The sequence below is a fragment of the Brienomyrus brachyistius genome, chromosome 2 (assembly GCF_023856365.1).
Source record: "Brienomyrus brachyistius isolate T26 chromosome 2, BBRACH_0.4, whole genome shotgun sequence".
Classification (NCBI taxonomy): domain Eukaryota; kingdom Metazoa; phylum Chordata; class Actinopteri; order Osteoglossiformes; family Mormyridae; genus Brienomyrus; species Brienomyrus brachyistius.
Window position 1 is genome coordinate 2747795 of NC_064534.1, and position 123408 is coordinate 2871202.

General features: G+C 49.9%; 1 protein-coding gene across 2 annotated transcripts; it reads left to right on the forward strand.

Moving 5' to 3' along the window:
- The first annotated feature begins 20139 nt into the window (after window positions 1-20139).
- LOC125714473 (LIM/homeobox protein LMX-1.2) lies at window positions 20140-78705 on the forward strand. 2 transcript variants are annotated; one of them, XM_048985137.1, is made up of 9 exons: window positions 20140-20404; window positions 20649-20774; window positions 21618-21804; window positions 70099-70331; window positions 72252-72427; window positions 73264-73341; window positions 73597-73663; window positions 76162-76323; window positions 77588-78705. In XM_048985137.1, exons 2-9 carry the CDS (start codon window positions 20705-20707, stop codon window positions 77743-77745), a joined length of 1131 nt encoding a protein of 376 aa, XP_048841094.1. In that variant the 5' UTR covers window positions 20140-20404; window positions 20649-20704; the 3' UTR covers window positions 77746-78705. The 2 variants fall into 2 exon arrangements, with proteins under 2 accessions (XP_048841094.1, XP_048841085.1); XM_048985128.1 differs by having other exon boundaries at window positions 20292-20774.
- Window positions 78706-123408: the final 44703 nt, after the last annotated feature.

A 123408-nucleotide genomic window follows, 5' to 3' on the forward strand; every position in this document is an offset into this window, starting at 1 on the left:
CGGGCGTACCTTTTCTAGACCGGACGGCACGTGCATGTGGGGGTGGGACTGTGTGAATGCGCGTAAATGACTATGCCTGCTGCATAATGCTGATTACGAATCCAGCCTCTCAAAGGCTTCTGGTTTAAGGTTCCTCTGCCACCAGGGGCTGACTCGCCGTGAGCGCGTGCAGTGCCGCCTACGGCCTCTGCGTTGGGGGATGACATCACACATCTAAATCTTTTCCATGTGACACATTCATCAATGTGGACGGTGATGGCGGAGGCGAGGGGGGGCGGCCCATATTTATGAGGTGCTTTGGGGTATTGGATTAAGCCTGGCTTTGCTTGGGGATCCTTCTGACAGGCCTGTTTCCTTAAAATCTGGGGAGGAGCGTGAGCAGGATGGAGCGTTGTGGGGGGGGGGAGTCGAGAACTGATCTGGGGGTGGGGGGCATGTCAGCTATGGAGCGGGTGGGCAGCAGACTCCCAACCGCCTCATCTGCTTTCAATGTGGCCTGGAATGGGGGGGGGGGGGCAAATCAGCAATCCCCACAGCTAACTGTCTGCGAGCATGTTCCCTCTCACAGGACCCAGAGCCCTGTTCTCTTCTCGCAGGGGCTGGTATGTGGGGGGCAGGGGGGTCTCAGCCCCCCACACCCCCACTGCAGGCTACAGAGTCTATGGCATAAGCACATCCCCAACCGCAGTGAGTCATTCATCAAAGGCCGATGTCACTCTTCCAGCTCTCTATGGCTGTGTTGTGTCTTGTAGGTATTCTGTGCTGTGAGGCCATCTTGCCATCTTCAAAGGCATCCACACGAAGCGATGGCTCTAAGGAGCTGGTAGCTCGCCTCAGCTCCCTGTGCACTGTCCCTCCCTGGGCTCTGAACTGCGACAGCTTCGGCCAGTGCCTTATTTGGCATGGATCTCAGGACCATGGCAAGATAGTCATCTCAGTGGTTAGATCTTACTTCTCTGTCTCTAAGGCAAGTTAACCCCCACTGCACTTTTGATGGCATCCCACTAATGGCCATTATCCTTCACGCGCACATGTGTGGCCTCTTCTACTACCCCCTACCTCCCCCCACCCGTTTAACAAACTTGATTTTTAGGACTTTTAGGAGTTTCGGGTTGTGGGGGGATATTAAGACCATCTTGGCCTGGTTTGGCAAATTGCATGCCAAGGCCTCTGGGAGAGCTCGTCCCGCCTGTGATTTCCCCGGCAGGTCCTCCTTCCCGTCGGAATTCCTCAGCCATGTGAGTCTCATTATGGTAATTGAGCAGCAATGGAGCTGAGCGCTAGGTGATCCCCGCTCTGCTGCTTAGGAGCAGGCGGGAATGCGGGGAGGGCTCTCTGGTTGGCAAGGGGGCTCCTAGATGGACATTAATTAACTTCTTTCCAGTGAGATCAAAGTGCACACAGACCCTGCCTAATTAGCCTCCACCCCTTCCCCAGATCTCAACAATGTTTTTACTCTGACGATGGGCAACTCTTTGGCAGAGTGGGTAGGCTGAATGATGTGCATATTGAGTTAGCATCCAGGGACTGGGTCATGACAGAGACTTGATGAGGACCTCATTGTTAAACCTGCTTCTCAGTGAGTCGTGGATTGGGGACATAGCAGAAGGACTTGGAAAGTAGGCCATTCCGGGATCACACCCCTCTGCTCCGTCTGTGTTTTGTCAGGAACGTCGCGAGTGAGGATTTCTTTCAAGTGAGATGTACTTCACAGTTTATGTAGCTGAGGAAGATGGAGATGATGGACAGAAATACTCTGGCTCTGACTTGTCCCACCCCAGAAGCTTCTTTTGAAACAAAGAAGCTTGAGTGACGCATTTCCAAAGGTGGAAAATCGGCATGCAGCAGAGGTCACTACAGATTATGATGTTAGTCAGAAAAGGGTTACCATCCAGGCATCCCCAGCACAACCAGAAAGACCAGCATGGGGTGCTGGAGGGACAGCATCGGAGCAGTTAATGTCAGCTGGAGGACAGTAGGCCATCTCTGCTGTTAGCCGCGCTCCCCTCTGAGGTGCCACAGGAAGGACCTTCACACAAGCTGGTGCAGTGACCCCATGTGCCCTCTGAGGTGCCACAGGAAGGACCCTCACACAAACAGGTGCAGTGACCCCACGTGCCCTCTGAGGTGCCACAGGAAGGACCTTCACACAAGCAGGTGCAGTGACCCCATGTGCCCTCTGAGGTGCCACAGGAAGGACCCTCACACAAGCAGGTGCAGTGACCCCATGTGCCCTCTGAGGTGCCACAGGAAGGACCCTCACACAAACAGGTGCAGTGACCCCATGTGCCCTCTGAGGTGCCACAGGAAGGACCCTCACACATGCAGGTGCAGTGACCCCATGTGCCCTCTGAGGTGCCACAGGAAGGACCCTCACACAAGCAGGTGCAGTGACCCCACGTGCCCTCTGAGGGGCCACAGGAAGGACCCTCACACAAACAGGTGCAGTGACCCCACGTGCCCTCTAAGGTGCCACAGGAAGGACCCTCACACAAGCAGGTGCAGTGACCCCATGTGCCCTCTGAGGTGCCACAGGAAGGACCCTCACACAAACAGGTGCAGTGACCCCACGTGCCCTCTAAGGTGCCACAGGAAGGACCCTCACACAAGCAGGTGCAGTGACCCCACGTGCCCTCTGAGGGGCCACAGGAAGGACCCTCACACAAGCAGGTGCAGTGACCCCATGTGCCCTCTGAGGTGCCACAGGAAGGACCTTCAGCACAAGCAGGTGCAGTGACCCCACGTGCCCTCTGAGGTGCCACAGGAAGGACCCTCACACAAACAGGTGCAGTGACCCCACGTGCCCTCTAAGGTGCCACAGGAAGGACCCTCACACAAGCAGGTGCAGTGACCCCATGTGCCCTCTGAGGTGCCACAGGAAGGACAATCACACAAGCAGGTGCAGTGACCCCACGTGCCCTCTGAGGGGCCACAGGAAGGACCTTCACACAAACAGATGCAGTGACCCCACGTGCCCTCTGAGGTGCCACAGGAAGGACCCTCACACAAGCAGGTGCAGTGACCCCATGTGCCCTCTGAGGTGCCACAGGAAGGACCCTCACACAAACAGGTGCAGTGACCCCATGTGCCCTCTGAGGTGCCGCCTACATTTGCAAGACATTTACAACCTCCAGTCCCACCAGCTGCAGCCAATAAAGAACCATGGAGCCACTGGGGGGGGGGGCAAGACCCCACAGATGGGGGTCCGAGGGGAAGACAGTGACAAGTGCTGGAGGGATCTTGGGTAAACAGATTCTCTAAGAGTCTGAGCACTGAGCCCCACTATCACTCAAGAGCTGCTTGTTTGTTCTTGTGTTTGTCTTTTTCATGTTTCATTGTAAAGTAACTTTTAAAGATGCTTCATCCTGGCTGTGGTAGAAAGGCGGCCATGGCAGTTACTCCGTGCCATTAAAGCTGTAGTGTCTGGCTTCATCCCCTGGTTTTCAGTTTCCCATGTTTGGCTTTTTTTAGGGAAGCAGGCTGCGGTCACCACAGAAACTGTTAAAAGGGCGTTTCCCGCTTACCATGTGCTGGGATGTGGACATCTTTTGGCCGGTGATTTCCCATGTCAGCCATGTCTGGAGCTGTGGTCTCCACTCTGAAGCTGTTGTCTTGATGGTATCATTTCAGTTAATTCGCTTTTCCCATGATGGAGGGAAGAGGAGAATCATTAATTCCCTCGTTAGTCTCAATGGACAGTAGGTGTCTTTATGACGAGGGCCCCGGATCCGAATCTGGCATTTTATGACGAGGGCCCCGGATCCGAATCTGGCATTTTATGACGAGGGCCCCGGATCCGGATCTGGCATTTTATGACGAGGGCCCCGGATCCGAATCTGACATTTTATGACGAGGGCCCCGGATCTGGATCTGGCATTTTATGATGAGGGCCCCGGATCCGGATCTGACATTTCATGACGAGGGTCCCGGATCCGGATCTGACATTTCATGACGAGGGTCCCGGATCCGGATCTGGCATTTTATGACGAGGGCCCCGGTTCCGAATCTGACATTTTATGACGAGGGCCCCGGATCCGGATCTGGCATTTTATGACGAGGGCACCGGATCCGAATCTGGCATTTTATGACGAGGGCACCGGATCCGAATCTGGCATTTTATGACGAGGGCCCGGATCCGAATCTGGCATTTTATGACGAGGGCACCGGATCCGAATCTGGCATTTTATGACGAGGGCCCGGATCCGAATCTGGCATTTTATGATGAGGGCCCGGATCCGAATCTGGCATTTTATGACGAGGGCCCCGGATCCGAATCTGGCATTTTATGACGAGGGCCCCGGATCCGAATCTGGCATTTTATGACGAGGGCCCCAGATCCGGTTCTGGCATTTTATGACGAGGGCCTCGGATCCTAATCTGGCATTTTATGACGAGGGCCCCGGGTCCGGATCTGGCATTTTATGACGAGGGCCCCAGATCCGGATCTGGCATATTTACGGCGAGGGCCTCGGATCCGAATCTGACATTTTATGACAAGGCCCCGGATCCGAATCTGACATTTTATGACAAGGCCCCGGATCCGGATCTGGCATTTTATGACGAGGGCCCCGGATCCGAATCTGGCATTTTATGACGAGGGCCCCGGGTCCGAATCTGGCATATTTACGGCGAGGGCCTCGGATCCGGATCAGGAATGTTTCTTAAGAAGGCCCCAGATCCAGATCAGGCAGGTCTGGTGCCCCAGGTTGCAATCCTCTGCTTCTGGGGGATCCTAGTAAATCTTTATCTGAATCAGATGCATGCTCCCCCCCCCCCCACCCCCAAGTCCGATAACACGCATCTTCTAGTTCATAAGGTAGCTTCTCCGCTGCTTAAAAAGAGGCAGTGAAGGACTAAGGTTGGGTTTAAGCGGCACTGGCAGGTTCCAGCTGTATAAATCACAGCAGGGAAGTGGCCAAAGGACGCAGACGCCGACTTCCAGGCAAGGACTTTTCAGAGTCATAAATCCAAGGCAGCAGAAGTCTATTCATGTGTGACTGATTAAGTCACTCCCCTGATGGACATCAACAAGGGCTTTGCTAATGAACCTCTAAGTACAGGCAGCTATGTTTACGGCAGGGGTCATGACACGGTGTATGGTACCTACATCCACTGGCAATTCAGCCAGAGGCGGGGCCATGGGACACCCAGTCTCCATGGTGACCACATCGTTAGTCACAGGGATGCCCGGAGGAGACTTGGAGTCGGTAACTCAGCCTGTACCGTCTGAGCTTTGTGTTTTATGGTGGAGTTTTAATGGAAAAGGTTTAGGACCGTAGTTAGGACTCTCCGAATCGCACTCTTCATCAAATATGGCCGCCGAGGTTGAATTTCAGTCCACTAAAACTGTCTACCATTGTAAACTGGATCTTTTCCGTGCATCATCAAGCTGTTTGAAGAACTTGAAGAATTTCGAGTAAAACCCAGATCCCTAAAATACAAAGTCTGGTTTTGTGTTTCTGTTACATTAATGAGGGTTTGAATCACCCTTTTGTGTTTGTTTGATCGTCTAGTTCAATAAAACAACCATTGCATACTTTGGACATTGCATTATTTGTTAGTTTCACTAAACTTTTATCAGGGTGTACAGGTTTTATATATATTTAACCAGTTATGTCTCTGATTGTGTCCCGGACTGTTTACTTGGATTCTGTTTTTATGAGTCGTTGGGCTGTCAGGGCTGCAGATGTTATTCTACAGTGAGATTTCCCAGAATGCACCATCTCAGGGCTCAGATGGATCACTACCCAGAAGGAAGGTCGTCGGATTTAACATGGCAGTATAACGAAAAATGTGGGAGCCGGTGAAGCTTTGCTCCCGCAGCCACAGAACCGCCAGTCCCTTCAGCCTTAGTAACTCGCCTTGCCCTGAATTTTTTCCTCGCCTGTCTGTTGTTTTTCTCATGTTTATTACATCTCAGAGAGACCATGGTGAGAGGGGGTCCGTTTTGGGGGCTCTTGTCGGGTTGTTAGTGACCTTCTGAGCTCTTGCATAAAGGAGTGTTGTGTGGCTCCGCGAGATGCAATTGTACGTCACTTTGGGGAAAGTGTCTGCAAAAATGAAGAAGTACATAATGGCTGGAGGTTAAAAGGGGCTGATCTCATGAAGGAGACTGAAACAGGCTCTGCATAATGTTCAGGACAGCTTGGAGGTGCCAGCCTTTGACAGGCAGTATGTTGTCTTCATTCCCAGATACACCCAGCTGAGGAACATCTGGATTCTCCCAGAACGTGGCCTTACAGTTGTAAACACACAGAACCCCTTATCCATCCATCCATCCATCTTCTCTAACCACGCAAGAGATCCGGAGCCTATCCTGGAGACTACGCCAGCCAGGATGGAACGCCAACCCATCAAAGGGCACACTCACACACCATTCACATACACACACTCATACACCCACACACCATACACACTAACACACCATTCACATACACACACTCACACACCCACACACCATACACACTAACACACCATTCACAGACACACACATACACACACCTTTCACACCTGACCAACCACCCCCCTCAAGCATCATGGGGGTGTGTCTCAAACCCCTGGCCGGCACCCCCCCCCCCCCCCACCAGTCATTTTAAGAATGGATGCACAAAGTCAGCTTTAAGGTCTCCTAACTTCTGCAACAGAAAGAAAAAACCCAAGCAGAACTCTTCCTTGAGGTGAAAATGCACGTCTGACAAATTGTGTGTTTTCAGCTGTAACATGTAAGCTGACCTGTTAATTTAACAGGGCCTGTGAAGAAAGGAAACCTCTGAAATATCCAGCAAGGAGAAGGAAATGGGAGAGAACGAGAACCAAACTCCGCCCAGGGGACCATGTGCAAAGTCATACGCATGTGTTCCTTTAAAGTGCTCTACATTATCTACAGCCGGTATCGACATACACTACAGATTGGGCAGAATGATTAGTATCTGGAGTTAAAACCCCCATTAAATTGCTTTGTAGAAGATGGTAGTAATGATATAAAAGATGTGAGAAAACAGGAATAAAAGATCAAGATAGTTTGTGTTTATATTATATCTCTTGAAAGTTACATTTACTCAGAGTCCAAGAGTTTGCCAGGAGTTTTACATTCCTTAACTGGAAAGTCGTCTTTTCCATTTCACTGTCCTCCCATCCCAGTCCTCCCAGCTGACCCTAAAACAGGGCAGTTATACTAACCAGCACCAGCTGGGCTGCTCTGGCCTCTTTACCAGCAGGATCAAATGCAATAGAAACAGCCTCAGCTTCGGCAGACTCTGCCCCCGGTCCCAGTGTCTCCCTGCCGCATATGTGTCACAATGAAATAGCCAGCAAAAACAATTCTGATGAGAATAAAGTCCAGTAAACAAATGTGAAGGTGAAGAAGTGCGACAGGAACAGTCACAAAGGTCTCCTTGGAATACAAAGGACCACAAGAAAACATGAGATCAAGCACAAATGACCAGACTGAACCTGGCTTATTCCTGGCATATTATGAGAAGACTGGTGTATTCAAGAAGGTCTTAGTCACTGGAAAAATACCCTGCGGAAAAGTTGAAGTTAAAAGAAGAAGAGAATGAGCAGCATCAAGTGGAGAGACACAGTCCTCATAAGCATGCAATAAGACCTGGACAGAAGGTCCTGACATTATGGCCTGCAGTCTAAGTCACCTCGACAGCACCTTGTAATAATAATAAATTATTTTATTATACATCATGTTCCTGTATAGTGTTTTCAGTAAAATGTGAAGTTGGACGCCCCCTGGTCTCGCCCCATTGGTCTTGCCCCATTGGTCTCGCCCCCTTGGTCTCGCCCCATTGGTGCACACATCCCCCACTGGCATAGCTGTAACTGGCTCTCAGCCCTCTGTGGTTTATTTCAGCCGCCGCCTGATGTAACGGCACGGGCCGCCATTCAGGAAGCCGCTCCGAAATCTTCCAACCACAGACTGCAGTCCGTGTCATTTTAAAAGCACACAGTGGATTTATGTGGCTCACGTGAGAAACAACAGCTCGTGCCAGTTCTGCGTGGCACTTATCCTAAAATCACACCGCGCCCCCCCACCCCACACTGGGCTCCTTTCCATTCCGGCTTGGCGTGGCAAGCATAACCCATTCTGGACGCAAATCAGATGAATAAGACAAGCGGCTGATGAAAGCGTCGTAAACTGCGGCTGAACCGAGGACCTTTGGTGAAGTGGCTGAGACCGGTTCTCTGGGGATAGATTTTACGCAGGATTATGACCCTTTATTGGGATTCTATGAGCTGCTAACCTTCCTGTTATATATATGTTTATGAGACTGGGAGAATAAACAGGCTGTTAGCTACCACAGAATTAGCCATAAGCTAAGCGCCAACCACCCCTCTCCCTGGCATGACCCAAAACGCTCATGTGATGATCGGTTCTCCGTGGATGTCATCCAGGTGTAGCTTGAAATTCAACCCTCCTACCCCCCCCCCCCCCCCCCCGCCATTGGGAGATCTGCCAAAATTGGCAAGTGGCGTCTTGTCTGACAGAAGAGCCGAGCCTGAGCGGTGCGTGAGAGCTTATCCCGGCTCGCTTTCCTGTGAAGGAGGCTTCGCCCCCATCAGGGAGGATGACGAGGCGGCGGAGAGGAGACTGAGGCCTGTCACAGCCCGCCGCCGTTTTAGCTGCTCTTTGTCTTCGCTTGGTTGGGAGGCGATCTCTTAACGGACCTCTGCTCTCAAACCTCCTGCTGAATCAGGCCCATGCTGATGTTCTACGGGACCTGAACCAAACCGGCGCCATGGCGCAGTTCCCGACCCGGCAAGATCACAATAGCTGGCAGTGCCTTTGGGCAGAGACGGCCCGGGCCCAGCCTGTGATCTCCGACGCCCCTGTTGCCCTCGCCCAGCTCCCTCCACACACCTGGTGTTTTATCTCCGCGTTCTGCTTTCTTTCACTTTTATTCTCTGTGCCGGTGTGCGAACGTGTTTTTCCTTTTGCTTTTTACCGTCCTCGGCTGGCTCAGTGGGAGTGCTGCCTGTGTGCTTTGGTTTGCAGTCCTGGTGTTTCTCTAGTCAAAGGTCAATATTGTTTAATGGTCTTACATGCCATTCGAAGTCCTCTGAATTATTATTTCATGATTTACTGTTATTATAACATGTAAATTAAATTGTCGCTTTTGTATTCCTGTTACTTTCATGTTGGGTATATTGATAGCATAATTGGGTGCCAAAAAGCTGCAAGTTTAGAGACTATTATCTGATGTACATTTAAGGTATGTACTGAACTGCGACCCGTAACATGGTCCCGCTCTCAGTTGCCTGTTTCTGTGTCCGTGACACCATGTTTTTACATCTACCTACGGACATTTTCGTTGTATTTTGCATTTTTGTACGGTAGAGGGCGCCATTGTAATTGAAAAAACGAACATGTATTTGTGGGCATGTGGTAATATCAATGCAGGTCCTAGGGCACCTAGGATTTTGTGATGATGGTGATGGACAAATCCTACCTCATCACTGCCCACTGTTTCACCATAAACGCTTCTCTCAATCCTTATTAACCATTGTTTCATAGATGTCTGTCGCAGCACAAGTCTGCCTAGAGGGCCTCACCTTTTTTAAAATCAAGTCCAGAAAGTAATTTTCTTATCTTGCCTAAAAACACCAAGTTCATCATTTTGGCAGTTATGGGGTTTTTTTTTTACACCAGACACTGTAAAAGCTGAGCTTTGCCATAGTGACAGAAACCAAAGTCCGGCTGTGCGACGCATCCCAAGCAGCACAGCTAATGAGCTGCAATGCAGAGGGTCTGACTCTAAGTATCATGCTCAAAGTGAAGCATCAGGATAATATACCCTGTTGGTCGAACAGAAATCTTTGATTTGTTGCAGTGTGTTTATTACAGAATCCAGACTGAAATCGCAACGTGAAGATCAAGCAAAATGCTTCCCTGACAAATTTAAAGACTTGGATCCCACACCATGTTCCCTTTGCCTTGACATCTCTGCTTTTACTCAGAGCACTGCTTTAAGTGGAACGATGAACCGTACCTGATCCGATTTCTGTTGAACACGACGTCGTTTCTGTGGATCACCCCCGTGACAAAGAGAGATGCTCAGCTTCTAAGCTGCAGACACAAATGAATCCTTTAAAGCAGCATGGCAGCGGCTATATGGGAACTGCGAGGACTTTGGCCGCAGGACTCGCCTCCCAGGATGCCGCTGACGCTGCCTGGGACACCCCCTGCTTAAGTGGGCTGCTCGGCTGATTTCCTCAGTGTGATGTGTCAGTGCTCCAGGCCTGGTTCTGTGTACACCTTCCGGAAGGCTGAGAGAGCGAGCATGCAAAGGTGACCCCAAGTTGTTGGAGACCGAATCCTCCCGAGTAACTGTGTTTCCAGGTCACCCTCGGGCTTCAGCCTTGGGATTATGGTCTGCTAAGGAATTGTGCTAAAATCTAGAGGTGTGCCATTTTACGTCTACAAGACGATTTCGATTTGCATCACATGTTTGATGCATTTGCATTTACACTTTTATCCAAAACGACGTACAACTGATGCAAACCGCACATTACAAACATACGGCCGTCAACGATACGACTATATATGCAGTAAGTGCAGCTTGGCTGAGCTTCCAGTGAGTGACCAAGTAACAGAGTAAGCAGTATTGGGGCAGGAGCTACAGAACAGCGTGTAGATATGGCAGCTTTGTGCATAAAACGCAGGGCTGGGCTCCTGTGTTTGTGGGCTTTGGGAGACTGTCTGCACCATGTGGCACAAGCCGGAGGTCAGGAGAGCGCTAATGAAAACATCAAAGGAGATTTAAATGTCAAATAACCAGTTACCGCTGCTTACTGTGCATCTGTGATACAAGCTGTGATTAAAAATGCGCCTGTATTTCAAAAAGCAGGTTAAGCCTCAACATAAAGCCCCCGTGAGGGTGGGAGGATCGTTTTAGCTTCATATTTATTTTTATGCATTTATCTTTTGCCTTGGAGAGCCGTCAAATTTGCACTCCTCAGACAAACGTAATCCGCCATGTTTTCTGAAGCCGATTCTGTCTTTAAATCACTGAAAAGTAGATTTCTGTTTCCATATTCAATAATTAATGTCAAATTCATATGTATTTTAAAAAAATAAATATCGCAATCGAATTAATAGGGGCTTGCTACCAATGACCATTAGCACTTTAACTACGACGATAATTATAATTGTGTTAGATATGTTTGAAGTATCCGCCTCGTGCCCATAGCTTCCGGGATAGGCTCCGGACTCCGCGCGACCCTGAAGGATGGATGGAGCGATTTGAAAATGGATGGATGGATGTTTGAAGTATATTAAGGTTGATGTACATCAATTTTTAATGTTTAACAATTTCTCTTCCCCACATTTATGAGTCTCTGAAATATCTTGCGGTTACGTGTGTACCACATTATTTTCTATTCCACAAAATTCAACTTCTGAACTGCGATGTTATACATTTCCCATAGCTGTTTATGCTGCCCCACATAACCAAAATCATACTAGTTTATTTTGCCCATTATACAGCTGCAATCAAAGAGAGATGTTTTAAAAGAAAAGTGACAATTATCTACTGGATATACATGTTAACATTGTGCTTCTTCTTAAGTAATTAATTGTTCGGTCATATTTTAAGTATTAACTGACTTCTTGTGTTTCCGTAGTTTTCACACTCTTAGCATATTTATGTTAAATTGGTACTTTTTCATTATTTTTTAGTTTTGCCTTTAAACGAAAAGCCCATAAAAGTACTCCATTGAACATTATCCGTTTACAATTTATGAAATGTAAGTCCCATAAAGACCACGAACACAAACTTTTTCATTCCGTTCCCATTCCAAACACAATTAAGTCACAGAGGGGTTCTTTTTTCTTTCTCAACATGGTAAACAAAATGACACTTGAAATGTTGCATTCTTCCATAATGAATAACAATTTTTATACAATGATATGGCGCATGCTGTGTGTGGTAACATCTTTAACTGCAATCCATTTTGAAATATTAATCTGTATCGTTACAGCTGCACCTGCGCTATGTATATGAATTTAAGTGAACTCAGTTTTAATTCTACTTCCTTAAATTCAAAATGAAAATGCAATTCTGCGTCCTGTATTCAATCGGGATTCAAATTCAGTTCAAATTCATGAATTGAATTAGAATGTCAAGGACATTGGCAATTCGGTTCTGAATTGTGCTCGACATGCACTCAAAATGTTAAAGCTACGAAAAGCCATGTTCTATAACCTACATAACCTACATTATAATTTGATATCGCAACAGTGACCTATTATTATTATGTTGCCATAAAAGGAGTGTAAGCAGTGAGGAACCGACGTCTATGTCTTTATGAGAGAATAGCAGGCAAAACTTCAAATATAGAACGACTTAGAAAGTAAGGAGTGGGTCGTATCACTCGTTAATTTATGAACTTGCATACGAACTACTTCAGTGACGAATTCGTCTAAACCGTATAGGTTAGGGGCCATACTTTTAGTGTACGCACAGAGGGGGAGGGGGGGAATTTGACCGAATTTTACGTACGTGTGCGTATGCTGGGGGGGTGGGGGAGTGAATCATCTTGAGAAATTTAAAAATTAAGTGTTTCGTTCACGATACCTGACCTGCTGGATTGCATTCCATACGTGCATATAACTACCCAGCGTATGTGTGCGTACAGGCGGGGGGGGGGGGTCCAAAAAAATCTGTAAAATGTGCGTACGTATACTAAAAGTATGGCCCCTTAGGCGCATGTCGTATATGAGTTGGCTATTATGGCGGATCTGCCGACTTGAGGGCGGATCCGCCGCTGATTCTATACTGCTAAGTCTTTATAACCGCATGATACGTCTGTGAGAAATTTGGTGATTATTGATCACTGTTTTGATACATTAAACCACATTAAGCTTTTTCACGTTAAGCGTTTTAGAATGTCCCATCGTTCGGGTTGGCAAAAAATTACTTGTTGAATTTTTTGTAAATTTTTTAAAACATTTCAAAAAAACCTCTGATGTTAAAAAAATTAAATAATATTCCGCTGAATTCAAGGACGGTCTTTTACTTTAATTTACTTTAAATTTAATTTTTATATATATACTTTAATCTACAGTAACGTGCTGTACATAACACATACAGCAATGAACTGTCAAAAATACAGTAAATTAGTGCAAAAACAGTATGAAAATCTATAGTAACATACTGTACACAACAAATACAGCAATGAACTGTTGAGAATACAGTAATTTTACTGTGAAAACAACAAAAATCAGGTGCAGTGAAGGGTTTCGCGAAACCTTATCCACTCGTAACCGACAACGTATTCAGCATTACGCGCGTTTCGGGAAACGCACCTCCGATCGATAGCTTGCCTGACTGCATTGCTATCGTAAGTAGCCTAGTATATCAGTCAATTACGTTTTTATCGCAGGCCTATATAATTATTTAATATATGATTTTTTAAGTCTAGAAACTTACACTAGTGTGTTATTTTTCAGTGATTGATGAGATTAAGGTTCCCTGTAGGCTTATGTTCTGCCATTCACTGTTTACGTTTCCTTTGGAATGATTCAGCGATATAAGTAGCATAACTCGGGATCGCAGATTAAACTCGGCCGGCGCTGTACTTTTGCGTGTTTGCTTTGCATTTTTGCTGTAACTGTCTGCAGAGATGGAAAGCAACCAAAGATTTCCAGTGTCATCTAATCAATATGCCTATTATGAACCGTATTAAGTACCCGTCAGTGCGACCCAGTCACGGCCTTTTTATACTGAGACGCTGGTCTCTGGGTTATGCAGGTTAGCTGGGATTTAAATTAAAACTGGTCAACTTTTATAGATTTACTATTGCAAATAAGTATATAATATTCGCTGGTGTCCTATATGCATTCCGTTCTTCGTGGTTGAAATAATTTAGAGTATTTTTTAATAGCAATAATAGCAATTGTGTTAATTTTAAAATGTGCGTGCTTTCCAATATATAGGTCTACTTCATGCTTTCCTAAATTCTCGTTTTAGTTTTTATATCTTTTCAAATTACAAATGACGAAACAAAACGTCAGAAAACGTAATTGTTTTCATAAAGGATGGAAAAGTAAATAAGTAGTCTGTTAAGATGTCCGCGTTTAAACTTTTTTTTTTATTTATTAAATTCTTCACGTTTTACCGATTGTTCCAATGATTAGGGAATATTTTCCCTATTTTATTTTATTATATTTTCAAAGCGTTTGACTTCTGAATGTGTTCTGCTTATCTACGGCTTTATACTGCATTTGGATAAAGCATGGAAAGTTTGGGCAATTAATAATAATGCTTTTAATTAAGTTACATTGCCTGTTGAACAATGCTACTTTTATTCCCACTTGCATTTTCATTTTACATTTCACATAGCCATGTCCAGCAGACTCTTTTGTACAAGGCGACGTACAAGTGTGGTAAACAGCACATCACAAATATACGGCTGTCAAGGAGTCGATTAAATGTAACTGCAGGAGCTACACAACATCTACAAAATAAAGCAAGAAGCTGATAGACTATATTCATGGACCAGACGTGCAACGTAAGAACATTCGGGGAATTTCATAAAGTATCGGGTCTTTCTGGCCAATCTGAGTATGAGGAAATGAACAATTTATTTGTTGAAGTAGCTTTCCCGCAACTAACATTTAACACATTTTATTTTTCGGGAGGCTGGTGTGGAGAGTAAAATAATGACTCGAATCGTGCAATTATACAGTTATCCACAATAGGGAGCATTTTTGCATCTCCCATTAATTATGCATTTAAATAGGCGAATTACCTATAAAGGTGTACATTTTATTGCTTTGGTTATAGTTTTCATTACAGAATCAGGCAAGACAGAACCAGGTAAGCAACTAATCAAACAAATATGCCGATATATACACGACGAAGTCGACATAATCTTTTTCGTCATAATGAGTTGTCGTTTGTATTTCCTTTGGAGAGTTGGTAACAGTTTAAAAGAACAGCCATAACGACAGAGCGCTCTGCGTGCCGCCATTCTAATTACATGTGATACGTACCAAAATGCAAGTATCCTTCACTCTGAATGGTATATGGTAGCGGCCTCAGCTGCACGCCACATAATCAGAAGCCTCCCCCCCGCCTAGGATCACCTTCTCGAGCGAACTGCGCATGTCACGGTGACCTTGCATTCCTCTGCGAGGCCGCACGTGCCGCACACCTGCTGCTCGGAGTCGCGACTCCTCGTCCAGCGTCCGGCGCGGCGCTTACGACCCGGTCATGGTAACATTTCCCAGCCAATAAGCACGTTATCTGCGGGTGCTGTGCGTTTCCCTTTTGCCGTCCCGTATGGGGCATGTCTAATTTATGACCTTAGGTTTTAAAGTGTGTCTTCCTATTTACATTTAGTGTGTTTCTATCATATATCCGAGATATTTAGCTTGGTGCAGCTTATTATCAGTATCAGCTGTGGGAACTGACTTTTGAGATTTTGCTTCAATATTCTATATGCATTTAATCACCGCACTGTGCCTTTGGTTCTTATATTTTAATGAAACACTTCTAAAGTCCCAGTTTATAATTTATACAAAGGGCATAGCCACGCTCCTTCCACTCAGTCTCAGGAAATCAAATTCGATTGTTGTAGGCTCATAAAGATACAACTATTTGGCGTTGTTAGTCTTACGTCGTTTAAAAGCATGTAAGACGTTTTTTTTCTTCATTTTTTACACGTAAACGACGTGGCAAGTATGTACGCTTAGCGATGCTTGAATTCCAATGAAAGACAGAACGTATGAACGATGACCGCTAATGTCTCCAGGTCGTAGCGGGTTTTTCTCAGTTCTTCATTCTCTTCGGATTACTTTAACTCGCTGTCGGGAAGAAACCCGCACCTTGTTATAACAGTAATTAGCAAGAAAACGTAAAGCTTGCATAATATATTCATATGGGCTTGTTGTGATTTCTTTGTTTATGTAGGCCTACAAAAAAGAATATGTATACCATATTTAAAGGACAGTACAAAAAGAGATGCACCATTTTGCAATGCTACCAGATCTGTCATTTTGACTTCAGTGCTCTTTACCCTGCGCCAGGATATTGTGTTGTAGCCTAGGGTTCCGTTATAGCAGCGTCCTGTCCGCTTATGCTACAATTAAGTATTCCGGCACCAGGGGGCGTTATGCTCAAACCGAGGAGCCAATGTGCGGGCAGGACTGTGGTACCGTGTCTCTGCCGGATGCGCTACAAAGGAAGGCGGCCAGGCTCATGCGTACGGAGACGAGGTAACATGAAGCTGCCGCTCTCTCCCTCACTGTGTTTTGTTATGATAGTAATCATAGCTGTATTTTACCTCAACAAACATTCCGCCTGTTTAAATGTTTTTATCGTTCACCTATCAATGTAAGTAATAGCCTGTCTTTCGTTTCAGTCCAGAATTCCAGGACGAACACCATGAACATTTTACCGCCTGTTATCTTCACATTGCTTCTTGTAAAACATTTAGCCTTTGTTTGAACTATTTCATTCAAATTCAAATCTTAATATATTGAAGATAAATCTCATGTTTTGTATACTCATTTTTACATACACCGCAACGCAAATGTATTTCAACAAAGCTTCGTTTGAAAAATTAATATGAATTTATGGACACTGTTTGATGTTGGTCAATAGCAAATGCTACTAGAAACAGTTTTACATGTTTTAGTGTCCGGTGAAGCATATAATCAGTTTATTATATCGGATATTTAAATGGACACCGTTTTGTTCTTAAGAAATTGTTGTTATTACTTATTCATGGTCGTATTTTTTTTTAAATGCCATATAAATTATGACGAGTTTAATAAATAATTGTGATGATTTGGTTAAAAGAACTTTGACATTCAAATGAAATTGGAGTAAGCATAAATCAAGTCCATATCGGGAAAACATACCATCGTGTACTCTTTCTGGAAAGCATACAAGCAGTCAAACATTTGTATTCCAATTTCCACATTTATTACCTGCGTATGATACGGATTAGCTGCAAGTACATTTGTCAACTATTCGAAATTAATAAAAAAAAATTGTAATGCGCTTCTGAAATATTTCAGTCATTGTATCTGGGTTGAAGGTGCGAAAACAAATCTTTGTATGATTGAAAAGCCACAAAGATGTCGCTGCTAAAATTTAAGTAGCCCTAAAAAATATAAAGTATCCGAATGTATTTTTAAAAAACTTGGACAGTTTATTAAAAGATTTGTGTGGTGGCTTCTAGTTGCAGTTGACAGGTTGAGAGTTGTTTTGTGTCGGATAGATTTTGCTTCGTTGACATTTCATCCACTGCATTTAGGTGGGACGGACAAATAATAGCCGCTCCGAGTAATTAATTCCCGTTTTCTCTATTATATTCCGTTCAGCACAGAAATCGGACAGACTCCGACCAACGGGTCTCAAAAAGCGGCTGAAATAAGACCGAAAACGAAGTGTTCTAAAAAATCGAACTTCGAATTTCGGTATTGAAATGCGCCACGATTTACTATGCATGGGAAGCAATCACCTGGGATAAATGGAATTGCTTAAAGAGCGGGTTTTTTAAAAATATTTTTTAAATATGAAGAAGATGAGGCATTAAACATATTTTTGGAGGACGTGTCAGGATGTTTATAGAGTTTAATCGCTGCAACTACGCGGAAGCTTTGTGCTATGTACCTGACGTGTAAAAAAGGGCACCTCTTACCTTGGAAAAAATGGTGTGTGTGTGTATGTATGTATATATATATATATTATTGCAGTCATGCCACATGCACGCAGATTATATTTTAAGAACCATGACAATTTCAATTTCAAGATGGACAATTTACGTACCCAGACACACAAAAAATATGTTATCTTAACCTGTATGTAAATATACAGCAAATACCGATTTTAAACTCAAAGCATTTGTTAATTATTTCAGTGACGGGTTTGTTTCTTTTTACATCAAGGTCTGAGTACATTTGGCCGAAGGTCCCGATCTTCTCACCAACAGCTGCGGACATATGCAATTAATAAGCATTCAACAGATGAAAGAGACGCAAGACGGGACTAATTCATTACGCCGAGTCCGTCCCAGGCTGATAGCCTTTCAAGCTCCGATTCACAGTTGCTACAGCAAAACTCTTAAAATGCATCTTCTGTGGATTTTTGCGCAGGATGCTGCGTGTGTAAATATACAGGAAATATAGTTTAAAATTATCTATTTATAATCTCAATCGCGCCGCTTTAAGCGATGGAAAATCGTTTTCGTTAAATGCTTTTATACCATTTTTACCACTGACAGGCGTTAAATGTATATATAACGGTAACTTCGGTTGTAAATACCGCACACGATTCGAAAGTAGCGCATATAACTAAATAACAGGTCAGATGCTTTTCTACTAAGTGCGCTTAATCGAACGCTGTAAATGAACATTACAGGCTGAAAGCTGCTAGTCTGCAAGACTCAATGCAAATTTCGAAAAACGAAAAGGTTACGTCTCATAAAAACTATACACACACGCGCGCGGCAAGCTACGCATAAAAAAAGGATTTTGAAATGTGACCCCCCCCCTCCTGTGTCTTTTTTTAATTAAAATAAGGAAATATAAAATGATCAAATAAGAAGACAACCATTCAGACAGGATTAAAATTACTATGGATGTCTATCTCTGAAATGAATTTGCTGAAAGTTATGGGTAAAAGGAAAATTATGAATTTCGGATAACTTTTTATAAGCGGATAGGCCCTATATAGTATCCGCGATTAGAGAAGAAGAGAAAAGGGATGTTGAGCGTGATAAATCATCTCATTTTCTGCTCAATAGTATCACACGGTTTATCGATGGATTTATTAGGGAAGAGCAGATAGCATTGTGCGGCGCCCGAGGCTACTACAGCGGCCGGGCGTCCCCTGTTCCTGCGCTCTTTTAACGGCTACTTCGGGGGCTGCGCTCTGCTTGTGGTTATCGCCCCCCATCGCCAGGTGCACCGGCAGAGGCGGGGGTGGGGTGAGGCTGGGGGGGTCAGTAGGTTCAAGCTTTTGTAATGGACACAATGCCACATTGCAATGAACCGTCGGAAAGCACGGCCGAATACCTGATTTCAAAGCCTGAAACACAGAAAGAATAAAACGCCTAAGTTATTGTAGAGGAGGTGTCACGGACATTGTATGTTTTTAATTGTAACTAATAAGCCGTACGTGCCTTCCATTTATTGCAGTTCTTCGGGCAATTGCAGTTATTAAGTAAACCACAAAACGTGATTCAGCTACAACAATTAATCAAATAACAGTATATATTACTCTTATAAATATGACAAATTGTAAATCGTCGTTATAGTTAATTACTTTTTTATTACACCTGCATATGTATATAGACATAATATGTACGCAAAGGCTCTCAGACTGACTGTCGCTTTCAACGATGACAACCAAAAATGCCTATGATGATTTAGTTAAAAATAGGTTGTTTTTTGTTTTCTTTTGAGTGGCAGAAAGAATATATTTTTTTAAAAAGATTAACCTAAGATTTTCACAATGACATTTTTAAAGAAAGTTATGTAGGCTGAGCTGCCGAAGTAAGATGTCGCTTTTGTCCTAAATTAGTTTATTCACATTATAATTTAACCAAAACGTAATACATTAAATACGCTGTTGTCAAAAAGCTTACATCTGAATATTTCTGAGACACCTTAAAAAACACAAAATCTCCCGCCTGGCTTAACTTCCATTTATCGCGCAACAAAAATCTTAGTCGAAGCTGAAGTAGGACTGTCACATATCCTCCTGTATGGCTCACTACCATACATCCCCTCCCGTGTTTTCAAATTGCTTACAGAAAACGATTTTGACGTTAACAGATTCATCTGTTGTGAACCTGAAATATTCCATAGGTCAAATTTTCTTACAATTCCAAAAAGTATTTCTGAAAGTTCGCATATTTTTAAAGTCATGCTGACAAATGTTTTGTTATAAGAAACAACAACAACAACAACAACAATAATAATAATAATAATAATAATAATAATAATAATAATAATAATAATAATAATAATAATAATGTGAAGGTAGAGCCCGGACCAGCTGACTGTTTTGGAGGCGGAACAGCGTCTTCTAATCTGCAGTGCGCACGGACGCTGAGCACCAATCGCCTCCGAATATCAGTAAATAGTGAAAAATGTGACGCGGTCGGAGAAGGGGAGGGGTGTATCTCTGCACCTCAATCTCGGTTTGGGATTTTTCAAGACGTGGGACTGTTCATGGCACAGTAACTTCAGAGTTCGCCTTGGAGCATCTGCACTTTCTACCCCTGGATTTTACCGCTCTGTCTGATTGCTTAAAGAAAACTTTTTCGCGAAGATATCTCGCGGGAGTCATTCTCCGATTGCGTCCGACGCGGCGAGGCACGCAGATTATTTGGTTTCGACGAAAAGGGCGCGTTGCAGGCAATCGAAGCAAACAAACAGGTGACAGATAATTTCGAGTTAAATCCATTCTAATGCTGTGACACGGTGTGGCTGTTTAATATTTGGTTTTGGGAAAAGTAACACGGCGCTTGTGTTGCGTGGTACTGTTAATAGAACAGTTTGGGACGAGTTTTGCAGAAGATCACTTCTGCGCAGTTAGAGTAGATTGGGGTGTTTGTAGCAGTTGGGGAATTTGAAAGGAAGGGACGTTAGTGACAGAACATTGTTATGGATATTGCAACAGGTCCAGAATCACTGGAAAGGTGCTTTACGGCAAGAAATCAGTCCGATTATACAAAGATGTTGGACGGTATTAAAATAGAAGATCATCCTTTGCGGTCCGGACCGGCTACATTGGGAGTTATGCTCGGTAAGTCCTTCTCTCATTCATCGTGACACTTACACCTTATAAGAGAGCAAATAAGTTAAATGCCATGATATGAAGTTAAGCTAAAGCTTTTCACGTATGCGGCTTAATATGTCGTGAAAATATCACGGTAATCCTTTGAATAGAATTGTGCTTTTGTGACACATTCTCTTCATACAGAGCTGCTTCCTCCTATTTGCAAATTTGGCTTAATGTAGTTTCATCACCTAAAATTGCATTTGAAAATGATTCCGTGGCCTATTTTGATTTTTAAATGTGTTTCCAGTACATCAGGTATTTTGATTTACATGCCAAGGTTCACTTGAAAATGGGTTTTTATTGTTATATTTTTTAAAAAAATCATTAGATTATGAATATATGGAACACTTATTTTAACTGTCAGGAGAACAATTCTTTTATAAACCAGTGTACGATAGGAAGCATACGAGCGCACATATCCTATACTATTTTACATTTTAGTCTTTTCGAAATAAACGCCTCATGTTTAGCTCAACATGGATGCTCGTATGTATTTTCTGCGCACATTTACCTTCACCGGGAGCTGTTAATTTCCACAGATGCTAATCACTTGAATAAACAGGTTGTGCTCCGTATGAAACAGACTATGCTCAATCTCTTCTCATGTAAACGAAAAAAATACCCTTCTTTTGTCCTGAATACACGTAGCTGTGAGTTTTAAATAAAAAATAGCCGTGCCATACAATTATGTCACGTCATAAAGCACAAGTGGAAATTATTTTTTTGAAGCAATTTCTGTACAGTTTTCCTTTCAAGCTGTTGCGTGTCTGTTGATGTACAATTGTAACTCTGTTTTGCATTGGGTAGGGACGGAGTGCCAGCACCAGGCGGTGTGCGAAGGGTGCCAGCGGCCGATATCTGATCGCTTTCTGATGCGAGTGAACGAGTCTTCGTGGCACGAGGAGTGTCTGCAGTGCGCAGTGTGCCGCCAGCCGCTGACCACTAGCTGCTACCTGCGCGAGCGCAAACTCTACTGCAAACACGACTACCAGCAGTAAGCACGCGGCTAAACGCCGTTAATGTTTCGTCTTACATTGTATCACTGTAGCCATTTCTAGTGTGTATTGGTTTTTTCCTGGATAAAGACTAGCATATATAAGCTTAAAAATAGAATTATAGTTGTATCATTGTACATCGCCATTCTTGATTTGGGTTATATATAAAATTATATGGAAGTCGCATTCCAAATTTTAAGCAACTCATACAATAACACATATATTCTTACATGATGTTCCCTGTAAGTGACACTTCTCGCAGTTTCAAAATTGTGTTAGAATTTACAATACACAACAGTACACGACAGTTGAACAGCGTATATCTCCTGTATATATATATATATATATATATATATATATATATATATATATATATATATATATATATATATTATATATATATATATAAACGTTCTATTAAAATTTCAGTACTAGCGCGTTGTTATTAAGAGCAGGATATGTCGGTGCTGGTGATTTGTTGAACCAAAGCGTAGGCCTTTCCGCGGTGTTCTGGGCCTTGGTAAGACACTGCATGCTCTTGCAATTTCCACCAAATGAGACCAAACTATTTTAATGCGACGTTCAAAAATATCACACCCCGTAATTCTGTTTTCCAAACTTCCAAACTTTCCAAACTTGTTTCCCTTTTATATGGTTTGCAATGTTTTAATGCTCTGTAACAGTGGGATTTAATACCACGTCGGGATGAGTTCCAACTTTCTGTCCCATCGTATTCAATTCGCTTAAATTTGATATTTATCAATTATGTTAAACGATACATCATGTTGCGTTAATTACAGAACATTACCAGTAGATGCCCCTTAACACTTTCCTAAAATGGCTTCTTAAATGACTATTTCTGCATTGTCTTCCAAGGCAGCATGACATTATCTTCTAGGTTTATTCGTTTCTGTTGGTAGTGCGTGGCTTTAGTTAAGACTTTGAATCAACTATTTGCTCACCTGTCGTGAGCACAGAAGGTATCTGTCACTGCATGGAGCACTCTGTCGTTTAACACCAATGCGGATCGTGCTTTACGGCGCCTCTTCCACTGTGTTGCTGATAAACACATATTTCTCAAAATATTTTATATGCCATATAATCGTCCTCCGTGTTAATTTTAATGCAAAATAAAAATAAATCTACATAGATGTATATATTAAACGTTTTTATTATAAAACCTATTTCATTGTCTAGGTCTGCCTGACGTATTAAATAGCCTATAGTTTGCAGTGTTTGTGCATTTGTTTATTTTCTTTATTAAATTTATTGTTCTTTATTTGCTTCGTGATTTATTAATGGCGATAATATATGGATTACAGTAGGCCTGAGAAGCGGCACGGAGCTTTTCCGTTTGTAAGGAAACACGTGTAAATACGGGAATACAGCCTGAGGTAAAGCGTGTTATCTACGGTTGTAAATCATATGTAGTTTGCGGTATTTTTGACTTGTTCGAATTTAATTATATGTTCCTTTCATGGTTGCCAGACCCGATGCCTTCAGTAATACTTTGCTTTATGTAGTCATAGAATAAATTGTTTTTTTAAGGTTCACGGAGGTATTCCTAAGAAATCACCTTATAGAATGAAGATTTCTTTTTATATTTTATAGCACGTTGGCTTATTATTATTATTATTATTATTATTATTATTATTAGTAGTAGTAGTAGTAGTAGTAGTAATATTATGGTGAATTACTTTAGCAGTCTTAGTTAATTTTTTTTTGCCAGTCTTTTATATTCTGCTTCATTTCGATAATTCGTTATATATATATATGTATATGTATATGTGTGTGTGTGTGTGTGTGTGTGTGTGTGTGTGTGTGTGTGTGTGTGTTTATAAAATCGCCGTGGTTATAGTAATATTTTGTTGTTTTGCATTGGAGGAGAAAGTGTAGATTTTAACGGCACATGTATTAAAATGGATTTTATGATTTACGATGATTTTGCATTTTATAATTTACTAATTTGTTTCTTGTACATGAGTACATTTACTTCTTATCAACAGTAGTGATTTTAAACATTTACTCTTACTGGTATCAGTACCAATATCAATAACAACATTCAACGGTGTTATTTTTTTCTGCTATTAATTTTGTTTTATGTCTAATTTCATAGAAAGTTGAGATGGTTTTTGGGTTGTAATTAGCACTCTAGTTTAATCACATAATGGTCGTGGCACTGTTTAACATGAATTCATAAGACGGACAATCGTACTGTGACGTAGTGATGTGAAGCGCAGACAGAGAGCATCCGCGGCATTTGGGCGGGCAGCAGCGTCTGCGCGGCAGCGCGTGGACTCGGGGAACCGCACGGGGCGTCGTCCGGCGATGTGACGTCACGGCGCCAGTGACCCGGGCGGCTGCAGCCCAGCGCGGTGCGTGGCGTCGCCGGGACTGTTATAGTTTCCAGAAAAAAGCTGTTACTGTACATTGATTAGACAAGACAAACCACCTCGCCAGCTGAGAGCCGCGTAAAATCAACAAGTACAACGGGATAAGAAATACGAGTGAGCGCCGGTAATAAGAGCAGTAAATGCAGCGGCGTTGGCCGGACGGATGCGGCTCGGCGTGCCTTTGTGGGCCCCGCGCTTTTCTGCTTGCTGTCCTTCACCGCGCGGTTGCGCTTCATGCTTGTCATTACATTATTAAGGGCCTTTTGTGTCGGCGGCTTAAACATCGCGGGTCATTACGGCTCACTGCTAGACCCCCTGGCAACAAACAAAGCGCGACATCTATCGCTCGGCGTCGCCCTCCCTGGCCGCCTTTTCAGCCGCCTTCCCCGACAAGACCGTGAGCAGTTAGCGGCGACAATGCGCGTTTCATAGCCGCGGCCCCCGAATGCCATCGCCCAGGCGACGCGGACACGAGGCCGGCGGAGCATTTCGGGGGGGGGGTCCTCCTTTTCTCCAGCCTCTTTAATGCCCCCCTGTATTCCTGCATAGGCTGGGTTTGATCATGCTGTGTGCGTGAGCGGCTGATGTTACACAGCAAAATGGGAACATTAGGCCTAGATAAAGGCGCCTAATACCAGTCGGCGAAGCCGCTTTAAAGAAAAACCCAGTTTGCTAATCGCTTCATGAAGTAAAAAGTGTATTCGAGAAACACCGGATTTTATCTCTCTGCCCCCTTGATGTTACCTTTGCTAAGAATACAGACAATGTGTTTGTAAACACAGATTTATGAACAATAAAAAAAAATCAGTGGAGTTCACAAAAAAATCTTTTTATTCAGTATCAAACTAAAATAACTGATTTTGTGTATGTGGCTCTCTATACAATCATGAAGTTATTCCTCTTGCCCAATTCATATACAGTCTTAAACAAACAGGACACACGGACGGATAGCTCTAATATAGGGTTTTCGTCTAGTCTTCGCTACCTTAGTTAAAGCAGTGAAACGCTCTATTCCACAGTAAGAAGCGGTGGCGCGCGCCTTTCTCGCCACTTCTCTGTGTGCGCGGGGACGTGCGGCGGGAGCGCGCGCCGGGATCAAGCCGAGTCGGACTCTGATCACACGCATCCTCGCCTCACTTCGTTTCGCTGCTTGGGTCGAGCTGCTTCCGTTTCGCCTTTTTAAAGACACCCGGAAAAACTTCTTGGCACTGGCCGTGAAGTCTGAAACGGACGGCGGCATTAGTTTGTTTTATTTGAAGACAGTAGTGTAATTCACACCTTTCTGACTTTTATGACGTTCATTTAGGACGCATTAGTAGCCCACAAAAGCAATGCCGACGAAGAAGGAGATTCTTGGCTCTTGGAGGCTGTACCTAATTATAGTGCAAAAAAACAAGGCAGACGTGCCCTGTAATTATCGGCATCATAAATCACCGGATTGACACACGTCTCGTTTCGCACCCTTTCTACCTTCCGCAGCGCCGCGCTTTATTTATTATTTTAGTTTTATTTTTTTTGGCCGGGTTGTTTTATTTAAAACGCCATTGCCTCATTGCTTACTAAAACATGACGTAAACGGCATGTTTGACAAACCCGTGTTATTAATTAAAAATATACCTCGGATTCCAGTTATTATGATTTAATTTAGCGGCTACCCGTTCACAGATGCGTCTCCAAATAGTTTTGTTCTTGTCACATAAGGTCCCTTCAGTCATTGCAGGCTCCTTTTTTACACTGAAACTGTATGAAATTTAAGAAATACTTCGCTGTGTTATTATTACTATTCCTGTGAGTGGTACTTTGGATCGGTGCGGCTCTTTATCTCCATAACCTTAGACACTTGTCCATGGCCGGTCTCCTGGGTGAGAGGGCACGTGTGATCATCCACATGTAATGTCGTGCACTGAGCTCCACTTTAGGTACCAGAATCTGGAAAAACTGAATCTCCGTGCCTGCGCCTCTTTCCACGCTCTGTGGCGGATTCTGTTACTCTGGAGCTGCTGAGTGGGACAGTGCAGGTTCTGGCTGGTCGGCCTACTGACCGAACGCCGCTTTAATTAAAAATAAAACAATTCTTATGATATTATTAGCCTGTGAATTTGGATGCAGTTGTGAGCACATGGCATGATGTGACCAGCTTCTTTCTAAACTGGCATGGTCCACAGAGGAGTTTGTAGGTTTTATAGTGTTAGAAATAGTTTCTGATTAAATATCCCCCTTTAATGAATATTATTATTATTTATCAATATTAAAATGTTTTTACTTTGAAGACTTTCTTTTTTACTAATGCGACCTGGCCAAAATATTCAGTGATCTTTCTGGAAGTTTCTGTGGTGGGTGGAAGAACGCGGACAGAGTGGGGGAGTTCAGACTCAGCCCTGGGGAGGGAGAGCGTGCATCCCCCAAAAACTCCCCCACGCCCACCTCATTCTGCGTTTAGATCGGCGCGGCTCAGTTTACAGGAAACACGGAGGAGCGTTTGTCAAAGCCGACTGGGGTGAGCGTGTGTATCCCGCTCGCCTTCGTCCTGGCTACGTTTGAGAATGCGGCAGCCGTATTAGGAATGGCGACAATGGCAATGGGGGGAGGTGTGATACCTGGGAAAATCCTAAACTTGCACTAATTTTCTCGTACTCTTGACTGTGTGGTGTCTCCCAGCAGTGCTGATGGCTCTCTTTTTTGGGCCATTAGCTCCTCCCCCCCCCCCCCCCCCCCCCCCAGTGATATGTTGTTTTTTAATTATCTGTGCTCAGGATCCTGGCTGTATTAATGCTGACATTGCTGGCTGTGCGTGAGTGTGTGTGTCTGGGGGGAGCGGCATCAGCTCAGGGGTGTCTTCCTGGCCTGGGATTCGTTCTGCATGACCGTGATTTGGTGTGTGTGGGGGGGGGGGGGGTAGCTCTGCATGGTCAGTGCTTTGTCATGTGGCCCTAATCCTCCCTCTGCTAAGATGGGGGGAGGGGAGTGGACCCCTTTAGTTTCTTTCATCCTGGCTGGCATCCTGGAAGCCCCCCCACCCCCCCCCCCCCCATTTACCTTTACAATGACCACTGCAAACCCCCTCCATCGGCGTACCCAAACCAAGGTTTAAACATTGTCAAGGCAGCCGATTTTAAACCACCAGTGGCCGCATTTGTCAGCGACTGTTGTGAGATGTTTTCTTTTTTAATGTAAAGGATGAAAAAGAGCAGAAGAGAAACAGCAGGTGGCGAAGCAGTTAAAGCTATGGGTGCGTCGCCAGGCCTTCCCAGCTTCCTGTCCTTGGAGGCTTCGGCTGTTGGACCCTTACACAGACATTTTGAATTCCTTCAGTAAATATCCAAACCTGTAAAAAGTGGCATTAAACTCACCGTTTGTGTGGCAGCAAAATGTCACGTTTCGCTCCAGCTCGTGCTGCACCCGCGATTAGGCATGATAAACCTTAGGAGGCGGCCAGGAATGAGGGAGCGTGGAGATCGCTGTGGCGACCGGTACCGTGTTACCATGTGACTTCAGCAGGTCTGGGCCAGGGCCGGCTCCTGTGCGAGGAAGTATTGGGTTCTGCATCAACATGGGTTTCCCCGTCCCTGCTGGCCTGGTATGATGCAATCGTTCTGCATCTCAGGTGACACCCTGTCCACACAGCATCGCCCTGTGTCTTTAGTAACACGAGATTTCAGATGTTTCTTTTCTCTCTCGTTTTTATGGCTTGTTTGTGTGCCGAGCTTTTTTTTTTTTTTGTCCCTAGAAAATTGATACTTTGTTCTGCTTTGCTTGCCGGCAATGTTAATGGCCAATGGAGTTGTGGGAATTTGGCTCTTTGGTTTTTAATAATCCCGGTTCTGCAGCAGAGGTTATGCTGTTGTTGCTGTGTTCCGCTTTCACACGTCTGCTGAAGGCCACTGGGAATAATAAATGATTAGCTATGCATATGGCTCATATCGTAAAGTTAGCTTTGTTGGGCTGACTCGCTCGTTGCTGCACTTGATGTTTTGGTTAAATATCTAAAGAAAATTAGCATTTTATTTTAACTCTCCGGCATACCTAAGGGAATGGTAATTATTAATAAAAGTTGCTGTGCATGTGTATACATGTGCGTAGTCTACTGTAAAATGATATGTGTAATAAATTTGTTCTGCTGGAATTTGTCTGTTGATTCAGGGATAGATGTGTTGCTCTCGGTTGAAGTTTGATTTGGCAAGTATCTGCATTATTACCGGATGCAGTCAGGTTGGAGCTTAAAATGTATCCGCTTTGGAAATGCATACTGCCAGGCATTTTCACACTTTTTTTGTGGATTTCAGGGCTGGTTTCCAGATATGTTTTTCTATTTTTTTTGGAGGTACCTGCATCTCAGTCCCTCCACTAAGGGCTCTTCCCTTCCCCTTCCATAGCCGCCCACGGATCGGCCTTCACTGGAGGGAGATGATTCCAGCAGTCAATGGCGGTGCTGGCTTCCCGGGGGATCGGTTTAGCTGTCCCGGTTACTCACCCCCTGATCTGCTGATGGTCAAGCTGCCAGACCGGCAGGGACCGGGGGGGGGTAGCCATAGTCGCTAACCATCTAACTGTTATGGTACAAGGGCCCACTGCTGGGCTTCCCTGCCACCCGTCTTGTCCACCGCAAGGTGGCATGAGGGTTTGCCGAGGCCCGGACACGGGCCTGGGAGGCAGCGGCTCGTGAGCAAAGCTAACTGGGCGCTCAGCGAGCAATGGGCATGTCGTCAAATCAAGAGCCCACAACGGCTGAATCCGCTGTCTCCCGAAATGCCAAGTACCGTCGTGAGAGTATCCTTCAATTAAAACAGGAAAGACAACTGAATATAAAGAATCCCCAGCATAATTGTTGACGGTTATGTCACCTGAGGTTGAGGGATGAGGTTGGCGATTTTCATGTGGACGTCAGGTGGACCCAGGAGTCAGGTGGCATCAGAACTTGCCCCATTTATCATTTGTGGTGGGCTGTCACATGACTGGGAATCTGCTTCCAGTGTGTCTGAGGGGGATGTTTGTATGGAGTTGGGGGGTTGGATTTGTCCAGGTGACCACTCTTTAGACATCTTGGGGCATCTTTAAACCATCATCAAAGCCACCCTGGACTCCACACCTCCACATCTGCAACTTCTGACACCATCCATCCACTTTCTCCGACCTCAGCCCCCCCCCCCCCCCATCTAGAGGTCGGTGACACCAGGGTGGCTCCTGGCCCAGCCTCAGTGACCCTGTTCCCACACACTGGGTCACGAAAACACGGGCTCACTGGCATGTTCGGACCGATCCGTACCCCTTAGGGAGCATGTCACGCCCGCAGCCGTAGAGCGTGTCCTGAATGAGGGTCACGTCTGCCCCTCTCCTGCCCAGCGCTGGGGCGCTGACGGGCACCCCCACTCCCTTTAGTCCCGCGGCTTCTTGCCTCCCCTCCCCGCTTTATCCTGTAATGGGATTAGGCCACAAACGGCCGCATTTCCGCATGGGACGGGCGACAGAGGGCTGTCCTTCAGTCACGGGCGGCGACGCTAAGCTCTCCGCCCCTTTATCCTGGGGGGGGCTGGCGGAAGCGACAGGCCCTAATCCCCTCACTCATGTCAAGAGTAAAAAAGGAAGAATACTGTGCAATTGGATGGAGCTCTATAATACCCCTGTAATTCTCCCCCCCCCCCCCCGCCCATAACACCCCCACCCCCCACGTCCCTCTTCACAGTCAAGTGAGCATGAGGTTGATCTTATGAGCGCCCCTCTTTCACTCAACCGTACTAACAGTCAGGGCAGGCCGGCACGGGGGGGCGTGGGGGTGGGCGTGGCCGGGGACCAGCCCGCTCTGTGCCCCATTGGCCAGGCTACTTTCCGTCTCATGGTCAGTGAACCAATTAGTGCTGTCCTGATACTGAAATGATTCCATGCGATACCTTCCATGCGATATTTCTATACCGATACTGAAACAATACCACAGCAAAGAAACTAACAAATGAAGGTCATGGTGCCACAGCTTATCCACTATTGTCCCCTATACTTCTTCTTATTTCTTTTGCAGTTCTTTACATTTGCAAGATACCACTTCATAACCAGCAACACGCCTCCTTGGCAGAAGTCTGTACTCTACTGCCCTTAATATTGCTTCTCAAAATGGTAAAATATTTGCTTGTCACAAAATAAATCCCTCTCGTTTGGCTTGTATGTGAGGACAAGGCTGCTGCTCTTTAAAGTCTTTGAATAAGTTGAGATGTCGCTTGGATATTTTGTCAAGTTCAGTGTGTTGGCTCCCTTGGTCTGCTCTAAAACAGCTTTTACACACAAGCTTTGCGGTGTCTGTGGGCTAGACTGTCTACCACGTAAGCGAAATAATGCACCCATAGTTTGCTCCGCGCATACGCTTTGTCGACAGGCTGGACAGCTGGTAGCTCTCCAGTAATGGTGCGGCAGTGTTACCATTAGTGCTCGCTAGCTGACTACGTGATGAGCTGTTAGGTGTGGATTTTTATCAAACATGAGTAGTTAGGGTATAATGTTGAGAGACAAATGTTATTTTTCTCACTTGACTTATTATGGTATTTAGCTTACTCCTTTGCACTATTTAGCCGAAATAATTTTTGACATATCGGAGCAGAAGTGTTTCACATCTGTTTATGCAAACAGGAAGTGCCAGGGAACAAATCAGAATGATTTTTTTAGGTGAACTCAATCAAACTAACTGTTTCCCAAAAAATGGACCAAAGAATAACATGGTTGGCGGGGAGAGGAAACGAAAGCAGAGTACTGCTGACACAATGTAACACAGGGAATACTCAAGTACCGATACTAATAAAATGGAAAATGTATCGCGGTACATCTGTAGTATCAATATACTGATACTGCAACAATAGAACCTTGCTTTTTCCATGGTTTGGAAAGGCAGCTTGGAAGCCATGACAGAAAAGTTTGGAAGATCTTGTCCTCCGCTTAAACAGTCAGCTGGTGTTTACTTTGCCTCTTCGTCGGCTTTGCTCGCCTGCCGGGATTGAGCTTCAGGGGCTGTTTCCCCCGCGGGTTCGGGCTCCTGCTAAATACCTCCAAGTGAAGAGGAGCTGCCTGGGACAGAAAGGAGCTGTTGCTGAAGCCAGCCCGCCCCGCCACGACTCCCCGGAGGTGAGCAGAAGAACGGGGGGTGACGGCGGAGCCCATGGAAACGCGGAAAGCGAGAGATGGCAGGTCCAGGACCGCGGGGCACCAGGGCCGAGAGGGGGGGGTATCGTTGGCCCTGGAGGATTTAACTTGGAGGGAAAAAATCCCGTAGCACCGCCTGCCACCCACAGCTTGCATGTGGTCCCCTGCTGCCTGAATTCCTTTATGTTCCTGAGCCTGCCCCCCCTCGCCCCCCCCTGGGTAATCTGTTACCTCTGAAAGTGCCCTGGGGGGCTTCATTTACTCATCTGACTGTTTGGAAGTCCACAGATCAGGTGCCCTGAAACAAATCTCATTACCCTGATCGTGGTCCTCAGAGACCCTGACCCCCCCTCAGTCAGAGCTAATGTGAAGCTGGCAGGTGGGCTTGGTGGGGGGGGGGGGGGAGGCTGAGCTTTCCTCAGTGCTAAACAGGCAATGTGACACTCGTGTCCACATGAGGTGCATGTAGACCAGCCCCAGATTATTAAGCAGTTGAACTGGATCGAGATACAGGAGCCTTAATGGGGAGAGTGGAGCGGTGCTCATGTGGTGAGATGCGTCCGGTGAGGCTCCACCCCAGGCTGACTTGGGTGGATATATGGACTATTTCTTGTCTACCTTTAGACACTCATTCCTAGCTTTGCTGCTCCACGGTTCCTATATGATTGTACACTTGTGGCTTCCTGTCCAAGCACTAGAGTTGCCATTCTTTCTTGTCTTAGCGGTATAGCGGTCTGCGGTTGTCCTGCCTCGTCTTCTTGCATCTTTGTCTGTTGGCATTGCCATCCATTTCCTATTCAGGGTCGCTGGGGTCCAGAGCCGATCCCGGAAGATACGTATGCCAGGCAGGGAATACCTCAGGATGGGGGAGCCAACCCATGGCAGGAGTCACTCACACACCAGTCACTCACACACGCCCACCTACGGGCAGTTTGGTAATTCCAATTAACCTCAGCATGTTTTTGGACTGCGGGGGATACCTGTAGGAAACCCCACGACGACTCGGAGGACATGCAAACTCCACACAGATGGGGTCAGGGCAGCCGTAGCAATTACGATTAAGCGATGATGTCAGCGATCTGCCCAGGAGAGCCTGGTTTTCTTGTTGTGGGGGGGCACCCACTGAGTCCTCTCTTCTTAGCTGTTTTATTTTGGAGGATGGGGTCAGCCTGCCTTGCCAAAGCATCCATAAGTCATCCAGAACTGGGATGGCGAGGGGGTGTCTACAGAGCACTGGCCCCTTTTCTTTGTTAAAGATGAAACGTGGTGTCATGGTCTCCGTGAAAAGTTAGCTGGAGCCAGTGGGTAAACCTCATATGGGCACTTCGGCCATCAGCCTCTCGGAGGAAGGGGGCTCTTGCAACATGTAGACCAGTGAAGGCACCAAAACCTGCCCTGGGGGGGGGGGGCAGACACTTTGCAGTTCAGGCTCCTCCTTGCTCACCTGGTCCTCCTCCACCCCTCTGGCCTTTTCTCCGTGAAGTAAAGCGAACTCAGCATCCTGTACCTAAAAGTCAGCGAAGCGGAGAGCCACGCCCACTCAGTGCTTCCCACTCAGCTGTGGGGCGTCCGGAGAGGAGGGTCCCCTGGTCAGCAGGTGGGTACGCCCCGCCCCGCACCGCCCCGCCCCGCCTGCATCCTGGCTGAGAGAAGGACACGCCCTTTTAGCTTCCCGTCAGCCTTGTGGCTGTAGCTGTGATGGTGTCGTTTCTGGTACATGCTGCACGCTGCGATGGTGGAGATGAGTGCTATATCCTAACTGTCAACACGGGGGAGGCAAAGGTGGGGCTGGGGGTTTGGGCCAGGGGCCCCATGTCCAGAGTGTCGCCTCCCCCTGGCTGCCTGACCCGGCCCATATCTGTCAGCCCCTCGCCTCCAGCACAGGACTAGGGCACCGTAAGCAGGGGGGCGGGCCAGTCCCCTGGAGAGGGCAGCATTTGGAAACAAAACGCCACCGCAGAATAGGTGCATTCATTAGTGGGGGGGGGGGGGGAAGCTGTAAGTGCCTCTGTGTTGTGTTTGCAAATGGGGCGAGGAGGCTTAACAGACGGGTTCCTGTTTCTCTCACTTTCTTTCCCTCCTGCTATCTGCTCCTCTTTTCCCCAAGCGAATCCCCCCCCCCCCCCCCCGTTTGCACGCTCACACCTCGACTTTGACCTCCTCTACACGTTTGTCTCAGTGACGTGAGGCATGAAGGGAAGCTGGCACAGCATCCTCCCCCAGGGAGGATACCCTTTCAGCCACAGGGGGAGGGGGTGTCGAGCTCTGAGATGCCGAGCCGCGGCACGTGGGCGGCTGTGCGGCGCAGCATGTTTCCCACACAGGGCAGATCGGGTAGCTCCAAGGGTCACTCACACGTGTGCCCCCCCCCCCATACATCTGCACCCCACATGGTCTTACACTTGTGGTCAGATTGATTGGCCGAAATTCTTGCAGAGACAGAGCATTTAGCCTGTATGGCAGAGAGAGAACAGGAGAAGGAGGGGCGACAGGAGAGAGGGAACAGGAAAAGGAGGGGCGACAGGAGAGAGGGAACAGGAGAAGGAGGGGCGACAGGAGAGAGGGAACAGGAGAAGGAGGGGCGACAGGAGAGAAGGGACAGGAGAAGGAGGGACGACAGGAGAGAGGGAACAGGAGAAGGAGGGGCGACAGGAGAGAAGGGACAGGAGAAGGAGGGGCGACAGGAGAGAGGGAACAGGAGAAGGAGGGGCGACAGGAGAGAGGGAACAGGAGAAGGAGGGGCGACAGGAGAGAGGGAACAGGAGAAGGAGGGGCGACAGGAGAGAAGGGACAGGAGAAGGAGGGGCGACAGGAGAGAAGGGACAGGAGAAGGAGGGACGACAGGAGAGAGGGAACAGGAGAAGGAGGGGCGACAGGAGAGAAGGGACAGGAGAAGGAGGGACGACAGGAGAGAGGGAACAGGAGAAGGAGGGGCGACAGGAGAGAAGGGACAGGAGAAGGAGGGGCGACAGGAGAGAGGGAACAGGAGAAGGAGGGGCGACAGGAGAGAAGGGACAGGAGAAGGAGGGGCGACAGGAGAGAGGGAACAGGAGAAGGAGGGGCGACAGGAGAGAAGGGACAGGAGAAGGAGGGGCGACAGGAGAGAAGGGACAGGAGAAGGAGGGACGACAGGAGAGAGGGAACAGGAGAAGGAGGGACGACAGGAGAGAAGGGACAGGAGAAGGAGGGGCGACAGGAGAGAGGGAACAGGAGAAGGAGGGGCGACAGGAGAGAGGGAACAGGAGAAGGAGGGGCGACAGGAGAGAGGGGACCTGAGAAGGAGGGGCGACAGGAGAGAGGGAACAGGAGAAGGAGGGGCGACAGGAGAGAGGGAACAGGAGAAGGAGGGGTGACAGGAGAGAGGGGACCGGAGAAGGAGGGGCGACAGGAGAGAGGGGACCGGAGAAGGAGGGGCGACAGGAGAGAGGGAACAGGAGGAGGGGTGACAGGAGAGAGGGAACAGGAGAAGGAGGGGCGACAGGAGAGAGGGAACAGGAGAAGGAGGGGCGACAGGAGAGAGGGAACAGGAGAAGGAGGGGTGACAGGAGAGAGGGAACAGGAGAAGGAGGGGTGACAGGAGAGAGGGAACAGGAGAAGGAGGGGCGACAGGAGAGAAGGGACAGGAGAAGGAGGGACGACAGGAGAGAGGGAACAGGAGAAGGAGGGGCGACAGGAGAGAAGGGACAGGAGAAGGAGGGGCGACAGGAGAGAGGGAACAGGAGAAGGAGGGGCGACAGGAGAGAAGGGACAGGAGAAGGAGGGACGACAGGAGAGAGGGAACAGGAGAAGGAGGGGCGACAGGAGAGAAGGGACAGGAGAAGGAGGGGCGACAGGAGAGAGGGAACAGGAGAAGGAGGGGCGACAGGAGAGAAGGGACAGGAGAAGGAGGGGCGACAGGAGAGAAGGGACAGGAGAAGGAGGGACGACAGGAGAGAGGGAACAGGAGAAGGAGGGGCGACAGGAGAGAAGGGACAGGAGAAGGAGGGACGACAGGAGAGAGGGAACAGGAGAAGGAGGGGCGACAGGAGAGAAGGGACAGGAGAAGGAGGGGCGACAGGAGAGAGGGAACAGGAGAAGGAGGGGCGACAGGAGAGAAGGGACAGGAGAAGGAGGGGCGACAGGAGAGAGGGAACAGGAGAAGGAGGGGCGACAGGAGAGAAGGGACAGGAGAAGGAGGGGCGACAGGAGAGAAGGGACAGGAGAAGGAGGGACGACAGGAGAGAGGGAACAGGAGAAGGAGGGACGACAGGAGAGAAGGGACAGGAGAAGGAGGGGCGACAGGAGAGAGGGAACAGGAGAAGGAGGGGCGACAGGAGAGAGGGAACAGGAGAAGGAGGGGCGACAGGAGAGAGGGGACCTGAGAAGGAGGGGCGACAGGAGAGAGGGAACAGGAGAAGGAGGGGCGACAGGAGAGAGGGAACAGGAGAAGGAGGGGTGACAGGAGAGAGGGGACCGGAGAAGGAGGGGCGACAGGAGAGAGGGGACCGGAGAAGGAGGGGCGACAGGAGAGAGGGAACAGGAGGAGGGGTGACAGGAGAGAGGGAACAGGAGAAGGAGGGGCGACAGGAGAGAGGGAACAGGAGAAGGAGGGGCGACAGGAGAGAGGGAACAGGAGAAGGAGGGGTGACAGGAGAGAGGGAACAGGAGAAGGAGGGGCGACAGGAGAGAGGGAACAGGAGAAGGAGGGGTGACAGGAGAGAGGGAACAGGAGAAGGAGGGGCGACAGGAGAGAGGGAACAGGAGAAGGAGGGGTGACAGGAGAGAGGGAACAGGAGAAGGAGGGACGACAGGAGAGAGGGGACAGGAGAAGGAGGGGCGACAGAAGAGAGGGGACCAGAGAAGGAGGGGTGACAGGAGAGAGGGAACAGGAGAAGGAGGGGCGACAGGAGAGAGGGGACCGGAGAAGGAGGGGCGACAGGAGAGAGGGGACCGGAGAAGGAGGGGCGACAGGAGAGAGGGGACAGGAGAAGGAGGGGCGACAGGAGAGAGGGGACAAGAGAAGGAGGGGCGACAGGAGAGAGGGAACAGGAGAAGGAGGGGCGACAGGAGAGAAGGGACAGGAGAAGGAGGGGCGACAGGAGAGAGGGAACAGGAGAAGGAGGGGCGACAGGAGAGAGGGAACAGGAGAAGGAGGGGCGACAGGAGAGAGGGGACCTGAGAAGGAGGGGCGACAGGAGAGAGGGAACAGGAGAAGGAGGGGCGACAGGAGAGAGGGAACAGGAGAAGGAGGGGTGACAGGAGAGAGGGGACCGGAGAAGGAGGGGCGACAGGAGAGAGGGGACCGGAGAAGGAGGGGCGACAGGAGAGAGGGAACAGGAGGAGGGGTGACAGGAGAGAGGGAACAGGAGAAGGAGGGGCGACAGGAGAGAGGGAACAGGAGAAGGAGGGGCGACAGGAGAGAGGGAACAGGAGAAGGAGGGGTGACAGGAGAGAGGGAACAGGAGAAGGAGGGGTGACAGGAGAGAGGGAACAGGAGAAGGAGGGGCGACAGGAGAGAAGGGACAGGAGAAGGAGGGACGACAGGAGAGAGGGAACAGGAGAAGGAGGGGCGACAGGAGAGAAGGGACAGGAGAAGGAGGGGCGACAGGAGAGAGGGAACAGGAGAAGGAGGGGCGACAGGAGAGAAGGGACAGGAGAAGGAGGGACGACAGGAGAGAGGGAACAGGAGAAGGAGGGGCGACAGGAGAGAAGGGACAGGAGAAGGAGGGGCGACAGGAGAGAGGGAACAGGAGAAGGAGGGGCGACAGGAGAGAAGGGACAGGAGAAGGAGGGGCGACAGGAGAGAAGGGACAGGAGAAGGAGGGACGACAGGAGAGAGGGAACAGGAGAAGGAGGGGCGACAGGAGAGAAGGGACAGGAGAAGGAGGGACGACAGGAGAGAGGGAACAGGAGAAGGAGGGGCGACAGGAGAGAAGGGACAGGAGAAGGAGGGGCGACAGGAGAGAGGGAACAGGAGAAGGAGGGGCGACAGGAGAGAAGGGACAGGAGAAGGAGGGGCGACAGGAGAGAGGGAACAGGAGAAGGAGGGGCGACAGGAGAGAAGGGACAGGAGAAGGAGGGGCGACAGGAGAGAAGGGACAGGAGAAGGAGGGACGACAGGAGAGAGGGAACAGGAGAAGGAGGGACGACAGGAGAGAAGGGACAGGAGAAGGAGGGGCGACAGGAGAGAGGGAACAGGAGAAGGAGGGGCGACAGGAGAGAGGGAACAGGAGAAGGAGGGGCGACAGGAGAGAGGGGACCTGAGAAGGAGGGGCGACAGGAGAGAGGGAACAGGAGAAGGAGGGGCGACAGGAGAGAGGGAACAGGAGAAGGAGGGGTGACAGGAGAGAGGGGACCGGAGAAGGAGGGGCGACAGGAGAGAGGGGACCGGAGAAGGAGGGGCGACAGGAGAGAGGGAACAGGAGGAGGGGTGACAGGAGAGAGGGAACAGGAGAAGGAGGGGCGACAGGAGAGAGGGAACAGGAGAAGGAGGGGCGACAGGAGAGAGGGAACAGGAGAAGGAGGGGTGACAGGAGAGAGGGAACAGGAGAAGGAGGGGCGACAGGAGAGAGGGAACAGGAGAAGGAGGGGTGACAGGAGAGAGGGAACAGGAGAAGGAGGGGCGACAGGAGAGAGGGAACAGGAGAAGGAGGGGTGACAGGAGAGAGGGAACAGGAGAAGGAGGGACGACAGGAGAGAGGGGACAGGAGAAGGAGGGGCGACAGAAGAGAGGGGACCAGAGAAGGAGGGGTGACAGGAGAGAGGGAACAGGAGAAGGAGGGGCGACAGGAGAGAGGGGACCGGAGAAGGAGGGGCGACAGGAGAGAGGGGACCGGAGAAGGAGGGGCGACAGGAGAGAGGGGACAGGAGAAGGAGGGGCGACAGGAGAGAGGGGACAAGAGAAGGAGGGGCGACAGAAGAGAGGGAACAGGAGAAGGAGGGGCGACAGGAGTCCCCCAGAGTCAGGCCTGTGAGATGCCGCTGCAGCCCCACTCTCTGTCATGTGTTTCTGTTTTCCTGCTGGGGGGGGCATCTCTAGACAACTGCTGTTTATTATTTTATTGTGAGCTCCATGTTTGCCTCGGCCTTTAGCAGAGAGAGAGGGCCCACGCGGCACCCCCCACCCTGTCTTGTGGCGGACTGCTCCTCCAGTCCCCCGTCTTCTCCATGCACCATGCCATGAGGCTCCCTCCGCCATGCCACCGCCTGGGCCTTGTGCTCTTGTTTTGCAAAAATCGCCGTGTTTTTTGCTCATCTGGGAACTATTTCGGTGTTTTATAGCTGCAGTAAACTGTGGTTTCAGATAATAAAAAGAACTGTAATGCAAGAAACAATATCAGTTATGAGATGATATTCTGTGGCAATTAAAGAGGGAAAACAAATGCAATAATAATCTTAAATGTAAACTATCGTCGGTGCATAGTGCAGACAAAGGAAAAATCGCTCTCTCTGTATTTAAAATACATCATAACGTAACAGGGTTTCTGTCCCAAGGTTCCCAGCCCAGGACTTCTTAGCGGTGTCCTAAGTTGCTGAAAGTTAATTGTTCCAAGTCCATTCGTAATGTCGCATTGCGTAGTCTGGGCCAGCTTTGTTGGGAAGGGCGCTATATTAAAATGAGGAGTGTCGGGGGTGTTTTAAAAGTAGTGATTCATATTCACGTGGTGGTGGGGGGGAGGGCTGGCTAGGTCCATTCCCATGATGCTCTGGGGCCTGTTTAAGTAAGAGCCTTTCTCCTGTAAATGTACCCGCCAAGATCTGCCTTCATTATGAACCGGGCCTCCAGGGGGTGTTGCAAGAAGATGGGCCATCACCTCCCCTGGGACATGGATGTCATTGGGAGTCAGTCAGTGACGACATGAGCCCATCCACACTTTCGCAAGCGCTTTCTTACATGTAAAGGAGTCCTGTCAGACTCCTGCGTGCACCCGGCCAGCTTCTGAAGCAGGTGGTAACCGGGGCAACGCGCTTTGGTGATGGAGGACAACACTGGATGACACTAAATGTAAATGTCCAACCCCAGCTGACTCCTGCGCCCCTGTCTCTCTGAAGGCTGCCAGGATTTTGGCTGTATGAACTTCCCAGGTAGCATGAAGCGGAAGGCAGAAGCTGTGTAAGTCTTGAAGAAGCGTTTTCAGAACAAACCAACAGCACCACCACCCTCCTCCTCCCCCCAAAAAAAAAAAAAACTGCAGACTCTTGGCAGGCCCGGTTTACGGCAGCTGCGACTTTGGAAAACCACTTAGAAATATTTTAAAAGGCAATGTGAAAATTTCAACCCCTCCAGCAGACGATGCGTGATGGACAAAGTCCAGCGTGAAGGGCTGGGTGGGTGGGGAGGGGGTTATGGCTGGATTTTCTGAGCCTGCCAGGATGCGGGGGAGTGGGGGTGGTGACACGTTGTATTAAAAATAGATTTACATCCCACGGTTTTAGTATCCTTCTGATCATCCGTTTTACAGGTACCGCGAGGAAGTTATTAAGTGGGAAGTGCCTTTATGTATGTAGTACTGCTGGGGCTCTCCCATGTTTAGCTGCTTGGCTGGACGCCATCGAACCGCCCCGCTGCTTTTGCTCGCATGCACACGCTGTTTCTCCCGGGTCATTTGCGCTTAAGACTCTCCCCCGGGTTGTCTGCTACCCAAGCGCGCCGTCTGGGCTGTTACTGCTGTGATCTCTATTGAAGCACGAAACGGGGCCCTGCATGGTGTTCAGATGTCCCTTGCAGGCCGGCCCGCCCTGCTCCACTCTGTCCCGCTCACTGCCTACCCCTGCGCCCTCGTGTGCCCGTAGCGTTTAATGGATCCTTGGCAGGCATCAGTGGAAACTCTTACTGTGCAGGCATCGATCGCCTCTTCTCTGGTTGGCTTCCCTTTTATTTGTACAATTATTGTCCCCGGGCGTTTGATACGGAGGCAGGAACACATGGCTTTACAAAAAAAAAACACACATAAAAAACAAGAAAGAGAAGCACAAATAAAGAGGAAGACACATTGTCTGGTAATTATTAAGGCCAATGAAGCTGTAAATACTGTGAAGCTGAACATTTGTGTGGAGTAAGGTATGCTGCGTGGAGCCACCTCCCGGGGGATAGCGCCTTTTATCCAAAGCCAGGCTGCCTGGCAGCCTCGTTCTGAAGCAGGTCGCCGAGGAATCGCACGTAGTGCCGAGTACCTCCACCTGGCACTCCACCGATCCGCGCACACATGAGGGGAGCTGATTGGCAGGCCAGCTGCAGGCACTTCTGTTCCCGGGCTTACCGAAGACAGCGATTTTAAGCGGTTTGGTGTGAGAACATCAGTTGTCCGTCATCGCATCCTTGTGTGCGATCCAGAAGCTTAAGGGTAATTACCGTGCGCAGATTTGACAGCCGGTGCAGTAAGCATCCTGCAGTAGCAAGGCTGCCTGTTATGGGAGCAGGCGAGTGAACCAGAGGCCCAACTAGACTCACTAATCTCTGTGTCAACAAACAAAATCAAATGTAATCTTTTCGACGATGGCGAACACCCGGCGCAAACGTGCCAAACTACCAGCTTGCTTAGGGTTTCCACTCGTCCCTTATCAAACAGGATGCAGCAGTTCATTTTCCAATGCAGGACAATCCTTTGTTATAAGGGACGGATAGCAACCCTAGGCTCACTGTACTGAACCCAGAAAGGGCACCACCTCCAGTGATCTGGCTCGAGAGACACCCAAGTAGTCTCCCACTCACCAGCATGACACGGTGAGCCAACCCTGCCAGCAAGACCATAGCGTGGTTTTCGGGGGTGACGCTTGTTAGGGTTTAGCGTGGTTTTCGGGGGTGACGCTTGTTAGGATATACCGCAGTTTTCAGGGTAGCACTTGATAGCATTTAGCATGTATTGGGGGGTGATGCTTCATAACATTTAACATGTTTTTCTTGGTCAAATTTAGAGTGGTTTTGGGGGTAATGCTTGGTAGTACTTAGCGAGGTTTCCCGGGTAATGCTTGTTAGTACTTAACGAGGTTTCCCGGGTAATGCTTGGTAGTACTTAACGAGGTTTCCCGGGTAATGCTTGGTAGTACTTAACGAGGTTTCCTGGGTAATGCTTGGTAGTACTTAACGAGGTTTCCCGGGTAATGCTTGGTAGTACTTAACGAGGTTTCCCGGGTAATGCTTGGTAGTACTTAATGAGGTTTCCCAGGTAATGCTTGGTAGTACTTAACGAGGTTTCCTGGGTAATGCTTGGTAGTACTTAACGAGGTTTCCCGGGTAATGCTTGGCAGCATTTAGCACAGTATTGGAGGAAGTGGTTGGTAGCATTTAGCGCAGTTTGGGGGGAAGGCGGATGGTAGCGTTTAGTGTGGTTTTGCAGGAAATGGTTGGTAGCCTTTAACGTGGTTTTGTCTTGTTTTTCTGGCCTATGCAACCTGACCCTTTTCTGCTGTCAAAGTCACCTGATGGAGCCGCTCAGCAGGGTCACCTGAGATGTCCCATGAACCCGGCTCAGCAACTGTTTGAAACCCAACACGGGAGCGTGAGATAGATCTGTGCAGGTGGACCATGGTGGGGGCACCATGGTACAAGCTTCACAGGCTCATATCATTAACCTCATTGCGTCGGCACAATGTGGCCGGGCATTGTGGGTAATTTCCCACCGAATAAGGTAGCATCTTGGAAAGATGGCCAGTTGTTCATTTGTTTATAAGACTGAGATCAATGAAACTTTTAGGGGCCAATGAGAGAGCAGGTGCCTTTATCTCAGGCATTCAGGAAACATTTCCCACCAATCTAAGTGACGTGATCAAAAATAAGGGGGTGTTTTGGTTTGTCCTTGCCAACTGGAAGCGGGGCACCAGCTCTGATCTCTTCGCCGGCTTCCGGCCAGACGCCGGACGGCAGTGCTCTGTGGCTCTAAAACTGTCCCTGGCAGGCAGAACTTTATGTGTAAGATCCATAAGGCCATGCAGATCAAAGGCCGACCGAAGGTACAATAATCGGCGGGCAGGGGGGTTAGTTGCCAGGGGTTATCATATAACCGTGCCGTTTACGGCATGGCCCACAGCAGGGAGCCGCATCGTGCCGGAGAGGCTGCCGAGTAAAACGTTTTTATTACTATAAGCGAATGAGACAGAAAATCAGAAACAGGCCTTTAACTGAAGAACAACAGCCATAAAAAGGGGGAAAAACACACTTGTCTTTTCCCCGCTCTTTTCGTCTTCCTTTTATTGGGCTGTAATGTTTTCTTTTCTCTGTCCAGGCCTGAGGGCAGCCACCGACCGGCCAGTCCTGCCCCATGGCTTTTTCCCAGTTTCCCTGCGAGCGTGGCCTCTGGCCCACAAGCCGGGGCTGTTTGTCTCACTGGGGGAGACCGCGGTTGTCTTCTTTTTGCCCAGCTGACACTCTGCCCTGCATTCTGCCTCCCAGCAACCGGCTCCAACCTAGTATTTTCTGCGGGAAAACCACTGAGGCTGTAATCCTGCCTCCATGAGAGGGTTTAGTGGACTAATCAGACGATAGATGGTAAACAAAAACAACAATATCAGAGTAATTGTACCATGTGCTTGATTTATTAGGAAATAAGCCTGTATTGGAAGGAGGAATTCAGGGGCCTTTGTTTCCAGACAGTTTTTAATTTCACACTGGGAGGACACTGGTTTGTGTGGTGAGGCCTGACTTCGCTGTGTTTTTGAGCTGCACGTAAATGTACCCGGATCGCCCTGGAGGGACTCTGTCTTCTGCTGGGAATGGTGTGGAGCTGTGAACAGGAGTCCAGCAGGGGGAGGGGGAGGCAGACCCAACCAAGCAGAGACTGACGAGAGCTCAGAACGAGTCTAGGAGAGGAGCAGCCCCCAGTCTGCTGTGTGCAGGACAGTGTCACGGAGGGAGTGTCTGACACGTCGGGTTTTCCGGTTTTCCAGTTTTCCGTGACGAGAGCTGTGTGGTCCGTGTCCTGCACTGTTAGCTGCGCTTCTGCTTTACCGCAGTTCCAGATCAAAGCCTTCATCTGTTTCTGCCATCCTGACCCGCATGACAAACATAATGCAAGAGATGTGGAAAACAAAACAAGAAAAGGATAATTAGGGGAGACTCACCACTCCCCGGTGATTCGCTGGCTTGCTGGATGTGTCGTTTGGGGGTTGGCTGCACAAGTCGCTCTCTCTTGGTTATCCACGGCCTGATGTCAGACTATCCTTTCTGTCAGTGCGGTGACCAGGCAGGGCAGGGCAGCAGGAAGGGAACCCAGCGAGGGAACCCAGCGAGGGAACCCAGCGGATCCCAACAAGTTAGGGCAGAACCCAAGCGAGGCCTCGGAGGGATGCGGCGCCCGGGCAGGCATGATGCGTGTGACACTCTGTTCCCCGCTCCTTCACTCTGGGAGCGCAGAAAGCGTTGGCGTCCCTTTGATGGTGCTGGTCGAACCTGCTCCCGTTCGGCACTTAGAGCTCTATCCCGGCACACCCTGTCGCATCTCTTGGCAACAAAATCAGGCACATTTTTGAATTAATAGGGCCTCTAATGTCGAAATGAGGAAAGGGGCTTCGCTCTTCATCTGTCGTCGCTGTGCTCCTCTGATTAAGCTTCGTATTGATGCTTGTTCTTCCACTCACATCTGTGCCAGGTTAGCAGGTATTGATGTGTGTTATTTTTGTCTGAAATCCGTTTAGTTTCAAAGCAGCATTTCCAGTGACTCACACAGGCTCTGTAGGACAGGCGATGATGCTGCCATTTCTGTCTGCAGTGCATTAAGCTTTCAGTGGCCGCAATGGCCGACAGACTCCTGACTGTCTATGATTTGCTGCTCTCCAATTTGACCAGATGGTGTGAAATCTCAGCATGGGACCCCCCCCTCCCCCCCCTCCCCACACACACAAAATCACCTGGGTTACGTTTGTCCTATCTGATTGTCAGGCTCTTGGGGGGGGGCGGCTGTGATTGCCAGGCTGGTTTGGCAGTTTTTTTTTTTTCATCCTGTCGGGGGACCCTCTCGGGGGGGTGCTCGGCAGCCCCTGACTCAGAACCCTTTGGGTTTGTGCACACAGGGCTCTGCTTCTGAGCCTCACATTATTAGTTCTGCACTTAGGAACATGTGCCCCCCACCTTCGAGAAATGTGCGTGGGGGGGTGGGTGTGTAACGGTAATTAATCCATTGATATTCCTCGCACAATAAGGCTGTCGTCGCTCATTTGCATGAAGTTGCTCATACCTCTGCAGCAGATGAGAGCGACTGGGCCCCCCCAGCACATGCATTATTTATGGGAGGTAACCCCCCCACACACAAACACACACACACACACACACGCCCACATCAGATTGTCACCCGGATCTGGTCTGGACCGTTTGAAGCAGGCCTGCCTTGCCGCTTGGCACAGCATGGTGGACCCACCAGGGGCCACGTTTCTGTGTGGCCGTCCCTGTGTGGCCGGACGCTCTCTTTTCCCATAATGCCTTGCTGCTGTAGGTTTCATGCCATGGTGTGTAGCTCTCGTGTTTCCTGAGAGGCTTTTTCTGTCTTTTCTGCCCAGTCAGACATGGCATGTTTTGGCGGGAGACGAGGGGCTCACTCTCTTCCTGCCTCCTTTCTGACTCTGTCCTTTCACTTGATTTTCTTTAATTCTTTAATATTAGGGGGGGTGGTTATTGGGGGCCTGGGGTCAGTCTGCTGTCAGTCCTCCCCTTCCTCCGCTCTCCAAACACGCCCCCCCCCCCCTCCCCATTTTCATCTCACTTCCTACCCGAATACCTAAGCCCTTTGGGGCAAACGTACCACTTATTGCATTTGGGGTCACCGGGGAATAAACAGCGTGAAAAGAGGTGTCCTGCGGGGGGCAGGCGGGTGGGGTGGGCTCCTGCTGGGGGCATGCAGGGGGGTCTTGGGGGATTGGCAGAGCAGGCCAGCTTATTAATCAGATTTCAGCTGCTGAATATTTAATGCCGCCTATGGTGTTTATTTAGTTACCCTGTCGATCGCGCCCCCCGCATTGCTCACCGGCCATCTTTAGTAACTTGTCTCCCGTGAGGCCGGGTGCTAAACGCAATTATAGATCGCCCCCCCCCCTTTGCCGCATGTTGATATTTTTACTGATCTAATTTGCAATCTGGTAGCTTATTATGTGGCATTTTAGTGGCACTCAAGAGGCACCGGAAATCTAATTTGCCCTCATAATTCTTCATAACGTCATTAATGCCGTTAGCGTATTGGCAGCGGCCGTGAATAAGGTGGGGATGTCCCTTTATGAAGGCGCGCGGCGGGTTATTCCCGGACACCCCCGGAGGAAGGACGAGGGACCGGAATAAAAAGTGCACGATGGCTCAAGTCACGTAAGATGCTGGGGGTCCCGGGTGGCTCTCAAAAGAAATATGTGAAGTCCAGCGTATGGGGGAGTCAGACTGAATAGCTGCCGCAATCAGGCTTTGCTGGGGAGGCGTTTCCGGAGAATTGGCTGGTCGGCTGGTTCCCGGAGACAGACACATCGACGTCAGTCACCCCTGTGTTTTCACAGACGTGCTCTTCATAGGAGACTTCTGCTAATTTCACTTCAGACGACGTTTTCGTTAGCTCAAGAAAACGTCCATGCAGACTGGAAATGCCCATGGGGGAGGATGAAGGGCCCCACACCAGGTCCCTGCTCCCAGTAGGGGGCCCCCCAGCCGCCTGTTACACCATGATGGATGAGTGTTATCTGTGTGGCTCCTAGCTAAAGAACCTGTCAAGCGCTTAAGTGGATGGTGGCAATTAGTGGCAGATTGGTGCTGGGACCGGCGTCTCAATGGGCAGGGTGGCGCCCCCTGCGGGTGGATCCGCATACTGGGCCGTTGTCTGAGGCCTCGAGCCCTTTAATCACATCCTTCGTTCTGAAGCAAGGTGGCAGATCTGGTAGGTCAGTAGCAGGAGGAAAAAAAACAAGCATTGGAAACGTTTCACGGTTAAGCGGGCGGCAGAGCGACACCTCAGCTGGCGTATTGGTGCAGACTGGCTGCTGTCGCATCATCCAGGTGGGGGCTACACAGTGGTGGTGGCTGGTGTGCCCCCCCATTGCTTCTGTAAAGGGCCTTTCATGATGTGAAAAGTGCTATATAAATGTAACATTCATTCCTTCATTTACTCGGCTTACCTGTTTATCTCATAATGACTTTTTTAGGGCCAGTCTTCTAGCCCTTAACCACTGTGCCCCCTACTGGTGTGGAAGCATTATTTTTAATAACAAGGAGAGCCAGCAGTAGTCATGTGTCCATGGTTGACAGAGGCATAGATTCGTCCATGATTTCAAAGTGAACTTGCCACAGATCAGAGGCAGGGTGGGCGTGGGGGGGGGGGGGTGGAGCATCCCTTTGATCTAATCAGACATCCAGAACAAGCTTGGGGTGTCGTCTGTATAAAATAAGAACCCCCCCCCACACACACACACAGTCCTTCTCTCTCCACACTGCCTCACACAGATCAACTCACTTTAATTATTTTTTCTTCTGTTCGAGCTGTGAGCCTTGGCGACGACAGTCAGCACCCGTGTCCATGCCGTTCGGGGCCGTTTCACCAGGACAAGCAGCTCGTCAGCAGCCAGCAGGAAAGAACCTGCACGTTGGATTCATTTGCAGTAATCGGCCCAATTGCTACTGGTTAGCAACGGGCGGCCCGTGTAATTATTCCTGTAATGGTGTTTGGACATTTCTGAATATCGATGAGGTGTCGTCTCTAATTGAGCGTGAACATTACATGAGCCACATCTTTAGCTGGCTGCAGTTTGGGGGTGTTGGGGGGGGGTGTTGTTTTGGGGACATTTCTCTCCCAGTCCAACCAGAGCAACAAGCCCCCAAGCTGTCCATCCAGGCAGGTACCTAAAATATGACGGGGGGGGGTCAGTACTTTAGTACTTTTCTGTGTTGCGGAGCTGCCTTCGGAAGGTTTCGGTGTTATCTGAGTTCGGAGCAGAGGGTTTATCTCGGGAACGCCGCTTGTGCCTGTGATGGTTTACGATTCTCTGGCGCACCCCCGACAGACTAATGAGGGGTGCCGATCACAGTGGCCTCCGGGCCTCACAATCACAGCTATCCCACTTCCCCAGGCGGAGGCGGCCCCGTGTGGCCGTGCTCACAGCAAATCCACACCAGATGTGGGGCCCCACTCCATCGTGTCCTGGGCCGCCGCCAGAGCCTCACAACAAGGCCTTTCTGCCCGCCTCGGATTCATCCTCGGAGGCGTGGTGCTCAGAACATGGCGGGAGAGAGGGAAGGCGGAGAGAAAGACGAGGGCCACAGGCCTGAGAAATCAGGAAAAAGCCGCACCGCTGTGGAGTATCGCTTGCGCTGCCACCTCACTGTGTGCAAACCTCGCCACACACACATCATCTCCCCGCCTGCGTGCACTCATGTGCGACGTCCCGCCAAGCGGAACGAGGAACGCCGGAACGCCGGTCAGAGTCAGCGCAGCCTCAGCGGTCCTCGTATGGATATTTACAGCCACCGCCAGGGGCGGCATGCTGTTACCCCGGTCCAGGAATTCGCGTGGAGGATGGAGAGGTGGGGCTGGTGGGCTAAGCCCTCCCCCATTCCTTTTTATGACTTTGCTCACCAGGCCCACAGACCCTGCAGGCAGAATAATACGAAAGAGATCCGAAAGACGTCGCTTTTCCCAGAATTCTGTATACCATTCTGAGCTTCTGATTTAATGGAAGCATATGCATTCATTCACACATATTTTATACATACATACTTATAAAATACCTATAAAAGGAACAAGATGCATGGATGAATACATCTCACCTCAGATACAAATCTGATTATGTGACAAATAAAACTATAAAAATGCTCATTCGAGTTACAAAACACAGCTGTTAATGGAGATATAATGTTAAAGTACACATGCAAGCTAAAAATAAGGGAAATAGTGAAAAGTCCGACTTTCGGTGCTCTGCCTGGCAGGCTTGACAGGCGCGAGAGGCGTATGAGGATGGGTGGCAGCGGTATGTCAGGCCTTAGCGTTGGTGAGGCGTGCGGTCAGCCGGGGAATCGGGGAGTCATCACCCACTCATTTGTGGAGGGGGCTGTTTGCAGAAGCCAGTCTGCCATCAAAAGCCCTTGAGCGCTTGATGGACTCGTGGACAGGTGGGGGCAAAGGGGGGCTCCGGAATGATGGCAGGGGCTGGCGGGCAGCCCGCCGGGCAGGGAGGGATATTGATTCATTTAACAAATTAGCCGCAATAGCGGCAGGTGGGGATGCCCCCCCCCCCATCTCCCCGTCACATAGCTGCCCCCCGCGGCCTGATTTCTTCATTTGCCCCCACGATGGCGGCCCCTAGCACTCAGGGGAAATAAGCACGCTGGTGCCCTCGCACGCGACGCACCTCAAATTAACTCCCCAGAAGGCGACTTCATAATTATCCAACCCCCAGGGCCCGTCGCCGCCACCCCCCCCCCCCCCCCCCCAGCCTTGCGAGTGGCATTTGTAGAGATCTCCAGGGAATTGCACTTGTCCCACTCCTGCCCCGCGGCCACCGTGCGGGTGGGGAGGGGGGCTTGCCTTGATCCTTGCCTACCCTGGATATCTCTCTAGCTGTCCGTCAGCGTGCCCGTCGCGTTATTGCTTGTAAACCGCGGATTTAGCGCATCTGTGGTGTCACGGAGAATGATGGCCCTCGCTGGGACGCACCGCTCGCTGATGCCGCCATTAAAGCCGCTGGTGCAGGTGCGGAGTCTCGCCAGAGCACCCGTTCAGACTCAGGGCTCTCCGAGGGGGGCTCCCACAACCCCCCAGGCCCCCTTTGGTTTTTGTGGTTTAAGTAGAAATGAACTTTCTGGCAAATTTTTGCTACAAAACACAAACACCTCTTAAGGGATAGACTAAATGCGAATGTGCCTGAACCGGTGATCTTTAACTATCAGCCAAAGCTCCAATCACAGAAGGATCCAATTTTCCAGAGAGTTCTATGATTAATGCAGTGAAAAAACTCCCCGTTGATAAGTATTTCAGCCAGTCGGACTGTCATCTTCGGCATCCTTTTCAGCTTAACAGTGAGCGTGGAGTTGCAGGGTCGTGCCCTTTATATGCTCAGGCCTCGCGTCTGCGAGGTTAACAGCTGTATGCTGGACTTTAACTATTTCTGTTTAAATCATTTTAATAGAATTATTATTTGTAACTTTAGAGTTTCGCAATAACTTTTGTTAGTTTGTTGAAAATGATGATATTAAAATATTTTTTTGTCTTTCCATTTTTACATTTTAGTCATTTAACTCACTTTTTTAATGTTATAATGCAAACAGTGTCAATGAATGAATATATATACGAACAAACTTACAGCTCTAACTTTACAACATAGGAAATCAACAAACGGGCTTTATTAATCACATTAACAAATAAATTATGTTCTTTTTTTTTTGTACCGACGCTTATCTGCTCAGGCGACCTGAATCTAATAACAGCTAGAAGAAGCAATGACATCTCATTAAAGCAGATGTGGGTAGAAGCCTGTGATGGTTGACACATGTTTTCCTCCTGAAGCTTTTGATGGTTGATACGTCTTCCTTGTGTAGCTTTCAGTGTTTGTCGCCTGTTTTCCTTGTGAAGCTTGCAGTGGTTGTCGCCTGTTTTCCTTGTGAAGCTTGCAGTGGTTGTCGCCTGTTTTCCTTGTGAAGCTTGCAGTGGTTGTCGCCTGTTTTCCTTGTGAAGCTTGCAGTGGTTGTCGCCTGTTTTCCTTGTGAAGCTTGCAGTGGTTGTCGCCTGTTTTCCTTGTGAAGCTTGCAGTGGTTGACGCCTGTTTTCCTTGTGAAGCTTGCAGTGGTTGTCGCCTGTTTTCCTTGTGAAGCTTGCAGTGGTTGTCGCCTGTTTTCCTTGTGAAGCTTGCAGTGGTTGTCGCCTGTTTTCCTTGTGAAGCTTGCAGTGGTTGTCGCCTGTTTTCCTTGTGAAGCTTGCAGTGGTTGTCGCCTGTTTTCCTTGTGAAGCTTGCAGTGGTTGACGCCTGTTTTCCTCATGAAGCTTTCGATAGTTGACATACGTTTTCCTTGTGAAGCTTGTGATGCTTGACGCATGTTTCCTCATGAACCTTGTGACGGTTGACATATTTTTTACTTGTGAAGCTTTCGATGGTTGATATGTTTTCGTCATGAAGTTTGTGATGGCTGATGTGTGTTTTCCATGCCGACATAAGCTCCACCCTGAGCTAAAAGCTTGTAGCTAAAGTTTGGTTGGAAATCGGGTGCAGGGCATACGATAGGAAATTGGCCATGGGACATAAGATAGGATTGACTGTGGGGCATTTGGTACGAAATCGTCCGTGAGGCATTTTGTAGGTAATCGGCTGCGGGGCATTTGGTAGGAAATTGGCCGTGGGGCATTTGGTAGGTAATCGGCCGTGGGGCATTTGGTAGGTAATCGGCCGTGGAGCATAAGATAAGAAATTGGTTGTGGGGCATTTGGTAGGAAATCGTCTGGGAGGCATTTGGTAGGTAGTTGGCCGCGGGGCATTTGGTAGGAAATCGGTCATGGGGTATTTGGTAGGTAATCGGCCGTGGGGCATTTGGTAGGTAATCGGCCGTGGAGCATAAGATAAGAAATCGTCCGTGAGGCATTTGGTAGGTAATTGGCCGCAGGGCATTTGGTAGGAAATCGGCCATGGGGTATTTGGCAGGTAATCGGCCGTTTAGCATAAGATAACAAATCGTCCGTGAGGCATTTGGTAGGAAATCGTCCGTGAGGCATTTGGTAGGTAATCGTCCGTGAGGCATTTGGTAGGTAATCGGCCGTGAGGCATTTGGTAGGTAATCGGCCGTGGGGCATAAGATAAGAAATTGGTTGTGGGGCATTTGGTAGGTAATCGGCTGCGGGGCATTTGGTAGGAAATCTGCCATGGGGCATAAGATAAGAAATTGGTTGTGGGGCATTTGGTAGGAAATCGTCCGTGAGGCATTTGGTAGATAATCGGCCGTGGAGCATAAGATAGGAAATTGGTTGTGGGGCATTTGGTAGGTAATCGTCCGTGGGGCATTTGGTAGGTAATCGGCCGCGGGGCATTTGGTAGGAAATCGTCCGTAGGGCATTTCGTAGGATAACCGGCCACAGGGCATTTGTTAGGAAATCGGCCGCGGGGGCATTTGGTAGGAAATCGGCCACGGGGCATTTGGTAGGAAATCGGCCACGGGGCATTTGGTAAGTAATCGGCTGTGGGGCATTTGGTAAGTAATCGGCCGCGGGGCATTTGGTAAGTAATTGGCTGTGGGGCATTTGGTAAGTAATTGGCTGTGGGGCATTTGGTAGATAATCGGCCGTGGGGCATTTGGTAGATAATCGGCCGTGGAGCATAAGATAGGAAATTGGTTGTGGGGCATTTGGTAGGTAATCGTCCGTGGGGCATTTGGTAGGTAATCGGCCGCGGGGCATTTGGTAGGAAATCGTCCGTAGGGCATTTCGTAGGATAACCGGCCACAGGGCATTTGTTAGGAAATCGGCCGCGGGGCATTTGGTAGGAAATCGGCCACGGGGCATTTGGTAGGAAATCGGCAGCGGGGCATTTGGTAAGTAATCGGCTGTGGGGCATTTGGTAAGTAATCGGCCGCGGGGCATTTGGTAAGTAATCGGCCGCGGGGCATTTGGTAGATAATCGGCCGTGGGGCATTTGGTAGATAATCGGCCGTGGAGCATAAGATAGGAAATTGGTTGTGGGGCATTTGGTAGGTAATCGTCCGTGGGGCATTTGGTAGGTAATCGGCCGCGGGGCATTTGGTAGGAAATCGTCCGTAGGGCATTTCGTAGGATAACCGGCCACAGGGCATTTGTTAGGAAATCGGCCGCGGGGCATTTGGTAGGAAATCGGCCACGGGGCATTTGGTAGGAAATCGGCCACGGGGCATTTGGTAGGAAATCGGCCGCGGGGCATTTGGTAAGTAATCGGCTGTGGGGCATTTGGTAGGAAATCGTCTGCAGGGCATTTTGTAGGAAACTGTCCGCGGGGCAATACGATAGAAAATTGGCTGCGGGGCATAAGATAGGAAATTGCCCGCGGGACATTTGGTAGGAAATCGGCAACGGGGCATACGATAGGTAATGGGTTGTGGGGCATTTGGTAGGTAATCGGCCGTGACGCATATGATAGCAAATTGGCCATTGGACGTTTGGTAGGAAATTGAATGCGGGCCATACGATAGGAAACGGGGCATGCTTGGTAGGAAACTGGCCGCTGGACATTTAGTAGGAAATCAGCTGCAGGGCGTTTGATGTGAAATCTGCTGTGGCATGTTTGCTGTGTTGGTGAGCCTTTGTTATGTGATCAGGAAGTCCTCCGACCAAAGTATCTTGGGTGTTCTGCCTCCTTTGGTCTCCCTGCCCCCCTCCTAACGCAACTCCGTTGGCGAGGGAAGTGCTGGCTTTGCTGTGCCGTCTTAAACTGTTATGAACGGGCGTGTTTATGGCCTACGGAGGGTTAATTACAAAGCAGGAGGCTCCCTTCGGGCGTAATTAGGGGGCTGGATAAGGAGATAAAACACAGAGGCAGGTAGCCTAATGACACGTCGGCAATTTAGATAACGACCGTGGGGGAGATGAACTGGAGTATGTGTTACTGGTAATTGGCTCTGTGGAGCAGTTGCCCCTCTGAAGTGCAGAGGGGCCGTCCAGTGCTCGCAGCTAACGTGGGCGGGGGAGGGGGGGAGGCGGACTCTAGTTGATGGCACCTCCCCAGGACCGCCCCAAACGGGCACTTCAGAGAGCACTTAGTTGTGATTGGCATCAGCGGGGCATGACTAAATAATGGAGGGGGGAGCTCCTGAAAATGGCATGAACCTGTCGTTTGTTGTTCAGTGCCTCCCTCACCCATGAATGACAGACTGAAGGGGAAATGAAAACAGGAGAGAGACGGACAATGCAAAGTGTCTTGAGATGCTCTATGACGCATGATGGGGCCAGGAGCGCCGGGAGGGGTGGCTCAAGCCGTGAACCACTGCTGACTGAGCCTGGGGGGGTGTCTGTGTGTCTGTGCCCTGTTTCGGGACAGATGATCAGGTCAGGGAGCCGATTACGGTCAGACCCCAGCCCCCCTGTTTCCTTCCCTCTCTTGATGAAACACGACTCTCTGCCCTGCCACTAAATACCACCAGCTCACACTCTACTGTACAGTCACAATTCAAATATACGTGTGCGAGAACTCGCCCTCAAGCATGCACACACTGCCACTCACACATACTCACACACAAATGCACACAGGCACACACAGACGCGCACAAACTCACAAACAGACGCACACAGATTCACACACAAATACTTTGAAATTCCCTCCACCGAAAGCCACAAAGTAAAACGGAATCCCTGGTCCCAGCATGGCTTGGTGCCAGCGCCGAGGACAGGTCGTACGGACAGGAAGAGGCTGGCCCTTCCTTCCAGGCAGGGACCCTTTATCTGTGCGTCGACAAAATAAGGATTGAGTAACGAGCGTCATCTGGAAAATCACTGTGGCGGCCTGCAAGCATCTCAGAGCAGCCTGCCCATGCGCAGCGGCCGTGTGACTCATGTGCTTCCAATATGACACGGAAAAATCACTCGAAAGATGGAGAAGTGGAATCCACTCCGAGTGGATGCCGGGACTCTGGCTGACATGCCAGTCTCTCCGAGCGACTCGGCCCTGTGTGGGGAAAATCTGCATGTTTCTGCAGCAAAATTAGCTGCAATTCTAATTTTTAATGTGCAGACGTATGTATGTGTATGCAATGCACTTGAGGTCAGATTTCTTAATCTCTTAATTAGATGAGGGAGCGGCTAATTAAATCTAAATTGTTATCCACAGCTACAGAAATCAAGAGGCACTTTCGCAAACGAGGTTAGGCCCCAGCTCATCCATCATGGCCTAACTAAACAAATTTCAGGCTGCCTTTTGCATGTGCCATTATTACCTTGTCATAACCGCTTAGCCCTGAAAGCCGCAGCGACCGCGCTGGTGGAGGCACTTCTTATCGCATTACTTTTGGCTTGCGCGTCAGCCTCCTTCCGCCCGAGACGGAGTGTGCAGTGGGTAATCGCATTAGCGGCGGAGAGCGTCGACCGGGCCTGATAATTCCCCATAATTAAGACAAACTGTAGAACCCTCTGCGCGGTAAAGAGGGCGGCGTGCGAGTGGGGGGTGCCGGCAGTGACGTGCAGGGCTCTTCAGGAGCAGGCGTCGCTCCCATTAGTGCATATTTTGGATGCTTGACTCACTCGGAGTTTATTTGTTTTCCTGTTATTCTCGAGAAAATGCTGGTGGATAAGCCGGCAGGATGAACCGCTCGGAGCGAGATGTCCTCTATCGCCCTTATGTTCTTGCCTATGTTGCCTATGTGAGGCACAGTGCAAGCATCTTTCCACAAAGAGAAAAGAGGCATGCTGGGGGGGCAGGGGCAGGGGGCCTCGATTTCCATACCATGGAAAATCAGTGGCGTTAGCTTTGTCAGCAGCGTTAACAATGTTAGCGGCCTTAGCAACGTTAGCGTTGTTAGCAGCATTAGCGACGTTAGCGGCCTTAGCGACCTTAGTGGTGTTGATGGCATTACTGATGTTAGCGGCATTAGCGACGTTAGTGACCATAGCGACTTTAGCATTGTTAGCAGCATTAGCGGCCATAGCGACTTTAGCATTGTTAGCAGCATTAGCGGACATAGCGACTTTAGCATTGTTAGCAGCATTAGCGGCCATAGCGACTTTAGCAGCATTAGCGGCCATAGCGACTTTAGTGGCACAGCCACCCTATTTTGCCATTTCCCAGATCTGTGGTCTGCGTGCTGCTGACAGGGACCACGGTGATGGGTGGTGGCTTCTCAGAGTCCCGCCTCGAGCTGTTTTGATTCTCCAGTTGATGGCTGCAGCACATGCAGCCTGTCCCCTCAAGCTTTGTGGAAAATCATGAAGAAGAGCAAACATGGGCCCAGGGGAGCGAGCGGGGAGCAGGGGTGATTTGTAAGGGGCATATATTACATTGTGGGGCCGGGGGGGGCGGCGGGGGCCGGGGGCGGCGTGTGTGAGTGATGGGACTAGGAAGGGATCATCACTCAGTGTTTACTCACTGTGAATGAGCTGAAATAATGGGCTTTTTCAGGGCAGACAATGGCCTGGATCGGCAGGCCAGGCGGTGGCGAGCCTGGTGGGGAAGGCCAGGGGGCGAGCGGGTGGCCCAAGAGGGGGGGCTATTATGTACTGAGTGACACCAGTTTGGAGGCAGTTTGGGCACCTGGGAGTGCCCTGGGGGGCTCGGGGCCACGCCAACCCCCGAGTGCCCCTAGTTACGCTCCCTGCTGGTGGCGTATACGGGACAGTGCCCCCCCCCCAATGTTTCTGTGGCTCTTCATCACCCAAGCTGAAACCACTGGCAGATGAATAAATGTGTATGTCTGTGTGTCTGTGCCTGTGTGTGTGTGTGTGTGTGTGTCTGTGCCTGTGTGTGTGCCTGTGTGTGTGTGTGCCTGTGTGTGTGTGTGTGTGTGTGTGTGTGTGTGCCTATGTGTGTGTGTGTGTGTGTCTGTGCCTGTGTGTGTGTGTGTGTGTGTGTGTGTGTGTGTGTGCCTGTGTGTGTGTGTGCCTGTGTGTGTGTGTGTGTGTCTGTGCCTATGTGTGTGAGAATTCCAGCCTGGCTTTTCCCTTCTTCTCACTGGTGAAGTGCTTCTTCCTTTGAGGACCCATCTCAGCCTGCTTACCACATCTTTCAATCCTTACCCTCCAGGAGACGACTGGAGGCAGTCAGAGCCAAGACCCCCAGACATGCCTAGAGCTTCTTCCCTCAGGCTCTCTCTCATTAACCACACCGGTCTCTGAGTGGACGTTCAATTAGCCATCAGCTGAAGTGAACCAATGAACCACTGATGAGCTTTATCTACACAGTTACATTCTGCACTCTTGCACGTTATGTATACATACCGCAAACTCTATATATATATATATATATATTGCACTCCTGCATATATAGTTAATTTGGCTGCTACTTAACAATTGTGTTATGCAAGAGCCCTTTAAATTGTTAGATATGGTTCACATTCATATAGTTTATATTTATACTTAAATTATTACTATGTACACACTGATATATATATATATATATATACATACATAATTATATATTTAATTACATCATTATCATCATTACTGCTATAATTATAATTAATTATCTTGTGTTTTACTTTTCTGTACATGCCATTGCTAAACTTTAAATGTTCCTTGTATCGTCCTTTTTTGTAATGTCTTGTAAAAGCACCATCAAGGCGAATTCCTTGTATGGAAACATAATTTGCTAATGAAAAGGATTCGGATTTTGATTCTTTCTTTATGGGTCTTCAGTCCTGCTTCCAGGAGTCTGATACTCACTGTCCCAGCACTGCACCTCACACCTGCACTTAATGTTTCCCATCGCATTTGAAGGTCATTTGATGTCATCCTACGATTCATGAGAAACTGTCAGATAAGTTAACGGTCATCTCTGCCATTAGAAAGTCGTTTCTGCCCTTTAGCTGACTGGTTCCTGGTCGCTCCCAGTGTCTCCTACTTCACCTTGCTCCTGTTTATTGCTGTCTTAGAAACTTTGAGCCTGGAAGCAGCCTGCTGCTCGGCGTGACCTTCTGCCAGCAGAGCCAGGATTAAAGCAGGATTTACAAATGCCGATTTTTAAAAAATATAGAGTGGTCTCTTCATTTTTCCCAGAGCTGTATATCTGCATACTCTACTGAACTGGCCATTTGTCAGGGCATAAAGCAGGTTTGCACACTATATAAACAGCTGCTTATGGGGAGTGCTGGGTAAGGGGGTGTGATGGTGAGTGAGGCTGACAGGGACAGATGGGTGCTGGGGGGGGGCGTGTAAGAGGCAGGCGCGTGCTCACGTCCTTCTGCGGAAAATGGGCTGATGCTGGGGGTGTGGGGAGCAGGGTCACCCCAGGACCTCTGTATCACCATCAGCGGCCCCTGCAGGCATGAGCCAGCGGCCCCTGCGCCCGTGAGCCTTTCTGAGATGCGGGGGTGCATACGCAATGTCTAACAGAGGCTATTCCAGCGCCATGTCCATGTGGAAATGCCTTAAACTGTAAATAGCGGCATTAGCTGGATAGCTAAGCTGGCTACCAGTGACCAGTGTGTACGCCCTTTATTTGGTCTTGTGAGTCTGCAGCCTCTTTCACTTAAAGACGTCTGCATAGCTGTCCTTGGATCTATTTATAATGATGTACAGATTGATTTACCACCCTGTGTTGCTACGGTTTTCCAAAAAACTCCTTGGAGCTCAAGGGTCCTCAGCCTTTTGCTGTTGTCACTGTCACCGGCGCCTTGAGTAGCATTTGGCTACTTCTGCTGAGCTCTCTGCTTCTCCTGAGAACATTCTGGTCGGCTTTCTCCTTAAAGGCTCGGTCGTTCTCCACTGCGGCACCTGCCAGTGTGCCGCGGGACGTGGGCGTCCGCTGTGATTTAGGCTCCCCAAACGGGCTCGTCGCCGCCTCCGTGCCTTGGAGCCTCGGGAGGGCGAGACCAGCCTGGTCTAGCTTTGGCTGGAAGGCTGCCCCCTGTGGGTGGGGTTAGGGTGGAGGATTCCTCGGAACCTGTTCCTCTCCGACTGCCGTGACTCGCTCATGTGGGGGTGGGGGGGGGGGGGGTACAGGGACATCAAACGGCTCCACTGCCAGATTTCTTGGGGCGAAATACATACTTGAACACTTGGAAGACGTGAAAAGAATAGCCGCATGGTAACATAAGATGGGAAGGGAACGAAAATTCCCCAACGCGATGAACGCGATAAAAACATCTCCCCTTCGCTGATACATAATACATGTGTTGGCAGGTCTTTCAGACAATTCCTTTATTGTTCCACGTCTCTGTTGTTCACTGTGCGTTCGTTCACTTTATGGTTTGGTGTCTAGACGTTACAGGCTGTTTGTGTCGCCGCCCTACCTCCGGGACTCCACGTGTACTTCTGCCCTGGGTCCTTGTGCGCATCCCACCGCCTCTTTTTTTCCTTCGGCTGTCACCATGGAGACGGCCCACGCCACGGCCAGGCTTGTAGGCCAGCTCGGAGCAGACGTGGCCGTGCTGTGTGCCGCCCCGCTGCCCACATGCCAGGGCCCCGCTGTCTCTCACCTGTGGACAGGAGGGCAGGACCACCCTGGCCGCTGTCACTGATCAACAGGAAGATGCCGATGGTCTGCTTCCTCCCATCTGGATGCCTTTGTGTTTTTTATTGCAACTTGATGTGGAACTCTAAACAATCCTAGATCGAATCTGCACCAGTTAAAAATGTTTATTTTTCCTCCTTCTACCTGGATAAACGCCGTACCACGGTTCTGCCCGGTGACCCTTCGCCATCGTGTTTGTTTTCTCAGTTCCCCAGGAAACACTGCACTTATTAAGTTTATTTGCATGAGGTCAATTGGATGGCAAGTGGCTGCTTTGTTTTATTTAGCGACTGCATTAGAAGTTGGACGGGATTCAAAGCAGCTCTTTAGACAGGCATTGCAGCATCTTAAACAAACAGGGAACAGCGTCGCCAATATGCACGTCAATGTCACCGACATAAAAGCATCATGTTGTAACATTACAGTATCATAATGGTCGTAAAAGTGTCACAGGCAGACATGAAAGGATCATGAAGACATTCATACATTATCTGCTTTGTATGTGTCTCTGTGTGTGTTTATCTGTCTGGCTGCCTGTCTGTGTGTGTCCACAGTCTCATCCGGCCCGACGACAGATCATTGTGCTGCAGTTGTACCTTGCAGCCCTTATTATAGTGGGAGGGGAGGGAGGCGAATTGGACCAGATTGGATCACGGCTTCGCAACACAGCTTTTTCCAGGCAGAATATTCTGGTTGGTTTGAGAGAGATGGGTCAGTGTGTGTGTTTGGTGTGTGTGTCTGTCTGTATGTTTACCGTGCTGGCAGCCCCCGATGGAAGCACCCTGTCAGCACTACAAAGGAAACGAGATAAGCCAGCGCAATAAAGCTTAGTTATCGTGCCGCTAACGTTTTTATTAGCTTCAGCCAGCCACGCCTCGCGTTTAAGGCCCATCCAGATGAGATGGGCCAGTTATTCACTGTGGAGGGGGTGGCAGGCCATTAGTGATGGATCGGGGTGTCCCCCCCCTCAGATTCCTATACTGTCCCCTCTCTTGCAGGGCTGGAGGGCCTGTGCAGTCGGCGTGGCAACGGCCACACTTTCCTCTCTGTGCTTCACGTTGAAAAGGCTTGTTTGCCTGGCGAGTGTCGCCCTGTACCACAGAGGCAAAGGACACCCGCCAGTCCGAGCTCCCCTGATGTTGCCGACTGGAACTCACTCCAGCATGTTTTGCTGATCTCAGGCCCTGCCGTTCGACGGCAGAAGCCAGCAAAAAGGGCCTTCTCGCTTTTACTTCTGCATTGCTTCTGCCCTCACGATGACAGTGACATTTATCATGCTGGAAAGTTTATTGTAAAAAAAAAAAAAACTGCGTCTTTAGCCTGCTTTTCCTAATTTATGGCAGGAAGGTTGTTTCCTACTTCTCCCGGCCGCTGGCCCTTTTTTCGGTGGATCGCTCGCTTTTCCGCTGTCATCTTTCCCGATGAGTAAATCTAAACTGTGACATACGCCCACCCACATCACATGACCACCGCGCACGCTCATTGTTCACGCTGGCTCTGAGAATCCTCGGGGGCGGTTAGCATCAGCTGGCCTGAGTGCCAAGCCCCCCACACCACCATCAGACGGCAATGTCTGAATGTCGTGCCGGGAGGGGGCCGGTGCCCAGCAGGCCGTTCATCTCAGCCAGCTTTAATATCGCACTGGATACAGCTATCACCCAGCTGTATTTTTTATAAACTTTATTATTTATTTCCCGTTTTTCATTAATGAGATGGTTCCGGTCCTCCGGCTGCATGGAGCCAGCGACTGGTTCCGGCCTTAGCGTGGCTGGGGGTGTCCATTAAACAGGAATTTCCACAATTATGACAGCGCCCCCCCAGTGGGGCAGGCTGGGAAATGTATGCTACAGACAGGTACCACCATCACCTGTGAAGTTTTTGATATTTTATATATGTTCTGGATTATTGAACTGTAGTGACTTTGTATTCTTCCACTAAATAATCACAGAAATATAATTGCCTTGATTTAGGAAGGTCTTGGTTCATATTAGGGTTAGGGGAATTCCTTACTGGATCACACCGACTGTACTATAATGATGATGAGATGATGAGAATCCTTTATTGCTGTTGCAATACACCATGTCACTAGTCATAAGTACCAGCGAAAAAACTGGCCATCAACCCGACCACACATATACACAAACATCACAGTAGAGGGAGACAGGTCAGGAAGACAGGGGCAAACAGAGAGAAGAAAAGAAACAGAATAACATGAGGAGAGAGGCGGAGAATAAAAAAACAGCCCCCAGACTGTACTCCAGTGGGGAGGACATTGTAGGAACCGATACTATTCCATATGGCCAGCTTGCTACATCATGACGTTTTACAATCTTTTTTGCATTTGAACAGGATATAAAATTTGTTTACTTTTTCAGCAAGTTAGCTAACTCAGGATCCATTCAGTTTTTAGTTAAGGTCTCGTTACTAAATCGAGATCTGCTGAGACAGATAATTGACAATGAAGTGAGATATACAGACGGCATTGACATGTTACATAGACTCAAACTACTTTGTTTCACATCAGTCTTTTTTTATCGTTGTACTGTTTTCCAACAGGGCAGGCGTCGTGTGATAGACATTATAATAAAGTGTTAAGACGCGCACTTGTACCTGGTGGTTCGATGGAAGCTCAGCCTAGCTGCACTAATACCTAGTCGACACATCAACAGCACCTATGTTTGTAATGCGCTGTTTGCCTTATTTGCACAGCACTTTAATAGCATCTGCTGAATAAAAGTAAATGTAGATGTACTGTGATTCTGAAACGCTTATTATGGATACAATTGCAACCGGTTGCGATAAAGTATCACCATATCACCCACAACTACTTCACCATACTTCACTATGTTTCACCGTACTTCACCATACTTCACTATGTTTCACCATACTTCACCATTCTTCACCATACTTCACCATACTTCACCATGCTTCACCATACTTCACCATACTTAACTATGTTTCACCGTACTTCACCATACTTCACCATACTTCACCATACTTCACTATGTTTCACCGTACTTCATCATACTTCATCATACATCATCATACTTCACTATGCTGAAGAGGTTCTGTGGGAGTCAGCTTGAGCTTTGCTTCCTGGGGACCACCTACCTGAGTCCCCGGATCGACACTCTGACCGGCTGCAGGGCCACGAGTGCGTAGAGTGATTGGGGGGTGATGGATTTACTGGCTGGGGATCCCCTCTCAACTGAAATGATGTCAGATGAAGATAATAGGATCGGATTAGCCGGCTAATCTCCATCTCGAATCAAGCAGAGCTCAGGAGGAGCGCGTATGCAAAGGGAGGGCCAGCCACTCACGGTTAAGAGGTTTACTGGGGAGGGGGGGCAAGCAGACAAGTGGGGAACCATCCCACTGACGCCCACTGCCTCGTCAGACATTCGCTTCGGTCCTGGGTTCAGACGGAATCTTTGCTGAGTAAACATTGCCGCCCTCCCCGTCCTGCCACCCTCGCAATAATCCCAGGGATCACTCGCACTAATTAAAACCCAGACAAATACTTCTCTTCACACCAGAATCCTTAAGGCCCGAGGCACAAGGCTGACTAGAGTGGGGGGGGGGGTATTTTTTTTCTTTTTTTTCAGATCCCACTTCTACTGCCCCCCCTTAGTCCAGTGTCCTCTCAGCGTTAGTAAACTACTTGGGCTTGGGGCATGGGGTGGGGGGGGGTGGCGCTCTCTTGACCTTTGTATGGGGCAACGGAATTTTTCATTAGGGACTGGGCATGTGGGGGGGCCCAAATCCACCTCCATATTGTGCTCGGTGACCAGATTAGCAGTAGAGAAATCACGCTGCTTCTCCACGGTCTTCACAGACCCCCTTTACATATTTACAGACCCCCGCACCTCATATTACTGTTTGTTTTGTTCCTTAGTGTCTCGCCCTGCAGGGTCAAGCGTAATTACAGAACCGGGCGCTTCGAGGCTCCCAAGTCAGTCAGAAGGGGGCCTGTTGTGAAAATGCTCACAGGTGTTTGGAGGCTTTAAAGGTCCTTGAGAAGCTGCCCCCCCTCACTTATTAATATTTATTCTCCTGCCCCCCCCCCCATCCAAATAGCCAGCCTTCTGTTTTCAGCATTTCGGCTCCCATGCCGGAGAGCTGGTTCTGGATTCCTGCCGTGAGAGATCTGCTGAGAGTGTCCATGGAAAATGGCACACAGTGCCCCCCAACACCCCCAAAGGGTTTCGCGTCTGCTGATCAGGGGGTGCATCTTCGTTTTTGAGGGGTGGCCATGTCACATCTGATGGCTGGTATGGGCCATCTGTAGAGGGAGAGGGGGGGTCTGCACTTACAGCCATCAGGGGAGTGGGGAGGTCTGCACTTTCATCCATAAGGGGAGTGGGGAGGTCTGTATTTTCAGCCATAATGGGAGTGGGGAGGTCTGCACTTCCAGCCATAAGGGGAGTGGGGAGGTCTGCACTTCCAGTCATAAGGGGAGTGGGGAGGTCTGCACTTCCAGCCATAAGGGTAGTGGGGATGTCTGCACTTACAGCCATCAGGGGAGTGGGGAGGTCTGCACTTCCAGTCATAAGGGGAGTGGGGAGGTCTGCACTTCCAGCCATAAGGGTAGTGGGGATGTCTGCACTTACAGCCATCAGGGGAGTGGGGAGGTCTGTATTTTCAGCCATAATGGGAGTGGGGAGGTCTGCACTTCCAGTCATAAGGGGAGTGGGGAGGTCTGCACTTCCAGCCATAAGGGGAGTGGGGAGGTCTGCACTTCCAGTCATAAGGGGAGTGGGGAGGTCTGCACTTCCAGCCATAAGGGTAGTGGGGATGTCTGCACTTACAGCCATCAGGGGAGTGGGGAGGTCTGCACTTCCAGTCATAAGGGGAGTGGGGAGGTCTGCACTTCCAGCCATAAGGGGAGTGGGGAGGTCTGTATTTTCAGCCATAATGGGAGTGGGGAGGTCTGCACTTCCAGCCATAAGGGGAGTGGGGATGTCTGCACTTTCAGCCGTAAGGGTAGTGGGGATGTCTGCACTTACAGCCATCAGGGGAGTGGGGAGGTCTGTACTTTCAGCCATAAGGGGAGTGGGGAGGTCTGCACTTTCATCCATAAGGGGAGTGGGGAGGTCTGTACTTTCAGCCATAAGGGGAGTGGGGAGGTCTGCACTTACAGCCATAAGGGGAGTGGGGAGGTCTGCACTTACAGCCATAAGGGGAGTGGGGAGGTCTGCACTTACAGCCATAAGGGGAGTGGGGGGGGGTTACTTCCAGCTGTGGGGGAGTGGGGGGGTATGCACTGCTTCAGTCAGATTAGCCTGGGGGAGGTTCCCACCGGCGCCTGGCGATGGGGTTGTTGTGGGTATGAAATGGGCCTTCAGGAATTTGCATCCAGGGCAAAATGGGGTGGGGGGGCCGCACTGTGATGTCAGGGTCTTGATGCTGTAAAGATGTCACACCCCCTGCTGGGTAGCTGCGGAGGCATGGCGTTTTACAGTCACTCCAACCCCGTGATGAAAAGCAGAGGTGTTTTTTTTTAATTATTTTTAATGTCCCCCGTTTATGTACTGCAGGACACATGCGGCCGGGGGGGTGAGCTGGCGGTCAGCACTCAGTTCTGCCACGAGCCCCACAGGAAGCGGGTCTCCAATGAGCCACACAACCGCTCTCAGGCTCGCAATGCAGGGGGACGTCCGGGACGTGTGGGCCGGGGAATCCACCGAATGTCACCGTATACTGAAATGGTCTGGTGACAGCTGTAGCGGGGTAGGATGCCATCTCCACCTGTGCCGCCCCCGTGAAAGGCACCCACACCCTGACTTCCTGCTTGGCCAGTAGAATGCCATACTGGGAGGTCTGATGTCACCCATTTTTGGTCAGAAATCTGAGTGATTCTGTGGCGGGGGGAGGGGGGTCCATGAGGGTGCCTATTCTTTTATGTGACTTTAACAAGGATAACTTTTCACACTATGGTCTGAGGCATGGCGCCCTCTACAGTCGGGAGGGTGAGTTGCACCTTACGACCCTATGATAAGATTGCCACGGGTAGTGTGTTCTGAGGGGGGGCTTCACGGCAGACCTCTAGCCAGGTGTGCAGGCATGCGGTCTGGCTTGGAGTGACACGGCAGGGTGCTACTCATACTGGTCAGACAGGTTGGATCATCTCTGTCTTGCATGAATCTGACGGGATGAAGCTGAGAGTAGGAATACCATACAGTCAGCCCAGAGTCCAAGACACTGCCTGGGGGGGGGGCGCGTTAAATGGAGGGGGGGGGAGACAAGGAGTCTGCATCCAGTATAACCCCCACGACTGGAGAAGCTGTTGGCATTTGTTTGTGTGTTGGGGGTGGGGGGGGGGCTTCAGTGACCTGTTTCTCCATCTTGTGATGAATTCATCACATCTGCAGAAGTAAGATGAGAAGTTGGGGTTAAGGGCCTTGTGAGTGGGCCTTGTGAGTGGGCCTTGTGAGTGGGCCTTGTGAGTGGGCCTTGTGAGTGGGCCTTGTGAGTGGGCCTTGTGAGTGCGCCTTGTGAGTGGGCCTTGTGAGTGGGCCTTGTGAGTGGGCCTTGTGAGTGGGCCTTGTGAGTGCGCCTTGTGAGTGGGCCTTGTGAGTGGGCCTTGTGAGTGGGCCTTGTGAGTGGGCCTTGTGAGTGGGCCTTGTGAGTGCGCCTTGTGAGTGGGCCTTGTGAGTGGGCCTTGTGAGTGGGCCTTGTGAGTGCGCCTTGTGAGTGGGCCTTGTGAGTGGGCCTTGTGAGTGGGCCTTGTGAGTGGGCCTTGTGAGTGGGCCTTGTGAGTGGGCGGAGCTGCGATGGAGCCAAGTGAACCGCATCTGAGAGTTGAGGATGATTGTGTGTAACTTAAAGAACAAGAGGAAAATTTGCTATGCAGGGAAAACAACAATTAAGTCCTCCCCCCTCGAGGTTTTCACCATCCCCATCTCTGAGAGAACCCACAGCCCCTGTGAAGGGCATCAGGACAAATAAATGCAGGGAAAAAATCACCAACGGGGGGGGGGGGGGGGGGGGGCAAAGTCTCAGTGATGGCTGATGCGTGAGTGAAAAGAGCAGGAAGTGTAAGATTGCTGCGTCGTAGATCGTTCCTGGGGGCTATTAGCCTCGCACACATTCCCTGCTAATGTGCTTTACTTTTACCTGCTGGGAGCTTAATTAAAAAACAAAGGGCCCCAATTTAAAGGCCATTACTATGCTAATGTGCTAAAAAGCGGGTAGTGATTAAGCAGCTTTAAAAGGGTGGCTTGAGCTGGCCCCCGGGACCGCAGGCACTGTTTATGTGGGCTCATTCTATCCCACCGCTACCCGCATCGCGTACGGAAACGCGCTCATAAGCACACAGTTATTGGGTCATTTTTTACGCGGTTATTACGTTAATATTGCTGCCGTGGGGTGTAACTTCGCTCCCGCTGAGGTTTGCCTTTTCTCCTGCCTCGTCATGGTCCTCAGGGCTGCAGGAAAAGTTTCTGAAGATATGCAAATCATTTCATCAGGGTGACGGTAAAAGTGGGGGACTCTGTCTGTCTGTCACACATCTTTTCGTTCTTCATTCCTTGCTATCAACATTCTAATTTCATTTTGCTCACCTGACCGGAAATGTTGGAAAATCCCGTAGATTGGCCGGCAGTGACATGATACGTGCCGGAAACTCGTAAGGATGATTTCCCGGGAAGCCGCTGGTACTGTACCTGGCACACAGGTTCCTGGGCGGCCTGTTGGGTGCCCATGCCCTCGCTTTCGGGTACGAGGGGTGTATGGTGTTGCAATCAAACAGCTAAAAATGCCAAATGTCTTCTTTTTCGTTTGGTTACTTAAGCTTAGGGATGGGTTAGGGTCATGCCATAGAAATGAGTGAGCGGTTCACACAATGATAAGGGTATATGAGCTGTGTGAGTGTGTCTGTGTGAGTGTGTGTGTGTGTGTCTGTGTGAGTGTGAGTGTGTGTGTCTGTGCATCGCCCCCCAGTGCTTTTTCCCTCCCACACACTGAAACATTAACGCTCAACATTATTTATTTTGTCTGCATCCGTCGATCCCCCCCCCCCCCCCCCCCAGCTTTTGGCCAGTTTCATTATGAAGGACTTACCTCTTTTAAGCAGCTCTGGAAGCGTGTAAGCCTTCAGGGGGGTGAGGGGTAGGGATGAGGTGTGCAAACAAACGATGGATGGAGGGTGAGAGACAGAGTGCGTAAGGATGAGTGAGAGCTGGTAATTATGTCAGAGGGATCCCTCACCGCTATCCGAAGAGATTACCCCCCCCCCCCCCAAACAGGGTTACGTGTGGGAAAAGGCTAAATCAATATTGAACTTACACCAGCCCAAGCTCTCTGGTGGGTCCTGAAAGGGGGGGGGGGCCTTATCAGCAAATCTGCGTGTACAGGTGCTGGGGGGGGGGGTGGCAGCAAAAATCTGCAGCACAAACTCGCTGGGTATGAGGGAAGTCCAAGACCTCGAAAGGAACCCTGTCATAAGGTCCTGGCCCCCGCCCAAGCAGACTAACCCCTCTTTCGTAACGTGGGCCCCCCCGCCCCAGAAATGCTTCTACCAGGTAGAACGCTCCAACTGCAGCGAATGATCCTTCCATGCGTCCCTTAGACCCCCCCTCGCAGCTTCAGTAGCCTGGCGGGGACAGTGCAGTAAGGAGCCTAGTAGCGGGAGCCCAAGCCGGATTGGCCGGTGCAGTAAGGAGCGTCGTAGCGGGAGTCTGAGCCTGATTGGCCGGTGCAGTTAGGAGCGTCGTAGCGGGAGTCTGAGCCTGATTGACCGGTACAGTAAGGAACGTCGTAGCGGAAGCCCCAGCCTGATTGGCCAGTTGCGGGAGCTATAGAGGGGCAGTGGGTAGACAGACTCTCTCCCGCTGTTCTTCCCAAACGGTGAGGGTGTCTTTCCAGGTTAAAACCCGCCGAGCTGGCTCTCATTCTCCCCAACATGAAATATGGGCTTCACAGTATGGTGTGGCCCCCTCAGCACTGTGTGGAGTTGGGATGGGGATGAGGCTGTGCTTTTGGCCCGTCCCCCAGCCCTGAGGCCCAGTCATCACCAGGTTGTCTTAAAGAGCATTCTTGGAGGACAGACCTCCTGGGGATTTAGACTGCTCCACCGTCCGGGTCCTGTGTCATTCAGAGGCTGGGTTTACTCTCCCCCCCACCCCCCGTTTGATTGTGCCCAGACCAGCAGGAGGCCGAGTCACTGTGTCTTTCAAAGGGGAGGGGGCAGCTTAAATCCCTGGTCCAGCGCTCCCCTGCAAACTCCCCTTGTTCCCCTGAGAAGGATTTACCTCCGCTGGCCGCTTGTGAAAGGCTTTCCCTGCCAGAGCATGCGGGGGCCGGTGCTCTCCTGGGGAGGCGTGGTTGCCATGGTGAAGGCGTCACGCATGGACATTCCATCTGAACCCTGCTGGGACGGGCCAGAGGCGGCCCACAACCAGGGGAAAAGTCGGGATTAAACTCTAGGACAAAGCCAGTCAGGAAGATTCCAGAAGGAACAAATCGGAATTACAGGGGAAAAAGTAATGCAAAGTGACAGAGAGTGGAAATAGAAAAATAACGGCTTATGAGATTAAAGTGGAGAATGGTATTTCAGAAAGGAAGGGAAAAGTGTTTTCGTCTGGGTGAGATGGTTTAAAGTGGAGGGGTTTTGTAGGTGAATGCAGACCCCCGAATGTGAGGCCATCGCGATGAGCGATTTTCTTCCTTCATTCCCCTCCAGCCAGGAAAGTCCAGCGTGAGGTGCCCGTCATTAAAGAAACATTTTATTTCGACCCGTGGCGCGAACATGACATATTTATCAAAGGGTTTACCCCACTCCCATTGTTCCCAGTCTGAGGGTGGCCCAGTCCTGCACACTCAGCCAGCTATTGAAGAAAATGCTGGTAAATCGAGACCTGGTGATGCCGTTTTTCTGAATAAGCAGTTTTATTTACTGTTATTATTTCCATAAAATTTTACTCATCTGACAGGAACTGTTGTAAAATCCCATCAATCAGCTAATGTCGGTAAGTAAGGTTTCCCAGGAAGCCGCTGGCACGTGAGACGCGGGTTCCCGGCTGGCTCGCTGGGTGTCTGTGCCCTTGGGTACTGTGAACGTGTGGTGTTAATCACCCCCCTATCTGCTCTGGTCCTTCTTCCTGATGGACCCACGCCGGTGATTCTAACGCAGTTTTTCGCCCTCCACCGGCCTGGCAGGTCACTATGACTTCGGGTAGAGTGGCGGGTTTGCTTTGTCCGGCAAGCGGGTCTCCGGCTGCCAGCCTGCGGCCTTGGCTGTTTCCATAGTAAAGCAGTAATCCCCTTAAACTATTAAAATAAGTCAGAGATTACCTGCTTTCATAAAACCCAAGTTTGCCAATATGTACAATCCCTTTGTCGTTCGCCTAGAGGAACATTTTTTGTGCCCTAAAAGCTGGAACGTTCTGTGACTGCGGACATGCCGGCTTCTTAAGAACATCTCACATGGCCGTGACTGGAATGCAAGCACCTTTAAATGAGGCTGCTTTACGGGAGGGGGGGGTGTTGGCTGTAGCTGCTAAGGTCGAAGGGTTCGAAGCCCTCATCTGCGTGTGTGTAGCCGAGCCTTCCAAGTTCCTTATGTGTTGTGCAGATTTCCCGGGTCCTACAGCCTTACGGCCTGTTAAGCCTGAGACGGGCTCCTTGGCTTCCCAGACCAGGATAAGCAGTTTGAAGACGAATAATCCCATAGTGTCAAATTACTGTGTTTTCATATTTAGAATTAAGTCACCTGAAGGTGTCCCTCACAAGCTTAAAAGTGTTAATCATAAATAACCGACCCAAGTCTAGGTCTCAGCCAGCGTGTCAGTCTTCAACTCCTTCTGCTGGGAGACATGCTCCGTCTTGCTCTGAGAAATTCCCAGTGGTCCTTGCAGTACTTGCCTGGATGCAGGCCGAACGCTGGTGGCAGGCAAGATCGATCTTTGGGTTCAGCCTCCTGTACTCGTGGGTGGAACATTAGCTGTGCGCCGATCGCACATAGTTGTACTGAAACGTACTATTACACAAGGATAGATGTATCAGGTGTGGGTCATTATAGAAGTAACAATACGTACGGATATCCTGTTTCAGTCATGAATGTGTCCATTGTGCTATTAGCATGACAGCTCTTACCGCCCAGTTCCCGCCTTCTTTTTTTACATAGTTGCACGTGTTTGTCAGATTTTGAAGTTAGCATCAGTCAGGAATTTACATCAGCACTGGAAGAATATTAGAATACAAATAGATATGGAAATGGATGTCAAACGCTTGCATTGGTAGTTATGGATTTTAGCATTTGTAGCAGCAAGGTTAGCATTGGCTAATACGTGTTAGCATCAATAGGGACGAATGTTAACATTGATAGTCATGGATTTTAGCATCAGTTGGAGTAGGAGTAGCATTGGCAGCTATATGTATTAGCATCTACTGGAACAAATGTTTGCATTGGCAGTTATGGAGTTTGTCATTGGTAGAAACACGGTTAGCATTAGCCAATATGTGTTAACACCAATAGGAACGAATTATGACATTGATGGTTATGGATTGTAGCATCTGTAGGAATGGGTGCTAACAGTGCGGAGGAGATGTTACCATCAATCGGAAAAAAATGTTAGCATTTGGTCGGGAGTTTCAGTTTGTTTCCAGTTTAAAGAAATATTTTAAAATGACAGTAGGGGAAAATGGTGCATTTGTGGCCTGAAGCACATTTGCTTCATTTATTTTATTTGGAAGATACTTTTGTCCAAAATGATAAATCCTCACATTCTTCTGCCCCGTCAGGTTATTCGCTACGAAGTGCAGCGGCTGCCTGGAGAAGATCGCGCCCACCGAGTTTGTGATGCGCGCCCTGGAGTGCGTCTACCACCTGGGCTGCTTCTGTTGCTGCGTCTGCGAGCGGCAGCTGCGCAAGGGCGACGAGTTTGTGCTGAAGGACGGCCAGCTGCTGTGCAAGAGCGACTACGAGAAGGAGAAGGAGCTGCTCAGCTCCGTCAGCCCCGACGACTCCGACTCCGGTGAGGAGGGGGTGGAGCCGGGGGGAGGGTCGGCATTCCTGAAAGTTTCACATGGTAGAAGGGGGGGGGGCTGTACTAAACGATGACACAGGCTGGGATCAGACCCCCGAAGAAGAGGCCTGACATGGTATGGCCTCGCTGTGTTAGCGCTGCGTCCCCGAGCTCCGGAGGAAGCTGGAATCTCCTCCACCGACGGCGGTGTTTCGGCTCGAGCTGCAGCGAGGGCGCGCGCCTTATCTGCTCCTCCCTGTCATTCATTCCTTCACCACTAGGCCTCCTGCCAGGCCTTCATGTTCAGCTCCATCTGGTTCTCATTTAGCTTGAGACCAAGGTCAGGAGATTTGTCGGGCCCATCCGGGCGAGTCCTTGCCCCCCAGCCCTGGGACGCGCGTCCCCCCCAGCCGCGCCCAAACCACAGTGGGCCGCTTCCCCTTTCTCTCTTCACCCTGACGTGCGGAGCGGGAGTCGTTAACACGGAGCCAAGCTGACCTCCAGGCGTCAGCGTCCCGTTCGCCTCCCTGTCAGTCAGCTGCGGAGCGAGCCGGGGGCAGCGGTATTAAAAGCAGATGACAGCGGATGAAAACATTTTTACAACCCCCCCGCTCACATCTGCCGATATTTGCAGATCCCCGAAATGATTTGCCAGTTTAATCACCAAATGCGGTGGTCCTCGGCAACCAGACGATGCGATGGCTCTCGGCGGCAGGACGATGCAGCTGCCCTCGGCAACAAGGCGATGTGGCAGGGCGGTGTGATGGCCCATGAAAACAGGTCAATGCGGTGGCCCTTGGTAACATGGCGATACGATAGCCCTTGGCACGAGGGCAATGCGACGGCTGTCAGTGGCAGGGCGATGTGACAGGCCTTTGCAGCAGGGTTATGCAGCTGCCCTGAGTATCAGGGCAATTCAGCTGCCATCGGTGGCAGAAAGATGGGGTGGCCCTCAGCGGCAGGGGGATGTGACACTGCGGCACTGCTGGAACCCCAACTCCAGGGGGCGCATTTTCAGCACGGGAACTCTGCAGTCCTGCGCCTTTATTTTGTGCTTTTTTTTTTCTTTTTTTATTGCGATCGTTATTTCATTATGCATAATGGTTATCATTTAGTAAGAGATGAAACTTTGATCCACTGAACAATAAACAGAGTGCCCCCCCCCGGGCTCATAATAATTATGAAAGCAGCAGAGCGATTTAGCCTGAGTGGCTGGAGACTTCAGCTCGGGGGGGTGTGGGGGTGCTTTCGTCAGGAAGTTAAATGAGATTGCTGACGGAAAGCGGCGATGTTCCCTGTGCTGAGGGATTGTTAATGTTGGGGGGATTATATCTCCCTTCAGTCCCCTGCTCGGGAAGCAATCTTAAAGCCCCAGGACAGCAGCCTGTACCGAGGCCTCGTGTCTCACCAGCGCCAAGGTGGGGGACGGGTCTCCCTGCTCTTTTTACTGTCGTTCTTTTTGTTTTTTAATTTTTATGTTGCCTCACAAGCCATGTTTCGTACATTTTTTCCAGTCCTTCCAGCTCACATCCTGCATGAAGGTGGACCCACAAATGTGCACGATTCTTATCAAAGATTTATTTTGTGCAAAACAGCTGAAATACCGCGCGGTGAATTATTAACCGCGCAGCCTGGTGACAAATGGATGTGTTTGCCTCATGGCTGTGTGCTTTTCTGGGCGCCTGATAATGTATGTGGCCCGATCTCTCAGTACCAGATTGATAACAGAGTATTAAAACCACATGTTTCGACTCTTCTTGTTACGCTGCACTTGTGCAGAGTCTAATTCCCGGTGAACATAAAAGCAAAAAAAAAAATTCATCATTTGTCGAAGAATTGTGATTTTAAAAACATGTCCGTTCCCGTCCCAGTGAGATGGCTATAATTTTTTAAATCGCACATGTTTTTTTTTTTTTTTCTTCTCCACAGACAAGAGCGACGATGAGGATTTGGACATCAAGCTGGAGAAGGGGTCAGGGGTACAGGGCAAGGGGGATGACGCGAAGGATCCGAGGCGGCCCAAGCGACCACGCACCATCCTGACCACGCAGCAGCGGCGCGCCTTCAAGGCCTCCTTCGAGGTCTCCTCCAAGCCCTGCCGCAAGGTGAGGCTGGGGTGCGTGGGCATAGTGCCTCCCTGCTGGTGTAATTTGGTACAGCAGTGCTAAAGAAAAGGCAACCACTAAGGGAGGCTGTCTGGAACCATCAAGGTGTTGGAAAACGTGTGCGATGTAGGGAGTCTGATCCATGTGCCATGGGTACCGGAGCAGTGTTCCGATTGCCCTTCCGTTTCCATTTACCGAGGTGGGCCGTCCCGGTCTGTGCTGCCACCCACTTCTACATGCCTGAATTGGCCTCGTGGGGTTTCCTCCAGGTTCTCTGGTTTCCCCCCACAGTCCAAAAATAGCCTGAGGCTAATTGGAGTTACCAAATTGCACATAGGTGTGCATGTGTGAGTGTGCCCTGCGATGGGTTGGCACCCCATTCTGGGCTGTTCCCTGCCTTGTGCCCGTAGCTTTCAGGATAGGCTCCGGACCCCTGGTGACCCTGAATAGGACAAGCAGTTTGAGAAAATGTATGTATGAATGGATAGTGTGCTATATTCTGCAACCTTCTCGGGCACCTCAGTGTGTGTCACATGACATTTGTGGAGCGGGTGAGGTGGGGGGGGGCGGTTGAAGCCTCCAGTTGATTCCTTGTAAATTTGACCCATTCAAAACATTTCAGCTGCTTCAAAGGGCATCTTTGAAGTGGCTTTCCGATCCGCTGGGCTGCGGATCCCAGTGCTGCTATGACCCCCGCTCCCTTTCCCCACCACATCCCTGAAGATTCAAGACCAAAACCCACGTGGCTTTTTCACATAGAACCCAAAGAACTGCTGGGGGGGGGCATGCTGGGTGTGTTGACTCCCAGGAGGTTCAGACGCTCTGTGTGCCCCTAGGTACGGGAGACGCTGGCTGCGGAAACCGGCCTCAGCGTGCGAGTCGTGCAAGTGTGGTTTCAGAACCAGAGGGCCAAGGTAAGAACACGTCCACCTCAGCTGACACTCATGCCGCTCACTAAATCCTGGAAAGGCACCCCCACCACGCACATAGACCCTGACCATGACCGTGCATGGTCTACCTCCGACTGTCCACCACATCTTCATGTGGGTTGCTGCACACGCCTCTGGTTCACTACAGGGTGAACCTCTGGGTAGCGGCCATCCATTCTCACGTCACGCTGGGGGCACTCTGGGTTCGGGGCTGTTTTCTCATTCCCCCTCCTCCCCTAGATGAAGAAGCTGGCCAGGAGACAGCAGCAGCAGCAGGAGCAGCAGAACTCACAGAGGCTTGGACAAGGTGAGGAGAGGCCACTGAGTGGGTGGGTGCCTGGAGGGAGATGGCTTAGTGTGTGGAGGATGAGGGGCGGGGCTTAGTGCCTGGAGGGAGATGGCTTAGTGTGTGGAGGATGAGGGGCAGGGCTTAGTGCCTGGAGGGAGATGGCTTAGTGTGTGGAGGATGAGGGGCGGGGCTTAGTGCCTGGAGGGAGAGGGCTTAGTGTGTGGAGGATGGGGGGCGGGGCTTAGTGCCTGGAGGGAGATGGCTTAGTGTGTGGAGGATGGGGGGCGGGGCTTAGTGCCTGGAGGGAGAGGGCTTAGTGTGTGGAGGATGGGGGGCGGGGCTTAGTGCCTGGAGGGAGAAGGCTTAGTGTGTGGAGGATGAGGGGCGGGGCTGAGTGCCTGGAGGGAGAGGGCTTAGTGTGAAGGATGAGGGGCGGGGCTTAGTGCACAGAGGGAGAGGGCTTAGTGTGTGGAGGATGAGGGGTGGGGCTTAGTGCGCAGAGGGAGAGGGCTTAGTGTGTGGAGGATGAGGGGTGGGGCTTAGTGCCTACAGGGAGAGGGCTTAGTGTGTGGAGGATGAGGAGCGCGGCTTAGTGCCTGGAGGGGCGGGGCTTAGTGTGTCTTAGTGTGGCAGACTGGGGCTTAGTGTCTTGGGGTGGGGCTTAGTGCCTGATGGGGAGGGCTTAGTGTGTGAAGGACGAGGAATGGGGCTTAGTGCCTGGGAGTGGGGATGGGCGGGGCTTAGTGTCTGAAGGGGGAGGCTTAGTGTGTGGAGAATGAGGGGCGGGGCTTAGTGCCAGGGTGGAGGGGTGGGGCTTGGAGCCTAAATGCAGGGAGCAATGCTTAGAGCCTGGGTCCCTGACCACCACGCCTGCCATAGAGCAGGTCTCCCCCACCATCCACCAATGATGGACAATCACAGACTATCTGTAAAGAAAAAGTCTACATCAACCCACTGAAGAAAACCTGGAAACAGCGTATCATCGTGGTTTAAGCTGCTTAGGCGATACCTCTATAATGGATTATTTATTTATTGCAACAGCCCAGGTTTAGTAACTAGCTGAGGGGTGTGAGGTCAGATGACAGCTTTGGATGGGAGCCGGGCAGCTTGATGTCAGCCGCCATGGTTCTGGCTGCCCAAAGAAATCCAAAAAGGAGAAAGATAATTAATGAAACCCAGAGCCCTGCCTGGCTAGTCAGACAGAAAGAGAGATAAACGTGGAACAGTGCAAGCTGTAAAACTGTATAATTTGTCATATAATTTGTAGAGATTAGTTTCTGGGACTTGGATGACATCTTAGCTGGGATTATGTCAGATTGTCAGCAAAATGGAGGAAGGCTGGGCCTGTCCATCATGGGGGAATGGTCTCTCAGAGACATCCAAAAACATGGTGTGTTAATGCCCGCTGGGGTGGGCTCTGGGCCCCAAAGAAGTCTACCACATAGATCAGGGAGCCTGTTTAAAAGACACACACAACAAGCACACACACACACACACACCTGAGGGCTTTGAGGAGATCATTTTACCTCAGTCACTTCATCCTGATGAGAACAGACAGGTTTTAATAGTTTATAACAGGCGCATGCAATTACACTTACAGTCTCTTATTAGACAATAAATAAGGTGGTTATAAGAAGATCAAAGAGCGGAGTCCTGGCTGATTACAGCTGTTGATGGTGTTTATCCATGTGGGTAGCCTCTGGGCTGGCTCTCCATCAGTTGAATGGGGAAACATGTACACTACTGGGAAACGAGTCCCAATGAAATCTAATCACAGCCCCTAGACTTGTTTGAGAGGCCTCAACCATGCCCAACACCATGCCCCTCACCATGCCCCTCACAATGCCCCTCACCCCGCCCCTCACCTCGCCCCTCACAATGCCCCGCACTATGCCTCTCACCTCGCTCCTCACCATGCCCCTCACAATGCCCCTCACTATGTCCCTCACCTCGCCCCTCACCATGCCCCTCACCTCGCCCCTCACCCTGCCCCTCACCATGCCCCTCACCTCGCCCCTCACCCTGCCCCTCACCATGCCCCTCACCTCGCCCCTCACCCTGCCCCTCACAATGCCCCTCACAATGCCCCTCACCATGCCGCTCACCATGCCCCTCACCTTGCCCCTCACAATGCCCCTCACCCTGCCCCTCACCTCGCCCCTCACCCTGCCCCTCACCCTGCCCCTCACAATGCCCCTCACTATGTCCCTCACCTCGCCCCTCACCATGCCCCTCACCTCGCCCTTCACCATGCCCCACACCCCGCCCCTCACCTCGCCCCTCACCCTGCCCCTCACAATGCCCCTCACCATGCCCCTCACCATGCCGCTCACCATGCCCCTCACCTTGCCCCTCACAATGCCCCTCACAATGCCCCTCACCCTGCCGCTCACCATGCCCCTCACCTCGCCCCTCACCTCGCCCCTCACTATGCCCCTCACCTCGCCCCTCACCATGCCCCTCACCTCGCCCCTCACCATGCCCCTCACAATGCTTGTGTTTGTTCTGTGCTGCAGAGGTGATGTCCAATCGCATGGAGGGTCTGATGAGCTCGTACACACCGCTGCCCCCCCCACAGCAGCCGCTGGTGGCCATGGATCAGAATGGGTACAGCACAGACCCCTTCCAGCAGGGCCTGACCCCCCCACAGATGCCGGGTGACCACATGAACCCATACGGTGAGATACAGACCTCGCCCCGTCCACCTTCCTGCCACCACAACACTGTTGCGTAGGACAGTGCCCCCCTCCATATGCAGTGTGCAGTGTAATGCCATGCAGTGTCAATGCAATGGCAAGGAATTCTGGGAAGGCTCGCATGATAAATGGAGGTAAATGGTAGCAAAAAGTGAAAGTGATGCAGTACCCGCCACGCTGTCACAGTGCAAACATCACCGTGAGGGACGTTCAGCAGGTTGTTAGGTTTCTGTATGCATGCGTTTTGTTTATATGTGCGTATGCACGTTCCAGCCTGGCCAATCTCCTTTGTTAAGGAGGCTGCCTCTGTATTTCCAGAGTTTGTAACAAGCAGATATGTATCTAAGGCAGATGGCCTCCTTAAGGCTAAACCATCAAAGGGTGCAGTGCTGGAACACCAAGATCAGCTGGTTTCAGGTTAACATCCCGGGATGAGATTTGGGGCCGTTGGCAGGACTACAGGCTGCTTTGCTGGATCTGCTAAGGAATGGATGAGGATGTGAACTCCAGTAAAAGGAAGCGCCGACCAGCCGCGGTAGATTGCAGAGATCCGTGCGAGCAGAAAGGTCCGGAGGGACCAGCACCTGGGTGAGCTGGGGCAGCAGAAAATTCCTTGGTCTGATCCTCCACATTCCAGAAAGATCCAAGCTGTGGCCTCTGCTTCGGGCCGCGTCTCTCCCGGCCTCGTCTCCCACATACCCTAATTTCGTGGGAGAAAGATAGAAAGGCAATAATGTGGGATGCTCATTAAAAATGCAGGCTCCATCAAGCTGTCCCGTCCCTGATGAAGCGGTGCTCCTTCAGCCCAGGGAGCCCAATAAAGCCTGGTACCAGGCAGAATGAAGGCTTCTGCGCAGGCAGGCTCTCGCAGTTAAGCGGCTGGTCTGCTCCAGTGCCGTCGTGCCGCTCCCAGGTCAGCCAATGGCTCTGTACCCGTGGTTCTGTGCCTGTCACGGCCTTGTTCTCTAAGACATTCTTTTGGGGCTCAGTGACGCATAATTTGAGTCTTCAGACCACAAGCCTGTCATTTAGAAAGTCTTGGCTGATTATTTCGTTGCTCTGACACCGTAATAAACAATGTCCAGTTTTCATTTTTCATGACACATGGAATCTGAAAAGGTTTCGCCCCATGGTTAATCGAGGGATCGTGTTCTCGAGGACGGGGGCATTCTTCTGGGGACAAACTTAGGTCTGACTGAATGCAACACCCCAATAACTCCCCCGCCCTGTCTTGTCACCCTGATAGGAAGCGACTCCATCCTGCATGACATCGACAGTGACACTTCCCTGACCAGCCTGAGCGACTGCTTCATGGCCTCGTCCGACGTGGGCTCCCTGCAGGCACGCGTGGGAAACCCCATCGACCGACTCTACTCCATGCAGAGCTCCTACTTCGCATCCTGAAGGCGCCTTTTGGGGGAAGTGGTGGGAACGGACATGAAAACGCACACGGCTCACGGAGGGACTCGCCGGCCCTCTTGGGGCAAAGAAGAAACCTGAGCGAAAAGAAAAAAAAGTCAAAAACCCACCAGACGACTACAAAGACAAAGATGATGACCATTTTCTCTGCCTCTGAGCCAAACGTGCTGAAAACTGACTTGAAGACTTCACCCCCCCCCCTCCCCCAAGGACCCCCACGGGACGATTCGCGTGCGAGTCTCCGAGGGGCTGCGCTTGTACTGGCCCATGTCGACACACGCGTAACCTAAGCCACTGATTTTTAAAAACCTCAGTCGATCAAATAAACAGCCCTTACCCATCCCCACCCAAAGATAGGAGTGCAGGGAGGTGTCAAAGTGCATGAACTCACCGTTACTATGTGAACATTCAGCCACAGAAGTGATTTACAGAAAAAAGAAAAAAAAGGATTTGTGTGATTCCAAGATGTAAAAATAACTGTGTGGGCACCATGTTTTCTTCTTAAAGTGTGTTTGGCGAAATCGCCGTAGGGTGTGTCAGTCCCTGTAGCCACAGAGTGATGGAGTGTTGGAGGGCTGTGGAGGACACGCCGTTCCGGGTTCGAATGTAAATAGGCAGGAATGTTTCCAGCTTCAGTGGGTCGTGCATGTCAGAGTGGACTACATGCTATTTATTAAAGTATAACGTGTTTCCGAAGGTACATAAGGAGCCGATAAAGCTTTATTTAAAAAAAAGTAAAGTAAAGCGCCTCACCATCTCCCATGTGTATGTTGTTTAAACTCGTCTGTTCCTTTCCAAACTCAGCTGTAAGATCAGCAGAATTTGTGCTATTTATTCGTTTCACACTCATCGAGACACTTCGTCAACGGTGCGTTTCTCCTGATGCACCGATTTGCTAAACTACCAAAGTTTGTTGGTACTATGAATAAACTGAGCGAAATGAAACCCGTGGTGGCATCTCACTGACAGCGGGGAAATAAGCGGAGCGAGGCGAAGGCGGCGCAGGTCCCGGGGATGAAGAACTCGCCTGTTTCATCCCTGCACACTGAGCGGTTAACAAGGTGTCTAATCTTCCTTTTGAGATGGAAATGGGGGGTTTTGGGAGGGCGAAAGGTGGGGGCGATCCGGTCTGTTGGGGGGGGGCATAGTGTGACGTTAAAGGTGGGAGTTATTTCTGGTCCTCCCGTACTGGCCTTTGTAAACATTAATAAAGTTATTAATCAGGCTATTATTATTAATTATTAGCCATCGTTATTGAGATGTCAGTGGGTCTTACACACGGGCTGGGGAGTCGTTCAGGAAGGCGGTGAAGGGATGGCCCCGACTACAGCTCTGCACTGGAGGTCAGGACCATTGCGGGGCTGGGGGGGTACTAGGGGCTCCCGTCACACTGCCTGACATTCAGCAGTGCACTTGCCATGGAGCAGTCCGTTAGGAACGCGTTCCTGCTTCACCCGGCGACACTGCCGGCGCGGCACTGGGAGGTCCGGCACTGGGAGGTCCGGCACTGGGAGGTCCGGCACTGGGCCCTGACATGGCAGGACATACGCTCCCAAGCCATGGCCACCTGAGAGACAGCAGTCCAAACTGAGGACACATGGGCAACATTTCTCAGGATGGTGGGGCGTGGTTCTGCAGGTTAGACCTCTGCCTAAGTCAGTTAAACATTTTAGTCTCTCTGTGTGATGAGCATTTCCACCGGCGCTCGGACCCAAGCACCAACACGTCACCGAGCAGGGTAATCAGCATCCTGCACCATCAGCAGTGAGCGTTTCTGCGTAAAACCCACTGGTCCCGGCGGATGCTCGCCTCATCAGCTAACAAATGCCCCGATCTGCAGGAAGCGGGTGTCCGGCTGTTTCCATGGCAACACTAGGTTTACAGGTAGTGCCGCGGGTGGGGGGGGGGGGCGCCACAATGAACAGACATGGGGTGGAAAGACACTCAGGTAATGAAGCTGATAGAGGCGATAATCAGGATATCATTCTTCACTTCAGATGGTCAAACCATCTCCCCACATGACCCTGTGCGCCGGTCTGAAGTCAGGCAAATACCTGTGAGCAATCAGGCCAAACAACACAGAAACGCTGACATGAGGCTTCAGTTGCCATTTGTACACGTGCTTTGGAATTCCGCAGTTTTCACATATTCCATCATACTCTCCTGTGAGACGCAAAGCCTAAAGCATAAGGACAAGGTCAGACATTTATGTGGAGCATTCAGGGTGGGGTTAAGGGCCAGATGGACATGTGACTCTTCTAATGAGGATGGGATTTGAACCTAGCACCTTCCGATCACAGGCAGTAGGTCTAACCAGCTGAGCTGCACATGGCCCCCTGACTGTTTGGAATGGGGGGGGGCAACGCTGGTGGAGGGGTGAATGGCCACTAAGTGTGTGTTCGCCTTAACTGGTCATAAATAACCCAGTATCTGTGAGATACCGACGAGGCGGGGGGCGGAGCATCCTGCTGGGGGGTTACAGGGAGAGCTGTAGTCGACTTGGGCCATATATCTTCTGCTTATCGCCCCGGGATCTGACATCGCAGGTGTGAGGAGGGACAGCCATCTGTCTTGAACCTGCCCCCTCCAGGGAAGCACACCGACATTGCTGCAGCAGGCCTAGGTCCAACTGGCTGCCCTGGCTTTCGTGACACCTCCCCAGTGCCCTGGGGGGGGGTGTGGGGGGAGGATTCTGAGACACCCTAATCAGCTTAGGAACCGTTCTGCGGCCCCATTGCCTTCGGTTAAATAGCGGTCATATTTTTCCTGACTTGGGCCCAAACTCACACAAAGCTGTTAAGACAGCTGAAGGGCAGAGCTCTACACGTGGCAGCCATCACTAATGTCGAGTTCTCCATTATTCCGGAAGGAATTCCTCATAGCTTTATTTCCCTGAGGTATCGAACCACATGTGCAGGGGCGGGGCCACAGGGCCACTGGTCCCAGCTGAAAGTTGATTGGCCCCACCCTCTTGTTCCCTCCCCTGTCACTCACCAATTTAAAACGTGTCTCGCCCCTTAAAAAAACCCTTGAATTGCCCCTGGTTATTAAGATAAGAGACACGTGCAGGGTAATTAGGGTGATTTTTGTGGAGTGCAGTGTTTCATAGATGCTTCGGATAGGATCACTGCATGAAAGGGACACCACAGAACGCTAACATGGAGTGCTAATGCAGAGCAACAGTGCAGAGTGACAGTGCAGAGCAATTCTGCAGGGCGCTAACGTAGAGTGCTAAGAGAACGACAGGGCCGAGTACTGATGCAGAGGGATACTGCAGTGCGCTGAGAGCGACATTGCCAGCCGCTAATAAAGAACACTAATGCAGAGCAACGTTGCAGAGCACTAACGCAGAGTGACATCGCAGTGAGCTAATGCACAGTGATATTGCAGAGCGCTAATGAAGAACAGCATTGCAGCATGGTAACCCGGAGAGCTTAAACAGAGTGCTAACACAGAGCGCTAACGAAAGCTGTTTGCAGTCAACACCATCATGCTCATCACCTCAGGCACACTACCATTTGAAATGAATGAAGTGGGGGGAGGGGGGCAGTTGCCACTGGACCAGTAAAGGTGATGAGGATCCAGTCTCCACAAACGACCAGCCCCTGGTAGAATATCTCACATTACAAAGACAACTTGTGCTTTAAAAGTCAATGAACAAGTCAAGTTCGCCCTTCACTAGCCTGGCTGCCTCAGCTTAATGCAGAATTAACTGCGATGACATGAAGAGAAGCTAAGCCATCAACAGACAGCAATGCTTGTTAACTGCAGCCAGGTGGCCATTAGCAGGGGGCTGAGATCGGGAACCCAGGGGATATAAACTCTCCCTTTGGCCCTGATAAAGAATCGCTCTGCACCTTTACTAAAGCTCGTGAAAGCTTGGAGTAAAAATTGCAAAGAAACTTATATCTCTATGTGTATCTGGAGATTTTGGTCTAAAGTGAGTCTGTTTCTGCTCCACCTGGAGTATTGTGGCCATGTGTGGATGAACGAGGCACTGGGTCCAGTGAAGCTGTCATAGATAGAGGTGGAAGTGGAGTGTTAGAGGGGGTTTGGTGTGGGTGGAGCTTGAGCCCGGCCATGCGATCAGGTCAGGTCAAGTTGTCACTGTACCAAAGTCAAGGCTCAACACCACAACCACACAGCTGTGATCATGGAACATCTCCAGAAAACCCTACCGATCAATTTTTCTGAAGTGCCTTTGAAAGAGGTTGCATGTCTAGATCTCATGGCCCACCACGGCGAGACTCATGGGAGTACTGACACCAAAATGGCAGCACAGACGCTGATCGCTGTGGACAGAACATTGATTGGCTTTTGACGGCTCTGGAGATGTTATCAGAAGGATCGGTCGATGTGAGACCTTTTCACCCGCTGGTCCTGAGCGGAGCTCACTGTAATTACATTAAACCCCATCGCTCCGTGGCACACCGTGATGAATCTCGTATCTTCATCACCCCCCCCATCATGTTGTTTGAGGATCGATGCTTTACTCGAAAAAAACATCAATGTCAGTGATGCGCGTTTTCACCGACTCCCACTTCCGGAAATTAGGCCTCTGTGAACAGAGAACAAGCAGCCAGAAAGCGGCCTCTCATCTGCCCCTCCACCCCACACCTCATATACCCATGGTTCCTCAAGTCTCTAGAAGAGCCACAGATTGGCGAGGGGGGGTGGGTCTGGGAACAAAAACAAAGTTGCCGTAACTGGAGCTGCCCCCTCGCCACAGACGCACGCTGCCGTGGCGATGGGGGTCTCTGTAGGCCCCGGCTAGTCCACGGCCCCACATAGGAAATTAGTCTCACAACAATATTTTCTTTAGATTACGGAAGACATACATTTTATCGACCTGCTGGACGACTGCAGGCCTGTAATCTATTTCTAATGTTTTCTTTTGAATGCCACCCACAAATATAAGGACTGTTCAGGTCTTGCTACGTTCTGCAAAGTCCCTGCAGGCATCTTGTAGGACGGCTTAACAGCGGCCATCTTGCCAGTGGTCCTGGCTGCGGTGTGTGCCCTCAGATTCATGAAAACTTATTCATGAAATGTTTCAGTTTCAAAATTGTGGAGTGTTTTACGTGTCTGTGCTTCTCTTCCTTTTTCCGGGATACTGTGTCTCCTAATTGATGTTGTTTCTGCTTGGCGTTTTATTACCATTGTGCCCAAGTCTGTCATTAGCATGGAGAGAAACCGCAGATTTTCAAGCCTTGTTATTTAAACACTGCGTCAGAGAGACGATCTACTTCGGTTTTAGGTTCTGAGCGGCCCGGAGTGCTTTAGGGTCCCAGTGAGCACGACCCACAGGTCTCGCTGAGAGTCCACAAAAGGAGGCGTGACCAGACACGGGCCTTGTCTTCTGGGCCCAGAGCAGCTTAGGGGGTGTTGGCCAATCAGAAATCAAAGCCGTTCCTGCGGTGTTTTCCTGGCAGCGAGATGCTAATGCTGACAGGACGGAATTTTATTTATGAAAACAAGCAGAGATGGGCGTCCTCCGCCCTGTGCCCTGGGGCGCAGATACATCTGCGGCTGACCAGGTAACACTCCCTCCTCTGCTCTCTAACCGCCGTTTCTCCCGCTCCCCATTTCTGAGGGCTATTAGCTTCGTTTTGTCAGACGGCTCTGGAATGTGGAGGCGCCGTTTGAAGTGTGACACAGAGAGCGGAGCCGCGGGCGCCAGGCGTAGATACCTGCGAAGCTGCAGGCGGCGGCGGGAAAGAGCTCCCCCTCCCCCTCCCCCTCCCCCCCCCCCCCCAGCTCCCGCAGATGTGCTGGAAACGATGCTCATGATGCGACCGACTGCGTATCAGCGGGGCGAAGGGGCCGCTAGGCCAGGTGTGTCCATGCAGATTTTGCCAGAATCTTCCTTCTGGTGTCTTTTAAAGAGAGTCCTATTAGCCTAGCATCACCGCGAGCAGACGCACCGACGAACACACATGCCGACACCCATGATGCACGCCCACGCCCACATGCAGACACACCGATCTCAGATTTCTCCTGATATCACCCTTCTCTCTGTTCCGGTTTTAAAATCCTGCTCTTCTGGGGCGTCTCGTCAAACGAAGAGCAGAGGACACCTGAATGGAGGGCGTGATGCAACCAAGATGACGGCGGACTGTTGCGGAAAACATTTAGTTTCATTTAGTTGACGAGGTTATCAGACACATTATCTCCAGCAACTGTGAAGATGGAACAGGGAATGCTGAAGTAGCTCTTCAATTAATACTGTTCTCAAACAGGACGGTGTTGTCCCAGAACAGTGAAATTCACTAGGCCCAAAGACTGGTATTCACACTATTATTTGAGTATGTAATGAGAGACGATTGTTTACAGAGCTTAGTATTTATAAATATGTATTTTTCAGCGCCCTGAATGAAATATTCATGGACCGCAAAATCCGTATGGCTGTTCTTCAGAGGCAGACCAGGAAAGGCTCCTGAATTATAAAGTGCTCCTCCATTCATGAGCCGATCATGCATGCCCACTTCCTCCCGTAGTAAACACCGATATTAAATAAACGGCCCATGTTTTCATCACCGGTGTCTAGAGATCCTGCCAAAGCAAGCCTTGCTCCGGGGCTAAATAATCAGCATCCTGTATAACTCAGGCACCGCACTCCGGGCTCAGAAAGGCCACAGTCGCCATGCAGGGCTTAATTACGGCTCTTATATCGTTTTCATGGTTATTCAACATGGCACCTCCTGCTGTTATTTAACGCCCGCTTTCCTGTAATGGCTGGGGGGGGCGTTTACCCCCACCACCAGTTCATGACTTGAAAAGTCATGGCTAAAGACCCAAAACTTGGCGAAGCAGCTGTCAGGATTTCATTTCAGCAAATACAGACATCCATATATTTAGGGGACACTTTTATCCGCAGAAACATACGTTGCATAGGAAGCAGGGTCATGTTCTCTGGAGCAGTTGGGCGTGGTTAAGGACTTAGCTCTCTAGACCCCAGGATCTGACCCAGCGACCTTCTGCTCACAGACGCAGCGTCCTAACCTGCTGAGCCCCACAGCAGCCCTCATGCTTGGTGTCCTAATCTCTGGCTGAACTGAGCAACAGAACACCTTAGGGGGTCTTAGCGGGTGGGGTTTCACTTTTGTGGAGAGGGGTAAACATGCCGCCGTTATTGTCTGTCCATCCAAATCACCTGATCTGTTCCCCCCTCCCCCCTTGGAAAATACCCACCCAGCCCCTGCTGTCAGACTGGACGTCAGTATTTGGGGCGGTTGCATTAGCAAGATACCGGGCAAGTTTACAAACAGACCCATGCAGGTTTTTGGGTCTGGGGTAGAGTGTGGGTAGTTAGCAGAGCATGGGTAGTTAGCAGAGCATGGGTAGTTAGCAGATTGTGGGTAGCTGGCAGAGCATGGGTAGTTAGCAGAGTGTGGGTAGTTAGCAGAGTGTGGGTAGCTGGCAGAGCATGGGTAGTTAGCAGAGTGTGGGTAGTTAGCAGATTGTGGGTAGCTGGCAGAGCATGGGTAGTTAGCAGAGTGTGGGTAGTTAGCAGAGCATGGGTAGTTAGCAGAGTGTGGGTAGTTAGCAGAGCATGGGTAGTTAGCAGAGTGTGGGTAATTAGCAGAGCATGGGTAGTTAGCAGATTGTGGGTAGCTGGCAGGGCATGGGTAGTTAGCAGAGTGTGGGTAGTTAGCAGATTGTGGGTAGCTGGCAGGGCATGGGTAGTTAGCAGAGTGTGGGTAGTTAGCAGAGCATGGGTAGTTAGCAGATTGTGGGTAGCTGGCAGGGCATGGGTAGTTAGCAGAGTGTGAGTAGTTAGCAGAGCATGGGTAGTTAGCAGAGTGTGGGTAGTTAGTAGCCTACAGAATAACATCCCAGACTTGGAAGGTTGACTGGTGACGAATCGTTTTGGTGAAATTGTTAGCTGTTTAATGAGTAACAGTAAAATGCATCAAACACTTTGAATCCACTAAACAAATTGAAATCAGACAACAAAACACAGTAACAGTAAATAAAACTGGCAAGATTTCTGAACTTCATTTGCCTCTCTCATTCATCCGAACATTACCGGCTTCAAATTTTACAATGTTGTAATTCTCTCTTGCCAAGAAAATGTGTCTCTAAAGCTGCTTCTTTTAAAATTTTGCCATGAAAGCAGTTTGTTTCAGAGCCACAGTGTTCCATCAAGTGAGCTAATTCTGGGCTTTATACTTCAGAGTGTTTTTCACGCCATGCAGAGCTGGGTTTAGTGTGCGGCCGCAAATCCGGGCCCAACGATTTTGCTCGTAGTTTGTCAGTGCGACGCCTTTGATTATTAGCCAGGATTTGGCCTCGTTTGTGCGGCACGTCCCAGATGACCCGTTTGTGCATTGATCAGGCGGTCAGCGCTCCTTTAAAGGTCAAGAGGGGTCAGGTGTGGCCCGGGGTCACGGGGGAACACGTCGTAAATTCAGTGCCTTTAAATGGTTGGGCTAAGCTGACTGCACAACACCTGATCTGTTATGGCAACATGGCGGCAGTAGGGGGGGGTTAAGTTATGTGCATTAACAAGGTGGACAGGGAGGTGTTCATGTTCCCGGAGCGACACAGACCACCCCGGACTCCTGGCACTCCTCCAGGATAGGGGCCCCACCGTCAGGCACCCAGGAAGAGACAGACCCTAACTAACTGAGCAGAGGGCAGGTCGGCCAGCTAGCGATAGGAAACCGAAACGGCGTCTGCTTAGGATAAGGCTCAGATTAATGAGGATTATAGATGCCAGATTCCATGCAACAGCTGTCCCAAGTAACCCTATTAAACACAGGAGGGAACTGACTTAGTGTGCAGCAGACTAACATGCAACATGCGAGCTTGTAGGCAGGAATCTTCGCAGGCAACATTCACAGTGAGAGAGAAGCAGCATGAGATGCACAGGAGGGTGAAACAGGCAATAACATGGAGACTAACTAGCGAAGGCCTGCGAGAGAATCCGTCCCGGAAGATGGATCCCAGAGCTCCCAGTCCCTCTCTCCTCGTACTCCCATGGCCCCGAACTTAAGCCTTCTTTACATTTTCACATCGCTGGTAAATCTACCGTGAGCACTTTTTGCACAATACAAGCCTCCTGGTCCCCTTCCCTGCTTATGGATACACTTCAGCTGTAAAATAAGCCTTAAGGAAGCCCGAAAATTAGCTCCGCTGATTTGAATAATGCACCCAACGGGGCAGAATTTGAAACGAGACAGTTTCAGCGGTAATACTAAGCTAAAATAATACTTGTCTTAACATGATGCCAAAATGGGAGGAATATTTCCCCTGTCACACCTTTGATCGGGACTTTATGTGAAGCTTGGGACAGAAAGCTACCCCCCCCTCCACCCCCACATGCGCTCGCATGCAGTCCTCAGTCCTGAGGGAACGTCTCAGCCGTGTTCGACAGGGATTACCATCGGGAAATCGATGCAGAACAATGAAAAAGGCAGAGATCCAATCTACTGACCACTCAATTATTTAAGCTACTGCTCCTGCCCCCCCAGAGCGGCAGGACTGTTAAGCGGCCCATTAATGGCGCTCGGCTAAATGACGGGCCGACTGGAACCGTGCCTCGTTGACCTGTGTGATTGGCTTGATGACGGATATTTTTCCCAGGGTAAAACAACTGACCCTTTAATGGCGTCACAGGGCACCAAGCCCCGGTTTAGCAGAGCCGTCATTCGTTACCAGGTCAATGACTTCATTACTGTTATTAATACGGCATAATGCTGAGGTAGCTTCTTGCTACGCTAGGTGCACTAGAGCTATGCTAATGCTACGAGGTTGATATACTGATCTTAATACACCTGTGCTATAAAATGTGCTCTGTCGCCAACCTGTATCCAGGAATAATGGAAGATATCACCCGTTAAGAGCTGAGAGATTACCAACACTCACAGAGTGCACATAGCTGGGAGCCTTAATCTTGGCCCATCGGGGGACGAGAGCAGGTAACCTGCTCCGGGGACGAGCCAAACTCAGGCGGGGCAGCTGGGGTCAAATGGTCAGGGGCGTGAGCCGGTGTTTGTTGGCTCTGTCCATGGCACCGGTCCCACTGTCATACCCTTAAGGAACATGCAAGAAATGTATGGGTGTGTTTGTACATATGTGTGAAAAATGATGTCAGTTTGAGTGAAACGTAAACCCTAAATCCCCAGTGAAGTGTGCTAACAGCCTGGCACAGAGGTACGGAGATGCAGATTTCACCATAGCGTTATGAAGCTGAATTACATGGTTATAAACAGGAACCTTCTACATATTAAACTCATTACCACCTTCAGCTCTGAGTAATGTCGTTACATTGATGGCTACAGATCTCAAACTCAGCTTAGATCTTTCAGCCACACGTCTCTTGCTCTTTTGAGCTTTCACTCCAGCGTGTCTCGCGGGCATTTATGGTTCTCTGGTCAATGACATACCCTGTGAAGGCTCTGGAAGCGAAGAATTCAGGACGATTTCTGGTTAGACTTACATCATTGCATTTATGCCGCCGGTCTTCCTGGACCAATAACCTCATCGCTCACAGAGGAATCCAAAATCTCCTTGTGCAATCCAATTCATTTTTCACACGAAAACGTGTAACTCTTGGTTTTCAGTGGAGCACAGACTTGTTTGGATGCGATTCAGTTTATTGGGCAGATCACACACATGATCACCTTGCTGAGTCAGTGAGGGCTCACAGCTTTCTGCTGCTGGCTAATATCTCAGCTACTTTGACGTCAGCTCTGTGATTCTTCTCCTCTATTCACATTGGAACCCCTGTGAGTAGCTTCACTCCTGAAAACTCTTCAGGCCTGAAAATTCATTTTTTGCTAGTTGCTGGCAGTCAGGGATATTTCTCAGACTTCTGTCCATTCAGAACCGTGATCACCCTCTTTTCTGCATAAGGGTATATATTTTCTTTCGTCAGATATATTTTTTTGCCTGATAAACTGCTTTATTTAAATACCAACAGCATTTAGTAGCGGAGATGCAATGCCTCTGGTTTGGCTGGTGCGTAAGTAATCTGCTAATGCTTTTTCAAAGCTCTGTCCCCCCAGAGTGTACCGTGCAGGATCGGCGACAGCCACGCATGCGGGGGTGGCACTGTGACCAGCTCACCCCCCCACCCCCTCCCCCGAGCTCCCCATCCAGCATCCTGCCTGGCAGTTTTATTGGTGGGCTCTGATTGTCCCAAGCTGGCCCCGATTAGCTGTCACTCACTACATCATTTCCAAAAGGTTAGCATGCTCAAACATATCGATTTTTAAAAATATCTCTTCCTAAATGCTGCTCCCTGTAATTAACTGAGGGGGGGCGGGGACCCGGCCGGGTGTCCCGTGGTGAGAGATGGGCGCCTTGGCGCGGCAGCTCAAGACGATAAGGTTAATCGCCAGGGCCGACCAGCAGCTGATCGCTCTTCGGCCCAGTATAACGAAGATGGATTTCCAGATTCACTGGTCGGATGCAATAAAGGAGGCAAACATGACCTTTCAGGTCCTGAGTGCTGAATAAAAACAATTATCAGTCTGGGGAACTGACATCAGTCCCACAAGTCCTGCCTGTCGGTGACGTCTGGCTGTGAGGTGTCACAAAGATGCCCAGACCTGACGTTACTCTTCACCTCCCATGTAGTCTCCCCCCTCCCCCCCCAGCACGCACATTCTCTGAGGCCCTCTCTCACTGCACGATTGCGGGCTCCATCCCTGATCTGGGATCTGCAAGGATTTTTCAGTTGAGGTCTTAAGGCCTTGATGTCCACACAAAAGAGCAGTGTGCCATCCAAAATGGAAATCCTCAGAGCTGTAGCTCACCATATTTTTTCCCGACTCCATTATTCCACCCCCCCCCCACCCTAGCAGTTTGTCATGTTGTAATCAGGAAGCAATGGTGTATATGAGGGGGCGGGGCCACAGCTGAAGGCCGATAGGCCCGTGGAGTGTGCCCCTCACCTGTCACTCATCAATTCAAAATTGTTTAATGAGGTTGGCCCCTCTGTATGAATTATGCCCCCCCCCACCTAAAAAAATCCTAGAATAGTTCTTGTCTAGATGCAGTGAAACTGTATGGATTTATGAGGCTCCTCCCACTGTGGTCCTCATTGCTGTAGAGCGGACGTGATCATCATTGGCGACCGAAGTCATGAAGGCCACCCCCCTATGACTGATGCCCAGACCTGGGGGCATTCCGGACAGGAAGCCATGTGGTCGACGGGGTCCAACCCCTCCCCCCCCCGGCCCCCACATGATGATGGCTCGAGTCATCATCATGGTGACGTGTCCGTCCAGGCGGATCCGATTTCAGACCCCATTCCCTGAGCTGCCGAGTGTCTTTTATCGCGGCAGTGAGCTGTTTCCGCTCAGGGGGCTCGTCTGGGCGTCCCCGCTAGCTCCACCTCAGCTCCCCTACGCTTGTCATCAGGCTGCCCCCCCACCTCCCCTGGCCCGAAAGGCCGCTGTTGACTTCCTCTGATGAAAGGAGGGGCTTGACAGGCTACCGGCAAGTGCTGGCGTGAGCTGACACGCACGTGTCACGTGACGCCCTCAGCACTAAGGCAGCCCAGAGACTCGTATCACGAAGTGTATCGGTGGATGGATCACCCAGTTCCACAGCTATTAACCCAGTATCTGAAAGATAAACAAGTCTTTTTAAACTGGTAGGATTCGCTTCTGGACTTGAATTAATTTTTGACCAAAAATTATCTGTCAGATCTTCCACTGATTCCTCTCTCTACCTTCCGTAAGCCTTAATCCGGCACAGACTCCCAGGCAGGGTATTCCCCAGAATGTACTGGAAACATCGTTTTCTGCTAGCCCTGTTGTCATTCTTGTAAATGCTGCCCCCCCCCCTCTTTTGGTAGTGTCTACATGCCCTGATTCGAACCTGCGTCTCCAGCTGGGAGGCGCTGTGATATGCCACGGGCCGAATGCTGCCACATAGTGCTGCTGCAGTACATGCAGTGCAAGACCACCCCCCGGCGTGTCCGACGCCTCGTTACTGTCCACCTAACGAGGTCGAGATGGACTCCTCCCCAAGGGGGGGGGGGTGGCATTGTTCTGGGTCACATGATCTCCAGGCTGCTGTATTGTCTGTTCAGCAAAGTTTCATGTCCTCTTCTTCGCGCCTGTCGGCCAGATCCACTGTATTTCAGACTGAATTTATGCTGTATGTGCGCGATGATGGCGGGACCCAAACTCCTCCATGGACCTAAACCCAAACCCGGCAGTCACCTTCCCTCCTCACCAGGGTAGCATGATGCTCTGGGGTAGCTGCTGTCGATCGCAGATGGGGTTGGATCATCTCTAGCTATGGGGGAGGGGGAGCCTCCCAGTGCAGGGGTGAAACCTGGAGTCGTACTTCCAAGTAGGTCCGTAGCAGTGCCGCGGGGCTGACATGTCACCCTGGCGTCACTGTCGAGGAGCCGAAACCTACTAATCCCCAGCAGCCCCGCCCACCCCTAGTCCTGGCTCCCGCACTGCACTGCGAGTAACGTGACTGGCGCAGTGGCACCGTATTCGCTTCTGCCTCACATTTGCGGGGGACCTGGGCGAGGTGAATCACGGGGGCAGCTGGGGGCAGCTGGGGGCAGGGCTGGCAATGGCGCAGACTGGCTGGGTGCAGACGCCTCGCTAACAGACTTCCGGAGACAGCTGCGGTCGCCACCCTCCCAGCATAACCAGATTACCAGATCCCAGGGTTCTTGGCGTTCGGCCAACAGACACTGGCAGCTGTCAACGGCCTCGCAGGGAAGGGCCCCTGAACTGATAACCCGCTCAGGACCACGTGGCTCACAGTCCTACAATCTTCTACAGCCCGACCCACTGTGCACGACCCAACACCCTGCCGGCAGTGAAATGCTCGCTGACAGGTGCATGCTGGGTGCAGAGCCACCCTCTGCTCTTATGCAGGCTTATGAAGGCCAATTACATGAATAAACAGGAAGTCCACTCAAAAAATACAACAGATTTTCCTGGTAATATTCTATACCCTCTTTCCTGCTCCTTCTCCTGTTACAGAAATGAGCTGCCCCACCCTGCCCACCCCATGCGCAGGCCCCTCCCCTTCCCCCCCTCTTTCCTGTCTAATTTTGCACCACACCCTGATGTATGCTAAAGCTTGTCCCGGAATTCCCGTGTGACACGGAGAACACGTTTGCCGCCGTTGTCTCGCACACTCCCATGAGAGGACAGCATGCCACTGTTCTCGGCTCCCATTCTGCCCGCCCGTGTGCTCGGCCTGGAGTGTGGGGGGACCTGGCCACAGGTCGGGCATTAGCATCACCGCTAACCGCAACATTGCAACTGTTTTGCTGGCACTTGCTTAAATTAGGACCCCAATATTTTTTGGGGTGCCTATGCAAAAGCCTGTGGAGAGGGATTGCCTCAGCTGGGCCCTGGGGAACATTTTGGAGAAGTGGCCGCTCGACAGACCTCATGATGCGTGTTCGGCGTGACTGCTGCTGCGTCTCTCCGTCCCTCTATGCCTTCCTGCTTTTTCCTGTCCCCCGTGTTCTAGGTTCGCCCCACTGGGAGGCGGCTTGTGCCTGGGCGGGGACTGAGGTGACGCTCTTTAGCTGCGTCACTGCTGCTCGCCGCCGTGAGCCATTGCCATGACTGCCAGCCGCCATTCACTGGGCGTCGAAGCAAGTGCCCTCTGAATACGAATGTGCGCGGATGACCGGAACAAACAGAAGACAAAAGGGTCTAAAATAAGACCATGTATGCCCCCCCCCCCCCCAGCCTCCGGTCCTGACGATGGGTCACAGGAAGAACTGGAGCTGGAAAGGGAGAGAAAAGAGTGAAAGGGGGAGACGGGGGGGGGGGGGGGGGGGGTCACTAAGGGGAGTGGCAGCGCAAGGGGCCCCTTCATCATCTGTGTGAAGGGGAAAGGGGTGGCCCCTTGAAACTCTCTATTCAGGCCAACGCCCCCCCTTTAGACTTGTGACACAGAGACAGGTGCCTGTTCATTGGACACGCGCCGGACTGCTGGGGGCAATGAATGTGCCATTGTGGGTGGGAGGGGCCCTACAGCACCTGGACCGCGGGGGCACACATGGATTCAGAGCGAGGCAGCAACATCAAGGAGCCCCCCCCCACACACAGACACACAGACACACGTGACACTTTCCTGGTAATCAGAGAAAACCATGACCCCCCCCCCCGAACTATTGTGCGCTATCGCCATATTGTCTTCTGCTGAATTAGCAAACAGCTGCAGCTTTTCAATGGCGACGGATGTAATGTGTAGCCTTTGCCCCTGTCCTGGCCTCCATCGCGTCCTCTGCCTTCGCGCTCCCGCGTCACAAGTCACCCAACGAAATGGCCGCTTTCCTCACGCCCGCGGTCACACAGACGTACACGTGTAGAATGTTGGTGTTTTGTGCCACAGCAGCAAACATGGTCGCCGGCGTCGTGTGGCATTCGCTCAAATCGCCAGCGTTGCTGTTATATTTTTATGAGTTCAGGTCTTCTCTTGAAAATGTATTTTATTGGCGTGATTGAGTTTAATAGAGCCAGGAAGCTGTGCCAGTTTTACATATAATAAAAAGTCTAGACGTCTTGTTGTTAGTTTCTGTCAAACAAAACGTTAAACTCCACCTCTGTCTTATTTTCTTGTGGTTTAACACCGTCTATCTTTTCACTCTTGCCGGTTGTCCCTACACTGATATTTCCAAGGGTGTTATACTGGCTTTATTGTCATGTTTTTATGCTCATAGCCAACCATATATAATTACTCTGTTCCTTCAGAATATTTTTAATAACCAGCTGGAGAAATAAATATGTATCAGATTCCCGTGGTCTGCATTACAGCTGATGTATATAATCAAAAGGCCCTGACACTAATCTCAGCCAGAAGTGTGAGGAAGCAGCCAAAACCACAAAACAAACATGTAAAATAAATAAGCAAGTTTATTGTATTTAACAGACAAGTAAATATGATATACGCTCTGAAAAATATGGGCTTGGCAAGACTTACATGATGAGAATGAGTTATTTATATAAGTTTGAATTATTCATAAACGTTCATATATGTATATTCATAAAACTGGGCGGTGGTGAGTGTTCAGGAACCATTCGCTGGCTCTGAAGCCGAGTTCCAGCTCCTTGCAATGGCCGAGCCTGTACCCATACCGAAACGGGCTGTCCCCGCGTTATATTGAACCTGCCGGCCGGGCCTGTACCCATACGGAAACGGGCTGTCCCCGCGTTATATTGAACCAGCCGGCCGGGCCTGTACCCATACCGAAACGGGCTGTCCCCGCGTTACATTGAACCTGCCGGCTGGGTCTGTACCCATACCGAAACGGGCTGTCCCCGCGTTATATTGAACCGGCCGGCCGGCCGGGCCTGTACCCATACCGAAACGGGCTGTCCCCGCGTTATATTGAACCTGCCGGCCGGGTCTGTACCCATACCGAAACGGGCTGTCCCTGCGTTATATTGAACCGGCCGGCCGGCCGGGCCTGTACCCATACCGAAACGGGCTGTCCCCGCGTTATATTGAACCTGCCGGCCGGGCCTGTACCCATACCGAAACAGGCTGTCCCCGCGTTATATTGAACCGGCCGGCCGGGCCTGTACCCATACCGAAACGGGCTGTCCCCGCGTTATATTGAACCGGCCGGCCGGGCCTGTACCCATACCGAAACGGGCTGTCCCCGCGTTATATTGAACCTGCCGGCCGGGCCTGTACCCATACCGAAACGGGCTGTCCCCGCGTTATATTGAACCTGCCGGCCGGGCCTGTACCCATACGGAAACGGGCTGTCCCCGCGTTATATTGAACCGGCCGGCCGGGCCTGTACCCATACCGAAACGGGCTGTCCCCGCGTTATATTGAACCTGCCGGCCGGGTCTGTACCCATACCGAAACGGGCTGTCCCCGCGTTATATTGAACCGGCCGGCCGGCCGGGCCTGTACCCATACCGAAACGAGCTGTCCCCGCGTTATATTGAACCGGCCGGCCGGGCCTGTACCCATACCGAAACGGGCTGTCCCCGCGTTATATTGAACCTGCCGGCCGGGCCTGTACCCATACCGAAACGGGCTGTCCCCGCGTTATATTGAACCGGCCGGCCGGGCCTGTACCCATACCGAAACGGGCTGTCCCCGCGTTATATTGAACCTGCCGGCCGGGCCTATACCCATACGGAAACGGGCTGTCCCCGCGTTATATTGAACCGGCCGGCCGGGCCTGTACCCATACCGAAACGGGCTGTCCCCGCGTTATATTGAACCGGCCGGCCGGGCCTGTACCCATACGGAAACGGGCTGTCCCCTCGTTATATTGAACCGGCCGGCCGGGCCTGTACCCATACCGAAACGGGCTGTCCCCGCGTTATATTGAACCGGCCGGCCGGCCGGGCCTGTACCCATACCGAAACGGGCTGTCCCCGCGTTATATTGAACCGGCCGGCCGGGCCTGTACCCATACCGAAACGGGCTGTCCCCGCGTTATATTGAACCTGCCGGCCGGGCCTGTACCCATACCGAAACGGGCTGTCCCCGCCTTATATTGAACCTGCCGGCCGGGCCTGTACCCATACCGAAACGGGCTGTCCCTGCCTTATATTGAACCTGCCGGCCGGGCCTGTACCCATACCGAAATGGGCTGTCCCCGCGTTATATTGACAAACATAGGCTGATTGGTGTCCCTAAATTGCCTGTAGACTTTGAGTGTGAGAATGAGTTTTTCAGTGTGCCCTGAGATAGACTGGTATCCCGCTCAGGGTATATCCTCCTGCCCTGTCCCCATGCCGCCTGAGATATCCCCCCCATCTCCCTGGCTGGGATATGCAGTTAGAAGATAGATGGGCACCTTTGGGACGAGGGTTCGAGTCTCCATCATGGCTCCATGTGTGTGGATTTCGCATTTTCTCTGCGTGTCATCGTGGGGTTTCCTCTGGATACTCAAAAACATACTGAGGCTAATTGAAGTTGCCCATAGGTATGTATGTGTGTCCTGTGATGGGTTGATGCCCCACTTTACGTTCTTTCCTGCCTTGTGCCCATAACCTCCAGACCCTCTATGACCCTTTACAGACAAGTGGTTATAGAAAATGCATATTTCGGTCATAGTTGTCATGATAGTAGGTTGCCGGTTTAAATCCCAGGAGAGACCCTGCTGCCGGACTGAAATATCAGTCTATGGTGCTACAGAATGTGTGAGATCCCCGTAATTAAACGCCATTTGTTTTCCCTCCCAGGCCGTCCATGTGCTGAACATAGATCCCGTGTTCAGCAGCAGCACTAAACCGCAGCCCTTCAGTTGTGCATCTCTGTTTTTTCTTCACTCTGAGAGCCTTACAGCCCCGACGCTCCCTTGCAGGACTCGTGAACACTCCTCCCAGCATGCCCTGCATTCTCTGGAGTTGGAGAGTCCAGTGACTGTGCCACATCCTGGGGGGGGGGGGGGGGGGCGGGAGGGGGCTTATCCTTTACACAACCTTCAAAAACACAGAAAGGAATCTGAGAGACTGGGTAAGAAGTACTGTGCTGTTTTAGTTAAAGAAAGAGAAAAACAATAGCATTGAAGAAGCCAGTGTCTTAGCGTCACTGCCATGTAGAATCCATCCATAGGAAAAGGACCACATTTATTTTTGCAGTTTGCATTTGAAGAAGGAACCTGAGGCTCGGAAGGGAAGCCGACGAGGCGGGTCTTGGGGCGTCTAGGAGGGAGCCGGCCTTGGGTTAATTACAAAGAGGGGGGCTCCCTGTTGGAGGGGGGGGGGTTACTGCTTAGCTGCAGTGTGTAGATGTTTTATTACAACCTTTTCCACAGGGATATGTTTGCATTTACCCTTGGCAGCTAACCCGCTGCGACCCCCCCAAGGGTTGAACCCTGCATCTCGTTAAGGATCATCCCACCCGCATCACCCAGCATTCACAGTCACGGTCAGTTCATCCCGCCCCCCCCGCCTCGCCCCGCTTGCTGGAGGGTGACAGTTTAGTGTCGCAGGTCACAGGAGAAGCCCTTGAGTCACCGACAGATGATAGGAGGTTTTAGGTACTAGACGTTTCTCCAGACGGCATTTACTCGCTAAGTTTATTGATGCTAATTGAGTCATATTCTTCCAGTTACAGATAGCAGAGATAGCATTAGGGCGGCAAGTGGCTTCAGAAGTGTGGGGTTGGCGTTATATGAATGGTTCGAGCAATTATGCTATTACCCGTCCGTCATGCAAGCACACATCCAGCAGAGTGCCTGGGCGAGTCTGTGACCCATCCTGGAAGGCATTGGGCTCACGGCAGGGAAACACCCAGGCAGGGGACAATTATGCTGTTAGTATCATGTTTTATCACACGATCCCACAGTCTGCCAGACCTGAACGTCAGATGCACAAAAGAACAAAAAAAAAACACTATGTTGTTTCCCAAATTTTTCACAGAACTCATCAAGTGGGTCCCGTGGCATCTCTCAGCAGCGGAAGCTGCCCGGAGCCTGTCTTTTCATGTGGGGAACACGGACTTTTTTATCAGCTTATGTGCGGCTCATATGCGCCTGGCTGACTGACAGCTCTTCTCGGGGTCCGTGAGCGATCTGCTCATCATCCGCTCCAATGCAGCCAGTTTTTTTCTTTTTCATTAATCACAGCTGAAAGGTGCCAGAAGGAAGGGCAGGGTTCGGGTTTGGCTGCCGGTAAAAGTCAGCATAGAAAAACGTCTTTCCTTCACTGGAAATCAGCCCTGGGATTGAGTCCTGCTGCTCGACAGCATCTCTCCGTAACTCACTGTACCTGCTTCTGACTTTACAGAACATTTTTAGCCATTAATCTGTCAGTCATTTGCAAAGTCAAATCGGTTTACCAAGAAAAAAAAGGGGATTTCATAAAATGAATTTCATGCTTTACACCTAGCAGGGTACGATCGCGGGGAATGACACCAGTTTGGGATCCGTCCAGGAGGCCTGCTTTGTTCTTGTGGCCTTCATCATACACACAGCCACTACTGTTTGTCTGCAATGCGAGTCCCGTCTGTGCTGTTGTTATGCAAAATATCATTCAGTAGCTCCACTCATGATGGCTTCTGCATACAGCTTCTCTCCAAGCCTCTGTTATCTGGACAGTGTGCGCTCCTCTCTGCCCCAGGGCCTCCTGTCTGCCCCAGGGCCTCCTGCCTGAACGGTTTCTCTTGAGATGGTGGAAGGGGAGGAGATCTGTGCCTATGCGCTCTTGAAGTCCAAAACTGAAACAGCTTTTACCACATCCACTCTAAAAATGTCCTTATTTGTATCAATGTCCCACAAAATACCGCAAGAGGCTGATTAATTTATTTTGGATTCTGCTTTGTTACACATCTGTCTTCTGTCACAACTTATCCAGAACCAGGCTGTGCTGAGTCTGGAATCTCAGGATGCACAGGATATGGCAACAGGGGACATCAGGGGACACCAGAAGACATCAGGGGACACCAGTGGACATCAGGGGAGATCAGAAGACATCAGGGGACACAAGGGACATCATGGGACACCAGTGGACATCAAGGGAGATCAGAAGACATCAGGGGAGATCAGAAGACACCAGGGGACACAAGGGACATCATGGGACACCAGTGGACATCAAGGGAGATCAGAAGACATCAGGGGAGATCAGAAGACACCAGGGGACACAAGGGACATCATGGGACACCAGTGGACATCAAGGGAGATCAGAAGACATCAGGGGAGATCAAAAGACACCAGGGGACACAAGGGACATCATGGGACACCAGTGGACATCAAGGGAGATCAGAAGACATCAGGGGAGATCAGAAGACACCAGGGGACACAAGGGACATCATGGGACACCAGTGGACATCAAGGGAGACCATAAAACATCAGGGGACATCAATGGACATCAAGGGAGACCAGAAGACTTCAGGGGACACAAGGGACACCATGGGACATCAGGGGACACCAGTGGACACCTGAAAGGGACTCCAGGCCTTCCCCATTATAAAAACTTGTAAAAATCTTTCCCTGTTATGTTTGGCCGTAAATTTAATGCTATTTTATCCTTCCAGCACAGTAGGTTGGGATAACTGTGTGCATCAATTCACAAAGCAGCAATGAGAATTAACCAAGAGCAGACTGTGACCATTCAGTGTTATGTTTCTTAAAGGTGTCACTGTGAATTCGGTTAACTTGGATTAATTCAGCTTCTGATTTGGAAACGTTTGTCTTTCAGCTGAAGCTGAATACAATTACCATAGTTTCTTTTCATATCTACCGAATGTGAAAATCCTGAAAGTCTGCCAAAAATGGTGATATGTCATAAGTTAAAAACAATTATAATAAAACCTGTTAATTCCCCAAATTTTGCATTTGCATTATTTGTATTTCTGTTTTGAGTTTAATTTGTGTTTGTTGTGGGTGGTAATGCAGAGTGAAATTTCTATTGTACAGGGCACAGGACAGGGGACACCCTGGACATGATGCCAGTCCATCACAGGGCACAAGGCGAGGGACACCCTGGTCACGATGCCAGTCCATAACAAGGCACAAGACAGGGGATTCCCTAGATAGTATGCCAGTCATTCACAGGGTACAAGGCAGGGGACACCCTGGACAGTATGCCAGTCCATCACAGGGCACAGGGCAGGGGACACCCTGGATGAGATGCCAGTCCATCACAGGGCACAAGGCGGGGGACACCCTGGACGGGATGCCAGTGCATCACAGGGCACCACAGCCAACACAACATGCATCCAGTGCACAGTGTTCAGTGCACATACACTGAAACGTTTCAGCCTTGGTTATGGAGCAGAGGGACCCACAGCATCATCCACAGAGGTCCTTTATATCAGACCATGAAGCTGAAAAGTTCCGTAATATTTAAATGATTCCTCAGCGTAGGTGCCCGTTCTACAAGATAAACAAGATGAACTGTTTTGAAAGATCAAAGTGCAGCACATTCTGAGAAGTTAATTTATTAACGTCAAACAGATTCATTCAAACCAGATGAGTCAGACCTTAGAAGAGAAAAGAACTATTTAGAAATTCTGATGTCCTGAAAAGCATTCTGTTAGCATGTGTTATGCTATTTACAAACTATATACATTTAAAAATCATATTAATTCATCTAAAATGAAAAAGAAAAATGCTGTCTGTGTCGCAGCTATTGTACAGTGTAGCGGACTGTTTACTGTCCATCACAGGGCACAGGGCAGGGGACACCCTGCTAATATTTTTTGTATTAGTAATAAAAAATTAAGAATATGAAACGTTCTAAAATAATTTGGATAACTGTTTTACATCACTGTCATACCATCCAGGCTCCTTCCTCATGTCCTGTGCTTCCTACAGTTGTCTTCAGACTCACTGTAACCCTGTACTGGATGGATAGATGGATGGATGTATGGATGGATCTCAACCATCATTTTGTCCGTTTAAAGCCTGTAATGTCATGCCCTGCTCGTCCGCTCCTCCCGGGTGCCACGCCCCCTCACTACCGCGTGTGGAATCCCCGCGTTATCAGCTGCTTCTCGTTGTCCTTAATTAGTCCTGTGTATTTAAGTCCGCGTTCGAGTATGTTTCCCCAGTCCGGTCATTGGCGTTGTGATCTGTTCCAGTGTGTGTTCTTCAGTTAAACTCCGTGTTCCATGCCGATCAACCATAACATGTAATGCCTATTTTCCTTGTATTTTCTGTTTATTGGCTCCATTTTAAACAAATGATTTATGATGAAATTAAATGACCAAAAAAAAATGTGGGCTGTATATTTCAGATGTTTTCTTTGTGTCATAATTATAGATATAATTTCTAGGAAAATTCAAGACATTAATTAGGTCATTGCCTTCAAGAATGTTCCTTCACTTGAGTTTTTTTTTTGTTTATTGTAAATTATGCTCCATTAATTTCATTTTTTTGCCATAAAGACTCTTTCAGCTATAGTCTTTTTGTTAGATTCAGGACACTTGTTTTGCTTTGATAAGTTCTATAGTCTTCAAAATTAACTTTATGTCCCAGCTTAATTTGTGGGATATACAAGTAAAATTCATTACCAACTGGCATGTCAAATGCTCCATGGGAGAGTCTGATGTCGTCTTGCCTTCATTTTGGCAGTGACATTAATGACAAAACACGGTGCTACCTAAATTCTTCCCTTTTAATGGCAAATAATAGGCCTATCTTTTTTGGCAGGTTATATTTTGTGAGAGACATGGCGAACACAGAGTAGCGGTTACGACGCTAACTTCGTCCGATAGCAGTCACTTTCACTGTGGTCGTCGCAGAGATGATTTATTGTGAAATTAGTCTTTCCACTTAAACAGGGGTAAATCGGCTTCTATGTTTTTCCCAAGAATGAGCAAAACATAAACGCATTGAGCAAAATAAATCGATGAAATATATGGACTTAAATAAAATATAGCTGAAAGTGCAGAAAAGGACTTGCCAACACGGGTGGTGATTAACGTGTAGACCCTGTACTGACATCCCCTGTCTTTCGCAAAGCGTTTGCATTGCGCATTCAGTGCTGAGTTACTATTACGTTCTCTCTCCCTGTTTAATAGCGCCCCCTAGAATCCAGACGGTGCTTCGCAGCATTGGTGTGCGAAGCGGTCCTGTTACACGTTTGTCATTTTTAGGTCAGTGAAAAAACTGTATAACTTTCAGTCTGGAAAATTAACCATCTTAAATATGGATTAATAAGTGCTTTGGTAACATGATATTAAGATCTCTCGCCCTCCTCACCATACATACTCTTTTTAAAAAGACTATGGCAAGCTCTGGAAGCGCTCTCTGCTGTCAGCGTGAACTTTGCAACAGCAACAAAAAAAAGTACAACTTGCGCATTTATCCAAATACGGACAAATAATTCCTCGTCGCATTTCTTGCTCTTCATCGTGTCTGTTTCACCATTTATTACGCATTTTTAGTTATGTGTCTCTGTCGGTTTATAAACAGGATTTGAGATGTGCGGTCATCCCACTTTAAAAGAGGATTAAAAATATATAAAACCGTAATTTCGCACTCAGATCCCCTACATACAGATTTTTACAATGACTGGCGCTGGTTGAAGAGCTGAGCTCCGTGTGTGCGTGTGTACATATGCGCCTTTCAGGCCTTGCTGGAAGCACCGGCAGCTGTAAGCTTGACGTTTGTCAGCTACACTTTTTCCCTATCTGTTGACGTAATCGGCTTTTGTCAACTTGGTTGTCATTAATGTTTCAAAACAATACTGACAGTGGAAGAAAACAGGACAGATAACGCAACCGTAAAACGGATGCATGTTTGAGTATATGGAGCGCTAATAAAAAAACTGATTTGAGTTATTCATCTAAATAAAATGTGTATTTTATTTAAAATCTGTAATCTACGGTGCATCGAAAAAAATCAATTTATCTTCCTGTTGCTGCGTACCTGTTTGCAACTTTATGCGTATAAAATTAAAGTGTAGCCAATCGTATATGCCTTTAAAGTAAAAAAAAAAAAACAGACAATATATTATATATATTGTTGTATACATATACGACACATAGTTTTATTTTAAATGTATAATTTCATTAGAATTGTGCTAGTTTTCCTGTTGAAACGGGTGATCTGAATTTGAAACGGATTGAAGAAGTATTTCGTACTAGTCAAATCAACACTGAAAGTGATATATTTTGGAGTTTATATTCGGATTATATTAAACCTCCAGTGTCTGTAGTTTAAGGGAATAAAACGCCTATTTACATTACAGAAATGTAATAAGGAAAGTCGTTTTTGTTTATTATTTATTGTATTCCTACACTTTCACATTTCGTTAGATGTTAAAGTGTCATAATAGACGAATTCAGTGTATTTTATTAGTTCATGTGCTGCAATTGATTTATTGGTCTCTCACACAGTCGGCCAGTAACTCTCTAAGACATCGATATTTTGCTCAAGGAGGTGCCTGCAAACTACATAAAACCACGATGCAAAAAGAGCGCGGTTGGAGAGGCCGGGCTCGCTTACTGATTTGATTATATCGGTAAATTGCTATAATGGCAAACATCATGCGTGACACAAATTGACTGGGTATGTTGAGCGCGTTTTCCCTTTCAAAGAATACTAGTATTGACACAAAGAGATCTAACGCGGAGTTATTGTTTAGCTAACTCGGGTCGTAAACGGCAATTAAGCTCCCAACTTGCAAAGCCTTGCGTCAGAATAAAAGACAAGATACAAAGATTTACGCAAGAAGAAAATAGGTGCAATTCATCCCATCGCACTAAACCTCCATTATATGGGGATATATCTCCCCAGGGTTCCATTTGCCTCTCACAACCGAGAGTTACTGTTTAAATAATCTGTTTCCACCCAGTGCCACCAGTCAGCGGGGCTACTCCCACCAAGGCCCGAGTTTCACACGCTGCTCTTCTCGCCTGTTCACCGCAAACGCTGCTGATGTCTCTGGGACACCGTTACAATTCACCCGAATGCGGAAGTTTCATTGCTTTTCTTTTTCGGGCTTGTCTCACGGCAAAGGCGAAATAAATATATATATATAAAAAAATCACATTAGGCAAAACGCTTTTGGTCCTGGGTGAAGTGTGAAAACGCGATGTTGAAACAAAAATACCGGAAACGATTTTCGTGAAATGATTTCCAGAGTATTCTCTGTGTCCTCTTTTGATGGTTTCTTCACGATTCTCAACAAATATGCAAGAAAAGTGTTTGCCATAAAAATATTAAAGTGCAAGAAAAATGTATAGAGCATGTTATATATAAATTAACATAATATTTACATTTTCACTTATTTTCTGCTAACCAGCATTCGGACATTCCCAAAAACATCTAAGGCAATGTCAATAATATCTATCGTGTTAACAGTACTTATAAGATAGATTACATTTTAATCATTTTCTTATGAATAAATGCTGCTTGTCTAGTGTTTTTCAGACTAGCTAAGGAAGGGTGAGTGTGAATCAGGTGCTGACAGCCCCTGTAAAGCTCAGTTATGTCTGTTTATATAAAGTTATAGACAAAATCCATCAGTGCCAGTGGATGTTCGACAATTTACTCACGTCTATCAACTTGCCATATAACCGTCAGCATCGCTTGCTTTCGTCCCCCGGAAAATAAACGGGGACTCTCAGCCATGCACTTATTATTTCTTACGACACCCCCACATGAATGGGAACATCACCAAGACGTGTGATTTAGAGGCTCGTAAATATAGACGGGCTACGGCAGGACTCCGGCGGCAGACAATGGGATGGGGAGCTGGACGGGCGGAGGAATTCCCTCCCTGGCTGTAGGCCCTGCTGAATCCCCATCCTGAATTCCTCGGCTGCTCCGGAGCAGCCCTCAGGTTTTCGGGGACAGCAGGGTGCCACGTGGGGGTCTCGACTGCTTCTCTTAGCACGGGAAGGGGAGCATGACACAGAACAACCAGGGAGGGGTTGGGGGCTGTGGAGACAGTTTGATAGCTTGACTTTTAAGGCACCCCCCCCCTACCCCCACATACACGCACACAAACACCCCCCTCCATGTTCCTGGCGTCACTGCCGTGGGGGCAGACTCATCCCTGTGAAATGGAGCGTCTGCGACCCCCCCCCCTCCCAACTTCCCCACCGACAGACAGACCAAACCCCCTCACCTCCGTGTCTCTCTCCTGCTGCCTGTGGCCGCATCTCAGCTCCCAGTCGCGGGGCCTGCAGACTCGTCCTCCTTCTTGCACTCCCCCGTCGACCTGTCGGAGTTATGGCAGAACCTTTTCTAGAGATGTCAAGATCAAAGGTCGGCCGCCCCCCACCACTCTTGGGTGAGGCAGTCCAAACTTGTTTGGGGAAAGCAGACACTAAAACAACACACCCCTGGGGACGCTGTGGACCAGCCTGCCGAGATGAGGGGATGCTTACAGAACAACCGCTGCTCAACCTCAATGGGAACGCAGATTCTTTGGGGCACCAAGCGAGACCGCGCTACCCCTTCTGTAATTTCTCTGGCTCGAGTCCTGGTGCTCAAATGAAGAAAGAAGCGAGGGGATCCCACAATACCTCTCTGTGAATAAATGTGCTTAAAGCACAGGCTAACACAGTCACACACAGCCATACAGACACTAGGCAGACACACGCATTTAGAAATACAGTCACATGCACAGGTTTGTCTGCACTCAACACACTGAATTGCTTTTACCGAAACACAGGACACATTGTTTCCCAAGATTAATTCCTAGTGAGGATAGCCATTGTGGTGGCTGCAGAACCATCCAGCAGAATATCACTATAAGCGGTGATCACGACAGACGTCTCGTTTCCAGACATGGAAAGAGGGGCACAACCTTTGGCTCTTCGGAAATCCCAGTTAACTAAGTGAGCCACTTCAGTAGAACATGAAGCGGGGCGGGAGGTGGAATCGACTTGCTAGCTGGTCGTTACCCCTTGAGAATTTTTTTATAAATTGGTGGTCACACCAAAGAGAAACAACAGACCGTGTGACGTAGGTAGTCACCCGAATGTGACATGGCTGTTACCAGAGGCTCCTGAGGGCCTCTTCTGCCTGTGCAAGTCCAGGATTCTGTCTATTAATGAACAATTCATACCTGGACCACCAGGAGAACTTTGATCCTTTCCTACTAAAGGCTCCACTTAGACTGGCCAAACCCAACATCAATGGAATGGGAGTCTCCAATTCTGACTTTGAAGCCATGTTTCATGTGTGCTGGCACCTGCAGAAAAGTGATATTCCCTTTATTTGACTGTCTGCATGTGTTCTGGGTCCTGTCTGTGTTTGACTCTCTGCGTTCCAGTGCCTCTCTGTGTTTCACTGTCTGCTTTCCAGGACCTCTCTGTGTTTGACTGCCTGTGTTCTGGGACCTCTCTGTGTTTGACTGTCTGCGTTCCGGTGCCTCTCTGTGTTTGACTCTCTGCGTTCCGGTGCCTCTCTGTGTTTGACTCTCTGCGTTCCAGTGCCTCTCTCTATTTGACTCTCTGCGTTCCAGTGCCTCTCTCTATTTGACTCTCTGCGTTCCAGTGCCTCTCTGTGTTTGACTCTCTGCGTTCCGGTGCCTCTCTGTGTTTGACTGTCTGCGTTCCGGTGCCTCTCTGTGTTTGACTCTCTGCGTTCCGGGATCTCTCTGTGTTTGACTGTCTGCGTTCTGGTGCCTCGCTGTGTTTGACTCTCTGCCTTCCGGGATCTCTCTGTGTTTGACTCGCTGCGTTCCGGTGCCTCTCTGTGTTTGACTGTCTGCGTTCCGGTGCCTCTCTGTGTTTGACTCTCTGCGTTCCGGTGCCTCTCTGTGTTTGACTGTCTGCGTTCTGGTGCCTCGCTGTGTTTGACTCTCTGCCTTCCGGGATCTCTCTGTGTTTGACTGTCTGCGTTCCGGTGCCTCTCTGTGTTTGACTGTCTGCGTTCCGGTGCCTCTCTGTGTTTGACTCTCTGCGTTCCGGTGCCTCTCTGTGTTTGACTGTCTGCGTTCTGGTGCCTCGCTGTGTTTGACTCTCTGCCTTCCGGGATCTCTCTGTGTTTGACTCTCTGCGTTCCGGTGCCTCTCTGTGTTTGACTGTCTGCATTCCGGTGCCTCTCTGTGTTTGACTCTCTGCGTTCCGGTGCCTCTCTGTGTTTGACTGTCTGCGTTCCGGTGCCTCTCTGTGTTTGACTCTCTGCGTTCCGGTGCCTCTCTGTGTTTGACTCTCTGCGTTCCGGGATCTCTCTGTGTTTGACTCTCTGCGTTCCGGTGCCTCTCTGTGTTTGACTCTCTGCGTTCCAGTGCCTCTCTATGTTTGACTGTCTGCATTCCAGTGCCTCTCTATGTTTGACTCTCTGCGTTCCGGTGCCTCTCTGTGTTTGACTCTCTGCGTTCCGGGATCTCTCTGTGTTTGACTCTCTGCGTTCCAGTGCCTCTCTATGTTTGACTGTCTGCATTCCAGTGCCTCTCTATGTTTGACTCTCTGCGTTCCGGTGCCTCTCTGTGTTTGACTCTCTGCGTTCCGGTGCCTCTCTGTGTTTGACTCTCTGCGTTCCGGTGCCTCTCTGTGTTTGACTGTCTGCGTTCCGGTGCCTCTCTGTGTTTGACTCTCTGCGTTCCGGGATCTCTCTGTGTTTGACTGTCTGCGTTCTGGTGCCTCGCTGTGTTTGACTCTCTGCCTTCCGGGATCTCTCTGTGTTTGACTCGCTGCGTTCCGGTGCCTCTCTGTGTTTGACTGTCTGCGTTCCGGTGCCTCTCTGTGTTTGACTCTCTGCGTTCCGGTGCCTCTCTGTGTTTGACTGTCTGCGTTCTGGTGCCTCGCTGTGTTTGACTCTCTGCCTTCCGGGATCTCTCTGTGTTTGACTCTCTGCGTTCCGGTGCCTCTCTGTGTTTGACTGTCTGCGTTCCGGTGCCTCTCTGTGTTTGACTCTCTGCGTTCCGGTGCCTCTCTGTGTTTGACTGTCTGCGTTCCGGTGCCTCTCTGTGTTTGACTCTCTGCGTTCCGGTGCCTCTCTGTGTTTGACTCTCTGCGTTCCGGGATCTCTCTGTGTTTGACTCTCTGCGTTCCGGTGCCTCTCTGTGTTTGACTCTCTGCGTTCCAGTGCCTCTCTATGTTTGACTGTCTGCATTCCAGTGCCTCTCTATGTTTGACTCTCTGCGTTCCGGTGCCTCTCTGTGTTTGACTCTCTGCGTTCTGGTGCCTCTCTGTGTTTGACTCTCTGCGTTCCGGTGCCTCTCTGTGTTTGACTGTCTGTGTTCCGGTGCCTCTCCGTGTTTGACTCTCTGCGTTCCGGTGCCTCTCTCTATTTGACTCTCTGCGTTCCAGTGCCTCTCTGTGTTTGACTCTCTGCGTTCCGGTGCCTCTCTGTGTTTGACTGTCTGCGTTCTCCACTTAGTTCTGCACTATTTGTCTCTCTGTGTTTGACTCTCTGCGTTCCGGTGCCTCTCTCTATTTGACTCTCTGCGTTCCAGTGCCTCTCTGTGTTTGACTCTCTGCGTTCCGGTGCCTCTCTGTGTTTGACTCTCTGCGTTCTGGTGCCTCTCTGTGTTTGACTCTCTGCGTTCCGGTGCCTCTGTCTTTCACTCCCTGCGTTCCGGTGCCTCTCCGTGTTTGACTCTCTGCCTTCCGGGACCTCTCTGTGTTTGACTCGTCATGTTCCTGGACCTCTCTGTGTTTGACTCTGCGTTCCGGTGCCTCTCTGTGTTTGACTCTCTACGTTCCGGTGCCTCTCTGTCTTTGACTCCCTGCGTTCCGGTGCCTCTCTGTGTTTGACTCGTCATGTTCCTGGACTTCTCTGTGTTTGATGGTCTGCATTCCGGGACTTTTCTGTGTTTCACTGTTTGTGTTGTGGGTCACTTGTGTGTTTTGCTGTCTGCTGTCTGGGTCCTTCCTGTTTTTGACTGATTGTATTCCAAGGTCCTCTTTGTGTTTGACTTTCTGTGTTCCTGTGTTGGAGACCATCTAATCATTGTCTAGGCCTCTGTCCTGCAATTTATCTGCTTTCCTAGAAGTTTCATACATTACCAGGTTTGCCTTCATAGCTTCAGTCTTCCTTCGAATGTGGATATTCAAGCCTTAAGATGTGCAGTGAGGTATGATTTTGAAGAAAAGTCTCTAGATCTTTGTGGCATAAAGGAGCATTTACTTTGCATTCTGTGCTCCAGAACCTTCTGTCAAGTTTCTCCTATGTTTCATCTGGTAATGGGGGAGGCCATGAAAATGTGTGTGTGGCTGAATGCTTTGTCATGGATCCGTGTTCTATGCTGGAGGTACAGCACTATATTCAGTGTCCTTAGTGGGACACCATGGCGTCCTAGTTCAGGTGCAGGGTGATGCAGTAAAGGAAAGAACAAAAACCATCCCATGCTCAGGTTGCCCTACGAGATACAGAGCCAGAGAAACGTTGGACCTACAAAGAAGAGTGATTACTAAGAATAGGAGTCTTACCTGAACAAATGTTTTTTTAGATGGTTTTGGAGGAGCTTGACCAAAGAGTGAAGGAAAAGCAGCCAATGAGTACTTACCCTATCTGGACCTCCTTCAGAACCTCCAGCTGGAAAATCTCAGGAGGCCATCTCATGAAACTGGCATAAAGGTGACATTAGGGTCCGCCAATCCCTGGAGAAATTGGGGTTAAGGACTTTGCTCAAGGGCCAAATAGTGGCATCACTCTGCTGACCATGGAATTTGAACCAGAAACTCCTGAGTGCATGATTCCATCCATCCATCCATTTTCCAAACCGCTTATCCTACTGGGTCGCAGGGGGTCCGGAGCCTATCCCAGAATGAATGGGCACGAGGCAGGGAACAACCCAGGATGGGGAGCCAGCCCATCGCAGGGCACACTCACACACCATTCACTCTCACACGCACACCTACGGGCAATTTAGCAACTCCAATTAGCCTCAGCATGTTTTTGGACTGTGGGGGGAAACCGGAGTACCCGGAGGAAACCCCACGACGACATGGGGAGAACATGCAAACTCCACAGACATGTAACCCAGGCGGAGACTCGAACGCAGGTCCCAGAGGTGTGAGGCAACAGTGCTAACCACTGCACCACCATGCCGCTCCCAGTGCATGATTCCATAAAAGTTATTTTATAGTTTTGACGTCATTGTTTTAAAATGAAAGTGGGTAGGTGTGTACAAACTTTTGACAGGTTACTGTACATCAGGCATAGTGTATTCTGTCCATTCATTTGACTGCTTATCAAGTACAGGGTCACTGGAAGCAGGGGACACCCTGAGCAGGAAGCCAGTCCATCACAGGACACGAGGCAGGGGACACGATGAGCAGGATGCCAGTCCATCACAGGACACGAAGCAGGGGACACCCTGAGCAGGAAGCCAGTCCATCACAGGACACGAGGCAGGGGACACAATGAGCAGGATGCCAGTCCATCACAGGGCACAGGGCAGGGGACACCGTTGAATTTCCGGTACAGTGGTTACTTACTTTAAATGCTTAACCACTTTTGCTCTTTTGTCCATCCCTCACACGCGGGCAGGCAGACAGGCAGGGGCTGCTGTGGGTGGGGTCATGTGTTTCAGCGGTGAAGTAAACCAACCAAAAGTGCCATGGGCTGGTCATGTGTTTCAGTGGTTATCTAGACCAACCAAAAGTGCCATGGGGTGGTCATGTGTTTCAGCGGTGAAGTAGACCAAATAAAAAGTGCCGTGGGAGGGGTCCTGTGTTTCAGTGGTTAAGTAGACCAACCAAAAGTGCTGTGGGAGGGGTCCTGTGTTTCAGTGGTTAAGTAGACCGACCAAAAGTGCCGTGGGTGGGGTCCTGTGTTTCAGTGGTTAAGTAGACCGACCAAAAGTGCCGTGGGAGGGGTCCTGTGTTTCAGTGGTTAAGTAGACCAACCAAAAGTGCCATGGGAGGGGTCCTGTGTTTCAGTGGTTAAGTAGACCAACCAAAAGTGCCATGGGAGGGGTCCTGTGTTTCAGTGGTTAAGTAGACCAACCAAAAGTGCCGTGGGTGGGGTCCTGTGTTTCAGTGGTTAAGTAGACCAACCAAAAGTGCCGTGGGTGGGGTCCCATGTTTCAGCTGTCCTGTTAGGCTGATCACATGATCCTGTGCTTCTGCCATTGCAATTTGGAAGCCGGTCCTGATTTTCTGTGGTCTGTGACTCTCCTACATGCTGTCGGGAGGGGCCACTGACCGCCATGGTGCTTAGGGGGGGCTCACTCCGACACAGTCCACCGCACATGCTGGGGTGCGGCGCCCGCCCCCTTTGATCTTGGCACGGGGTGACTGCTGGGGCGTCGCGGCGTCGAGAAAGACGATCTGACTTCCATGGTTTCTGTCCCGCATCCGTTGTAATTCCATTGCTTTGCTAGAGCACTGGAGGGGGGGGGGGTCGGGGAATTATCGAGATTGCATTAAATTACTGCACCTCTCATCCCTGTCCAGCCTTGATGACGCAGCCGGGCTGCTTCTCTGGGAGGAGGGGGTGTCACCTTCTCCTACATCTTCATCAGACCTTCAAAGGCTGTAAGAAAGGGGGCAGATGTACCCTCCATATCATCGTGTCCATCAGTCTGGGTGTCGGTGGGGGGCTCAGGAGGTTAGGCTGTTCTGTCCGTGCTCAGGAAGCCACTGGACCACCCTGAGCAAGACCCTTAACCCCCAGTTCCAGGTGTGCTGCATGCCCATTGATCCTGCTCTATGACTCCCAAGCTTATTCACTTGTATATGTGTCTGTGTGTGTCCGTGTTAAATATGCAAGCAGACCGGAAGCCACGAGAATAAGTTAACCATCCACCTAATGGTTGACGCCATGACTAGGGCTCCTGGTGCCCTGCACTCTGTTCTCCCTGCTGTCCTGAAGGGCTCCTGGTGCCCTGCACTCTGTTCTCCCTGCTGTCCTGAAGGGGTACTGGGTTCTCCCAGAACAGTGGGCCCGCTTGGACCCTCCAGGATTTCTGTCCCCCCAGCTTTCCAATCTTCCCCAGGTGGCAGAGGATGTTGGTCTAGCCAGTATTGTGCTTGTGTCTGAAAAAGAGACTCATCACCTGAACACCGATCGATTGCATCCACTGCGATCAGAGGTTCACATTTAATCCAACAGCATTCTTATTCATAACAGTCAGACATCCAGTATGCTATTTTTGATACCTTTTGCATGTTTTCATGGGGATTTTCTTTATTTCCACCTGACTTATGACCTCACGAGTGTCTGCATAGTCTCTGCGTTTTTCCTGAAGCATGAGAGCAGCCTCCACCTGTCCCAGACTGAGCCAGACCAGGTCCCAGGTCCTCGTAGCACCTTGGCCGTCTTCCCCTCTGCCATTCTCACTTTTGCTCTTTTGTCCGTCCCTCACACGCGAGCGGGCAGACAGGCAGGGGCTGCAGTTCCGGGGTGTGGGTGGGCGACCCGTGGATCCGGTACTGGCTTTCAGAGAGGTCCCGGGGCACTCCGAATCATACAGCAGCTAATGCTTTCATGACAGAGCTTATGAGTCTGCCCACGCGAAGCCGTATCGGGGGCGGGGGGGGGGGGCGGAGCGGTGGCGGCCAGCGAGGATGGTTGGGAGCCATCCGAGGATTCGGTTACAGGCAGAATTAAAGCTGACACTAAGATGGGCTCCTCAAGGAAAGCTGCAGAAGGCGGCAGACAATGCACTCTATTATGGACTCCATTATTGCAGCAGACAAAAGTAAGGTTAGTGGATATTCTCCGGCCCTCGATCACTGACGGCTCCAGCGAGGGGAGGAATGTTCAGGAGGGTGGAGAACACACACAGTGACACGCGCGGGCCGACGGACCTGTTCCCGTAAGCAGTGCTGATGCGGCAGGTTCGCATCTAAGATCTGAGATTCTGCATTTGCTCTTTGTACATCAGTACACAAGAATTCATACTCGCACCATCCAGTCAGTGACATGCAAAAGGATTAGACAGCACAAAACACAAGAAAACGTCAAGGCAGACATATAACTAGGGGCTGCAGAGGGGCACAGTCATGGAATAAAGAATAAAATAAGAGACAAGACTGCAAAGGGAGATATGACAAAACATAACGTGCATGCTGGTGACGAGGGGGACGTCCGCATCTCCTAACGCTCAGCACGGCCGGGCGCGAAGCTGCATTTCCGTCACATTAAGAGGTCCCAGGCAATCCGGCGTCGACGTACACACAGTTGCACAGCTGCGGCCGTGAGTGACATGCTCTGTCAGCAGATCGACAGCAGTCTACCCAAGACGGGCACTTGCTTGACAATGAAGTTATATAATAAATTTAAATAATCAGAATTAGCTAATGATTCAAATAACCTCTCAGTAAGGCACTAACAAAGCCAGCGGCTGATGTGATTGCAGAAATAAATCTTGTAGTCATTTAACAGCCTCTGTCAAGGAATAATCCAAGCAAATTAGCAATAATACATAATGATGAATACAAGGTTAGGTTTGAGGGGTTAAGATATAATATCAGGATCATTTTTAAGTGTGAGCGGTTTTGGATAGGTCAGCACTGAGGTCATCTCTCGCGGCTGTCCAGGGTATGAGGACAGTGCATTTGGTCATTTTATTGATTGGTTTATTATTAGAGTTCTGCTGGCGGAGATGTGGGAGCCCCGAGAGACGAGGGGGAAAAGCGGAAAGGTCAAAGATGGGGAGCATGTGATCAAGATCAGCAAAGACGCGGCAGCGGGAAAGGGAAGATCTCAGGAGTTAAACTTCAGACTGTGAGAAAACTGAACATACGAAGCTATTAAAAGTAATTTGATTTTCCTCAATATATAAAAGTCTTAGTTTACATATTTAGACCCTTACCGTATCATTTAATGAATAAACATAACCAGTATAACCATTATAAAATAATCATCTGTTATATTTAAGTTGCTGAAATACAGACCGTTGTTTGAAAAAAAAAAATCAATAAACCTTTAAATAGATTGTTTTTATTTTGTTTATTGATCACGTAATAACTACATAAAAACAAAGACGATCATTCATAGGGGGTATTCTTCAGGAGTTTGTCATGGTTTCCCTGCATTACGCCTTAATTGCTGAGTTATTGCCATAGAGACATCGCATCTCGATCTATAGACTTTGCCCCGTCAATGCCTGGGGCATTTCTGAGATTTAATTTTTTTTTAGCAAGACACATGACAAATATTTAAAGTACCGACACATACCGTCATGTGGAATGGAGACAGCGGAATTCCGCCTTTGACGCTGTCTGCCTGGCCTGGCTGCATGATGTAATCAATCTAAATTCTGTCACATTAAAAACTCAATACTGAAGTTTTCTGCTGTCCTTAGTCCTCTGCTTCACAGCAACTAATACTTTTTGTTGCGTGTTTTTCTTTTAGTGTTTACGGGTCACAGGGCTGCTGGCACGTTCACCGGCTTTGGCGTTTTCCTCGCTTTCCTCGAGCCCCCCACCCCCACTCTCACCCTTTGCTTCAGCGGCCGGCGAGGAGGACATCAAGAACTCCTCATCTGTCCTTGAGCTGATGCTCCACGGTGAGTGATATGCCGGCTAACAAGTTAGCCATTTGAGCAGCAGAGATGACAAACGTGACAGAGAGAGAGGAGACGCCAAAGATGGAGGCGCGGAATGTTCTTCGTAATGAAAATCAGAGGACTGGTCCAAACGGACACGAAGACGTGGGATGTTCATGCCTTCATTATAACACCAAAGACATTAATGCAAATACACCAACACCGAAAAGTGCTCATTACAAAGCTTCCAAAACACTTTAAACCCGTTTCTGTGCTATCATGTATTTTTAACTATATAGTTGATCTAAATCACTTGTAAGTCAGTGGGCGTGGCTATGAGCAGCGAGGTTGCCTGGTGACCCGACGGGACTTGGGCCTCTCATGAAACGCGATACAGCTCAGACATCAGGGGGGGCCTGAAGGCTGCCACGCCGGGAGGAACCGTTCCGAGCAGCACCGCTGCAAGGCATCGGCTACCTGAAGATGCACAACATAAATCAAGATTTATTTTCATAGCAGTATCTCGCACTAGCTCAGGGCAACATAGCTCCTGTTTGTCTGTTTTCTTGGCAATTCTATTCTCCCTTTCCCTCCCCTTTCCGGATGCAGACAGCTCACTATTTCCCAATGTCATTTAAAATAAGTTCTTTGTTTAAGAGTACAATGCAGGTTTCCTGCCTAAGGTTCTATGCGGCAGCATTTCTGGGTGAGAATGCAGCCGGTGAGATGCTCACTGAGCAAAACATCCCTGGCTCATCCAGAGCCTGGAAGTGTGAGAACAAGCCCCAGAGCTGGATCGAGCCACAGACAGGAAGCAACAGCCATGGATAATTCAGCAAACCATCATATCTGCCCGTTGATTCTCCACACTGAGGCCCGATGAGTTCTAAGTATTGCCCTTTTATTGTTTTGATGATTAATATGACAATAAGTCTCCTGACTTTTTACAAAGGGCTACCCACATGTGGACTATGCATCAGCATCTGTTTACTCGGCCACCAAGTGCAATGAGGCAGCATATGGCGGCCGGCCATGCTGCACGCAGATGGGGGTGTGGGGGGGGGGGGCACTCCGCTAAGATGTGAGCCTGAGGGTTTCCAAGGAGCGAGGCTCAGGTGGGTGGGGTTAATCACACATTTATTCACGTTAATCAGACATTAGTAATCTACAGTGGCACATTGTCAGGCATGAGTAATCTATGGAGGCACATATTAAAAAAGGATCATTATTATTATCTGATTAAGCGTGAAATAAGAGGCTGTCCTCCCGTTATTGTGCAGAGTTTCAAGTTCTCACCAAAAATGTATTTCCTTTCAATGTTTCGCTTGAATGACTGTTTTTTTTTCTTAATTTTGGGCCCAGTATTTTATTTTAAAAAATGTGAAAACTAAATGACCTTCATCAGGATAATAATCGGACTCGCTATGTGTTGAAGCCCGATCATGTGACCACCAAGGGCCTGTCGGGTCGCCATCGAGTCTCCTGCTGGTCCGGCACTGGCTGCTCCTTCTTCTTCCATCTGACATGGTGCCACTGCCGCCTAAGTGAAACACACACAATAATATATACTATGAGTAAGACGGAGGGGGGGCACGGTTTCCAGGGCTGATGAGCCAGGTGACACACGTCGGTGACACTCTCTTCTCCCGCACTCTGTTCTCCGGTTTATAAAATACCTCTGAGGTTGGGATTTCATCTTCAGCATGACAAACCCAGGTCTCATTCCTCAAAGTCAGTCCCGGGTTCCTGACCCGCGTCTTCCTTAATTCCTGTGTTTTACAAACCCATCACCTGACATAAGGCCTTGTTCCTGCTGCAGGCCCCATCTCGTCACTGCCCTGACTGAAGACATTTTGGTCATTATGCGTTCTGGTGTTTTCCGGTACTGTGTGCTGGTGGAGTTTTCTGAAGTAGACCTGCAGGGTGTGTCAGCCCCTTTCCTTCCCGTGGAGATGCCTACGACGCCCATTCCAAATGATTTTCCAATACATTGTGGGAACATTTGGGTCATTTGGGGTGACGGCAGCGTGTGGCTGTACAGCGTAGAAGCCAACTCATCGCTTTCTAGCTCCCTGGCTTCAGCAGCTTGTCTGATGCAGGGAGAGGCGAGATCTCTTCAGGATCACATGTGATTCACACCACCGCAAACCCAACCCCAGTGTCTCCTCGTAGAGTTGACCTGGGAGAGAAAGGACCAGACAACCGGCAGTAGGGGGAGAATTTGTACTTAATATACAATGGATATTACCTCCTGAACTCCAGGGGAGTCTACAGCAAATCAGCCCCCCTCCCCATTGAAATATCAAGTACATGTTACTTTTGGAATTTTTCAAAGGCTTTCTTAGGAAGCCATCGTGTTGGAAATCACAATAACGGATCTAGACAAGGGGACGCAATGCCATCTGTTCAAACAGATGGGGTTTAGCGCAAAATGTCTTGGTGCAAGCCAGTGACTACCTCAACTCCCTGTCTGAGTACATTTTGTTTTTGTTATCTGTAAACTAAACAAGTAATACTATTGCCGCTGCCTGTCTAGTAGGTAATTTATTTTTCATTTTTTTTTGTATCTTGATGAGCTCAGAGACTCCTAAAACCACTTGTGTCTTGTACTCTTCGACCGTTTAATTTACAAAACCCCAAAGCAACCAGAAATCATCTGGTGGGAAGACTTTTCCAGGTCTTTTAAGATTTCTGGACATGCTTGTAAGCCAACAGACAATCAGTTATCCCTGAAATGTCCGAAAACGTCCCCAACATGATCCATCAGAACCATCCGGAACGTAGCGTTGAATTATTTAGTGCCGCGTCGCACAAACGGACGCTGAGTTGCCACGGGAACCCGAAAGCAGAACGGGAATTTGACGATTCTCCTGTCGTGGGGCCCAGGACGTGAGACGGCGCCTCCGGGCCGGGGGGGGAGGTTCTGAGTGCTGAGTGATTTACGCGCATTTTTCCCTGCGCTGTCGTGCATCCGTGTGTCACACCGTAAATCCTCCGTCTCCTGAAGCCTCTTCGCTTGTCTCCTGGACACCAGCTCAGCTGTTCATCTGCTGTGATCTGTGCATCTTGAAAAAGTTAACACCACCCAAGCTCCGGGGGATATCGCCGCACGCTTGTCCACAAGGATTATTCTCATTGTTAGTCAGATACACAGCGCTGGAGCCTCCTCCTGACATGCTCCCAGCTAAACAGATTTATCATAATAAGCTGCCATTTCAGCTTCTGCCCTAATGCCAAATTATTACAGTTACATGAGACGTACGAAACCCAGGAACTTTATCTCCAAAATAGAGAGCACTTAGTTTATAAAAATGTATTAAAAGTGGAGGAATTCTGCAATAATACACTTAAACAAGGACAAAATATTTATGCGGAAAGTTGCAATATTGAGCAGACAATGTGAGTTAATGACCATTAATTGAAATATTCGTCATGTGTGCAATAACAATGAGTCAGGTGTAAATAAAGTTAAGCTGCAGCTCATCCAGGTCGCTGTTACTGTGGTTGAGGCAGCCATGTTTTCATCCACATGCGCCACCAAATACCCACACCTGAACGCTAGTCAGCCCCACACCTGAACGCTAGTCAGACCCACACCTGAACGTCAGCCAGCCCCACACCTGAACGCTAGTCAGACCCACACCTGAACGTCAGCCAACCCCACACCTGAACGCTAGTCAGACCCACACCTGAACGTCAGCCAGCCCCACACCTGAACGCTAGTTAGACCCACACCTGAACGCTAGTCAGACCCACACTGAACGCTAGTCAGACCCACACCTGAACGCTAGTTAGACCCACACCTGAACGTCAGCCAGCCCCACACCTGAATGCTAGTCAGCCCCACACCGGAACACCAGCCAGCCCCATACCTGAATGACAGTCATTTCCAACCAGAACGCCAGTCAGCCTCGCACCTGAACACCGGTCAATCTCACACCTGATCTCTGGCCAGCCCCACACCTGAATGCCGGTCAGCCCCACACCTGAACGCTGGCCAGCCCCACACTTGAACGTCGGTCAGTCTCACACCTGAACTCCGGTCAGCCTCACACCTGAACATCAGTCAGTCCCACACCTGAGCGCCGGCCAGCCCCACATCTGAACACTGGCCAGCCTCACACCTAAACAGCGGTCAGCCTGACACCTGAACACCAGTTAGCTGCCCAGCTGAACACGGGTCAGTCCCACACCTGGACTCTGGCCAGCACCACACCTGATCGCTGGTCAGTCCCACACCTGAATGCCAGTCAGCCTCACACTTGAACTTGTCAGCCCCACACCTGAGCTTGTCAGTCCCACACCTGGACTCCAGCCAGCCCCACACCTGATCGCTGGTCAGCCCGCACCTGAGCGGCGGCCAGCCCCGCACTTGAACACCAGCCAGCCCCACACCTGAACTCTGGCCAAACCCACACCTAAGTGCCAGCCAGCTCCACACCCGAGCACTGTCCAGCCCCACACCTGAACTCTGGTCAGTCCCATACCTGAACTCTGGCCAGCCCCACACCTGAACTCCGGCCAGCTCCAAACCTGAACGCCAGTCAGCCTCACACCCAAGTGCCGGCCAGTCCCACACCTGAACGCTGGTCAGTCCCACACCTGGACTCCAGCCAGCCCCACACCCGAGCGCCGGCCAGCCTCACAACTGTCAGCCTAAGACAGGGAGAGGAAAAGATGCTGACAGGTAAGGGAATCCATCTGCCAGTCCAGTGGTCCTCATCCAGGGCCGGAGACACATGTATTTATGGGTTCGTATCAGGTTTTCTAACAGGGTTTCTGCACTGTGTTTGATCCCTTTATAAAGCAGCTGTGGCATGTGACAAATTAGTGGCCCGGTCTGGGCCGTGTCACCCCCAGGTCAGCCTGTACCACCAGTGACCTGTGTTCAGCCATGACCCTTGACAAACCAATGAGATGAGAGCTTATGACGTCCCCAACAGAGCTTCAGAAGTACCTGCCAATTAGCACTTTTCCCAGACTTTTCTGGGTCATGCTGGCGCCCTTCCTGTTTCAGGGCCTGTTGACTTAACTTTCCTGCCCCTGGTTGGGTGGAAGCTCATCCTGGTGTCTGAGACCGTATCAGGCTCAGTCCTCTGTATCCCTGATCCCCTACATCAACACTGCTCTTGCCCTTAACTTTGACCCTCAGCCAAGGCAAAATCCCCAGATAATTGAATTTCCCTTCTAATTGTACCTAAACCCTGAAAATATTGTTACAGGTTCTTGCTTGCAGAGTCACCGGACTCCACTACGCGATAGTAAAGCAAGGAGAGTGCAAAGTGCTTATTTGTACACTGTCTGTATTAATTCTTGTGTTGTGTGTAGAATCCATTTGCATATAGCAATGTAACGTTGCTCTCTGATGACTTTATTCACTCCCCTGAGGTCTCCAGTTCCTTCCTATATCCCTGAACCTTGTTACTCTGCCCACCACCACACCCACAGTGGGTCTTTCAGCACCTGGTGTCGAATTTGCTGAGGTGTTTGGCCCCTTAATCTGACCACATTCTTAAAGCAAAGGCACCTCTTCATGAAACTCATAACTCTTACATTCCACTCAAGGGGCCACTTGATGCAGCTGATCTCAGTTGTTTCATCCAGGTTCTTCTGCTTTCAGTGGCGTGATCACCCTTCATCTCTGAGCTGGGCTCTCCTCAGAGCTGCACTCTCACCCTGGGAGACCAGTGACGCTTCACCCAAACGGTGACTCTGATCTCATCTGCTTCTCCAGCTGGTGACAGTGCACATTTCGTCCAGTATGACCTTGTCCTAAGTTCCAGTAGGGCAGATGTGGGGTACAAAATCTGCAGGGCTGGGGTGTGGGTGGGATCAAGGCTGTCGGTAGGGGCAGCCCCCCTCCCACCACTCGAATTTCAGCCATTAGGTCTGTGCCCATGTTCCCGTTAATGGGGGTCGTTCCTGTAGTAAGTCCAATGAGATTTATTCCACCACTGCTCTCAATGACACAATGTTGATTATGCTCAGATTCCAGCCTCTCTATTAACTGTAAGACACTGGGATACAGTGAACCCAGACCTTGTATTTAGCCAGTTTCTGGTACATTTTACATGAGAGGACAGTTTATCACATTAGGCTGCAGGAATTAGAGCCCAGTGGAATGGTGACACATTCCTAGGTATGTTTTGAGACACTTTTCCAAAATCTTATAGCCAAATTAATGCGGCAATTTCCCACCCTCCTCCCAAAACATCTCCTCAACTTTTTTCCAAGGAGAAGCCCACACTTGCTGGGCTGAACTACAGCGTCTAGGCTATAATAGTACTTCACTTACAGTAATAGTACTTCACTTACAGTAATAGTACTTCACTTACAGTAATTGTTTTTTTTGTCCTCTTTATATCTGCATAACTGCTGCTGAACCAAATGAATCCCCCTCAAGGGCATCAATGTAGTCAAGTCTAAGTCTAAGTCTAAGTCTAAGTCTAAGTCTAAGTCTTCAATGCTGCCTCCAATGCCTGATGTCTTCCATTGCGCCCCCTTGTGGTGATTCTTGTCAACATCGCCCCATAAGACTGTGACTAGAGTTACATATCTGATCACACATGGGCGTAGGGGGGTCCCTCGGGAGAAGTTTGGCTCAATCGAAGCCATGCAGGAAATTATCTGGAGGGCCCAGTCCTGACATTGGGGGGGGGGTTCAGGGGAGGGGAGGGGCAGGAGAAAAACCTGTCAGTGAGTGTTAGCGCCATTCCGATTCTGAGGCTGCAGTTGTGTCACATGTAGCAGCGCGCTGAAAACGAGGTGTGAAGGGAAGATGTCTGCCTAAGCCATGTTCTGGATGGTTCCATCATTCTTTTTGAAAAGAGTTATGGCGAGTAGATGGCAGCTCCTGCACTCACTTCCTGGGGGGGGGGGGGGGGCGCGCGGCGTGTCAGCTGGGTGATTCATCACCGAGACCCTGCCTGTTTGCATGCGTGACGCACAGCGTACTAACGTAAGGCTGTTTTTGGGAGACCACTGCTCTTGGTAATAATCTGAGGGCTACCTCACCTCCCCATAACCCTCCCCCCGCCTGCCCCCACCCTGTCTGAGCCCTTCTGCATGTTAGGTATAGCCAAAGAAACTCAAGTGATTAACTTCGATGTCTGTCCTCTCACGCTCGTGCTGCAGACATTTTCAGGGACTGATTAAGCGTAACCGTTAGCCTGTCCTCATTGTCACAGCTTGCTGACTAAACTGGATTTGAATATCACCCAGTTTCCGGATGCTGGGTAAAATCTCACACCTCAGTGGCCCTTGTCTCCACCCACCCCACTCCTCCACCCCCACCAAAGTTCCCCGAAGATGGGAGTGGAGTTGGATTGTTCAAAAATCTCCAGGGCAGCCATGAATAATTTTGTGGTGGAGAATTTGAGATTTACGGCTGGCGTTGAGCACCCCTGCTCTGCGGGCCCCCTCAGGAGGACCTGCTGTGGGCCAGGTGCCAAGCACTTTAAAATTTAAAGAGGTGATGAAGAAACTGCCCAGAAGAGACAAGCAGCATGGCAGCCAATAAGCTTCTCTGTACAGCCAGAACCTGTGACCCGGCCTGGAGTCTGGGTTCTGTTCATTAGCCACGACCTGCTTACGATAACAAGAGGGATTTGCTTTTTGGGACAGAAAATGGGGGGAGCAGGTGGTTGCAAACTGGACCGGGCATACACAAGTGAGGCCCCCCCCCTCACCGCCCACCCTCCACTGCTTTATGAAATAGAGTGAGACCCCTGGAGACACGCAAGGTGGGAGCAGTTCCTGTTTCCAGTGACTAGCGTGTGCTAACTCTCTGCACTGTCATACCATAAAGAGGACAAACGTCTGTTACAGAATTTGGAAAAGTCTACATGTCTGGGTTAGCCAGTCCAGGAGGCCCAAACTCTCCAAGGATTCTCCAGGAGCCAGACTGGGTAGCTCCCTCTGCAACGGAGCACTTTTTGCATCCATCACATCCATAAATTTTTGCTCATTTATCTTTGCCTCGGCAGCGCCACCTACAGACCAAAGCATGATGTCTGCAGGCAGACCCTGGAGGTCCTTAAGGAGATGTGGTAGATGTCTATGGGCACAGGGTGGTCCGTGGGGGGAGGGGGTGTGGCTTAACAGGTCAGGTGAGCCCACTCATCTTAGGGCTAGAGTGAGCGCATGTTTGCGCAGTTCAGAGGGGCTGCTGTCAGCTTTCACACCCTGCTCTTACCTACCCGAATAAGGAGGATTAGATACTGACACTGGGGAGGAGGACATTACTTCATGATTTGGGGTTTGGTGGTGGAAGGAGGAGCTTAAGCGAAGTGAGATGTGGCTCCTGATGCCTCCGGCATCGATCACTGAGTTAGCGGGAGGTGCCGGGTTACACCCAACCCCCCCTTCTGTATCTGCTGCTATAACGGAGCGCAGGTTTGTATTGTTAGAGGGGGGCGGATATGGAGGCCAGACTGCCCCTCCTCCGGAACATGCTGGCTGTGCAGGGAGCTTCACGCAGAGGAATGCGGTGCTCCCAACCTGCATCTGCAGAGCGATCTCCGCTGTCAGACTGCTGAGCTGCCTCCCGGCCCCCCTGAGAACTGTCAGGACTGTGGCCAGGTGTCCTGGGCTGAGTCGGAGGGGGGGCTTGTCTTATGAGGGGCCTGGTTTCTGTCTCCGCATGTGCAAAGCCCCCCCCCACTGGATTTACTCATCCAGCTAAGACATGTTCACCTATATTTGTGGGGTTGCCGGTACCAGCACATCAATTGGGGCCCCTCCCATCTTCCACTTTTCCATCATGATGTCATTCGTCTTTAGCGGCAGACGGCTTCCCTAAAAGCTAGAGAGCCCTGCTGTACAGCTACCCATAATCCAACGGGGTCACAAGGCCATGCACACACACATGCGTGTGGCGTCTGTATTTCACCTGAACCGGACAGCTTCAACCCCTGTGGGGGTGGAAAACGGGAGGGGGGGGTGGACGTCCTGGGGTTATGCAAAGCCAGTGCTTTGCTGATAATATAAAGCAGGTTTCTTTAATGTTGTCAGGGGGTCGTATGTGCAGAGGTTGGTGGTCCGTCTGCAGACCCTGATCCAGTCTTGTTTTCACAGTTTACTTTTTCCTGAATGCCAGTCGGCTGCCTTCTCTGTCACTTTATTAGATCTGCACATCTCCGGCTTTCCTGGGCCTCCTCAGTGTCCGAGCCGGAGTCTGTCTTGCTGTGGCTCTTTGAAGGTCACCAGGAAGCAGGGGCCTGCTTCTCCACAAGCCCTCCATCCTCTTCTTCCTCACTGGACACTTCTCATCTTCTCGTCCTCAGAGTCCGGAGCAGTCGCTTGCAGCAAGGCGTCTGCTCCTACGTCGAGTCATTCGTTCCCCATGTATCTTCTGCATCTCCTCGAGGAAATGGTCAGATGTGATGAGTAAAAGGTCACTGTCAGGCCGTTCCGCGGTCATACCTGCTTATGTGTCCGTTGCCATGGTGATGGCCATTGTCCAGGGCTGAGGGCTAAAACAGTTACTTGAGCGTTATATTTTTTTTGCTGTACACTCAGTCCATTATTGGTGCCACCAGCCATCCCTGAACTGAAACCATTTGAGCGACTGTCTAGAGAGGAGGAATTTTTAAAAGGAAAAAATAAGCAGAGCTGTATATACTGGGTATTAAATCGCCATGGCAACGCTTGCTTTAGCCTCTATGGAAGCCTCCTGACTCCATCCTGACTCCACCCACCAGGGGCGGGTGCTGAAATCCCCTCTACCCGAGGGCCAGACGGAGTTGGGCCCCCGCACGTCCGCCTCCCCCACACCCTCATACAAGAAGCCTTCAGGACAGATCACAGGTGTTTATTTACAAAATCGCAATTTTCATTCTCCTCACCCAACCCCTGCACCCCCCCCCACCCCAAAACCTCCAGC

Excerpts from the sequence above, each read along its gene's own strand:
- LOC125714473 (XM_048985128.1), top strand. The coding sequence starts at position 20,633 with ATGGATATTGCAACAGGTCCAGAATCACTGGAAAGGTGCTTTACGGCA. Across the intron at positions 21,805-70,098 it reads TGCAAACACGACTACCAGCA|GTTATTCGCTACGAAGTGCA; the intron begins GTAAGCACGCGG and ends CTGCCCCGTCAG. Across the intron at positions 73,342-73,596 it reads TTCAGAACCAGAGGGCCAAG|ATGAAGAAGCTGGCCAGGAG; the intron begins GTAAGAACACGT and ends CTCCTCCCCTAG.